We start from the raw sequence: 144,179 nt of genomic DNA, 5'->3' as shown, positions 1-144,179 counted from the left end.
CTTGCGGTAGAGGCCCCAGGGTGCCCCCTTGCCCTCCACCTAGGGGTCTCTGACACCAGCAAGCTACCCAGAGGTCCACCTCTCTCCCTGGACTTGCAGTAGAGGCCCAAGGGTGCCCCCTTGCCCACCACAAATTGGTCTCTGACCCCAGCAAGCAACCCAGTGGTCCACCTCTCTCCCTGGACTTGCAGGATAGGCCCCAGGGTGCCCCCTGGCCCTCCACCTAGGGGCCTCTGACCCCAGCAAGCTACCCAGGGATCCATCTCTCTCCCTGGACTTGCAGTAAAGGCCCTAGGGTGCCCCCTGGCCCTCAACCTAGGGGCTTCTGACCCCAGCAAGCTACCCAGGGGTCCATAACTCTCCCTGGACTTGCAGTAGAGGCCCCAGGGTGCCCCCTGGCCCTCCACCTAGGGGCCTCTGAGCCCAGCAAACTACCCAAGGGTCCCCTTCTCTCCCTGGACTTGCAGTAGAGGCCCCAGGGAGCCCCCTTGCCCTACACAAAGGGGCCTAAGACCCCAGCAAGCTACCCAAGGGTCCACCTCTCTCCCTGGACTTGCAGTAGAGGCCCCAGGGTGTCCCCTTGCCCTCCACCAAGGGGACTCTGACCCCAGAAAGCTACCCAGGGGTCCACATCTCTCCCTGGACTTGCAGGATAGGCCCCAGGGTGCCCCCTGGCCCTCCACCTAGAGGCCTCTGACCCCAGCAAACTACCCAGATGTCCACCTCTCTCCCTGGACTTGCAGGAGAGGCCCCAGGGTACCCCCTGGCCCTCCACCTAGGGGCCTCAGACCCTAGCAAGCTACCCAGGGGTCCACCTCTCTCCCTGGACTTGCAGTAGAGGCCATACTGTGCCCCCTGGCCCTCCACCTATGGGCCTCTGACCCCAGCAAGCTACCCAGGGGTCCACCTCTCTCCCTGGACTTGCAGTATAGGCCCCAGGGTGCCCATTGGCCCTCCACATAGGGGCCTCTGACCCCAGCAAGCTACCCAGAGGTCCACCTCTCTCCCTGGACTTGCAGTAGAGGCCCCAATAAGCCCCCTTGCCCTCCACCTAGGGGCCTCAGACCCCAGTAAGCTACCCAAGAGTCCACCTCTCTCCCTGGACTTGCAGTAGAGACCCCAGGGTGTCCCCTTGCCCTCCACCAAGGGGCCTTTGACCCCAGCAAGCTACCCAGGGGTCCACCTCTCTCCCTAGACTTGCAGTTGAGGCCCCAATAAGCCCCCTGGCCCTCCACCTAGGGGCCTAAGACCCCAGCAAGCTACCCAAGGGTCCACCTCATTCCCTGGACTTGCAGTAGAGGCCCCAGGGTGCCCCCTGGCCCTCCACCTATGGGCCTCTGACCCCAGCAAGCTACCCAGGGGTCCACATCTCTCCCTGGACTTGCAGGATAGGCCGAAGGGTGCCCCTGGCCCTCCACCTAGTTGCCTCTGACATAAGCAAGCTACCCAGGGATCCACCTCTCTCCCTGGTCTTGCAGTAAAGGCCTTAGGGTCCCCCCTGGCCCTCCACCTAGGGGCTTCTGACCCCAGCAAGCTACCTAGGGGTCCATAACTCTCCCTGGACTTGCAGTAGAGGCCCCAGGGTGCCCCCTGGCCCTCCACCTAGCTGCGTCTGAGCACAGCAAACTACCCAAGGGTCCCCCTCTCTCCCTGGACTTGCAGTAGAGGCCCCAGAGAGCCCCCTTGCCCTCCACAAAGGGGCCTAGGACCCAAGAAAGCTACCCAGAAGTCCACTTCTCTCCCTGGACTTGAAGTAGAGGCCCCAGGGTGCCTCCTTGCCCTCCACAAAGTGGTCACTGACCCCAGCAAGCAAATCAGTGGTCCACCTCTCTCCCTGGACTTGAGGATAGGCCCCAGGGTAACCCTGGCCCTCCACCTAGTGGCCTCAGACCCTAGCAAGCTACCCAGGGGTCTACCTCTCTGCCTGGACTTGCAGTAGAGGCCATAGTGTGCCCCCTGGCCCTCCACCTATTGGCCTCTGACCCCAGCAAGCTACCCAGGGGTCCACCTCTCTCCCTGGACTTGCAGTAGAGGCTCCAATAAGCCCCCTGGCCCTTCACCTAGGGGCCTAAGACCCCAGCAAGCTACCCAAGGGTCCACCTCTCTCCCTGGACTTGCAGTAGAGGCCCCAGGGTGTCCCCTTGCCTTCCACCAAGGGGCCTCTGACCCCAGCAAGCTACTTAGGAGTCCACCTCTCTCCCTGGACTTGCAGGATAGGCCCCAGGGTGCCCCCTCGCCCTCCAGCTAGAGGCTTCTGACTCCAGCAAGCTATCCAGGCGTCCACCTCTCTCCCTGGACTTGCAGTAGAGGCCCCAATAAGCCCCCTGGCCCTTCACCCAGGGGCCTAAGACCCCAGCAAGCTACCCAAGGGTCCACCTCTCTCCCTGGACTTGCAGTAGAGGCCCCAGGGTGTCCCCTTGCCCTCCACCAAGGGGCCTCTGACCCCAGCACGCTACCCAGGGGTCCACATCTCTCCCTGGACTTGCAGGATAGGCCGAAGGGTGCCCCCTGGCCCTCCACCTAGTTGCCTCTGACCCCAGCAAGCTACCCAGGGATCCACCTCTCTCCCTGGATTTGCAGTAAAGGCCCTAGGGTACCCCCTGCCCCTCCACCTAGGGGCCTCTGATACCAGCAAGCTATCCAGGGGTCCACCTCTCTCCCTGGACTTGTAGTATTGGCCCCAGGATGCCTTCTGGCCCTCCACCTAGGGGCCACGGACCCCAGGAAGCTACCCAGGGGTCCACCTCTCTCCCTGGACTTGCAGTAGAGGCCCCAGGGAGCCCCCTTGCCCTCCACAAAGGGGACTAGGACCGCAGAAAGCTACCCAGGGGTCCACTTCTCTCCCTGGACTTGCGGTAGAGGCCCCAGGGTGCCCCCTTGCCCTCCACCTAGGGGTCTTTGACACCAGCAAGCTACCCAGGGGTCCACAACTCTCCCTAGACTTGCAGGATAGGCCCCAGGGTGCCCCCTGGCCCTCCAAATAGGGGCCTCTGACCCCAGCAAGCTACCCAGGGATCCACCTCTCTCCCTGGATTTGCAGTAAAGGCCCTAGGGTACCCCCTGCCCCTCCACCTAGGGGCCTCTGATACCAGCAAGCTACCCAGGGGTCCACCTCTCTCCCTGGACTTGTAGTATTGGCCCCAGGATGCCCCCTGGCCCTCCACCTAGGGGCCACGGACTCCAGGAAGCTACCCAGGGGTCCACCTCTCTCCCTGGACTTGCAGTAGAGGCCCCAGGGTGCCCCCTGGCCCTCCACCTAGCGGCCTCGGATCCCAGGAAGCTACCCAGGGGTCCATAACTCTCCCTGGACTTGCAGTAGAGGCCCCAGGGTGCCCCCTGGCCCTCCCCCTAGGGGCCTCTTAGCCCAGCAAATACCCAAGGGTCCCCCTCTCTCCCTGGACATGCAGTAGAGGCCCCAGGGAGCCCCCTTGCCCTCCACAAAGGGGCCTAGGACCCCAGAAAGCTACCCAGGGGTCCACTTCTCTCCCTGTACTTGCGGTAGAGGCCCCAGGGTGCCCCCTTGCCCTCCACCTAGGGGTCTCTGACACCAGCAAGCTACCCAGAGGTCCACCTCTCTCCCTGGACTTGCAGTAGAGGCCCAAGGGTGCCCCCTTGCCCACCACAAATTGGTCTCTGACCCCAGCAAGCAACCCAGTGGTCCACCTCTCTCCCTGGACTTGCAGGATAGGCCCCAGGGTGCCCCCTGGCCCTCCACCTAGGGGCCTCTGACCCCAGCAAGCTACCCAGGGATCCATCTCTCTCCCTGGACTTGCAGTAAAGGCCCTAGGGTGCCCCCTGGCCCTCAACCTAGGGGCTTCTGACCCCAGCAAGCTACCCAGGGGTCCATAACTCTCCCTGGACTTGCAGTAGAGGCCCCAGGGTGCCCCCTGGCCCTCCACCTAGGGGCCTCTGAGCCCAGCAAACTACCCAAGGGTCCCCTTCTCTCCCTGGACTTGCAGTAGAGGCCCCAGGGAGCCCCCTTGCCCTACACAAAGGGGCCTAAGACCCCAGCAAGCTACCCAAGGGTCCACCTCTCTCCCTGGACTTGCAGTAGAGGCCCCAGGGTGTCCCCTTGCCCTCCACCAAGGGGACTCTGACCCCAGAAAGCTACCCAGGGGTCCACATCTCTCCCTGGACTTGCAGGATAGGCCCCAGGGTGCCCCCTGGCCCTCCACCTAGAGGCCTCTGACCCCAGCAAACTACCCAGATGTCCACCTCTCTCCCTGGACTTGCAGGAGAGGCCCCAGGGTACCCCCTGGCCCTCCACCTAGGGGCCTCAGACCCTAGCAAGCTACCCAGGGGTCCACCTCTCTCCCTGGACTTGCAGTAGAGGCCATACTGTGCCCCCTGGCCCTCCACCTATGGGCCTCTGACCCCAGCAAGCTACCCAGGGGTCCACCTCTCTCCCTGGACTTGCAGTATAGGCCCCAGGGTGCCCATTGGCCCTCCACATAGGGGCCTCTGACCCCAGCAAGCTACCCAGAGGTCCACCTCTCTCCCTGGACTTGCAGTAGAGGCCCCAATAAGCCCCCTTGCCCTCCACCTAGGGGCCTCAGACCCCAGTAAGCTACCCAAGAGTCCACCTCTCTCCCTGGACTTGCAGTAGAGACCCCAGGGTGTCCCCTTGCCCTCCACCAAGGGGCCTTTGACCCCAGCAAGCTACCCAGGGGTCCACCTCTCTCCCTAGACTTGCAGTTGAGGCCCCAATAAGCCCCCTGGCCCTCCACCTAGGGGCCTAAGACCCCAGCAAGCTACCCAAGGGTCCACCTCATTCCCTGGACTTGCAGTAGAGGCCCCAGGGTGCCCCCTGGCCCTCCACCTATGGGCCTCTGACCCCAGCAAGCTACCCAGGGGTCCACATCTCTCCCTGGACTTGCAGGATAGGCCGAAGGGTGCCCCTGGCCCTCCACCTAGTTGCCTCTGACATAAGCAAGCTACCCAGGGATCCACCTCTCTCCCTGGTCTTGCAGTAAAGGCCTTAGGGTCCCCCCTGGCCCTCCACCTAGGGGCTTCTGACCCCAGCAAGCTACCTAGGGGTCCATAACTCTCCCTGGACTTGCAGTAGAGGCCCCAGGGTGCCCCCTGGCCCTCCACCTAGCTGCGTCTGAGCACAGCAAACTACCCAAGGGTCCCCCTCTCTCCCTGGACTTGCAGTAGAGGCCCCAGAGAGCCCCCTTGCCCTCCACAAAGGGGCCTAGGACCCAAGAAAGCTACCCAGAAGTCCACTTCTCTCCCTGGACTTGAAGTAGAGGCCCCAGGGTGCCTCCTTGCCCTCCACAAAGTGGTCACTGACCCCAGCAAGCAAATCAGTGGTCCACCTCTCTCCCTGGACTTGAGGATAGGCCCCAGGGTAACCCTGGCCCTCCACCTAGTGGCCTCAGACCCTAGCAAGCTACCCAGGGGTCTACCTCTCTGCCTGGACTTGCAGTAGAGGCCATAGTGTGCCCCCTGGCCCTCCACCTATTGGCCTCTGACCCCAGCAAGCTACCCAGGGGTCCACCTCTCTCCCTGGACTTGCAGTAGAGGCTCCAATAAGCCCCCTGGCCCTTCACCTAGGGGCCTAAGACCCCAGCAAGCTACCCAAGGGTCCACCTCTCTCCCTGGACTTGCAGTAGAGGCCCCAGGGTGTCCCCTTGCCTTCCACCAAGGGGCCTCTGACCCCAGCAAGCTACTTAGGAGTCCACCTCTCTCCCTGGACTTGCAGGATAGGCCCCAGGGTGCCCCCTCGCCCTCCAGCTAGAGGCTTCTGACTCCAGCAAGCTATCCAGGCGTCCACCTCTCTCCCTGGACTTGCAGTAGAGGCCCCAATAAGCCCCCTGGCCCTTCACCCAGGGGCCTAAGACCCCAGCAAGCTACCCAAGGGTCCACCTCTCTCCCTGGACTTGCAGTAGAGGCCCCAGGGTGTCCCCTTGCCCTCCACCAAGAGGCCTCTGACCCCAGCACGCTACCCAGGGGTCCACATCTCTCCCTGGACTTGCAGGATAGGCCGAAGGGTGCCCCCTGGCCCTCCACCTAGTTGCCTCTGACCCCAGCAAGCTACCCAGGGATCCACCTCTCTCCCTGGATTTGCAGTAAAGGCCCTAGGGTACCCCCTGCCCCTCCACCTAGGGGCCTCTGATACCAGCAAGCTATCCAGGGGTCCACCTCTCTCCCTGGACTTGTAGTATTGGCCCCAGGATGCCTTCTGGCCCTCCACCTAGGGGCCACGGACCCCAGGAAGCTACCCAGGGGTCCACCTCTCTCCCTGGACTTGCAGTAGAGGCCCCAGGGAGCCCCCTTGCCCTCCACAAAGGGGACTAGGACCGCAGAAAGCTACCCAGGGGTCCACTTCTCTCCCTGGACTTGCGGTAGAGGCCCCAGGGTGCCCCCTTGCCCTCCACCTAGGGGTCTTTGACACCAGCAAGCTACCCAGGGGTCCACAACTCTCCCTAGACTTGCAGGATAGGCCCCAGGGTGCCCCCTGGCCCTCCAAATAGGGGCCTCTGACCCCAGCAAGCTACCCAGGGATCCACCTCTCTCCCTGGATTTGCAGTAAAGGCCCTAGGGTACCCCCTGCCCCTCCACCTAGGGGCCTCTGATACCAGCAAGCTACCCAGGGGTCCACCTCTCTCCCTGGACTTGTAGTATTGGCCCCAGGATGCCCCCTGGCCCTCCACCTAGGGGCCACGGACTCCAGGAAGCTACCCAGGGGTCCACCTCTCTCCCTGGACTTGCAGTAGAGGCCCCAGGGTGCCCCCTGGCCCTCCACCTAGCGGCCTCGGATCCCAGGAAGCTACCCAGGGGTCCATAACTCTCCCTGGACTTGCAGTAGAGGCCCCAGGGTGCCCCCTGGCCCTCCCCCTAGGGGCCTCTTAGCCCAGCAAACTACCCAAGGGTCCCCCTCTCTCCCTGGACATGCAGTAGAGGCCCCAGGGAGCCCCCTTGCCCTCCACAAAGGGGCCTAGGACCCCAGAAAGCTACCCAGGGGTCCACCTCTCTCCCTGTACTTGCGGTAGAGGCCCCAGGGTGCCCCCTTGCCCTCCACCTAGGGGTCTTTGACACCAGCAAGCTACCCAGGGGTCCAAAACTCTCCCTAGACTTGCAGGATAGGCCCCAGGGTGCCCCCTGGCCCTCCAAATAGGGGCCTCTGACCCCAGCAAGCTACCCAGGGATCCACCTCTCTCCCTGGACTTGTAGTATTGGCCCCAGGATGCCCCCTGGCCCTCCACCTAGGGGCCACGGACCCCAGGAAGCTAACCAGGGGTCCACCTCTCTCCCTGGACTTGCAGTAGAGGCCCCAGGGTGCCCCCTGGCCCTTCACCTAGGGGCCTCGGATCCCAGGAAGCTACCCAGGGGTCCACCTCTCTCCCTGGACTTGCAGCAGAGGCCCCAGGGTGCCCCCTTGCCCTCCACAAAGTGGTCTATGACCCCAGCAAGCAACCCAGTGGTCCACCTTTCTCCCTGGACTTGCAGGAAAGGCCCCAGGGTGCCCCCTGGCCTTCCACCTAGGGGCCTCTGACCCCAGCAAGCTACCCAGGGGTCCACCTCTCTCCCTGGACTTGTAGTATTGGCCCCAGGGTGCCCCCTTACCCTGCACCAAGGGGCCTCTGACGCCAGCAAGCTACCCAGGGGTCCACCTCTCTCCCTGGACTTATAGTATAGGCCCCAGGGTGCCCCCTGGCCTTCCACCAAGGGGCCTCAGACCCCAGCAAGCTACCCAGGGGTCTACCTTTCTCCCTGGACTTGCAGTAGATTTCCCAGGGTGCCCCCTTACCCTCCACAAAGTGGTCTCTGACCCCAGCAAGCAATCCAGTGGTCCACCTCTCTCCCTGGACTAGCAGGATAGGCCCCAGGGTGCCCCCTGGCCCACCACCTAGTTGCATATGACCCCAGCAAGCTACCCAGGGGTCCACCTCTCTCTCTGGACTTGCAGTAAAGGCCCCAGGGGTCCCCCTTGCCCTCCATCTAGGGGCCTCTGACCCCAGCAAGCTACAAAGGGGTCCACAACTCTCCCTGGACATGCAGGATAGGCCCCACGGTGCCCCCTGGCCCTCCACCTTGGGGCCTTTGACCCCAGAAAGCTATCCAGGGGTCCACCTCTCTCCGTGGACTTGCAGGATAGGCCCCAGGGTGCCCTCTTGCCCTCCACCTAGGGGCCTCTGACCCCAGCAAGCTACCCAGGGGTCCGACTCTCTCCCTGGACTTGCAGTATAGGCCCCAGGGTGCCCCCTTGCCCTCACCTAGGGGCCTCTGACCCCAGCAAGCAACCCAGGGGTCCAACTCTCTCCCTGCACATGAAGTATAGGCCCCAGGGTGCCCCTGCCCCTTCACCTAGGGGCCTCAGACCCCAGCAAGTTACCCAGGGGTCCACAAAATTTCCCTGGACTTGCATTAAAGGCCCCAGTGTGCCCCCTGGCCCTCCTCCTATGGGCCTTTGACCCCAGCAAGCTACCCAGGGGTCCACCTCTCTCCCTGGACTTGCAGTAAAGGCCCCAGGAAGCCCCCTGGCGCTCCACCTAGGGGCCTCTGACCCCAGGAAGCTACCCAGGTGTCTACCTCTCTTTCTTGACTTGCAGTAGATGCCCCAGGGTGCCCCCTGGCCCTCCACCTAGGGGCCTCTGACCCCAGCAAGCTACCCAGGGGTCCACCTCTCTCCTTGGACTTGCAGGATAGGCCCCAGGGTGACCCCTGGCCCTCCACCTAGGGGCCTCTGATCCCAGCAAGCTACCCAGGGGTCCACCTCTCTCCCTGGACTTGTAGTATAGGCCCCAGGGTGCCCCCTGGCCACCCACCTAGGGGCCTCTGACCCCAGCAAGCTACCCAGATGTCCACCTTTCTCACTGGACTTGCAGGAAAGGCCCCAGGGTGTCCCCTTGCCCTCAACCAAGGGGCCTTTGACCCCAGCAAGCTACCCAGGGGTCCACCTCTCTCCCTGGACTTGCAGTAGAGGCCCCAATAAGCCCCCTGGCCCTCCACCTAGGGGCCTAAGACCCCAGCAAGCTACCCAAGGGTCCACCTCTCTCCCTGAACTTGCAGTAGAGGCCCCAGGGTGTCCCCTTGCCCTCCATCAAGGGGACTCTGACCCCAGAACGCTACCCAGGGGTCCACATCTCTCCCTGGACTTGCAGGATAGGCCGAAGGGTGGCCCCTGGCCCTCCACCTAGTTGCCTTTGACCCAAGCAAGCTACCAAGGGATCCACCTCTCTTCCTGGACTTGCAACAATGGCCCTAGGGTACCCCCTGGCCCTCCACCTAGAGGCTTCTGACCCCAGCAAGCTACCCAGGGGTCCATAACTCTCCCTGGACTTGCAGTAGAGGCCCCAGGGCGCCCCCTGGCCCTCCACCTAGGGGCCTCTGAGCCCAGCAAACTACCCAAGGGTCCACCTCTCTCCCTGGACTTGCAGTAGAGGCCCCAGGGAAGCCCCTTGCCAACCACAAAGGGGCCTAGGACCCCAGAAAGCTACCCAGGGGTCCACCTCTCTCCCTGGACTGCAGTAGAGGCCCCAGGGTGCCCCCTTGCCCTCCACCTATAGGGTCTCTGAATCTAGCAAGCTACCCAGGGGTCCACAACTCTCCCTGGACTTGCATGATAGGCCCCAGGGTGCCCCCTGGCCCTCCTCCTAGGGCCCTCTGACCCCAGGAAGCTACCCAGGGATCCACCTCTCTCCCTGGACTTGCGGTAGAGGCCCCAGGGTGCCCCCTTGCCCTCCACAAAGTGGTCTCTGAACCCAGCAAGCAACCCAGTGGTCCACCTCTCTCCCTGGACTTGCAGGATAGGCCCCAGGGTGCCCCCTTGCCCTCCACCTAGGGGTCTCTGAGCCCAGCAAACTACCCAAGGGTCCCCCTCTCTCCCTGGACTTGCAGTAGAGGCCCCAGGGAGCCCCCTTACCCTCCACAAAGGGGCATAGGACCCCAGAAAGCTACCCAGGGGTCCACCTCTCTCCCTGGACTTGCGGTAGAGGCCCCAGGGTGCCCCCTTGACGTCCACCTAGGGGTCTCTGACACCAGCAAGCTACCCAGGGATCCACCTCTCTCCCTGGATTTGCAGGATAGCCCCAGGGTGCCCCCTGGCCCTCCACATAGGGGCCTCTGACCCCAGCAAGCTACCCAGGGGTCCACCTCTCTCCCTGGATTTGCAGGATAGGCCCCAGGGTGCCCCCTGGCCCTCCACCTAGGGGCCTCTGACCCCAGCAAGCTACCCAGGGATCCACCTCTCTCCCTGGACTTGCATTTAAGGCCCTAAGGTACCCCCTGGCCCTCCACCTAGGGGCTTCTGACCCCAGCAAGCTACCCAGGGGTCCAAAACTCTCCCTGGACTTGCAGGATAGGCCCGAGGGTGCCCCCTGGCCCTCCACCTAGAGCCCTCTGACCCCAGTAAGCTACCCAGGGGTCCACCTCTCTCCCTGGACTTGTAGTAAAGGCCCCAGGGTGCCCCCTGATCCAGCACCAAGGGGCCTCAGACCCTAGCAAGCTACCCAGGGGTCTACCTCTCTCCCTGGACTTGCAGTAGAGGCCATAGTGTGCCCCCTGGCCCTCCACCTATGGGCCCCTGACCCCAGCAAGCTACCCAGGGGTCCACCTCTCTCCCTGGACTTGCAGGATAGGCCCCAGGGTACCCCCTGGCCCTCCACCTAGGGGCCTCAGACCCTAGCAAGCTACCCAAGGGTCTACCTCTCTAACTGGACTTGCAGTAGAGGCCATAGTGTGCCCCCTGGCCCTCCACATATGGGCCTCTGACCCCAGCAAGCTACCCAGGGGTAAACCTCTCTCCCTGGACTTGCAGAATAGGCCCCAGGGTTCCCCTTGGCCCTCCACATAGGGGCCTCTGACCCCAGCAAGCTACCCAGGGGTCCACCTCTCTCCCTGGACTTGCAGTAGAGGCCCCAATAAGCCCCCTGGCCCTCCACCTAGGGTCCTAAGACCCCAGTAAGTTACCCAAGAGTCCAACTCTCTCCCTGGACTTGCAGGATAGGCCCCAGGGTGCCCCCTGGCCCTCCAACTAGGGGCCTCAGACCCCAGGAAGCTAACCAGGGCTCCACCTCTCTCCCTGTACTTGCAGTAGAGGCCCCAGGGTGTCCCCTCGCCCTCCACGAAGGGGCCTCTGACCACGGCACGCTACCCAGGGGTCCACATCTCTCCCTGGACTTGCAGGATAGGCCGAAGGGTGCCCCCTGTCCCTCCACCTAGGGGCCTCTGACCCCAGCAAGCTACCCAGGGATCCACCTCTCTCCCTGGATTTGCAGTAAAGGCCCTAGGGTACCCCCTGCCCCTCCACCTAGGGGCCTCTGATACCAGCAAGCTACCCAGGGGTCCACCTCTCTCCCTGGACTTGCAGAATAGGCCCCAGGGTTCCCCTTGGCCCTCCACATAGGGGCCTCTGACCCCAGCAAGCTACCCAGATGTCCACCTTTCTCACTGGACTTGCAGGAAAGGCCCCAGGGTGTCCCCTTGCCCTCAACCAAGGGGCCTTTGACCCCAGCAAGCTACCCAGGGGTCCACCTCTCTCCCTGGACTTGCAGTAGAGGCCCCAATAAGCCCCCTGGCCCTCCACCTAGGGGCCTAAGACCCCAGCAAGCTACCCAAGGGTCCACCTCTCTCCCTGAACTTGCAGTAGAGGCCCCAGGGTGTCCCCTTGCCCTCCATCAAGGGGACTCTGACCCCAGAACGCTACCCAGGGGTCCACATCTCTCCCTGGACTTGCAGGATAGGCCGAAGGGTGGCCCCTGGCCCTCCACCTAGTTGCCTTTGACCCAAGCAAGCTACCAAGGGATCCACCTCTCTTCCTGGACTTGCAACAATGGCCCTAGGGTACCCCCTGGCCCTCCACCTAGAGGCTTCTGACCCCAGCAAGCTACCCAGGGGTCCATAACTCTCCCTGGACTTGCAGTAGAGGCCCCAGGGTGCCCCCTGGCCCTCCACCTAGGGGCCTCTGAGCCCAGCAAACTACCCAAGGGTCCACCTCTCTCCCTGGACTTGCAGTAGAGGCCCCAGGGAAGCCCCTTGCCAACCACAAAGGGGCCTAGGACCCCAGAAAGCTACCCAGGGGTCCACCTCTCTCCCTGGACTGCAGTAGAGGCCCCAGGGTGCCCCCTTGCCCTCCACCTATAGGGTCTCTGAATCTAGCAAGCTACCCAGGGGTCCACAACTCTCCCTGGACTTGCATGATAGGCCCCAGGGTGCCCCCTGGCCCTCCTCCTAGGGCCCTCTGACCCCAGGAAGCTACCCAGGGATCCACCTCTCTCCCTGGACTTGCGGTAGAGGCCCCAGGGTGCCCCCTTGCCCTCCACAAAGTGGTCTCTGACCCCAGCAAGCAACCCAGTGGTCCACCTCTCTCCCTGGACTTGCAGGATAGGCCCCAGGGTGCCCCCTTGCCCTCCACCTAGGGGTCTCTGAGCCCAGCAAACTACCCAAGGGTCCCCCTCTCTCCCTGGACTTGCAGTAGAGGCCCCAGGGAGCCCCCTTACCCTCCACAAAGGGGCATAGGACCCCAGAAAGCTACCCAGGGGTCCACCTCTCTCCCTGGACTTGCGGTAGAGGCCCCAGGGTGCCCCCTTGACGTCCACCTAGGGGTCTCTGACACCAGCAAGCTACCCAGGGATCCACCTCTCTCCCTGGATTTGCAGGATAGCCCCAGGGTGCCCCCTGGCCCTCCACATAGGGGCCTCTGACCCCAGCAAGCTACCCAGGGGTCCACCTCTCTCCCTGGATTTGCAGGATAGGCCCCAGGGTGCCCCCTGGCCCTCCACCTAGGGGCCTCTGACCCCAGCAAGCTACCCAGGGATCCACCTCTCTCCCTGGACTTGCATTTAAGGCCCTAAGGTACCCCCTGGCCCTCCACCTAGGGGCTTCTGACCCCAGCAAGCTACCCAGGGGTCCAAAACTCTCCCTGGACTTGCAGGATAGGCCCGAGGGTGCCCCCTGGCCCTCCACCTAGAGCCCTCTGACCCCAGTAAGCTACCCAGGGGTCCACCTCTCTCCCTGGACTTGTAGTAAAGGCCCCAGGGTGCCCCCTGATCCAGCACCAAGGGGCCTCAGACCCTAGCAAGCTACCCAGGGGTCTACCTCTCTCCCTGGACTTGCAGTAGAGGCCATAGTGTGCCCCCTGGCCCTCCACCTATGGGCCCCTGACCCCAGCAAGCTACCCAGGGGTCCACCTCTCTCCCTGGACTTGCAGGATAGGCCCCAGGGTACCCCCTGGCCCTCCACCTAGGGGCCTCAGACCCTAGCAAGCTACCCAAGGGTCTACCTCTCTAACTGGACTTGCAGTAGAGGCCATAGTGTGCCCCCTGGCCCTCCACATATGGGCCTCTGACCCCAGCAAGCTACCCAGGGGTAAACCTCTCTCCCTGGACTTGCAGAATAGGCCCCAGGGTTCCCCTTGGCCCTCCACATAGGGGCCTCTGACCCCAGCAAGCTACCCAGGGGTCCACCTCTCTCCCTGGACTTGCAGTAGAGGCCCCAATAAGCCCCCTGGCCCTCCACCTAGGGTCCTAAGACCCCAGTAAGTTACCCAAGAGTCCAACTCTCTCCCTGGACTTGCAGGATAGGCCCCAGGGTGCCCCCTGGCCCTCCAACTAGGGGCCTCAGACCCCAGGAAGCTAACCAGGGCTCCACCTCTCTCCCTGTACTTGCAGTAGAGGCCCCAGGGTGTCCCCTCGCCCTCCACGAAGGGGCCTCTGACCACGGCACGCTACCCAGGGGTCCACATCTCTCCCTGGACTTGCAGGATAGGCCGAAGGGTGCCCCCTGTCCCTCCACCTAGGGGCCTCTGACCCCAGCAAGCTACCCAGGGATCCACCTCTCTCCCTGGACTTGCAGGATAGGCCCCAGGGTGCCCCCTGGCCCTCCAGCTAGAGGCTTCTGACCCCAGGAAGCTACACAGGGGTCCACCTTTCTCCCTGGACTTGCAGTAGAGGCCCCAATAAGCCCCCTGGCCCTCCACCAAGGGGCCTAAGACCCCAGCAAGCTACCCAAGGGTCCACCTCTCTCCCTGGACTTGCAGTAGAGGCCCCAGGGTGTCCCCTAGCCCTCCACCAAGGGGCCTCTGACCCCGACACGCTACCCAGGGGTCCACATCTCTCCCTGGACTTGCAGGATAGGCCGAAGGGTGCCCCCTGGCCTTCCACCTAGGGGCCTCTGACGCCAGCAAGCTACCCAGGGATCCACCTCTCTCTTTGGACTTGCAGTAAAGGCCCTAGGGTACCCCCTGGCCCTCCACCTAGGGGCTTCTGACCCCAGCAAGCTACCCAGGGGTCCATAACTCTCCCTGGACTTGCAGTAGAGGCCCCAGGGTGCCCCATGGCCCTCCACATAGGGGCCTCTGAGCCCAGCAAACTACCCAAGGGTCCCCCTCTCTCCCTGGACTTGCAGTAGAGGCCCCAGGGAGCCCCCTTGCCCTCCACAAAGGGGCCTAGGACCCCAGAAAGCTACCCAGGGGTCCACCTCTCTCCCAGGACTTGCGGTAGAGGTCCCAGGGTGCCCCCTTGACGTCCACCTAGGGGTCTCTGACACCAGCAAGCTACCCAGGGGTCCATAACTCTCCCTGGACTTGCAGTAGAGGCCCCAGCGTGCCCCCTGGCCCTCCACCTAGGGGCCTCTGAGCCCAGCAAACTACCCAAGGGTCCCCCTCTCTCCCTGGACTTGCAGTAGAGGCCCCAGGGAGCCCCCTTGCCCTCCACAAAGGGGCCTAGGACCCCAGAAAGCTACCCAGGGGTCCACCTCTCTCCCTGGACTTGCGGTAGAGGCCCCAGGGTGCCCCTTTGACGTCCACCTAGGGGTCTCTGACACCAGCAAGCTACCCAGGGATCCACCTCTCTCCCTGGACTTGCAGGATAGCTCCAGGGTGCCCCCTGGCCCTCCACCTAGAGGCCTCTGACCCCAGCAAGCTACCCAGGGGTCCACCTCTCTCCCTGGACTTGCAGGATAGGCCCCAGGGTGCCCCCTGGCCCTCCACCTAGGGGCCTCTGACCCCAGCAAGCTACCCAGGGATCCACCTCTCTCCCTGGACTTGCAGTAAAGGCCCTAGGGTACCCCCTGGCCCTCCACCTATGGGCCTCTGACCCCAGCAAGCTACCCAGGTGTCCACCTCTCTCCCTGGACTTGCAGGATAGGCCCCAGGGTGCCCTCTGGCCCTCCAGCTAGAGGCTTCTGACCCCAGCAAGCTACCCAGGGGTCCACCTCTCTCCCTTGACTTGCACTAGAGGCCCCAATAAGCCCCCTGGCCCTCCACCTAGGGGCCTAAGACCCGAGTAAGCTACCCAAGGGTCCACCTCTCTCCCTGGACTTGCAGTAGAGGCCCCAGGGTGCCCCCTGGCCCTCCACCTAGGGGCCTCTGACCCCAGCAAGCTACCCAGGGGTCCACCTCTCTCCCTGGACTTGCAGGATAGGCCCCAGCGTGCCACCTGGCGCTCCACCTAGGGGCCTCTGACCCCAGGAAGCTATCCAGGGGTCCACCTCTCTCCCTGGACTTGCAGTAGAGGCCCCAAGGTGCCCCTTGCTTTCCACAAAGTGGTCTCTGACCCCAGTAAGCAACCCAGTGGTCCACCTCTCTCCCTGGACTTGCAGGATAGGCCCCAGGGTGCCCCCTGGCCCTCCACCTAGGGGCCTCTGACCCCAGCAAGCTACTCAGGGATCCACCTCTCTCCCTGGACTTGCAGTAAAGGCCCTAGGGTACCCCCTGGCCCTCCACCTAGGGGCATCTGACCCCAGCAAGCTACCCAGCGGTCCATAACTCTCCCTGGACTTGCAGTAGAGGCCCCAGGGTGCCCCCTGGCCCTCCACCTAGGGGCCTCTAAGCCCAGCAAACTACCCAAGGGTCCCCCTCTCTCCCTTTACTTGCAGTAGAGGCTCCAGGGAGCCCCCTGGCCCTCCACCTAGGGGCCTAAGACCCCAGCAAGCTACCCAAGGGTCCACCTCTCTCCCTGGACTTGCGGTAGAGGCCCCAGGGTGTCCCCTTGCCCTCCACCAAGGGGACTCTGACCCCAGAACGCTACCCAGGGGTCCACATCTCTCCCTGGACTTGCAGGATAGGCCGAAGGGTGCCTCCTGGCCCTCCACCTAGTTGCCTCTGACCCAAGCAAGCTACCCAGGGATCAACCTCTTTCCCTGGACTTGTAGTATAGGCCCCAGGGTGCCCCCTAGTCCTCCACCTAGGGGCCTCTGACCGCAGCAAGCTACCCAAATGTCTACCTCTCTCCCTGGACATGCAGTAGAGGCCATAGTGTGCCCCCTGGCCCTCCACCTATTGGCCTCTGACCCCAGCAAGCTACCCAGGGGTCCACCTCTTTCCCTGGACTTGCAGTAGAGGCTCCAATAAGCCCCTGGCCCTCCACCTAGGGGCCTAAGACCCCAGCAAGCTACCCAAGGGTCCACCTCTCTCCCTGGACTTGCAGTAGAGGCCCCAGGGTGTCCCCTTGCCTTCCACCAAAGGGCCTCTGACCCCAGCAAGCTACCCAGGAGTCCACCTCTCTCCCTGGACTTGCAGGATAGGCCCCAGGGTGCCCCCTCGCCCTCCAGCTAGAGGCTTCTGACCCCAGGAAGCTACCCAGGAGTCCACCTCTCTCCCTGGACTTGCAGTAGAGGCCCCAATAAGCCCCCTGGCCCTTCACCTAGGGGCCTAAGACCCCAGCAAGCTACCCAAGGGTCCACCTCTCTCCCTGGACTTGCAATAGAGGCCCCAGGGTGTCCCCTTGCCCTCCACCAAGGGGCCTCTGACCCCAGCACGCTACCCATGGGTCCACATCTCTCCCTGGACTTGCAGTAAAGGCCCTAGGGTACCCCCTGGCCCTCCACCTAGGGGCTTCTGACCCTAGCAAGCTACCCAGGGGTCCATAACTCTCCCTGGACTTGCAGTAGAGGCCCCAGGGTGCCCCCTGGCCCTCCACCTAGGGGCCTCTTAGCCCAGAAAACTACCCAAGGGTCCCCCTCTCTCCCTGGACATGCAGTAGAGGCCCCAGGGAGCCCCCTTGCCCTTCACAAAGGGGCCTAGGACCCCAGAAAGCTACCCAGGGGTCCACCTCCCTCCCTGGACTTGTGGTAGAGGCCCCAGGGTGCCCCCTTGCCCTCCACCTAGGGGTCTCTGACTTCAGAAAGCTACCCAGGGGTCCACAACTCTCCCTGGACTTGCAGGATAGACCCCAGGTTGCCCCCTGGCCCTCCAAATAGGGGCCTCTGACCCCAGCAAGCTACCCAGGGATCCACCTCTCTCCCTGGATTTGCAGTAAAGGCCCTAGGGTAACCCCTGCCCCTCCACCTAGGGGCCTCTGATCCCAGCAAGCTACCCAGGTGTCCACCTCTCTCCCTGGACTAGCTGGAAAGGCCCCAGGGTGCCCACTGGCCCTCCACCTAGGGGCCTCTGACCCCAGCAAGCTACCCAGGGATCCACCTCTCTCTCTGGACTTGCAGTAAAGGCCCCAGGGTGCCCCCTGGCCCTCCACCTAGGGGCCTCTAAGCCCAGCAAACTACCCAAGGGTCCCCCTCTCTCCCTTTACTTGCAGTAGAGGCCCCAGGGAGCCCCCTTGCCCTCCACAAAGGGGCTTAGGACCCCAGAAAGCTACCCAGGGGTCCACCTCTCTCCCTGGACTTGCGGTAGAGGCCCCAGGGTGCCCCCTTGCCCTCCACCTAGGGGCCTCTGACCCCAGCAAGCTACCCAGGGGTCCACCTCTCTCCCTGAACTTGCAGGATAGGCCCTAGGGTGCCCCCTGGCCCTCCACCTAGGGGCCTCTGACCTCAGCAAGCTACCCAGATGTCCACCTCTCTCCCTGGACTTGTAGTATAGGCCCCAGGGTGCCCCCTGGCCCTCCACCTAGGGGCCTCAGACCCTAGCAAGCTACCCAGGGGTCTACCTCTCTAACTGGACTTGCAGTAGAGGCCATAGTGTGCCCCCTGGCCCTCCACCTATGGGCCTCTGACCCCAGAAAGCTACTCAGGGGTAAACCTCTCTCCCTGGACTTGCAGTATAGGCCCCAGGGTGCCCTTTGGCCCTCCACATAGGGGCCTCTGACCCCAGCATGCTAACCAAGGGTCCACCTCTCTCCCTGGACTTGCAGTAGAGGCCCCAATAAGCCCCCTGGCCCTCCACCTAGGGGCCTAAGACCCCAGTAAGCTACCCAAGAGTCCACCTCTCTCCCTGAACTTGCAGTATAGGCCCCAGGGTTCCCCTTGGCCCTCCACATAGGGGCCTCTGACCCCAGCAAGCTACCCAGGGGTCCACCTCTCTCCCTGGACTTGCAGTAGAGGCCCCAATAAGCCCCCTCGCCCTCCACCTAGGGGCCTAAGACCCCAGTAAGCTACCCAAGAGTCCACCTCTCTCCCTGGACTTACAGTAGAGGCCCCAGGGTGTCCCCTTGCCCTCCACCAAGGGGCCTTTAACCCAAGCAAGCTACCCAGGGGTCCACCTCTCTCCCTGGACTTGCAGTAGAGGCCCCAATAAGCCCCCTCGCCCTCCACGTAGGGGCCTCAGACCCCAGGAAGCTACCCAGGGGTCCACCTCTCTCCCAGGACTTGCAGTAGAGGCCCCAGGGTGCCACCTTGCCCTCCACAAAGTGGTCTCTGACCCCAGCAAGCAACCCAGTGGCCTCTGATCCAGGAAGCTACCCAGGGGTCCACCTCTCTCCGTGGACTTGCAGTAGAGGCCCCAGTGTGCCCCCTTAACCTCCACAATGTGGTCTCTGACCCCAGCAAGCAACCCAGTGGTCCACCTCTCTCCCTGGACTTGCAGGATAGGCCCCAGGGTACCCCCTGGCCGTCCACCTATGGGCCTCTGACCCTAGCAAGCTACCCAGGGGTCCACCTCTCTCCATGGACTTGTAGTATAGGCCCCAGGGTGGCCGCTGGCCCTCCACCTAGGGGCCTCAGACCCCAGCAAATTACCCAGGGGTCTACCTCTCTCCCTGGACTTGCAGGATAGGCCCCAGGGAGCACCCTGGCCCTCCACCTAGGGGCCTCTGACCCCAAGAAGCTACCCAGGGGACCACCTCTCTCCCTGGACTTGCAGTAGAGGCCCCAGGGTGCCCCCTTGCCCTCCACAAAGTGTTCTCTGACCCCAGCAAGCAACCCAGTGGTCCACCTCTCTCCCTGGACTTGCTGGAAAGGCCCAGGGTGCCCCCTGGCCCTCCACCTAGGGGCCTCAGACCCCAGCAAGCTACCCAGGGGTCTACCTCTCTCCCTGGACTTGCAGGATAGGCCCCAGGGTGCCCCCCTGGCCCTCCACCTAGTTGCCTCTGACCCCAGCAAGCTACCCAGGGGTCCGACTTTTTCCCTGGACTTGCAATAGAGGCCCCAGGGTGCCCTCTTGCCCCCTGGCCCTCCACCTAGGGGCCTAAGACCCTAGCACGCTACCCAGGGGTCCACCTCTCTCCCTGGAATTGCAGTAGAGGCCCCAGGGTGCCCCCTTGCCCTCCACCCAGGGGCCTCTGACCCAAGCAAGCTACCCAGGGGTCCACAACTCACCCTGGACTTGCAGGACAGGCCCCAGGGTGCCCCCTGGCTCTCCACCTAGGGGCTTCTGACCCCAGGAACCTACCCAGGGGTCTAACTCACTTTCTAGACTTGCAGTAGAGGCTCCAGGGTGCCCCCTGGCCCTCCACCTAGGGGCCTCTGACCCCAGCCAGCTACCCAGGGGTCCGCCTCTCTCCCTGGACTTGTAGAAAAGGCCCCAGGGTGCCCCCTGGCCCTCCACCTAGGGGCCTCTGACCCCAGCAAGCTAACCAGGGGTCTTCTTCTCTCCCTGGACTTGCAGTAGAGGCCATGGTGTTCCCCCTGGCCCTCCACCTATGAGCCTCTGACCTCAGCAAGCTACCCAGGGGTCCACCTCTCTCCCTGGACTTGCAATAGAGGCCCCAGGGTGCCCCCTGGGCCTCCACCTAGGGGCCTAGGACCCCAAAAAGCTACCCAGGGGTCCACATCTCTCCCTGGACTTGCAGTAGAGGCCCCAGGGTGCCCCCTTGTCCTCCACCTTGGGGTCCCTGACACCAGCAAGCTACCCACAGGTCCACAACTCTCCCTGGACTTGCAGGATAGGCCCCAGTGGGCCCCCTGGCCCTCCACCTAGGGGCTTCGGACCCCAGGAAGCTAACCAGGGGTCCAACTCGCTCCCTGGACTTGCAGTAGAAGCCCCAGGAAGCCCCCTGGCCCTCCACCTTGGGCCCTCTGACCCCAGCAAGGTGCCCAGGGGTCCACAACTCTCCCTTGACTTGCAATAGAGGCTCCAGGGTGCCCCTTTGTCACTCCACCTAGGGGCCTCTGACCCCAGCAAGCTACCCAGGGGTCCACCTCTCTCCATGGACTGGCAGGATAGGCCCCAGGGTGCAACCTGGCCCTGCAGCTAGAGGCTTCTGACCCCAGGAAGCTACCCAGGGGTCCACCTCTCTCCCTGGACTTGCAGTAGAAGCCCCAGGGTGCCCCCTGGCCATACACCTTGGGGCCTCTGACCACAGCAATCTACCTAGGGGTCCACCTTTCTCCCTGGACTTGCAGGATAGGCCAAAGGGTGCCCCCAGGCCCTCCACCTAGTTGCCTCTGACCCCAGCAAGCTTCCCAGGGGTCCACCTCTCTCCCTGGAGCTGAAGTATAGGACTCAGGGTGCCCCCTGGAACTCCAGCTAGGGGCCTGAAACCCCAGCAAGCTACCCAGGGGTCAACTTCTCTCCCCGGACTTGCAGTAGAGGCCCCAGGAAGCCCCCTAGCCCTCCACCTAGGGGCCTCTGACCCCAGCAAGCTACCCAGGGGTCCAACTCTTATTCTGGACTTGCTGTAGAGGCTCCAGGGTGACCCCTGGGGCTCCACCTAGGGGCCTCTGACCCCAGCAAGCTACCCAGGGGACCACCTCTCTCCCTGGATTTTCAGTAGAGGCCCTAGGGTGCGCCCTGGCCCTCCACCTAGGGGCCTCTGACCCCAGCAAGCTACACAGGGGTCCACCTCTCTCCCTGGACTTGCAGTAGAGTACCCAGGGTTCCCCTTGGCCCTCCACTCAGGGGCCTCTGACCCCAGCAAGGTACCCAGGGGTCCACAACTCTCGCTGGACTTGCAGTAGAGGCCCCAGGGTGCCCCTTTGTCCCTCCACCTAGGGGCCTCTGACCCCAGCAAGCTACCCAGGGGTCCACCTTTTTCCCTGGACTTGCAGGATAGGCCTCAGGGAGCGCCCTGGCCCTCCAGCTAGAGGCTTCTAACCCCAGGAAGCTACCCAGGGGTCCACCTCTCTCCCTGGACTTGCAGTAGAAGCCCCAGGAAGCGCACTGGCCCTCCACTAGGGGCCTCTGACCCCAGCAATCTACCCAGGGTGTCCACCTTTCTCCCTGGACTTGCAGGATAGGCCGAAGTGTGCCCACTGGCCCTCCAATTACTTGCCCCTGACCCCAGCAAGCTACCCTGTGATAAACCTCTCTCCCTGGACTTGCAGTAAAAGCACTAGGGTACCCCCTGGCCCTCCACCTAGGGGCTTCTGACCCCAGCAAGCTACCCAGGGGTCCACCCCTCTCCCTGGACTTGCAGTAGAGGCCCCAGGGTGCCCCCTGGCCCTCCACCCACTGGTCATTGTCCCCAGCAAGCTACCCAGGGGTCCACCTCTCTCTCTGGACTTGCATGATAGGCCCCAGGGCGCCCCCTGGCCCTCCACTTAGTGGCCTCTGACCCTAGGAAGCTAGCCAGGGGTCCACCTCTCTCCCCGGACTTGCAGTAGAGCCCCAGTAAACTTGCAGTAGAGCCCCTAAACCTAGGGTCCTAAAACCCCAGCTATCTACCCAGGGGTCCACCTCTCTCCCTGGACCAGAAGTATAGGCCCCAGGGTGTCCCCTTGCCCTCCACCAAGGGGCCTCTGACCCCAGCAAGCTACCCAGGGGTCCACCTCTCTCCCTGGACTTGCAGGATAGGCCCCAGGGTGCCCCCTGTCCCTCCACCTAGGGGCCTCTGACCCTCAGGAAGCTACCGAGGGGTCCACCTCTCTCCCTGGACTTGCAGTAGAGGCCCCAGGGTGCCCCCTTGCCCTCCAAAAAGTGGTCTCTGACCCCAGCAAGCTACCCAGGGGTCCACCTCTCTCCCTGTACTTGCAGTAGAGGCCCCAATGTTCCCCCTGGCCCTCCACCCATAGGCCTTTGACCCAAGCAAGCTACCCATGGGTCCACCTCTCTCCCTGGACTTGCAGTATAGGCCCCAGGGTACCCACTGGCCCTCCACCTAGGGGCCTGTGACCCCAGTAAACTACCCAGGGGTCCACCTCTCTCTCTGGACTTGTAGTATGGGCCCCAGGGTGCACCCTGGCCCTCCACCTAGGGGCCTTAGACCCCAGCAAGCTACCCATGGGTCTACCTCTCTCCCTGGACTTGCAGTAGAGGCCCCAGGGTGCCCCCTGGCCCTCAACCTAGGGGCCTAGGACCCCAGAAAGCTACCCAGGGGTCCACATCTCTCCCTGGACTTGCAGTAGAGGCCCCAGGGTGTCCCCTGGCCCTCCACCTAGGGGCCTCTGACCCCAGCAAGCTACCCAGGGGTCACCATCTCTCCCTGGACTTGCAGTAGAGGCCCCAGGAAGCCCCCTGGCCCTCAACTAGGGGCCTCTGACCCCAGCAAGCTACCCAGGGATCCACAACTCTCCTTGGACTTGCAGGATAGGCCCCAGGGTGCCTCCTGGCCCTCCACCTAGGGGCTTAGGACCCCAGAAAGCTACCCAGGGGTCCAAATCTCTCCCTGGACTTGCAGTAGAGGCCCCAGGGTGCCCCCTTGCCCTCCAACTAGGGGTCTCTGACACCAGCAAGATACCCAGGGGTCCACAACTCTCCCTGGACTTGCAGGATTGGCCCCAGGATGCCCCCAGGCAATCCACCTAGGGGCTTCTGACCCCAGGAAGCTACACAGGGGTCCACCTCGCTCCCTGGACTTGCAGTAGAGGCCCCAGGGTGCCCCCTGGCCCTCCACCCAGGGTTCTCTGACCCCAGCAAGGTACCCAGGGGTCCACCTCTCTCCTTGGACTTGCAGTAGAGGCCCCAGAGTGCCCCTTTGTCCCTCCACCTAGGGGCCTCTGACCCCAGCAAGCTACCCAGGGGTCCACCTTTTTCCCTGGACTTGCAGGATAGGCCTCAGGGAGCGCCCTGGCCCTCCAGCTAGAGGCTTCTAACCCCAGGAAGCTACCCAGGGGTCCACCTCTCTCCCTGGACTTGCAGTAGAAGCCCCAGGAAGCGCACTGGCCCTCCACTAGGGGCCTCTGACCCCAGCAATCTACCCAGGGTGTCCACCTTTCTCCCTGGACTTGCAGGATAGGCCGAAGTGTGCCCACTGGCCCTCCAATTACTTGCCCCTGACCCCAGCAAGCTACCCTGTGATAAACCTCTCTCCCTGGACTTGCAGTAAAAGCACTAGGGTACCCCCTGGCCCTCCACCTAGGGGCTTCTGACCCCAGCAAGCTACCCAGGGGTCCACCCCTCTCCCTGGACTTGCAGTAGAGGCCCCAGGGTGCCCCCTGGCCCTCCACCCACTGGTCATTGTCCCCAGCAAGCTACCCAGGGGTCCACCTCTCTCTCTGGACTTGCATGATAGGCCCCAGGGCGCCCCCTGGCCCTCCACTTAGTGGCCTCTGACCCTAGGAAGCTAGCCAGGGGTCCACCTCTCTCCCCGGACTTGCAGAAGAGCCCCAGTAAACTTGCAGTAGAGCCCCTAAACCTAGGGTCCTAAAACCCCAGCTATCTACCCAGGGGTCCACCTCTCTCCCTGGACCAGAAGTATAGGCCCCAGGGTGTCCCCTTGCCCTCCACCAAGGGGCCTCTGACCCCAGCAAGCTACCCAGGGGTCCACCTCTCTCCCTGGACTTGCAGGATAGGCCCCAGGGTGCCCCCTGTCCCTCCACCTAGGGGCCTCTGACCCTCAGGAAGCTACCGAGGGGTCCACCTCTCTCCCTGGACTTGCAGTAGAGGCCCCAGGGTGCCCCCTTGCCCTCCAAAAAGTGGTCTCTGACCCCAGCAAGCTACCCAGGGGTCCACCTCTCTCCCTGGACTTGCAGTATAGGCCCCAGGGTACCCACTGGCCCTCCACCTAGGGGCCTGTGACCCCAGTAAACTACCCAGGGGTCCACCTCTCTCTCTGGACTTGTAGTATGGGCCCCAGGGTGCCCCCTGGCCCTCCACCTAGGGGCCTTAGACCCCAGCAAGCTACCCATGGGTCTACCTCTCTCCCTGGACTTGCATTAGAGGCCCCAGGGTGCCCCCTGGCCCTCAACCTAGGGGCCTAGGACCCCAGAAAGCTACCCAGGGGTCCACATCTCTCCCTGGACTTGCAGTAGAGGCCCCAGGGTGTCCCCTGGCCCTCCACCTAGGGGCCTCTGACCCCAGCAAGCTACCCAGGGGTCCACATCTCTCCCTGGACTTGCAGTAGAGGCCCCAGGAAGCCCCCTGGCCCTCAACTAGGGGCCTCTGACCCCAGCAAGCTACCCAGGGATCCACAACTCTCCTTGGACTTGCAGGATAGGCCCCAGGGTGCCTCCTGGCCCTCCACCTAGGGGCTTAGGACCCCAGAAAGCTACCCAGGGGTCCAAATCTCTCCCTGGACTTGCAGTAGAGGCCCCAGGGTGCCCCCTTGCCCTCCAACTAGGGGTCTCTGACACCAGCAAGCTACCCAGGGGTCCACAACTCTCCCTGGACTTGCAGGATTGGCCCCAGGATGCCCCCAGGCAATCCACCTAGGGGCTTCTGACCCCAGGAAGCTACACAGGGGTCCACCTCGCTCCCTGGACTTGCAGTAGAGGCCCCAGGGTGCCCCCTGGCCCTCCACCCAGGGTTCTCTGACCCCAGCAAGGTACCCAGGGGTCCACCTCTCTCCTTGGACTTGCAGTAGAGGCCCCAGAGTGCCCCTTTGTCCCTCCACCTAGGGGCCTCTGACCCCAGCAAGCTACCCAGGGGTCCACCTCTCTCCCTGGACTTGCAGGATAGGCCCCAGGGTGTCCTCTGGCATTCCAACTAGGGGCCTCTGACCCCAGGAAGCTACCCAGGGGTCCACCTCTCTCCCTGGACTTGCAGTAGAGGCCCCAGGGTGCCCCTTGTCCTCCACAAAGTGGTCTCTGACCCCAGCAAGCTACCCAGGGGTCCACCTCTCTCCCTGGACTTGTAGTATAGGCCCCAGGGTGCCCCCTGGCCATCCACCTAGGGGCCTCAGACCCCAGCAAGCTACCCAGAGGTCTTCCTCTCTCCCTGTACTTGCAGTCGAGGCCGCAGTGTGTCCCCTGGCCCTCCACCTATGGGCCTTTGACCCCAGCAAGCTACCCAGGGGTCCACATCTCTCCCTAGACTTGCAGTAGAGGCCCCAGGGTGCTCCCCTTGCCCTCCACCGAGGGGCCTCTGACACCATCAAGCTACCCAGGGGTCCACATCTCTCCCTAGACTTGCAGTAGAGGCCCCAGTGTGCCCCCTGGCCCTCCACCTATGGGCCTTTGACCCCAACAAGCTACCCAGGGGTCCACCTCTGTCCCTGGACTTGCAGTAGAGGCCCCAGGGTGCCCCCTGGCCCTCCACCTAGGGGCCTCTGACCCCAGCAAGCTACCCAGGGGTCCACCTCTCTCCCTGGACTTGCAGTGGAGGCCCCAAAATGCCCCCTGGCCCTCCACCTAGGGGCTTCTGACCCCAGCAAGCTACCCAAGGGTCCAAATCTCTCTCTGGACTTGCAGTAGAGGCCCCAGGGTGTCCCCTTGCCCTCCACCAAGGGGCCTCTGACCCCAGCAAGCTACCCAGGGGTCCAACTCTCTCCCTGGACTTGCAGGATAGGCCCCAGGGTGCCCCCTGTCCCTCCACCTAGGGGCCTCTGACCCTCAGGAAGCTACCCAGGGGTCCACCTCTCTCCCTGGACTTGCAGTAGAGGCCCCAGGGTGCCCGCTTGCCCTCCAAAAAGTGGTCTCTGACCCCAGCAAGCTACCCAGGGGTCCACCTCTCTCCCTGGACTTGCAGTAGAGGCCCCAGTGTGCCCCCTGGCCCTCCACCATTAGGACTTTGACCCAAGCAAGCTACCCAGGGGTCCACCTCTCTCCCTGGACTTGCAGTAGAGGCCCCAGGAAGCCCCCTGGCCCTCCACCTAGAAGCCTCTGACCCCAGCAAGCTACACAGGTGTCCACCTCTCTTTCTGGACTTGCAGTAGAGGCCCCATGGTTCCCCCTGGCCCTCCACCTAGGGACTTCTGACCCCAGCAAGCTACACAGGGGTCCACCTCTCTCACTGGACTTGCAGTAGAGGCCCCAGGGTGCCCCGTGGCCCTTCACCCAGGGGTGACTGACCCTAGCAAGCTACCCAGGGGTCCACCTCTCTCCCTGGATTTGCAGTATAGGCCCCAGGGTGCCCCCTTGCCCTCCACCTAGGGGCCTAGGACCCCAGCAAGCTACCCAAGGGTCCACCTCTCTTCCTGGACTTGCAGGATAGAACCCAGGGTGCCCATTGGCCCTCCACCTAGGGGTCTCTGACCCCAGCAAGCTATCTAGGGGTCCGCCTCTCTCCCTGGACTTGTAGTATAGGCCCAGGGTGCCCCCTGGCCTTCCACCGAGGGGCCTCAGACCCCAGCACGCTACCCAGGGGTCTACCTCTCTCCCTGGACTTGCAGTAGAGGCCAAAGTGTGCCCCCTGGGCCTCCACCTATGGGCCTCTGACCCCAGAAATCTACCCAGGGGTCCACCTTTCTCCCTGGACCTGAAGTAAAGGCCTCAGGGTGCCCGCTGGCCCTCCACCTATGGGCCTAGAACCCAAGAAACCTACAAAGGGGTCCACATCTCTCCCTGGACTTGCAGGATAGGCCCCAGGGTGCCCCCTGGCACTTCACCTAGGGGCTTCTGACCCCTAAAAGCTACCCAGGGGTCCACCTCGCTCCCTAGACTTGCAGTAGAGGCCCCAGGGTGCCCCCTGGCCCTCCACCCAGAGGCCTCTGACCCCAGCAAGGTACCCATGGGTCCACAACTCTCCCTGGACTTGCAGTAGAGTCCCCAGGGTGCCCCTTTGCTCCTCCACCTAGGGGCCTCTGACCCCAGCAAGCTACCCAGGGGTCCACCTCTCTCCCTGGACTTGCAGGATAGGCCCCAGGGTGCCTCTTGGCCTTCCAGCTAGAGGCTTCTGACCCCAGGAAACTACCCAGGAGTCCACCTCTCTCCCTGGACTTGCAGGATAGGTCCCAGGGCGCTCCCTGGCCCTCCACTTAGTGGCCTCTGACCCCAGGAAGCTATCCAGGGGTCCACCTCTCTCCCCGGACTTGCAGTAGAGGCCCAGGGGGGGGCACCTGGCCCTCCACCTAGGGGCCTAAAACCCCAGCAAGCTACCCAGGGGTCCACCTCTCTTCCTGGACTTGTAGTAAAGGCCCCAGGGTGCCCCCTGGCCCTCCACCTAGGGGCCTAGGACCCCAGAAAGCTGGCCAGGGGTCCACATCTCTACCTGGACTTGCAGGATAAGCCCCAGGGCGCCCCCTGGCCCTCCACCTAGTGGCCTCTGACCCCAGGAAGCTATCCAGGGGTCCACCTCTCTCCCCGGACCTGCAGTAGAGGCCCAGGGGGGGGCACCTGGCCCTCCACCTAGGGGCCTAAAACCCCAGCAATCTACCCAGGGGTCCACCTCTCTCCCTGGACCTGAAGTATAGGCCTCAGGGTGCCCCCTGGCCCTCCACCTAGGGGCCTAAGACCCCAGCAAGCTACCCAGGGGTCCACCGCTCTCCCTGGACTTGCAGTAGAGGCCCCAGGAAGCCCCGTGGCCCTCACCTAGGGTTCTCTGACCCCAGCAAGCTACCCAGGGGTCCACCTCTCTCCCTGGATTTACCGTAGAGGCCCCTGGGTTCTCCCTGGCCCTCCACCTATGGGCCTCTGACCCCAGCAAGCTACACAGGGGTCCACCTCTCTCCCTGGACTTGCAGTAGAGGCCCAAGGGTGCCCCCTTGCCATCCACAAAGGGGCTTCTGACCCCTGAAAGCTACCCAGGGGTCCACCTCTCTCCCTGGACTTGCAGTAGAGGCCACAGGGTGCCCCCTGGCCCTCCACCCAGGGGCCTCTGACCCCAGCAAGGCACCCTTGGGTCCACAACTCTCCCTGGACTTGCAGTAGAGGCCCCAGGGTGCCTATTTGCACCTCCTCCTAGGGGACTCTGACCCCAGCAAGCTACCCAGGGGTCCAACTCTCTCCCTGGACTTGCAGGATAGGACCCAGGGTGACCCCTGGCCTTCCATCTAGAGGCTTCTGAACCCAGGAAACTACCCAGGGGTCCACCTCTCCCCCTGGACTTGCAGTAGAGGCCCCAATAAGCCCCCTGGCTCTCCACCTAGGGGCTTAATACCCCAGCAAGCTACACAGGGGTCCACCTCTCTCCCTGGACTTGCAGTAGAGGCCCCAGGGTGTCCCCTGGCTCTACAAGTAGGGGTCTCTGACCCTAGCAAGCTACCCAGGGGTCCAACCCTCTCCCTGGACTTGCAGTAGAGGCCCCAGGGTGCCCCCTTGCCCTCCACCCAGGGGTCATTGACCCCAGCAAGCTACCCAGGGGTCCACCTCTCTCTCTGGACTTGCAGGATAGGGCCCAGGGCGCCCCCTGCCCTCCACTTAGTGGTCTCTGACCCCAGGAAGCTACCCAGGGGTCCACCTCTCTTCCCGGACTTGCAGTAGAGGCCCAGGGGGGGCCACCTGGCCGTCCACCTAGGGGCCTAAAACCACAGCAATCTACCCAGGGGTCCACAACTCTACCTGGACTTGCAGGATAGGCCCCAGGGTGCCCCCTGGCCCTCCACTCATGGGCCTCTGACCCCAGGAAGCTACCCAGTGGTCAACCTCTCTCCCTGGACTTGCAGTAAAGGCCCCAGGGTGCCCGCTTGCCCTTCACAAAAAGGCTTCTGACCCCTGAAAGCTACCCAGGGGTCCACCTCGCTCCCTGGACATGCAGTAGAGGCCCCAGGGTGCCCCCTGGCCCTCCACTCAGGGGCCTCTGACCCCAGCAAGGTACCCATGGGTCCACAACTCTCCCTGGACTTGAAATAGAGGCCCCAGGGTGCCCCTTTCTTCCTCCACCTAGGCGCCTCTGACCCCAGCAAGCTACCCGGGGTCCACCTCTCTCCCTGGACTTGCAGGATAGGCCCCAGGGTGCCCCCTGGCCTTCCAGCTAGAGGCTTCTGACCCCAGGAAACTACCCAGGGGTCCACCTCTCTCCCTGGACTTGCAGTAGAGGCCCCAATAAGCCCCCTGGCCCTCCACCTAGGGGCTTAAGACCCCAGCAAGTTACAGAGGGGTCCACCTCTCTCCCTGGACTTGCAGTAGAGGCCCCAGGGGGGGCCACCTGGCCCTCCACCTAGGGGCCTAAAACCCCAGCAATCTACCCAGGGGTAAACCTCTCTCCCTGGACCTGAAGTATAGGCCTCAGGGTGCCCCCTGGCCCTCCACTCAGGGGCCTCTGACCCCAGGAAGCTACCCAGGGTTCAACCTCTCTCCCTGGACTTGCAGTAGAGGCCCCAGGGTGCCCCCTTGCCCTCCACAAAGGGGCCTAGGACCCCACAAAGCTACCCAGGGTCCACATCTCTCCCTGGACTTTCGGTAGAGGCCCCAGGGTTCCCCCTTGCCCTCTCCCTAGGGGTCTCTGACACCAGCAAGCTACCCAGGGGTCCACAACTCTCCCTGGACTTGCAGGATAGGCCCCATGGTGCCCCCTGGCCCTCCACCTAGGGGCTTCTGACCCCAGGAATCTACCCAGGGGTCCACCTCTCTCCCTGGACTTGCAGTAGAGGCCCCAGGGTGCCCCCCTGCCCTCCACCCAGGGGCCTATGACCCCAGCGAATTTCCCCGGGGTCCACAACTCTCCCTGGACTTGCAGTAGAGGCCCCAGGGTGCCCCTTTGTTCCTCCACCTAGGGGCCTCTGAGCCCAGCAAGCTACCCAGGGGTCCACCTCTCTCCCTGGACTTGCATCATAGGCCCCAGGGTGCCCCTGGCCTTCCAGCTTGAGACTTCTGACCCCAGGAAACTACCCAGGGGTCCACCTCTCTCCCTGGACTTGCAGTAAAGGCACCAATAAACCCCCTGGCCCTCCACCTAGGGGCTTAAGACCCCAGCAATCCACACAGGGGTCCACCTCCCTCCCTGGACTTGCAGTAGAGGCCCAAGGGGGGGGGGCACCTGACCCTCCACCTAGGGGCCTCTGACCCCAGCAAGCTACCCAGGGGTCCACCTCTCTCCCTGGACTTGCAGGATAGGGCCCAGGGTGCCCCCTGGCCTTCCAGCTAGAGGCTTCTGACACCAGAAAACTACCCAGGGGTCCACCTCTCCCCCTGGACTTGCAGTAGAGGCCCAGAGGGGGCCACCTGGCCCTCCACTTAGGGGCCTAAAACCCCAGCAATCTACCCAGGCGTCCACCTCTCTCCCTGGACCTGTAGTATAGGCTGAAGGGTGATCCCTGGCCCTCCACTCAGGGGTCTCTGACCCCAGGAAGCTACCCAGGGGTCAACCTCTCTCCCTGGACTTGCAATAGAGGCCCCAGGGTGCCCCCTTGCCCTCCACAAAGGGGCCTAGGACCCCAGAAAGCTACCCATGGGTCCACATCTCTCCCTGGACTTGCGGTAGAGGCCCCAGTGTTCCTCCTTGCCTTCCCTCTAGGGGTCTCTGACACCAGCAAGCTACCCAGGGGTCTACAACTCTCCCTGGACTTGCAGGATAGGCCCCATGGTGCCCCTGGGCCCTCCACCTAGGGGCTTCTGACCCCAGGAATCTACCCAGGGGTCCACAACTCTCCCTGCACTTGCAGTAGAGGCCCCAGGGTGCCCCCCTGCCCTCCACCCAGGGGCCTCTGACCCCAGCAATTTTCCACGAGGTCCAGAACTCTCCCTGGACTTGCAGTAGATGCCCCATGGTGCCCCTTTGTTCCACCACCTAGGGGCATCTGACAACAGCAAACTACCCAGGGGTCCCCCTCTCTCCCTGGACTTGCAGTTTAGACCCCAGGGTAACCCCTGGCCCTCCATCTAGGGGCCTAAAACCCCAGCAATCTACCCAGGGGTCCACCTCTCTCCCTGGATTTGCAGTATAGGCCCCAGGGTGCCCCCTTGCCCTCCACCTAGGGGCCTCTGACCCCAGCAAGCTACCCAGGGTTCCACCTCTCTCCCTGGACTTGTAGTAGAGGCCATAGTGTGCCCCCTGGCCCTCCACCTATGGGCCTCTGACCCCAGCAAGCTACCCAGGGTTCCACCTCTCTCCCTGGACTTGCAGTAAAGGCCCCAGGGTGCCCCCTGCCCCTCCACCTAGGGGCCTAGGACCCCAGAAAGCTACCCAGGGGTCCAAATCTCTCCGTGGACTTGCAGTAGAGGCCCCAGGGTGCCCCTTGCCCTCCACCTAGGGGCCTCTGACACCAGCAAGCTACCCAGGGGTCCACCTCTCTCCCTGGACTTGCAGTAAAGGCCCTAGGGTACCCCCTGGCCCTCCAATTAGGGACTTCTGACCCCAGCAAGCTACCCAGGGATCCACAACTCTCCCTGGACTTGCAGTAGAGGCCCCAGGGTATCCCCTGGCCCTCCACCTAGGGGCTTCTGACCCCAGCAAGCTACCCAGGGGTCCACCTCTCTCCCTGGACTTGCAGTAGAGGCCCCAGGGTGCCCCCTGCCCCTACACTCAGGGGCCTCTGACCCCAGCAAACTACCCAGGGGTCCCCCTGTCTCCCTGGACTTGCAGTTTAGACCCCAGGGTAACCCCTGGACCTCCATCTAGGGGCCTAAAACACCAGCAATCTACCCAGGGGTCCACCTCTCTCCCTGGATTTGCAGTATAGGCCCCAGGGTGCCCCCTGGCCCTCCACCTAGGGGCCTCTGACCCCAGCAAGCTACCCAGGGGTCCACCTCTCTCCCTGGACTTGTAGTAAAGGCCCCAGGGTGCCTCCGGGCCCTCCACCTAGGAGCCTCATACCCCAGCAAGCTACCCAGGGGTCTACCTCTCTCCCTGGACTTGCAGTAGAGGCCATAGTGTGCCCCCTGGCCCTCCAGCTATGGGCCTTTGACCCGAGCAAGCTACCCAGGGATCCACCTCTCTGCCTGGACTTGCAATAAAGGCCCCAGGGTGCCCCCTGCCCCTCCACCTAGGGGCCTAGGACCCCAGAAAGCTACCCAGGGGTCCAAATCTCTCCGTGGACATGCAGTAGAGGCCCCAGGATGCCCCTTGCCCTCCACCTAGGGGTCTCTGACACCAGCAAGCTACCCAGGGGTCCACAACTCTCCCTGGACTTGCAGGATAGCCCCCAGGGTGCCCCCTGAACCTCCACTTAGGGGCTTCTGACCCCAGGAAGCTACCCAGGGGTCCACCACACTCCCTGGACTTGCAGTAGAGGCCCCAGGGTGCCCCCTGGCCCTCCACCCAGGGGCCTCTAACCCCAGCAATGTACCCAGGGGCCCACCTCTCTCCCTGGACTTACAGTAGAGGCCCCAGGGTGCCCCTTTGTCCCTCCACCTAGGGGCCTCTAACCCCAGCAAGCTACCCAGGGGTCCACAACTCTCCCTGGACTTGCAGGATAGGCCCCATGGTGCCCCCTGGCCCTCCACCTAGGGGCTTCTGACCCCAGGAATCTACCCAGGGGTCCACCTCTCTCCCTGGACTTGCAGTAGAGGCCCCAGGGTGCCCCCCTGCCCTCCACCCAGGGGCCTATGACCCCAGCAAATTTCCCCGGGGTCCACAACTCTCCCTGGACTTGCAGTAGAGGCCCCAGGGTGCCCCTTTGTTCCTCCACCTAGGGGCCTCTGAGCCCAGCAAGCTACCCAGGGGTCCACCTATCTCCCTGGACTTGCATCATAGGCCCCAGGGTGCCCCTGGCCTTCCAGCTTGAGACTTCTGACCCCAGGAAACTACCCAGGGGTCCACCTCTCTCCCTGGACTTGCAGTAAAGGCACCAATAAACCCCCTGGCCCTCCACCTAGGGGCTTAAGACCCCAGCAATCCACACAGGGGTCCACCTCCCTCCCTGGACTTGCAGTAGAGGCCCAAGGGGGGGGGGCACCTGACCCTCCACCTAGGGGCCTCTGACCCCAGCAAGCTACCCAGGGGTCCACCTCTCTCCCTGGACTTGCAGGATAGGGCCCAGGGTGCCCCCTGGCCTTCCAGCTAGAGGCTTCTGACACCAGAAAACTACCCAGGGGTCCAACTCTCCCCCTGGACTTGCAGTAGAGGCCCAGAGGGGGCCACCTGGCCCTCCACTTAGGGGCCTAAAACCCCAGCAATCTACCCAGGCGTCCACCTCTCTCCCTGGACCTGTAGTATAGGCCGAAGGGTGATCCCTGGCCCTCCACTCAGGGGTCTCTGACCCCAGGAAGCTACCCAGGGGTCAACCTCTCTCCCTGGACTTGCAATAGAGGCCCCAGGGTGCCCCCTTGCCCTCCACAAAGGGGCCTAGGACCCCAGAAAGCTACCCATGGGTCCACATCTCTCCCTGGACTTGCGGTAGAGGCCCCAGTGTTCCTCCTTGCCTTCCCTCTAGGGGTCTCTGACACCAGCAAGCTACCCAGGGGTCTACAACTCTCCCTGGACTTGCAGGATAGGCCCCATGGTGCCCTTGGGCCCTCCACCTAGGGGCTTCTGACCCCAGGAATCTACCCAGGGGTCCACAACTCTCCCTGCACTTGCAGTAGAGGCCCCAGGGTGCCCCCCTGCCCTCCACCCAGGGGCCTCTGACCCCAGCAATTTTCCACGAGGTCCAGAACTCTCCCTGGACTTGCAGTAGATGCCCCATGGTGCCCCTTTGTTCCACCACCTAGGGGCATCTGACAACAGCAAACTACCCAGGGGTCCCCCTCTCTCCGTGCACTTGCAGTTTAGACCCCAGGGTAACCCCTGGCCCTCCATCTAGGGGCCTAAAACCCCAGCAATCTACCCAGGGGTCCACCTCTCTCCCTGGATTTGCAGTATAGGCCCCAGGGTGCCCCCTGGCCCTCCACCTAGGGGCTTCTGACCCCAGCAAGCTACCCAGGGGTCCACCTCTCTCCCTGGACTTGTAGTAGAGGCCATAGTGTGCCCCCTGGCCCTCCACCTATGGGCCTCTGACCCCAGCAAGCTACCCAGGGTTCCACCTCTCTCCCTGGACTTGCAGTAAAGGCCCCAGGGTGCCCCCTGCCCCTCCACCTAGGGGCCTAGGACCCCAGAAAGCTACCCAGGGGTCCAAATCTCTCCGTGGACTTGCAGTAGAGGCCCCAGGGTGCCCCTTGCCCTCCACCTAGGGGCCTCTGACACCAGCAAGCTACCCAGGGGTCCACCTCTCTCCCTGGACTTGCAGTAAAGGCCCTAGGGTACCCCCTGGCCCTCCAATTAGGGACTTCTGACCCCAGCAAGCTACCCAGGGATCCACAACTCTCCCTGGACTTGCAGTAGAGGCCCCAGGGTATCCCCTGGCCCTCCACCTAGGGGCTTCTGACCCCAGCAAGCAACCCAGGGGTCCACCTCTCTCCCTGGACTTGCAGTAGAGGCCCCAGGGTGCCCCCTGCCCCTACACTCAGGGGCCTCTGACCCCAGCAAACTACCCAGGGGTCCCCCTGTCTCCCTGGACTTGCAGTTTAGACCCCAGGGTAACCCCTGGACCTCCATCTAGGGGCCTAAAACACCAGCAATCTACCCAGGGGTCCACCTCTCTCCCTGGATTTGCAGTATAGGCCCCAGGGTGCCCCCTGGCCCTCCACCTAGGGGCCTCTGACCCCAGCAAGCTACCCAGGGGTCCACCTCTCTCCCTGGACTTGTAGTAAAGGCCCCAGGGTGCCTCCGGGCCCTCCACCTAGGAGCCTCAGACCCCAGCAAGCTACCCAGGGGTCCACCTCTCTGCCTGGACTTGCAATAAAGGCCCCAGGGTGCCCCCTGCCCCTCCACCTAGGGGTCTCTGACACCAGCAAGCTACCCAGGGGTCCACAACTCTCCCTGGACTTGCAGGATAGCCCCCAGGGTGCCCCCTGAACCTCCACTTAGGGGCTTCTGACCCCAGGAAGCTACCCAGGGGTCCACCACACTCCCTGGACTTGCAGTAGAGGCCCCAGGGTGCCCCCTGGCCCTCCACCCAGGGGCCTCTAACCCCAGCAATGTACCCAGGGGCCCACCTCTCTCCCTGGACTTACAGTAGAGGCCCCAGGGTGCCCCTTTGTCCCTCCACCTAGGGGCCTCTAACCCCAGCAAGCTACCCAGGGGTCCACAACTCTCCCTGGACTTGCAGGATAGGCCCCAGGGTGCACCCTGGCCCTCCAGCTAGAGGCTTCTGACCCCAGGAAGCTACCCAGGGGTCCACCTCTCTTCCTGGACTTGTAGTAGAAGCCCCAGGAAGCTTCCTGGCCCTCCACCTAGGGGCCTCTGACACCAGCAAGCTACCTAGGGGTCCACATCTCTTCCTGGACTTGCAGGATAGGCCGAAGGGTGCCCACTGGCCCTCCACCTAGTTGCCCCTGACCCCAGCAAGCTACCCAGGGATCTACCCCTCTCCCAGGACTTGCAGTAAAGGCCCTAGGGTACCCCCTGGCCATCCACCCAGGGGCTTCTGACCCCAGCAAGCTACCCAGGGGTCCACCTCACTCCCTGGACTTGCAGTAGAGGCCGCAGGGTGCCCCCTGGCCCTCCACCCAGGGGCCTCTAACCCTAGCAATGTACCCAGGGGCCCACCTCTCTCCCTGGACTTACAGTAGAGGCCCCAGGGTGCCCCTTTGTCCCTCCACCTAGGGGCCTCTCACCCCAGCAAGCTACCCAGGGGTCCACAACTCTCCCTGGACTTGCAGGATAGGCCCCAGGGTGCACCCTGGCCCTCCAGCTAGAGGCTTCTGACCCCAGGAAGCTACCCAGGGGTCCACCTCTCTCCCTGGACTTGCAGTAGAAGCCCCAGGAAGCTTCCTGGCCCTCCACCTAGGGGCCTAAGACCCCAGCAAGCTACACAGGGGTCCAACACTCTCCCTGGACTTGCAGTAGAGGCTCCAGGCAGCCCCCTGGCCCTCACCTAGGGGCCTCTGACCCCAGCAAGCTACCCATGGGTTAAACTCTCTTTCTGGACTTGCAGTAGAGGCCCCAGGGTGCCCCCTGGCCTTCCACCAAGGGGCCTCTAACCCCAGCAGGCTACCCAGGGGTCCACCTCTCTCCCTGGATTTGCTGTAGCGGCCCCAGGGTGCTGCCTGGCCTTCCACCTAGGGGCTTCTGACCCCAGCAAGCTACCCAGGGGTCCACAACTCTCCCTGGACTTGCAGGATAGGCCCCAGGGTGCCTCATGGCCCTCCACCTAGGGTCTTCTGACCTCAGGAAGCTACCCAGTGGTCCACCTCGTTCCCTGGACTTGCAGTATAGGCCCCAGGGTGCCCCCTGGCCCTCAACCCTGGGGCCTCTGACCCTAGCAAGGTACCCAGGGTTCCACCTCTCTCCCTGGACTTGCAGGATTGGCCCCAGGGTGCCCCCTGGCACTCAAGCTAGAGGCTTCTGACCCCAGGAAGCTACCCAGGGGTCCACCTCTCTCCCTAGACTAGCAGTAGAAGCCCCAGGAAGCCCCCTGGCCCTACACCTAGGAGCCTCTGACCCCAGCAAGCTACCCAGGGGTCCACCTCTCTCCCTGGACTTGCAGGATAGGCCGAAGGGTGCCACCTGGCACTCCACCTAGTTGCCTCTGACCCCAGCAAGCTACCCAGAGATCCACCTCTCTCCCTGGACTTGCAGTAAAGGCCCTAGGGTACCCCCTGGCCCTCCAACTAGGGGCTTCTGACCCCAGCAAGCTACCCAAGGGTCCACAACTCTCCCTGGACTTGCAGTAGAGGCCCCAGGGTATCCCCTGGCCCTCCACCTAGGGGCCTAGGACACCAGTAAGCTACCCAGGGGTCCACCTCTCTCCCTAGACTTGCAGGATAGGCCCCAGAGTGCCCCCTGGCCCTCCATCTAGGGGTCTCTGACCCCAGCAAGCTACCTAGGGGTCCACCTCTCTCCCTGGACTTGCAGTATAGGACCTAGGGTGCCCCCTGGCCCTCCACCCAGGGGCCTAGGACCCCAGAAAGCTACCCAAGGGTCCACATCTCTCCCTGGACTTGCAGGATAGGCCCCAGGGTGCCCCCTGGCCCTCCACCTAGTGGCCTCTGACCCCCGGAAGCTACCCAGGGGTCCACCTCTCTCCTTGGACTTGCAGTATGTGCCCCACGGTGCCCCCTTGCCCTTCACCTAGGGGCCTCTGACCACAGCAAGCTACCCAGGGGTCCACCTCTCCCCCTGGACTTGCAGTGGAGGCCCGAGGGTACCTCCTGGCCCTCCACCTAGATGCTTCTGACCCCAGCAATCTACCAAGGGGTCCACAACTCTCCCTGGACCTGCAGTAGAGGCCCCAGGGTGCCTCCTGGCCCACCACCTAGGGGCTTCTGACCCCAGCAAGCTACCCAGGGGTCCACCTCTCTCCCTGGACTTGCAGTAGTGGCCCGGGATGCCCCCTGGCCCTCCACCTAGGGGCCTCTGACCCCAGCAAGCTACCCAGGGGTCCACCTCTCTCCATGGACTTGCAGTGTAGGCCCTAGGGTACCCCCTGGCCCTCCAACTAGGGACTTCTGACCCCAGCAAGCTACCCATGGGTCCACAACTCTCCCTGGACTTGCAGTAGAGGCCCCAGGGTATCCCCTTGCCCTCCACCTAGGGGCTTCTGACCCCAGCAAGCTACCCAGGGGTCCACCTCTCTCCCTGGACTTGCAGTAGAGGCCCCAGGGTGCCCCCTGACCCTCCACCCAGGGGCCTCTGACCCCAGCAAACTACCCAGGGGTCCCCCTCTCTCCCTGGACTTGCAGTTTAGACCCCAGGGTAACCCCTGGACCTCCATCTAGGGGCCTAAAACACCAGCAATCTACCCAGGGGTCCACTTCTCTCCCTGGATTTGCAGTATAGGCCCCAGGGTGCCCCCTGGCCCTCCACCTAGGGGCCTCTGACCCCAGCAAGCTACCCAGGGGTCCACCTCTCTCCCTGGACTTGTAGTATAGGCCCCAGGGTGCCCCCTGGCCCTCTACCTAGGAGCCTCAGACCCCAGCAAGCTACCCAGGGGTCTAACTCTCTCCCTTGACTTGCAGTAGAGGCCATAGTGTGCCCCCTGGCCCTCCAGCTATGGGCCTCTGACCCCAGCAAGCTACCCAGGGGTCCACCTCTCTGCCTGGACTTGCAGTAAAGGCCCCAGGGTGCCCCCTGCCCCTCCACCTAGGGGCCTAGGACCCCAGAAAGCTACCCAGGGGTCCAAATCTCTCCGTGGACTTGCAGTAGAGGCCCCAGGGTGCCCCTTGCCCTCCACCTAGGGGTCTCTGACAACAGCAAGCTACCCAGGGGTCCATAACTCTCGATGGAATTGCAGGATAGCCCCCAGGGTGCCCCCTGAACCTCCACTTAGGGGCTTCTGACCCCAGGAAGCTACCCAGTCTCCACCTCACTGCCTGGACTTGCAGTAGAGGCCCCAGGGCGCCCCCTGGCCCTCCACCTAGGGGCCTCTAACCCCAGCAATGTACCCAGGGGTCCACCTCTCTCCCTGGACTTACAGTAGAGGCCCCAGGGTGCCCCTTTGTCCCTCCACCTAGGGGCCTCTGACCCCAGCAAGCTACCCAGGGGTCCACAACTCTCCCTGGACTTGCAGGATAGGCCCCAGGGTGCACCCTGGCCCTCCAGCTAGAGGCTTCTGACCCCAGGAAGCTACCCAGGGGTCCACTTCTCTCCCTGGACTTGCAGTAGAAGCCCCAGGAAGCTTCCTGGCCCTCCACCTAGGGGCCTCTGACACCAGCAAGCTACCCAGGGGTCCACATCTCTCCCTGGACTTGCAGGATAGGCCGAAGGGTGCCCCCTGGCCCTCCACCTAGTTGCCTCTAACCCCAGCAAGCTATCCAGGGATCTACCTCTCTCCCTGGACTTGCAGTAAAGGCCCTAGGGTACCCCCTGGCCATCCACCTAGGGGTTTCTGACCCCAGCAAGCTTCCCAGGGGTCCACCTCACTCCCTGGACTTGCAGTAGAGGTCGCAGGGTGCCCCCTGGCCCTCCACCCAGGGGCCTCTAACCCCAGCAATGTACCCAGGGGCCCACCTCTCTCCCTGGACTTACAGTAGAGGCCCCAGGGTGCCCCTTTGTCCCTCCACCTAGGGGCCTCTGACCCCAGCAAGCTACCAAGGGGTCCACAACTCTCCCTGGACTTGCAGGATAGGCCCCAGGGTGCACCCTGGCCCTCCAGCTAGAGGCTTCTGACCCCAGGAAGCTACCCAGGGGTCCACCTCTCTCCGTGGACTTGCAGTAGAAGCCCCAGGAAGCTTCCTGGCCCTCCACCTAGGGGCCTCTGACACCAGCAAGCTACCCAGGGGTCCACATCTCTCCCTGGACTTGCAGGTTAGGCCAAAGGGTGCCCCCTGGCCCTCCACCTAGTTGCCTCTGACCCCAGCAAGCTACCCAGGGATCTACCCCTCTCCCTGGACTTGCAGTAAAGGCCCTAGGGTACCCCCTGGCCATCCACCTAGGGGCTTCTGACCCCAGCAAGCTACCCAGGGGTCCATAACTCTTCCTGGACTTGCAGTAGAGGCCCATGGTGCCCCTTGGCCCTCCACCTAGGGGCTTCTGACCCCAGCAAGCTACCCAGGGGTCCACCTCTCTCCCTGGACTTGCAGTAGAGGCCCCAGGGTGCCCCCTGGCCCTCCACCCAGGGGCCTCTGACCCCAGCAAACTACCCAAGGGTCCCCCTCTCTTCCTGGACTTGCAGTATAGACCCCAGGGTAACCCCTGGCCCTCAATATAGGGGCCTAAAACCCCAGCAATCTACCAAGTGATCCATCTCTCTCCCTGAACCTGAAGTATAGGCCACAGGGTGCCCCCTGGCCCTCCACCTAGGGACTTCTGACACCAGGAAGCTTTCCAGTGGTCTTCATCTTTCCCTGGACCTGCAGTTAGGGCCCCAGGGATCCATCTTACCCTGCACCTAGGGGTCTCTGACCAAGGCAAGCTACCCATGGGTCCACCTCTCTCCCTGTACTTGCAGTATAGGCCCCAATGTGCCCCCTTACCCTGCACCTAGGGGTCTCTGACCCCAGCAAACTACACAGGTGTCAACCTTTCTCCCTGGACTTGCAGTGTAGGCCTTAGGTTGCCCCCTTGAACTCCACCTAGGGGTCTCTGATCCCAGCGAGCTATCCAGGGGTCAAACTCTCTCCCTGGACTTGCAGTGTAGGCCCCAGGGTGCCCCCTTGCTCTCCACCTAGGATTTTCTGACCCCAGAAAGCTACCCAGGGATCTCCCTCTTTCCCTTGACTTGCAGTGTAGGCCCCAGGGTGCCTTCTTGCCCTCCACCTAGGGGTGTCTGACCCCAGCAAGCTACCCAGGAGTCCACCTCTTTCCCTGGACTTGCAGTATAGGTCCCAGGGTGCCCCCTAGCCCTCCACCTATAGGTCTCTGACCCCAGAAAGCAACCCAGGGGTCAACCTCTCTTCCTGGACTTGCAGGATAGGCCCCAGGGTGCCCCTTTGCCCTCCACCTAGGGGTCTCTGACCCCAGCAAGCTACCCAGGGGTCCACCTCTCTCTCTGGACTTGCAGTGCAGGCCCCAGGGTGCCCTCTTGCCCTCCACTCAGGGGTCTCTGACCCCAGCAAGCTACCAAGAGGTCCACCTCTCTCCCTGGACTTGCAGTGTAGGCCCTAGGGTGCCCCTTGCCCTCCACCTAGGGGTCTTTGAACCCAGCAAGATACCCAGGGGTCCACCTCTCTCCCCGGACATGCAGTGTAGGCCCCAGGATGCCCCCTAGCCCTCCACCTAGGGGTCTCTGACACCAGCAAGATACCCAGGGGTCCACAACTCTCCCTGGACTTGCAGGATTGGCCCCAGGATGCCCCCAGGCAATCCACCTAGGGGCTTCTGACCCCAGGAAGCTACACAGGGGTCCACCTCGCTCCCTGGACTTGCAGTAGAGGCCCCAGGGTGCCCCCTGGCCCTCCACCCAGGGTTCTCTGACCCCAGCAAGGTACCCAGGGGTCCACCTCTCTCCTTGGACTTGCAGTAGAGGCCCCAGAGTGCCCCTTTGTCCCTCCACCTAGGGGCCTCTGACCCCAGCAAGCTACCCAGGGGTCCACCTTTTTCCCTGGACTTGCAGGATAGGCCTCAGGGAGCGCCCTGGCCCTCCAGCTAGAGGCTTCTAACCCCAGGAAGCTACCCAGGGGTCCACCTCTCTCCCTGGACTTGCAGTAGAAGCCCCAGGAAGCGCACTGGCCCTCCACTAGGGGCCTCTGACCCCAGCAATCTACCCAGGGTGTCCACCTTTCTCCCTGGACTTGCAGGATAGGCCGAAGTGTGCCCACTGGCCCTCCAATTACTTGCCCCTGACCCCAGCAAGCTACCCTGTGATAAACCTCTCTCCCTGGACTTGCAGTAAAAGCACTAGGGTACCCCCTGGCCCTCCACCTAGGGGCTTCTGACCCCAGCAAGCTACCCAGGGGTCCACCCCTCTCCCTGGACTTGCAGTAGAGGCCCCAGGGTGCCCCCTGGCCCTCCACCCACTGGTCATTGTCCCCAGCAAGCTACCCAGGGGTCCACCTCTCTCTCTGGACTTGCATGATAGGCCCCAGGGCGCCCCCTGGCCCTCCACTTAGTGGCCTCTGACCCTAGGAAGCTAGCCAGGGGTCCACCTCTCTCCCCGGACTTGCTGTAGAGCCCCAGTAAACTTGCAGTAGAGCCCCTAAACCTAGGGTCCTAAAACCCCAGCTATCTACCCAGGGGTCCACCTCTCTCCCTGGACCAGAAGTATAGGCCCCAGGGTGTCCCCTTGCCCTCCACCAAGGGGCCTCTGACCCCAGCAAGCTACCCAGGGGTCCACCTCTCTCCCTGGACTTGCAGGATAGGCCCCAGGGTGCCCCCTGTCCCTCCACCTAGGGGCCTCTGACCCTCAGGAAGCTACCGAGGGGTCCACCTCTCTCCCTGGACTTGCAGTAGAGGCCCCAGGGTGCCCCCTTGCCCTCCAAAAAGTGGTCTCTGACCCCAGCAAGCTACCCAGGGGTCCACCTCTCTCCCTGTACTTGCAGTAGAGGCCCCAATGTTCCCCCTGGCCCTCCACCCATAGGCCTTTGACCCAAGCAAGCTACCCAGGGGTCCACCTCTCTCCCTGGACTTGCAGTATAGGCCCCAGGGTACCCACTGGCCCTCCACCTAGGGGCCTGTGACCCCAGTAAACTACCCAGGGGTCCACCTCTCTCTCTGGACTTGTAGTATGGGCCCCAGGGTGCCCCCTGGCCCTCCACCTAGGGGCCTTAGACCCCAGCAAGCTACCCATGGGTCTACCTCTCTCCCTGGACTTGCATTAGAGGCCCCAGGGTGCCCCCTGGCCCTCAACCTAGGGGCCTAGGACCCCAGAAAGCTACCCAGGGGTCCACATCTCTCCCTGGACTTGCAGTAGAGGCCCCAGGGTGTCCCCTGGCCCTCCACCTAGGGGCCTCTGACCCCAGCAAGCTACCCAGGGGTCCACATCTCTCCCTGGACTTGCAGTAGAGGCCCCAGGAAGCCCCCTGGCCCTCAACTAGGGGCCTCTGACCCCAGCAAGCTACCCAGGGATCCACAACTCTCCTTGGACTTGCAGGATAGGCCCCAGGGTGCCTCCTGGCCCTCCACCTAGGGGCTTAGGACCCCAGAAAGCTACCCAGGGGTCCAAATCTCTCCCTGGACTTGCAGTAGAGGCCCCAGGGTGCCCCCTTGCCCTCCAACTAGGGGTCTCTGACACCAGCAAGCTACCCAGGGGTCCACAACTCACCCTGGACTTGCAGGATTGGCCCCAGGATGCCCCCAGGCAATCCACCTAGGGGCTTCTGACCCCAGGAAGCTACACAGGGGTCCACCTCGCTCCCTGGACTTGCAGTAGAGGCCCCAGGGTGCCCCCTGGCCCTCCACCCAGGGTTCTCTGACCCCAGCAAGGTACCCAGGGGTCCACCTCTCTCCTTGGACTTGCAGTAGAGGCCCCAGAGTGCCCCTTTGTCCCTCCACCTAGGGGCCTCTGACCCCAGCAAGCTACCCAGGGGTCCACCTCTCTCCCTGGACTTGCAGGATAGGCCCCAGGGTGTCCTCTGGCATTCCAACTAGGGGCCTCTGACCCCAGGAAGCTACCCAGGGGTCCACCTCTCTCCCTGGACTTGCAGTAGAGGCCCCAGGGTGCCCCTTGCCCTCCACAAAGTGGTCTCTGACCCCAGCAAGCTACCCAGGGGTCCACCTCTCTCCCTGGACTTGTAGTATAGGCCCCAGGGTGCCCCCTGGCCCTCCACCTAGGGGCTTCTGACCCCAGCAAGCTACCCAAGGGTCCAAATCTCTCTCTGGACTTGCAGTAGAGGCCCCAGGGTGTCCCCTTGCCCTCCACCAAGGGGCCTCTGACCCCAGCAAGCTACCCAGGGGTCCAACTCTCTCCCTGGACTTGCAGGATAGGCCCCAGGGTGCCCCCTGTCCCTCCACCTAGGGGCCTCTGACCCTCAGGAAGCTACCCAGGGGTCCACCTCTCTCCCTGGACTTGCAGTAGAGGCCCCAGGGTGCCCGCTTGCCCTCCAAAAAGTGGTCTCTGACCCCAGCAAGCTACCCAGGGGTCCACCTCTCTCCCTGGACTTGCAGTAGAGGCCCCAGTGTGCCCCCTGGCCCTCCACCATTAGGACTTTGACCCAAGCAAGCTACCCAGGGGTCCACCTCTCTCCCTGGACTTGCAGTAGAGGCCCCAGGAAGCCCCCTGGCCCTCCACCTAGGAGCCTCTGACCCCAGCAAGCTACACAGGTGTCCACCTCTCTTTCTGGACTTGCAGTAGAGGCCCCATGGTTCCCCCTGGCCCTCCACCTAGGGACTTCTGACCCCAGCAAGCTACACAGGGGTCCACCTCTCTCACTGGACTTGCAGTAGAGGCCCCAGGGTGCCCCGTGGCCCTTCACCCAGGGGTGACTGACCCTAGCAAGCTACCCAGGGGTCCACCTCTCTCCCTGGATTTGCAGTATAGGCCCCAGGGTGCCCCCTTGCCCTCCACCTAGGGGCCTAGGACCCCAGCAAGCTACCCAAGGGTCCACCTCTCTTCCTGGACTTGCAGGATAGAACCCAGGGTGCCCATTGGCCCTCCACCTAGGGGTCTCTGACCCCAGCAAGCTATCTAGGGGTCCGCCTCTCTCCCTGGACTTGTAGTATAGGCCCAGGGTGCCCCCTGGCCTTCCACCGAGGGGCCTCAGACCCCAGCACGCTACCCAGGGGTCTACCTCTCTCCCTGGACTTGCAGTAGAGGCCAAAGTGTGCCCCCTGGGCCTCCACCTATGGGCCTCTGACCCCAGAAATCTACCCAGGGGTCCACCTTTCTCCCTGGACCTGAAGTAAAGGCCTCAGGGTGCCCGCTGGCCCTCCACCTATGGGCCTAGAACCCAAGAAACCTACAAAGGGGTCCACATCTCTCCCTGGACTTGCAGGATAGGCCCCAGGGTGCCCCCTGGCACTTCACCTAGGGGCTTCTGACCCCTAAAAGCTACCCAGGGGTCCACCTCGCTCCCTAGACTTGCAGTAGAGGCCCCAGGGTGCCCCCTGGCCCTCCACCCAGAGGCCTCTGACCCCAGCAAGGTACCCATGGGTCCACAACTCTCCCTGGACTTGCAGTAGAGTCCCCAGGGTGCCCCTTTGCTCCTCCACCTAGGGGCCTCTGACCCCAGCAAGCTACCCAGGGGTCCACCTCTCTCCCTGGACTTGCAGGATAGGCCCCAGGGTGCCCCTTGGCCTTCCAGCTAGAGGCTTCTGACCCCAGGAAACTACCCAGGAGTCCACCTCTCTCCCTGGACTTGCAGGATAGGTCCCAGGGCGCTCCCTGGCCCTCCACTTAGTGGCCTCTGACCCCAGGAAGCTATCCAGGGGTCCACCTCTCTCCCCGGACTTGCAGTAGAGGCCCAGGGGGGGGCACCTGGCCCTCCACCTAGGGGCCTAAAACCCCAGCAAGCTACCCAGGGGTCCACCTCTCTTCCTGGACTTGTAGTAAAGGCCCCAGGGTGCCCCCTGGCCCTCCACCTAGGGGCCTAGGACCCCAGAAAGCTGCCCAGGGGTCCACATCTCTACCTGGACTTGCAGGATAAGCCCCAGGGCGCCCCCTGGCCCTCCACCTAGTGGCCTCTGACCCCAGGAAGCTATCCAGGGGTCCACCTCTCTCCCCGGACCTGCAGTAGAGGCCCAGGGGGGGGCACCTGGCCCTCCACCTAGGGGCCTAAAACCCCAGCAATCTACCCAGGGGTCCACCTCTCTCCCTGGACCTGAAGTATAGGCCTCAGGGTGCCCCCTGGCCCTCCACCTAGGGGCCTAAGACCCCAGCAAGCTACCCAGGGGTCCACCGCTCTCCCTGGACTTGCAGTAGAGGCCCCAGGAAGCCCCGTGGCCCTCACCTAGGGTTCTCTGACCCCAGCAAGCTACCCAGGGGTCCACCTCTCTCCCTGGATTTACCGTAGAGGCCCCTGGGTTCTCCCTGGCCCTCCACCTATGGGCCTCTGACCCCAGCAAGCTACACAGGGGTCCACCTCTCTCCCTGGACTTGCAGTAGAGGCCCAAGGGTGCCCCCTTGCCATCCACAAAGGGGCTTCTGACCCCTGAAAGCTACCCAGGGGTCCACCTCTCTCCCTGGACTTGCAGTAGAGGCCACAGGGTGCCCCCTGGCCCTCCACCCAGGGGCCTCTGACCCCAGCAAGGCACCCTTGGGTCCACAACTCTCCCTGGACTTGCAGTAGAGGCCCCAGGGTGCCTATTTGCACCTCCTCCTAGGGGACTCTGACCCCAGCAAGCTACCCAGGGGTCCAACTCTCTCCCTGGACTTGCAGGATAGGACCCAGGGTGACCCCTGGCCTTCCATCTAGAGGCTTCTGAACCCAGGAAACTACCCAGGGGTCCACCTCTCCCCCTGGACTTGCAGTAGAGGCCCCAATAAGCCCCCTGGCTCTCCACCTAGGGGCTTAATACCCCAGCAAGCTACACAGGGGTCCACCTCTCTCCCTGGACTTGCAGTAGAGGCCCCAGGGTGTCCCCTGGCTCTACAAGTAGGGGTCTCTGACCCTAGCAAGCTACCCAGGGGTCCAACCCTCTCCCTGGACTTGCAGTAGAGGCCCCAGGGTGCCCCCTTGCCCTCCACCCAGGGGTCATTGACCCCAGCAAGCTACCCAGGGGTCCACCTCTCTCTCTGGACTTGCAGGATAGGGCCCAGGGCGCCCCCTGCCCTCCACTTAGTGGTCTCTGACCCCAGGAAGCTACCCAGGGGTCCACCTCTCTTCCCGGACTTGCAGTAGAGGCCCAGGGGGGGCCACCTGGCCGTCCACCTAGGGGCCTAAAACCACATCAATCTACCCAGGGGTCCACCTCTCTCCCTGGACCTGAAGTATAGGCCTCAGGGTGCCCCCTGGCCCTCCACTCAGGGGTCTCTGACCCCAGGAAGCTACCCAGGGGTCCACCTCTCACCCTGGATTTGCCGTAGAGGCCCCAGGAATCTCCCTGGCCCTCCACCTATGGGCCTCTGACCCCAGCAAGCTACACAGGGGTCCACAACTCTACCTGGACTTGCAGGATAGGCCCCAGGGTGCCCCCTGGCCCTCCACTCATGGGCCTCTGACCCCAGGAAGCTACCCAGTGGTCAACCTCTCTCCCTGGACTTGCAGTAAAGGCCCCAGGGTGCCCCCTTGCCCTTCACAAAGGGGCTTCTGACCCCTGAAAGCTACCCAGGGGTCCACCTCGCTCCCTGGACATGCAGTAGAGGCCCCAGGGTGCCCCCTGGCCCTCCACTCAGGGGCCTCTGACCCCAGCAAGGTACCCATGGGTCCACAACTCTCCCTGGACTTGAAATAGAGGCTCCAGGGTGCCCCTTTGTTCCTCCACCTAGGCGCCTCTGACCCCAGCAAGCTACCCGGGGTCCACCTCTCTCCCTGGACTTGCAGGATAGGCCCCAGGGTGCCCCCTGGCCTTCCAGCTAGAGGCTTCTGACCCCAGGAAACTACCCAGGGGTCCACCTCTCTCCCTGGACTTGCAGTAGAGGCCCCAATAAGCCCCCTGGCCCTCCACCTAGGGGCTTAAGACCCCAGCAAGTTACAGAGGGGTCCACCTCTCTCCCTGGACTTGCAGTAGAGGCCCCAGGGGGGGCCACCTGGCCCTCCACCTAGGGGCCTAAAACCCCAGCAATCTACCCAGGGGTAAACCTCTCTCCCTGGACCTGAAGTATAGGCCTCAGGGTGCCCCCTGGCCCTCCACTCAGGGGCCTCTGACCCCAGGAAGCTACCCAGGGTTCAACCTCTCTCCCTGGACTTGCAGTAGAGGCCCCAGGGTGCCCCCTTGCCCTCCACAAAGGGGCCTAGGACCCCACAAAGCTACCCAGGGTCCACATCTCTCCCTGGACTTTCGGTAGAGGCCCCAGGGTTCCCCCTTGCCCTCTCCCTAGGGGTCTCTGACACCAGCAAGCTACCCAGGGGTCCACAACTCTCCCTGGACTTGCAGGATAGGCCCCATGGTGCCCCCTGGCCCTCCACCTAGGGGCTTCTGACCCCAGGAATCTACCCAGGGGTCCACCTCTCTCCCTGGACTTGCAGTAGAGGCCCCAGGGTGCCCCCCTGCCCTCCACCCAGGGGCCTATGACCCCAGCGAATTTCCCCGGGGTCCACAACTCTCCCTGGACTTGCAGTAGAGGCCCCAGGGTGCCCCTTTGTTCCTCCACCTAGGGGCCTCTGAGCCCAGCAAGCTACCCAGGGGTCCACCTCTCTCCCTGGACTTGCATCATAGGCCCCAGGGTGCCCCTGGCCTTCCAGCTTGAGACTTCTGACCCCAGGAAACTACCCAGGGGTCCACCTCTCTCCCTGGACTTGCAGTAAAGGCACCAATAAACCCCCTGGCCCTCCACCTAGGGGCTTAAGACCCCAGCAATCCACACAGGGGTCCACCTCCCTCCCTGGACTTGCAGTAGAGGCCCAATGGGGGGGGGGGGGTGGGGGGGGGCACCTGACCCTCCACCTAGGGGCCTCTGACCCCAGCAAGCTACCCAGGGGTCCACCTCTCTCACTGGACTTGCAGGATAGGGCCCAGGGTGCCCCCTGGCCTTCCAGCTAGAGGCTTCTGACACCAGAAAACTACCCAGGGGTCCACCTCTCCCCCTGGACTTGCAGTAGAGGCCCAGAGGGGGCCACCTGGCCCTCCACTTAGGGGCCTAAAACCCCAGCAATCTACCCAGGCGTCCACCTCTCTCCCTGGACCTGTAGTATAGGCCGAAGGGTGATCCCTGGCCCTCCACTCAGGGGTCTCTGACCCCAGGAAGCTACCCAGGGGTCAACCTCTCTCCCTGGACTTGCAATAGAGGCCCCAGGGTGCCCCCTTGCCCTCCACAAAGGGGCCTAGGACCCCAGAAAGCTACCCATGGGTCCACATCTCTCCCTGGACTTGCGGTAGAGGCCCCAGTGTTCCTCCTTGCCTTCCCTCTAGGGGTCTCTGACACCAGCAAGCTACCCAGGGGTCTACAACTCTCCCTGGACTTGCAGGATAGGCCCCATGGTGCCCCTGGGCCCTCCACCTAGGGGCTTCTGACCCCAGGAATCTACCCAGGGGTCCACAACTCTCCCTGCACTTGCAGTAGAGGCCCCAGGGTGCCCCCCTGCCCTCCACCCAGGGGCCTCTGACCCCAGCAATTTTCCACGAGGTCCAGAACTCTCCCTGGACTTGCAGTAGATGCCCCATGGTGCCCCTTTGTTCCACCACCTAGGGGCATCTGACAACAGCAAACTACCCAGGGGTCCCCCTCTCTCCCTGGACTTGCAGTTTAGACCCCAGGGTAACCCCTGGCCCTCCATCTAGGGGCCTAAAACCCCAGCAATCTACCCAGGGGTCCACCTCTCTCCCTGGATTTGCAGTATAGGCCCCAGGGTGCCCCCTGGCCCTCCACCTAGGGGCCTCTGACCCCAGCAAGCTACCCAGGGTTCCACCTCTCTCCCTGGACTTGTAGTAGAGGCCATAGTGTGCCCCCTGGCCCTCCACCTATGGGCCTCTGACCCCAGCAAGCTACCCAGGGTTCCACCTCTCTCCCTGGACTTGCAGTAAAGGCCCCAGGGTGCCCCCTGCCCCTCCACCTAGGGGCCTAGGACCCCAGAAAGCTACCCAGGGGTCCAAATCTCTCCGTGGACTTGCAGTAGAGGCCCCAGGGTGCCCCTTGCCCTCCACCTAGGGGCCTCTGACACCAGCAAGCTACCCAGAAGTCCACCTCTCTCCCTGGACTTGCAGTAAAGGCCCTAGGGTACCCCCTGGCCCTCCAATTAGGGACTTCTGACCCCAGCAAGCTACCCAGGGATCCACAACTCTCCCTGGACTTGCAGTAGAGGCCCCAGGGTATCCCCTGGCCCTCCACCTAGGGGCTTCTGACCCCAGCAAGCTACCCAGGGGTCCACCTCTCTCCCTGGACTTGCAGTAGAGGCCCCAGGGTGCCCCCTGCCCCTACACTCAGGGGCCTCTGACCCCAGCAAACTACCCAGGGGTCCCCCTGTCTCCCTGGACTTGCAGTTTAGACCCCAGGGTAACCCCTGGACCTCCATCTAGGGGCCTAAAACACCAGCAATCTACCCAGGGGTCCACCTCTCTCCCTGGATTTGCAGTATAGGCCCCAGGGTGCCCCCTGGCCCTCCACCTAGGGGCCTCTGACCCCAGCAAGCTACCCAGGGGTCCACCTCTCTCCCTGGACTTGTAGTAAAGGCCCCAGGGTGCCTCCGGGCCCTCCACCTAGGAGCCTCAGACCCCAGCAAGCTACCCAGGGGTCTACCTCTCTCCCTGGACTTGCAGTAGAGGCCATAGTGTGCCCCCTGGCCCTCCAGCTATGGGCCTTTGACCCGAGCAAGCTACCCAGGGGTCCACCTCTCTGCCTGGACTTGCAATAAAGGCCCCAGGGTGCCCCCTGCTCCTCCACCTAGGGGCCTAGGACCCCAGAAAGCTACCCAGGGGTCCAAATCTCTCCGTGGACATGCAGTAGAGGCCCCAGGATGCCCCTTGCCCTCCACCTAGGGGTCTCTGACACCAGCAAGCTACCCAGGGGTCCACAACTCTCCCTGGACTTGCAGGATAGCCCCCAGGGTGCCCCCTGAACCTCCACTTAGGGGCTTCTGACCCCAGGAAGCTACCCAGGGGTCCACCACACTCCCTGGACTTGCAGTAGAGGCCCCAGGGTGCCCCCTGGCCCTCCACCCAGGGGCCTCTAACCCCAGCAATGTACCCAGGGGCCCACCTCTCTCCCTGGACTTACAGTAGAGGCCCCAGGGTGCCCCTTTGTCCCTCCACCTAGGGGCCTCTAACCCCAGCAAGCTACCCAGGGGTCCACAACTCTCCCTGGACTTGCAGGATAGGCCCCATGGTGCCCCCTGGCCCTCCACCTAGGGGCTTCTGACCCCAGGAATCTACCCAGGGGTCCACCTCTCTCCCTGGACTTGCAGTAGAGGCCCCAGGGTGCCCCCCTGCCCTCCACCCAGGGGCCTATGACCCCAGCAAATTTCCCCGGGGTCCACAACTCTCCCTGGACTTGCAGTAGAGGCCCCAGGGTGCCCCTTTGTTCCTCCACCTAGGGGCCTCTGAGCCCAGCAAGCTACCCAGGGGTCCACCTATCTCCCTGGACTTGCATCATAGGCCCCAGGGTGCCCCTGGCCTTCCAGCTTGAGACTTCTGACCCCAGGAAACTACCCAGGGGTCCACCTCTCTCCCTGGACTTGCAGTAAAGGCACCAATAAACCCCCTGGCCCTCCACCTAGGGGCTTAAGACCCCAGCAATCCACACAGGGGTCCACCTCCCTCCCTGGACTTGCAGTAGAGGCCCAAGGGGGGGGGCACCTGACCCTCCACCTAGGGGCCTCTGACCCCAGCAAGCTACCCAGGGGTCCACCTCTCTCCCTGGACTTGCAGGATAGGGCCCAGGGTGCCCCCTGGCCTTCCAGCTAGAGGCTTCTGACACCAGAAAACTACCCAGGGGTCCAACTCTCCCCCTGGACTTGCAGTAGAGGCCCAGAGGGGGCCACCTGGCCCTCCACTTAGGGGCCTAAAACCCCAGCAATCTACCCAGGCGTCCACCTCTCTCCCTGGACCTGTAGTATAGGCCGAAGGGTGATCCCTGGCCCTCCACTCAGGGGTCTCTGACCCCAGGAAGCTACCCAGGGGTCAACCTCTCTCCCTGGACTTGCAATAGAGGCCCCAGGGTGCCCCCTTGCCCTCCACAAAGGGGCCTAGGACCCCAGAAAGCTACCCATGGGTCCACATCTCTCCCTGGACTTGCGGTAGAGGCCCCAGTGTTCCTCCTTGCCTTCCCTCTAGGGGTCTCTGACACCAGCAAGCTACCCAGGGGTCTACAACTCTCCCTGGACTTGCAGGATAGGCCCCATGGTGCCCCTGGGCCCTCCACCTAGGGGCTTCTGACCCCAGGAATCTACCCAGGGGTCCACAACTCTCCCTGCACTTGCAGTAGAGGCCCCAGGGTGCCCCCCTGCCCTCCACCCAGGGGCCTCTGACCCCAGCAATTTTCCACGAGGTCCAGAACTCTCCCTGGACTTGCAGTAGATGCCCCATGGTGCCCCTTTGTTCCACCACCTAGGGGCATCTGACAACAGCAAACTACCCAGGGGTCCCCCTCTCTCCGTGCACTTGCAGTTTAGACCCCAGGGTAACCCCTGGCCCTCCATCTAGGGGCCTAAAACCCCAGCAATCTACCCAGGGGTCCACCTCTCTCCCTGGATTTGCAGTATAGGCCCCAGGGTGCCCCCTGGCCCTCCACCTAGGGGCCTCTGACCCCAGCAAGCTACCCAGGGGTCCACCTCTCTCCCTGGACTTGTAGTAGAGGCCATAGTGTGCCCCCTGGCCCTCCACCTATGGACCTCTGACCCCAGCAAGCTACCCAGGGTTCCACCTCTCTCCCTGGACTTGCAGTAAAGGCCCCAGGGTGCCCCCTGCCCCTCCACCTAGGGGCCTAGGACCCCAGAAAGCTACCCAGGGGTCCAAATCTCTCCGTGGACTTGCAGTAGAGGCCCCAGGGTGCCCCTTGCCCTCCACCTAGGGGCCTCTGACACCAGCAAGCTACCCAGGGGTCCACCTCTCTCCCTGGACTTGCAGTAAAGGCCCTAGGGTACCCCCTGGCCCTCCAATTAGGGACTTCTGACCCCAGCAAGCTACCCAGGGATCCACAACTCTCCCTGGACTTGCAGTAGAGGCCCCAGGGTATCCCCTGGCCCTCCACCTAGGGGCTTCTGACCCCAGCAAGCAACCCAGGGGTCCACCTCTCTCCCTGGACTTGCAGTAGAGGCCCCAGGGTGCCCCCTGCCCCTACACTCAGGGGCCTCTGACCCCAGCAAACTACCCAGGGGTCCCCCTGTCTCCCTGGACTTGCAGTTTAGACCCCAGGGTAACCCCTGGACCTCCATCTAGGGGCCTAAAACACCAGCAATCTACCCAGGGGTCCACCTCTCTCCCTGGATTTGCAGTATAGGCCCCAGGGTGCCCCCTGGCCCTCCACCTAGGGGCCTCTGACCCCAGCAAGCTACCCAGGGGTCCACCTCTCTCCCTGGACTTGTAGTAAAGGCCCCAGGGTGCCTCCGGGCCCTCCACCTAGGAGCCTCAGACCCCAGCAAGCTACCCAGGGGTCTACCTCTCTCCCTGGACTTGCAGTAGAGGCCATAGTGTGCCCCCTGGCCCTCCAGCTATGGGCCTTTGACCCGAGCAAGCTACCCAGGGGTCCACCTCTCTGCCTGGACTTGCAATAAAGGCCCCAGGGTGCCCCCTGCCCCTCCACCTAGGGGTCTCTGACACCAGCAAGCTACCCAGGGGTCCACAACTCTCCCTGGACTTGCAGGATAGCCCCCAGGGTGCCCCCTGAACCTCCACTTAGGGGCTTCTGACCCCAGGAAGCTACCCAGGGGTCCACCACACTCCCTGGACTTGCAGTAGAGGCCCCAGGGTGCCCCCTGGCCCTCCACCCAGGGGCCTCTAACCCCAGCAATGTACACAGGGGCCCACCTCTCTCCCTGGACTTACAGTAGAGGCCCCAGGGTGCCCCTTTGTCCCTCCACCTAGGGGCCTCTAACCCCAGCAAGCTACCCAGGGGTCCACAACTCTCCCTGGACTTGCAGGATAGGCCCCAGGGTGCACCCTGGCCCTCCAGCTAGAGGCTTCTGACCCCAGGAAGCTACCCAGGGGTCCACCTCTCTTCCTGGACTTGTAGTAGAAGCCCCAGGAAGCTTCCTGGCCCTCCACCTAGGGGCCTCTGACACCAGCAAGCTACCTAGGGGTCCACATCTCTTCCTGGACTTGCAGGATAGGCCGAAGGGTGCCCACTGGCCCTCCACCTAGTTGCCCCTGACCCCAGCAAGCTACCCAGGGATCTACCCCTCTCCCAGGACTTGCAGTAAAGGCCCTAGGGTACCCCCTGGCCATCCACCTAGGGGCTTCTGACCCCAGCAAGCTACCCAGGGGTCCACCTCACTCCCTGGACTTGCAGTAGAGGCCGCAGGGTGCCCCCTGGCCCTCCACCCAGGGGCCTCTAACCCTAGCAATGTACCCAGGGGCCCACCTCTCTCCCTGGACTTACAGTAGAGGCCCCAGGGTGCCCCTTTGTCCCTCCACCTAGGGGCCTCTCACCCCAGCAAGCTACCCAGGGGTCCACAACTCTCCCTGGACTTGCAGGATAGGCCCCAGGGTGCACCCTGGCCCTCCAGCTAGAGGCTTCTGACCCCAGGAAGCTACCCAGGGGTCCACCTCTCTCCCTGGACTTGCAGTAGAAGCCCCAGGAAGCTTCCTGGCCCTCCACCTAGGGGCCTAAGACCCCAGCAAGCTACACAGGGGTCCAACACTCTCCCTGGACTTGCAGTAGAGGCTCCAGGCAGCCCCCTGGCCCTCACCTAGGGGCCTCTGACCCCAGCAAGCTACCCATGGGTTAAACTCTCTTTCTGGACTTGCAGTAGAGGCCCCAGGGTGCCCCCTGGCCTTCCACCAAGGGGCCTCTAACCCCAGCAGGCTACCCAGGGGTCCACCTCTCTCCCTGGATTTGCTGTAGCGGCCCCAGGGTGCTGCCTGGCCCTCCACCTTGGGGCTTCTGACCCCAGCAAGCTACCCAGGGGTCCACAACTCTCCCTGGACTTGCAGGATAGGCCCCAGGGTGCCCCATGGCCCTCCACCTAGGGTCTTCTGACCTCAGGAAGCTACCCAGTGGTCCACCTCGTTCCCTGGACTTGCAGTATAGGCCCCAGGGTGCCCCCTGGCCCTCAACCCTGGGGCCTCTGACCCTAGCAAGGTACCCAGGGTTCCACCTCTCTCCCTGGACTTGCAGGATTGGCCCCAGGGTGCCCCCTGGCACTCAAGCTAGAGGCTTCTGACCCCAGGAAGCTACCCAGGGGTCCACCTCTCTCCCTAGACTAGCAGTAGAAGCCCCAGGAAGCCCCCTGGCCCTACACCTAGGAGCCTCTGACCCCAGCAAGCTACCCAGGGGTCCACCTCTCTCCCTGGACTTGCAGGATAGGCCGAAGGGTGCCACCTGGCACTCCACCTAGTTGCCTCTGACCCCAGCAAGCTACCCAGAGATCCACCTCTCTCCCTGGACTTGCAGTAAAGGCCCTAGGGTACCCCCTGGCCCTCCAACTAGGGGCTTCTGACCCCAGCAAGCTACCCAAGGGTCCACAACTCTCCCTGGACTTGCAGTAGAGGCCCCAGGGTATCCCCTGGCCCTCCACCTAGGGGCCTAGGACACCAGTAAGCTACCCAGGGGTCCACCTCTCTCCCTGGACTTGCAGGATAGGCCCCAGAGTGCCCCCTGGCCCTCCATCTAGGGGTCTCTGACCCCAGCAAGCTACCTAGGGGTCCACCTCTCTCCCTGGACTTGCAGTATAGGACCTAGGGTGCCCCCTGGCCCTCCACCCAGGGGCCTAGGACCCCAGAAAGCTACCCAAGGGTCCACATCTCTCCCTGGACTTGCAGGATAGGCCCCAGGGTGCCCCCTGGCCCTCCACCTAGTGGCCTCTGACCCCCGGAAGCTACCCAGGGGTCCACCTCTCTCCTTGGACTTGCAGTATGTGCCCCACGGTGCCCCCTTGCCCTTCACCTAGGGGCCTCTGACCACAGCAAGCTACCCAGGGGTCCACCTCTCCCCCTGGACTTGCAGTGGAGGCCCTAGGGTACCTCCTGGCCCTCCACCTAGATGCTTCTGACCCCAGCAATCTACCAAGGGGTCCACAACTCTCCCTGGACCTGCAGTAGAGGCCCCAGGGTGCCTCCTGGCCCACCACCTAGGGGCTTCTGACCCCAGCAAGCTACCCAGGGGTCCACCTCTCTCCCTGGACTTGCAGTAGTGGCCCGGGATGCCCCCTGGCCCTCCACCTAGGGGCCTCTGACCCCAGCAAGCTACCCAGGGGTCCACAACTCTCCCTGGACTTGCAGTAGAGGCCCCAGGGTATCCCCTGGCCCTCCACCTAGGGGCTTCTGACCCCAGCAAGCTACCCAGGGGTCCACCTCTCTCCCTGGACTTGCAGTAGAGGCCCCAGGGTGCCCCCTGACCCTCCACCCAGGGGCCTCTGACCCCAGCAAACTACCCAGGGGTCCCCCTCTCTCCCTGGACTTGCAGTTTAGACCCCAGGGTAACCCCTGGACCTCCATCTAGGGGCCTAAAACACCAGCAATCTACCCAGGGGTCCACTTCTCTCCCTGGATTTGCAGTATAGGCCCCAGGGTGCCCCCTGGCCCTCCACCTAGGGGCCTCTGACCCCAGCAAGCTACCCAGGGGTCCACCTCTCTCCCTGGACTTGTAGTATAGGCCCCAGGGTGCCCCCTGGCCCTCTACCTAGGAGCCTCAGACCCCAGCAAGCTACCCAGGGGTCTAACTCTCTCCCTTGACTTGCAGTAGAGGCCATAGTGTGCCCCCTGGCCCTCCAGCTATGGGCCTCTGACCCCAGCAAGCTACCCAGGGGTCCACCTCTCTGCCTGGACTTGCAGTAAAGGCCCCAGGGTGCCCCCTGCCCCTCCACCTAGGGGCCTAGGACCCCAGAAAGCTACCCAGGGGTCCAAATCTCTCCGTGGACTTGCAGTAGAGGCCCCAGGGTGCCCCTTGCCCTCCACCTAGGGGTCTCTGACAACAGCAAGCTACCCAGGGGTCCATAACTCTCGATGGAATTGCAGGATAGCCCCCAGGGTGCCCCCTGAACCTCCACTTAGGGGCTTCTGACCCCAGGAAGCTACCCAGTCTCCACCTCACTGCCTGGACTTGCAGTAGAGGCCCCAGGGTGCACCCTGGCCCTCCACCTAGGGGCCTCTAACCCCAGCAATGTACCCAGGGGTCCACCTCTCTCCCTGGACTTACAGTAGAGGCCCCAGGGTGCCCCTTTGTCCCTCCACCTAGGGGCCTCTGACCCCAGCAAGCTACCCAGGGGTCCACAACTCTCCCTGGACTTGCAGGATAGGCCCCAGGGTGCACCCTGGCCCTCCAGCTAGAGGCTTCTGACCCCAGGAAGCTACCCAGGGGTCCACTTCTCTCCCTGGACTTGCAGTAGAAGCCCCAGGAAGCTTCCTGGCCCTCCACCTAGGGGCCTCTGACACCAGCAAGCTACCCAGGGGTCCACATCTCTCCCTGGACTTGCAGGATAGGCCGAAGGGTGCCCCCTGGCCCTCCACCTAGTTGCCTCTAACCCCAGCAAGCTATCCAGGGATCTACCTCTCTCCCTGGACTTGCAGTAAAGGCCCTAGGGTACCCCCTGGCCATCCACCTAGGGGTTTCTGACCCCAGCAAGCTTCCCAGGGGTCCACCTCACTCCCTGGACTTGCAGTAGAGGTCGCAGGGTGCCCCCTGGCCCTCCACCCAGGGGCCTCTAACCCCAGCAATGTACCCAGGGGCCCACCTCTCTCCCTGGACTTACAGTAGAGGCCCCAGGGTGCCCCTTTGTCCCTCCACCTAGGGGCCTCTGACCCCAGCAAGCTACCAAGGGGTCCACAACTCTCCCTGGACTTGCAGGATAGGCCCCAGGGTGCACCCTGGCCCTCCAGCTAGAGGCTTCTGACCCCAGGAAGCTACCCAGGGGTCCACCTCTCTCCGTGGACTTGCAGTAGAAGCCCCAGGAAGCTTCCTGGCCCTCCACCTAGGGGCCTCTGACACCAGCAAGCTACCCAGGGGTCCACATCTCTCCCTGGACTTGCAGGTTAGGCCAAAGGGTGCCCCCTGGCCCTCCACCTAGTTGCCTCTGACCCCAGCAAGCTACCCAGGGATCTACCCCTCTCCCTGGACTTGCAGTAAAGGCCCTAGGGTACCCCCTGGCCATCCACCTAGGGGCTTCTGACCCCAGCAAGCTACCCAGGGGTCCATAACTCTCCCTGGACTTGCAGTAGAGGCCCATGGTGCCCCCTGGCCCTCCACCTAGGGGCTTCTGACCCCAGCAAGCTACCCAGGGGTCCACCTCTCTCCCTGGACTTGCAGTAGAGGCCCCAGGGTGCCCCCTGGCCCTCCACCCAGGGGCCTCTGACCCCAGCAAACTACCCAAGGGTCCCCCTCTCTTCCTGGACTTGCAGTATAGACCCCAGGGTAACCCCTGGCCCTCAATATAGGGGCCTAAAACCCCAGCAATCTACCAAGTGATCCATCTCTCTCCCTGAACCTGAAGTATAGGCCACAGGGTGCCCCCTGGCCCTCCACCTAGGGACTTCTGACCCCAGGAAGCTTTCCAGTGGTCTTCATCTTTCCCTGGACCTGCAGTTAGGGCCCCAGGGATCCATCTTACCCTGCACCTAGGGGTCTCTGACCAAGGCAAGCTACCCATGGGTCCACCTCTCTCCCTGTACTTGCAGTATAGGCCCCAATGTGCCCCCTTACCCTGCACCTAGGGGTCTCTGACCCCAGCAAACTACACAGGTGTCAACCTTTCTCCCTGGACTTGCAATGTAGGCCTTAGGTTGCCCCCTTGAACTCCACCTAGGGGTCTCTGATCCCAGCGAGCTATCCAGGGGTCAAACTCTCTCCCTGGACTTGCAGTGTAGGCCCCAGGGTGCCCCCTTGCTCTCCACCTAGGATTTTCTGACCCCAGAAAGCTACCCAGGGATCTCCCTCTTTCCCTTGACTTGCAGTGTAGGCCCCAGGGTGCCTTCTTGCCCTCCACCTAGGGGTGTCTGACCCCAGCAAGCTACCCAGGAGTCCACCTCTTTCCCTGGACTTGCAGTATAGGTCCCAGGGTGCCCCCTAGCCCTCCACCTATAGGTCTCTGACCCCAGAAAGCAACCCAGGGGTCAACCTCTCTTCCTGGACTTGCAGGATAGGCCCCAGGGTGCCCCTTTGCCCTCCACCTAGGGGTCTCTGACCCCAGCAAGCTACCCAGGGGTCCACCTCTCTCTCTGGACTTGCAGTGCAGGCCCCAGGGTGCCCTCTTGCCCTCCACTCAGGGGTCTCTGACCCCAGCAAGCTACCAAGAGGTCCACCTCTCTCCCTGGACTTGCAGTGTAGGCCCTAGGGTGCCCCTTGCCCTCCACCTAGGGGTCTTTGAACCCAGCAAGATACCCAGGGGTCCACCTCTCTCTCCGGACATGCAGTGTAGGCCCCAGGATGCCCCCTAGCCCTCCACCTAGGGGTCTCTGACCCCAGCAAGCTACCCAGGGGTCCACCCCTCTCCCTGGAATTGCAGTGTAGGCCCCTGGTTGCCCCCTTGCCCTCCACCTAGGGGTCTTTGACCCCAGCAAGCTACCCAGGGGTCCACCTCTCTCCCTGGACTTGCAGTGTATGCCCCAGGGTGCTCCCTTGCCCTCCACCTAGGAGTCTCTGACCCCATCAAGCTACGCAGGGATCCACCTCTCTCCCTGGACTTGCAAGATAGGCCGAAGGGTGCCCCCTGGCCCTCCACCTAGTTGCCTTTTACCCCAGCAAGCTACACAGGGATCCACCTCTCTCCCTGGACTTGCAGTAATGGCCCTAGGGTACCCCCTGGCCCTCCAAACAGGGGCTTCTGACCCCAGCAAGCTACCCAGGGGTCCACCTCTCTCCCTGGACTTGCAGTAGAGGCCCCAGGGTGCCCCCTTGCCCTCCACCCAGGTGCCTCTGACCCAAGCAATCTACCCAGGTGTCCACAACTCTCTCTGGACTTGCAGTAGAGACTCCAGGGTCCCCCTGGCCCTCCACCTAGGGACTTCTGACCCCAGGAAGCTTTCCAGTGGTCTTCATATTTCCCTGGACTTGCAGTTGGTGCCCCAGGGTTCCCTCTTACCCTGCACCTAGGGGTCTCTGACCAAAGCAAGCTACCCATGGGTCTACCTCTCTCCCTGTACTTGCAGTATAGGCCCCAATGTGCCCCCTTACCTTGCACCTAGGGGTCTCTGACCCCAGCAAACTACACAGGTGTCAACCTCTCTCCCTGGACTTGCAGTGTAGGCCCCAGGGTGCCCCCTTGAACTCCACCTAGGGGTCTCTGATCCCAGCTAGCTATCCAGGGGTCAAAGTCTCTCCCTGGACTTGCAATGTAGGCCCCAGGGTGCCCCCTTGCTCTCCACCAAGGATTTTCTGACCCCAGCAAGCTACCCAGGGATCTCCCTCTTTCCATTGACTTGCAGTTTAGGCCCCAGGGTGCCTTCTTGCCCTCCACCTAGGGGTTTCTGACCCCAGCAAGCTACCCAGGGGTCCACCTCTTTCCCTGGACTTGCAGTATAGGTCCCAGGGTGCCCCCTAGCCCTCCACCTATAGGTCTCTGACCCCAGAAAGCTACCCAGGGGTCCACCTCTCTTCCTGGACTTGCAGGATAGGCCCTAGGGTGCCCCTTTGCCCTCCACCTAGGGGTCTCTGACCTCAGCAAGCTACCCTGGGGTCTACCTCTCTCTCTGGACTTGCAGTGCAGGCCCCAGGGTGCCCTCTTGCCCTCCACATAGGGGTCTTTGAACCCAGCAAGATACCCAGGGGTTCACCTCTCTCCCCGGACTTGCAGTGTAGGCCCCAGGATGCCCCCTAGCCCTCCACCTTGGGGTCTCTGACCCCAGCAAGCTACCCAGGGGTCCACCCCTCTCCCTGGAATTGCAGTGTAGGCCCCTGGTTGCCCCCTTGCCCTCCACCTAGGGGTCTTTGACCCCAGCAAGCTACCCAGGGGTCCACCTCTCTCCCTAGACTTGCAGTTTATGCCCCAGGGTGCCCACTTGCCCTCCACCTAGGGGTCTCTTACCCCTGCAAGCTACCCAGGGGTCCTCTTCTCTCCCTGGACTTGCAATGTAGGCCCCAGGATGCCCCCTTGAACTCCACCTAGGGGTCCCTGACCCCAGCAAGCTACCAAGGGGTCCACCACTCTCCCTGGACTTGCAGGATAGGCCCCAGGGTGCCCCTTTGCCCTCCACCTAGGGGTCTCTGACCCCAGCAAGCTACCAAGGGGTCCACCTCTCTCCCTGGACTTGCAGTGTAGGCCCCAGGGTGCCCCCTTGCCCTCAACCTAGGGGTCTTTGAACCCAGCAAGATACCCAGGGGTCCACCTCTCTCCCCGGACTTGCAGTGTAGGCCCCAGGATGCCCCTTAGCCCTCCACCTTGGGGCCTCTGACCCCAGCAACCTACCCAGGGGCCCTCCACTCTCCCTTGAATTGCAACCTGGGCCCCACACCACCCCCCTGGCCTAGACCTAAGGTGTCTCTGACCCCAGCAAGCCACTCAGGGGCCCACCTCTCTCCTTGGACTTGCAGTCTGGGCCCCAGAGGGCCCTTTGGCTTTCAACCAAGGTGTTTCTGACCCTAGGAAGCTACCCAGGGGTCCACTTCTCTACCTGAACTTGCATTCTGGCCCCCAGAGGTCCCCATTTCCAACCAACTAGTGGTATCTGACCCCAGCAAGCTAGCCAGGGGCCCACCTCTTTCTCTGGACTTGCACTCTGGAACCCAGAGGGCCCCCTTGACCTCCACATAGGGGTCTCTGACCCCAGCAAGCTACCCAGGGGTCCACCTCTCTCCCTGGACTTGCAGTGTTTGCCCCAGGGTGCCCACTTGCCCTCCACCTAGGAGTCTCTTACCCCAGCAAGCTACCCACGGGTCCACCTGCACCTCCCTGGACTTGCAGTGTACGCCCCAGGGTGCCCCCTTAAAACTCCACCTAGGGGTCTCTGACCCCAGCAAGCCACCCAGGGGTCCACCTCTTTCCCTGGACTTGCAGTGTAGGCCCCAGGGTGCCCCCTTGCCCTCCACCTTGGGGTCTCTAATCCCAGCAAGCTACCCAGGGGTCCACCTCTCTCCCTGGACTTGCAGTATAGGCCCCAGGGTGCCTCCTTGAACTCCACCTAGGGGTCTCGTACCCCAGCAAGCTAGCCAGGGGTCCACCTCTCTCCCCGGACTTGCAGTGGAGGCCCCAGGGTGCCCCCTTACCCTTCACCTAGGGGTCTCTGACCCCAGCAAGCTACCCAGGGGTCCACCTCTCTCCCTGGACTTGCAGTATAGGCCCCAGGGTGCCTCCTTGAACTCCACCTAGGGGTTTTTGACCCCAGCAAGCTACCCAGGGGTCCACCTCTCTCCCTGGACTTGCAGTGTATGCCCCAGGGTGCCCCCTTGCCCTCCACTTAGGGGTCTCTTACCCCAGCAAGCTACTCAGGGGTCCACCTCTCTCCCTGGACTTGCAGTGTAGGCCCCAGGGTGCCCCCTTGAACTCCACCTAGGGGTCCCTGACCCCAGCAAGCTACCCAGGGGTCCACCACTCTCCCTGGACTTGCAGTATAGGCCACAGGGTGACCCCTTGCCCTCCACTTAGGGGTCTCTTACCCCAGCAAGCCACTCAGGGGTCCACCCCTCTCCCTGGACTTGCAGTGTAGGCCCCAGGGTGCCCCCTTGCCCTCCACCTAGGGGTCTCTCACCCCATCAAGCTACGCAGGGATCCACCCCTCTCCCTGGACTCTCAGTCTGGGCCCCAGAGGGCCCTCTTGCCCTCCACCTTGGGGCCTCTGACCCCAGCAACCTACCCAGGGGCCCTCCACTCTCCCTAGAATTGCAACCTGGGCCCCACACCACCCCCTGGCCTCGACCTAAGGTGTCTCTGACCCCAGCAAGCTACCCAGGGGCCCACCTCTCTCCCTGGACTTGCAGTCTGGGCCCCAGAGGGCCCTTTGGCTTTCAACCTAGGTGTTTCTGACCCTAGCAAGCTACCCAGGGGTCCACTTCTCTACATGAACTTGCAGTCTGGCCCCCAGAGGTCCCCATTTCCACCCAACTAGTGGTATCTCACCCCAGCAAGCTACCCAGGGGCCCACCTCTTTCTCTGGACTTGCACTCTGGACCCCAGAGGGCCCCCTTGCCCTCCACATAGGGGTCTCTGACCCCAGCAAGCTACCCAGGGGTCCACCTCTCTCCCTGGACTTGCAGTGTTTGCCCCAGGGTGTCCACTTGCCCTCCACCAAGGGGTCTCTTACCCCAGCAAGCTACCCAGGGGTCCACCTGCACCTCCCTGGACTTGCAGTGTACGCCCCAGGGTGCCCCCTTAAACTCCACCTAGGGGTCTCTGACCCCAGCAAGCCACCAAGGGGTCCACCTCTCTCCCTGGACTTGCAGTGTAGGCCCCAGGGTGCCCCCTTGCAATCCACCTTGGGGTCTCTGACCCCAGCAAGCTACCCAGGGGTCCACCTCTCTCCCTGGACTTGCAGTATAGGCCCCAGGGTGCCTCCTTGAACTCACCCTAGGGGTCTCGTACCCCAGCAAGCTAGCCAGGGGTCTACCTCTCTCCCCGGACTTGCAGTGGAGGCCCCAGGGTGCCCCCTTACCCTTCACCTAAGGGTCTCTGACCCCAGCAAGCTACCCAGGGGTCCACCTCTCTCCCTGGACTTGCAGTGTAGGCCCCAGGGTGCCCCCTTGAACTCCACCTAGGGGTCTCTGACCCCAGCAAGCTACCCAGGGGTCCACCTCTCTCCCTGGATTTGCAGTATAGGCCACAGGGTGCCCCCTTGCCCTCCACTTAGTGGTCTCTTACCCCAGCAAGCTACTCAGGGGTCCACCTTTCTCCCTGGACTTGCAGTGTAGGCCCCAGGGTGCCCCCTCTCCCTCCACCTAGGGGTCTCAGACCCCATCAAGCTACGCAGGGATCCACCTCTCTCCCTGGACTCTCAGTCTGGGCCCCAGAGGGCCCTCTTGCCCTCCACCTTGGGGCCTCTGACCCCAGCAACCTACCCGGGGGCCCTCCACTCTCCCTGGACTTGCAACCTGGGCCCCACACCGCCCCCCTGGTCTCGACCCAAGGTGTCTCTGACCCCAGCAAGCTACCCAGGGGCCCACCTCTTTCTCTGGACTTGCACTCTGGACCCCAGAGGGCCCCCTTGCCCTCCACCTAGGGGTCTTTGACTCCAGCAAGCTACCCAGGGGCCCACCACCTTCTCTGTACCTGCATTCTGGGCCCCAGAGAGCCCCCTAGTCCTCCACATAAGGGGTGTATGACCCCAGCAAGCTAACCAGGGGCCCACTTCTTTCACTGGACTTGCAGTCTGGGACCCAGAGGGCCCTCTTGCCCTCTACCTAGTGGTCTCTGACCCCAGCAAGATACCCAGGGGTCCACCTCTCTCCCTTTACTTGCAGTCTAGGCCCCAGAGGGCCCCCTTTCCTTCCAACTAGTGGTCTCTGACCCCAGCAAGGTACCCAGGGGCACACCTCTTTCTCTGGACTTGCAGTCTTGGACCCAGAGGGCCCCCTTGCCCTCCACCTAGGGGTCTCAGACCCCATCAAGCTACCCAGAGGTCAACCTCTCTCCCTGGACTTGCAGTCTGGGCCCAAGAGGGCCCCCTTGCCTTCCTTCTTGGGTCTCTGACCCCAGTAAGCTACCCAGGGGACAACGTCTTTTCCAGGACTTGATGCAAGCGCTCCTTAGTGCCCGTTTGCCTTATAACTAAGGTGTCCTTGACCCCCACAAGCTACCCGGATTCCAACCTCTCTCCCTACACTTGCAGTTTTTGTAACAAAGGGCCTCTGCCCTCCACCTAAGGGGTCCCTTTCCCAAGCAAGCTACCCAGAGACCAACCTCTCTCCCAGGACTTGTAGTCCGGGCCCCAGAAGTCCCTTTGCCCTCCACCTAAGGCGTCATTGATCCCAGCAAGCTACCTAGGGGCTAACCTCACTCCTTGGACTTGCAGTCTGAGCACCTTAAGCCCCTTTTGCCCTCCCCCTAAGAGGTCCCTGACCCCAACAAGCTACCCAGGATCCAATCTCTCTCCCTGGACTAGCAGTTTGGGCTCCTAAGGGCCCTCTTGCCCTTAGATTTAGCAGAGCAGGTTGCTGAGACTATAATTAAATTCCTAACAAGAGAAGGTATTCCTATTTGGATTCCCCTTTGGATCAGCCTTTATTAAACAAACAGTTAAAATAGTAATCCTACAATTGCAGATAAAAAGGGTTTAAGATGTGCTAATCACAGCCAACCACAAGGAATACTAGAATGAGTTAATAGTAGTTTGAAGGTGAAACTGAATACTGAATACAATTTGTGTGACACTAAATAAATTGGGTGAATGCTTTGCAGTGTCATCCAACCTTGAGACCAGGTTTACCTAAGAGTGTTTTAAAGAAGATGGAATGAACCAAGATGAGAAGGTCCTTATACAGAAATGAGAGCAACACCAACTGCATTACAAGTTCAAAACCACAACACCTGGTACCATTTTAACCAATATACTAAATTTCCCAAGCTACGAAACAATCAACAAAATTGTGGCGATCTAGCACAGGGAGTACATGCATAAAACAACAAGTAATGATTCTATAGAATTTCATTAAGAACAATATAAACTGGTTGAAGGAGAAACACCAGACCTGCAGGTCAAAAATTTAAAATTTCTATTTTTATTTATTTTTTGTTATCAGAATGACATGAATGTAAAGAGGGTTTCAAGCACGCCATTATCCGTGACACGAGATAATGCAAACAATATTACCTGAAATTAAGAATATCTACTATATAATCTACAACATTACCATTTGATGAATATGATGTATATTATTTCTGGGTATAAAATAGACATTTATTGAAGCTGCTGGGATCTCAGATAATTTATTACTCACGGGGAAAGAGGACTTGAACTGAGTGCTTAATGGAACCAACGATCATCTCAAAGGAGGATGCTGTAAGAGTAGGATGCTGTAAGAGTAGGCTCAACTGGTGACTTAAAAGGCCGCTGCTTGCTCCAACACCAGACAGTACTTAGTAAGTAGTACCTCTGGCAAAGTGGGACCAATCATCTCAAGACCGTGTTCTTTTTGGGAGGCACTGTAAATGTTCTTTTATCTTAAAGGGGTTAATTTTGTTTTTTGCTTATTTCTTTTTGCATATATCTTCTTTTACATTTAATCAAGTATGAAACCTATATTTTTACTACTACTGCAAGGCTGAACTCAACAAACGCATGCTTTAAATTACATTATTTACATGCTTTATTACATCATTTCTATTGTCTGTTTTAAAGCTTAGTTCACTCTGATAGTCAACTATTACTTTATAAAACACTGTATCTCAGACACACAGGTTTTCTCTGTCCTTGTTTTACTTCACTTGTATGCACATAACAATGACATTACACCAAACCACACATGGTCTGTCACATCCCCCCATCCTGCTGTCTATATACATAACATATTGCAACATCTTTCCTTTTTTAACAATTTATACACAGTATTATGTGCACTGTACGCAAGAAAGAACATAACATTACAACTTGTGCACAACAGCATAACACTGTATGCTCAAAATTGCACTTCAGTGTCCTAAGAACAATTAAACATGTTTAAACAAAATCTCTCAAGTGTGTTGGAGTTTTAACTATTCTGCCACTTCCAGTTATCACAATACTGTTGCTAGTGTCTGAATGATGTGTGTGTGTGTGTGTGTGTGTGTGTGTTATGTGTGTCTCTGGTACTGCCTTTGAATGTCCCTCATCTGGATGATTAGTCTGAGCAAGCTTGACAGAATTCCTTGTGTCTGCTCTCTGTGGTCCTCCAGGCACAGTCCTGAGATGTTTGCGATTTCTCCATACAACAGTTCCATTTTCCAGCCTGACAGTGTATGATCGGTTATTGGTCATTGTGGTGGGGAAGGCGTGATCGAACACCCAGAAAGGGGGGAGAGCAGGCGGAGACACCGGCGGCTGGTCAGTGGTCTAATCATAAATAATTATTAACACCTGTGTTTTCTAGTGATTGGGCCGGAGAGACACCTTCATAAGGGCGGAGAAGGAGAAACCGAGAGAGAGGAGAGCCTGTCGACATCCAGACTCGACACGCACACACACACAGAGATAATTCTAAATAAAAATTGTGCTTACCTGATATCGCCGACCCTGTCTTCTTCTTCCCACGAAACGAACATTATTACAGTGGTACCGAAACCCGGGAAGAAGAGGAGACTTCGCTGCCAAGATGACCACTCCGTCACCTACTCCATTCGTGGAAGTGATCCAGGCGCTCGCGGTCCTCCATCGCGAACAACATGAGGCGCTGGTGGAGATCCGGGCGGACCAGGACCAGCGGTTCTGTGCTTTGGTGGAGGCCCAGCGCGAGGACCGCGAGCTCGTCCGGAGACTGCTGGACCAGGGGATCCGGCCCGCGTCGACATCTGCCGCCCACCCTCCCATCTCCCTTCAGAAAATGGGGCCTCAGGACGACCCGGAGGTATTTCTGGACCTCTTTGAGAAAATGGCGGAGGCGTGTGGCTGGCCGCGGGCCGAGTGGCCGGTGAGAGTCATCCCGCTGCTGTCAGGCGAAGCCCAGATCGCGGCGCAGCAGCTACTGGCCAAGAATCTCCTGGATTATGCTCACCTGAAGCGAGCCATTCTCCAACGGGCCGGCCGCAACCCGGAAAAACAACGCCAGCGGTTCCGGTCCTTGGAGCTGAGTGAGAGCGGCCGGCCCTTCGTGTCCGCCCAGCAGCTCCGCGACGCCTGCCGCAGATGGCTGATCCCGGATGGCCAGAACATCGACCAGGTGGTGGACTCAGTGGTGCTGGAGCAATTCATCGCCCGCCTCCCCTCCCGAACATCGGAGTGGGTCCAGTGCCACCGGCCCACCGATCTTGAGATGGCCATCCAGTTAGCGGAGGACCACCTGGTAGCAAGGTCCAGGGTCGGCGATACAACCTTTCTCTCCTCTCTATCTCTTTCTTGTTCTCTTTCTCTCCCCCCTCCCAGACCCAGACAGCAGGGACCTCCTGTGCCAGTGCCGAGAAAGCGGGGCTCTGGGGCGGATACCTCTCGCTCGATGCCTTAGTGGGGGGGATATCCGGAAAGGGGTGGGGAAGCACGCCCTCTAGTGGTTTCTCCAGCCACAACAGGTCTCTCTCCGGCTCAATCGGTTGGACCAACTGGCCCCGGAGGTGCAGTGGTGAGGTCTGGGCCGACGTGTTGGCGGTGCGGGGGCGTGGATCATAGCCCCGAGAATTGCTCCGCGATGGAGGTGGGGGCTTTGATCCGCGTACCCGATGCCCCGGCAGTCGCCCCCGGTCACAATGGGCTATATCAGATACCGGTGAGTATAAAGGGGGATAAATATCAGGCCTTGGTGGATTCAGGGTGTAACCAAACCTCTATCCACCCATGCCTGATGCAAGACATGGCATTGGATAAAAGCCGCACGGTTAGGGTGAGGTGTGTGCACGGTGATGAAATTCACTACCCGCTAGCGGCCGTAGAGATCCAATTTCGGGGTCAAAAACATAGCGTAGAGGTAGCGGTTAACCCGCACCTCAAGCATCCGCCTGATTTTAATAAACTATTAGGGGTTTTGACAGCGGGTGCCTCTTGGAGGAAAGGATCGATGGCTAGGGGGCGGATCGCTCAGCTGGGGGAATCCCAATGACACGCTGAGAAATGCCATCGAGCAGGTAAAAGTGATCGATGGGCATGTCCTCCAGCCTGAGCGACCACTCAACTATCCCTATTTTGCGATCATTAAAGACAGGGTGTATCGAGTGACCCAAGACACTCAATCAAAAGAAGATACCACCCAATTATTGGTTCCTAAAAGCCGTCGGGAAATGCTTTTCCAGGCGGCTCATGCTAACCCTATGGCCGGACATTTAGGTCAAGCGGCCACACTAAATCGCCTCATGGCCCGTTTCTTTTGGCCGGGCATTCACGGAGACGTCAGCAGATGGTGCGCTGCGTGTCCTGAATGTCACCTGGTAAATCCGCCGGCCACCCCAATAGCGCCATTGCGCCCGTTACCATTAATGGAGATCCCCTTCGAAAGAATTGGTATGGATCTCATCGGGCCATTAGAGCGATCCGCACGCGGACACCGATTTGCATTAGTCCTAGTGGATTATGCAACCCGGTATCCGGAAGCTGTAGCTCTCCGCAACATCTCCGCTAAGAGTGTTGCGGAGGCTCTCTTCCGCTTCATCTCCCGGGTGGGGATTCCCAAGGAGATCCTCACCGACCAAGGCACCGCGTTTATGTCACGCACTTTGCGCGAATTATACGAATTATTGGGCATTAAATCGATTCGGACTAGCGTCTATCACCCGCAAACAGACGGACTGGTGGAACGGTTTAATTGCACACTTAAAGCAATGATTCGTAAATTCGTTCACGAAGACGCGAAAAATTGGGATAAATGGTTAGAGCCCTTGTTGTTCCCTGTGCGGGAGGTTCCCCAAGCCTCTACTGGGTTTTCCCCATTCGAGCTCCTCTACGGCAGACAGCCCCGAGGGGTGTTGGATGTCGTCAGAGAGGCTTGGGAGGACGAGCCTTCTAACAGCAAAAATGAAATTCAGTACATTCTGGACCTGCGAGCAAAACTCCCTGCACTGGGGCGGCTATCCATGGAGAATTTGCTCAAGGCTCAGAATGAACAACGCCGGCGTTATGATAAGGGCACTAAGCTACGAACATTTTCACCGGGAGATAAAGTGCTTGTACTGCTGCCTTCTTCTAGCTCGAAATTACTCGCCAAGTGGCAAGGGCCATTTGAGGTCACACGGCGAGTGAACGATCTCGATTATGAGGTGGTACGAACAGACAGGAGTGGGGCACTTCAAATTTATCATATTAATTTATTAAAACTATGGAGGGAGCCGGGGGACGTGGCGTTAGCAACGGTGATTACAGGCGAGGATGACCTGGGACCGGAGTGCGTAGACCGTAATCGGTCGAGTGCTCTGGTCGCCGGGGGTGATCATCTCTCGCTCGCCCAGCTCGCTGACGTCCAGCTCCTACAAAATGAATTTAAAGACGTGTTCTCGCCCCTGCCCGGTCGCACTAAGATGATTCAGCACCACATCGAGACCGAGCCAGGCGTGGTCGTTAGAACCCGCCCGTACCGTCTGCCTGAACACAAAAAAAAAGTGGTTCAGGAAGAATTGGGAAAAATGCTAGAGATGGGGGTAGTAGAAGAATCACACAGCGACTGGGCGAGCCCGATCGTCTTAGTTCCTAAGACAGACGGCACGGTCCGGTTCTGTGTAGATTATCGTAAATTAAATGCCGTATCAAAATTTGATGCGTATCCAATGCCGCGGATTGACGAGTTGCTCGACCGGTTAGGCGCTGCTCGCTTTTATTCGACATTGGATTTAACGAAAGGGTATTGGCAAATTCCCCTTTCTCTAATATCCCGAGAAAAAACTGCCTTCACAACGCCGTTTGGATAACACCAGTTCGTGACACTTCCATTCGGGCTGTTCGGGGCTCCGGCGACATTTCAGCGCCTGATGGACAAAATACTTGCCCGCCACTCAGCATATGCCGCTGCGTATTTGGATGATATCATTATCTTCAGTAATGACTGGCAGCGGCATATGCAGCACCTGCGGGCGGTATTATCAGCGCTGAGATGGGCAGGACTCACGGCCAACCCGAGGAAGTGTGCAATTGGGCGAGTGGAGGTAAGGTATCTGGGCTTCCACTTGGGTCATGGGCAGGTGCGGCCACAAATTGATAAAACCGCAGCTATTGCAACCTGCCCGAGGCCCAAGACCAAAAAGGAGGTGAGACAGTTTTTGGGGCTGGCGGGATATTATAGACGGTTTGTCCCTGAATATTCGGCCCTCGTCAGTCCCTTAACCGATCTCACTAAAAAGGGGGAACCAGATACCGTCCAGTGGACGGAGCAGTGTCAACAGGCCTTCACCAAAGTTAAAGCTGCACTTTGCGGGGGGCCGCTATTACATGCTCCTAATTTTGCTCTCCCCTTTATTTTACAGACGGATGCGTCCGATCGGGGTTTAGGGGCGGTGCTCGCCCAGGAGGTGGAGGGTGAGGAACGGCCAGTGCTGTACATTAGCCGCAAATTATCTAACAGGGAGGTGAAGTACAGCACCATAGAAAAAGAGTGTTTGGCGATCAGGTGGGCCGTCCTCACTCTCCGCTATTATCTCTTGGGCAAGGAGTTCGTCCTCTGTTCGGATCATGCCCCCCTCCAGTGGCTCCACCGCATGAAGGATACCAACGCGCGGATCACCCGTTGGTATCTCGCTTTACAGCCTTTTAAATTCAAAGTGATCCACAGGCCGGGCGCGCAGATGGTTGTAGCGGACTTCCTCTCCCGGGCGGGGGGAGGGGGGAGAGCTGCAGGCCAGACGGCTGCCCGGCCTGAGACGGGCGGTGGGGGTATGTGGTGGGGAAGGCGTGATCGAACACCCAGAAAGGGGGGAGAGCAGGCGGAGACACCGGCGGCTGGTCAGTGGTCTAATCATAAATAATTATTAACACCTGTGTTTTCTAGTGATTGGGCCGGAGAGACACTTTCATAAGGGGAGGAGAAGGAGAAGCCGAGAGAGAGGAGAGCCTGTCAACATCCAGACTCGACACGCACACACACACAGAGATAATTCTAAATAAAAATTGTGCTTACCTGATATCGCCGACCCTGTCTTCTTCTTCCCACGAAACGAACATTATTACAGTCATTCTTTCCACCTTTGCCGGTGTCCAGTGTGCTTTATGTTTTGTGTCCATTTGGACTCTTACTTGTTCTCTCTCCTGCAGAGGTCTAAGATCTTTCGCCCCTCTGTTGTAGTAGTAGGCTTGTTCGCGTTGGTTGACTTCTACAGCGTGCTCTGTATTAACAACACCTGGCTACAGGAGGTTGTCCCATGTCGGCAGTAATGTTTTAGTTTTTCTGCTCATGAGTCTTTGGGCAGGACTGGCATTTAATAATTGAGTGTTCCTGTGCTCTAGTATTGCCAGGTATGGATCAGCTTTTGCTCTCTGAGCTTTTTCCATGAGATGTTTTGCTGTTTTAACTGAAGACTCAGCTTTGCCGTTGCTTTGCGGATATGCTGGAGATGACATCACATGCCTGAATTCCCAAGCTATGCTGAACTTTGTAAATTTCTGAGAGCTGTACTGTGGCCCATTATCAAAGATAACTGTGTCTGGGATTGTGTGTCGTGCAAAATGGGCCTTTACATTGTGTATCACTGTGCTTGAGCTGTTATCAGTGAGATAATCAATTTCCCAGAAGTTAGAAAAATAGTCAACTGTGATGAGATACGCTCTGTTGTTGAATGAGAATATATCTGTGCCGACTTTTGCCCAAGGCCTTGTCGGTATGGCATGAGAGCACATTGTCCCTTTCTGCTGTTGCCCATCTACAGTTCTGCAAACAGCACATTTTACTATGTATTCTCTCATAGCAGCACTCAGTCCTGTCTCAGAGGAGTCACATTGAAGGACCAGGTCGTCTTCTGGATTGTAGTACTTCAAAACAGGTGCTGAGTTTAAGTTTTGTTACATGCATCTTCCTGTACATCAGTCCACTCCCAAATCACATCTTTGTGTGTCAATTGTCTCAATGTGTCACAGCTGTCTGATAAGTGTGCACAAAATTTAGACAAATAGTTCACCGTACCTAATAATCTCCGGAGTCCCTTCACATCAGATGGCCTGGGCATCACCAATATAGGTCTCACCTTCTCTGGGTCAATCTTTAGTCCTTCAGACGTCAGTCTGTGTCCAGTATATGGCACCTCTTTCTGTCTTAGCTTAAGTTGTTGAAATTTAGTTTAATATTTGTCTCTACAACTATCCAGGAGTTGTCTTAGCTTTGTGTCATGATCTTTCTCAGCTGCCTCATCACTGTCGCCTTCCCCACAGACAAGGATGTTATCCGGTATAATCGGAATTCCTGGAAGCCCCTTCAATGCCTAAGTCAACCTGTGCTGAAACACTTCTGGAGCCGGGCTGATTCCCATAGGCATTCTAATCCATCCATACCTGCCACATGGCATTGCGAAGGTAGTGAGGTAGCTTGACTTCTCTGAAAGCCTTATGTGCCAGAACCCGTCTTTCATGTCACACACTGTAAAGACTCTCGCTTTGGTCAGATCGGGGAGAACATCACCTATGATGGGCAAGGTAACATGTTGCCGTCTGAGTTTAGTGGTCTTGGGTCAAGACAAATTCTGAGATTTCCAGATGGGTTTTTTACCACCACCATTCTGCTAATCTAATCTGTGCTCTTTTCCACCTGAGCTATAATGCCTCTCTCTACCAGGCTTCCCAGCTCATCTTTTAGGTGTTTCATTGGTGCCACAGGAACTCTTCGCCTTGGAAACCTCACTGATTTCACTGCAGTATCCACTTCTAGGTTATGTTCTCCTTCCAGGCATCCATCTCCTTCAAATACATCAGCATACTCCCTATGTATGTCACTTTTGTCCCATAGTTATTTTTCTTTGCATCTTTCTGTGGAAACAACATCATCAATTGCCATAATATTTTCATGCTGTATTCTTACCAGATTCATTGTCTACACTGCATTGTTTTCCAGCAGGTTCACGAGGTGTCCTCCACAACAATAAACTCCAGCCGGTACAGTTTTCTATTTTTTGGGCTTCTTGTTTTAATTAGGTATTTTCCTACTGGTTTTTTAGAGTGCTCCTATTACACATGACCAGAATCTGTTCAGTCTTTTCCATCAAAGTGTCAGGGTTTAACTGCTAAGTAAAGTTTATTCATAAACTAATTTCGAGAGGATCACGTGCTTATGATTGACACGGCTGGCCCAGAGTCAAGCTAATGTACAAACCACCATCAGACTATTCCTAACCAAGTATAAATAACCAAACACCTTACCTTTAGTCATCTTCGTCTTGAAGAATCCCCCTTTCACCCCTTCTCCTCCTCTTTGCCTACAGGGCAGCACGGCAGCCCAGTGGCTAGCACTGCGCCTCACAGCAAAAATGCCTCCGGTTCGGGCATCTACTCAAACGGATAGCATTTTCGTGTGGAGTTCGTCTTCTCCCCGTGCTTGCGTGGGTTTTCCCCGGGTCCTCCGGTTTCCTCCCACACCTTCAAAAACATGACACTTAAGTAAATTGACTAAACCAAATTAGCACTAAATTCAATTCAATTCTGTCAGCAACGCATCACCTTAGCAACCCTCACGCAGCTGGAGGGGGGGGGTGTTCTCGAAATCTACCCGAGCTCAAACTCCCCTCTTGCCCTGCAACGGGAGGGAGCCCCGGGCTCGAGGCTCTCATGAGCTTGGGGCTCTCTCACGGGACAGCATGCCAAACTAACTTATTACCAATCATCAGCTAAGTGTGAACTCTTGAAATGGGGATTACGTTAAAACTGGCTCCACAGCCTAATTGAAATTTTACTGGTCTTTCTCCTATCAACATGGTTGCAAACAGTTGTTTTTGCGGTGTGTCTCCCTTATTTGCGAACTAAGGCTTAGGATTTCCTGAAATGGTTCCTCTTCAATTTTGCCACACTGTGTTTTCCTTTTATCTTAATATCTTTTGTTTTGCATATGGCAGCAAAAAGTTTAGCTTGCAACATTTTCTGCATTGCTTTCCATAAGCAGGACAACTGAGTTTTTTCCACTCATGCTGTTTTCCACAGACTTTACACTTTGAAGGAGTTTGTTCTGCACCCTGATTTGGTTTAATTCTCTGTGCTGTGTGCACTTCTTCAGCTTTCTGTCATTCTATGGTTTTGACAGTTCTGATGCTCTACAAATCCTTACGCATTTTTTAAAGCGTCAGTTCCGGCTCTCTTAATAAACGTTATCTCACATGTGAGTTCAGTATGCAGCATACAGTTCAGTCTCTAGAAGATGCTAAAGCTGTGTTGTAAGTTCTGATACCTGGGTCACCAAAGCCTGAATGGCATGACAGGTTGAAAATGTGATAATCACCACACTCGTTGGATCCATCTGGGATCAGTTTCGTGTCACATGCACAAAAATGATTTGGGTACAAATTTGAGTAACAGTGTTTATTGAAAACAAAAAAAACATAATGTGTCTTGGATGAAGTCTTGGATGTGACAAGAGAGGACGATAGTGCAAGGGCAGGAGCAGAGCAGGATCTCAACTACATTCAGCATTACTCATCAAAATTTAATTGTTAAAAGTAAAGCAGGTCGCACACCGGCTGCATCATTCAGTGCCGTGACATGGCGCACACATGACAGTTGGATCCACATTGTGCCAGAAGCACACATTCGCATGTGATTTAAAATGAATCTATTAAGATGGCGTGGCAGAAAGATGAAGTGTCCTAAATCAGGGGTTTTCAAAGTGTGAGGCGCGCCTCCCCTGGGGGGGCGCCAGAGCATGTCAGGGGAGGCGCGGGAAAATATATAATATAATAAAAATATAATTATTAAGTTTAATTATTATATGTATTTTTTATTATATTTAAACGTTTTAATTAAACAAAGCAAAAAAAATAATACGTCAAATATAAGAAAACCTTTTTTACCCAGAAGGTCATAGCTGTGAATTCGCTTCTGTTTGGCAAGCCCGCCAATACAGGTATATGCCTGCTAATACAATGGGTCGGTTTCTGAGACCTCCTCGATTCAAAGCTGTAATGAAGTTCACGGCCCTTTGGCCGCCGGGAAGAAGGAGGCGGAGAACCGACGCATATTTAAAATGATTTATTAATAACAGTGATGGCAGCTCCTCACGGAGGCTGCCGTCTAAACCAAAACAAACGGACGGCAGCTCCTAACGGAGACTGCCGTCAAACTGAAAGCAAAAGTAAAATATGTCCGGGCCCGGTCCTCTCTCGGCTTCCTCTGCCCTCGTTCCTCCTTTTATGATCCAGAGCTCCTTCCGTGGGATCCGAGGCAGGTGCGCACCGCAGGTGCATCCACTTACGCGGTGGCCTCACTCCACTCCCACGGCTCTCGGCCACGCCCCCTCACCACAAAAGCCTTCAAGTTCAGGGCTTAAACCCAAAAGACGACGATATGATGATCAGTATTTGAGTTTAGGATTTACATCGACAGGACCAGCTGATGAACCACGACCTTTATGTGTGGTTTGTCAAAATATTTTGGCTAATGACAGCATGAGACCCGCTAAACTTCGACTGTTTTGACTGGAATGGACAGTTCTTGGATCTGTTCTATTCATATTGAACCATCATCCTAGTTTTAAAAACGTTATATTAAAATACTTGTTATTACTCTGTAAATAACTGCACTTTCATGCAAATGATGATAAAAGTGAGTTAACAGTCTGACATCTGTCTGTGTCTTTATATATACTGTATATATATATATATATATATATATATATATATATATATATATATATATATATATGTGTGTGTGTGTGTGTGTGTGTGTGTGTGTGTGTGTGTGTGTGCATGTGTACGTGTTTGGGAGGAGGGGGGCGCCAATGGATAAGTTGTGTCAAAAGGGAGGCCCACTGTCTTAGACTTTGAAAAACCCTGTCCTAAATTGTAGCTGGGCACCGCAGACTACTTGCGCCACTTGTGTGCTTACCCTGATAGGAACCTATGTTCAGAATTCTCAAATGTATGTCGCTGCATTGTGCGGTGTTCGTGTTGCCAAGCAACTCATCTGGTGTGTGACCCCCTAAAAAATAAAATTATATAGCTCTTTAATTTTTACTAGTAACGTTTTGTAGAGATCTCTAATTTAATTTGTATTAGTAAATTATATTCTTACCATCTGTTTTTGTAGCAAATAATTTAGAGAGCTCTCTAATCTGAATTGTTACTAGTCAGAACCCAATTATTCAGCTAATTAATTTATTATTAGAAAGAATGCAATTGCAGTACTCCTTTGTCCCTGACATTGATCAGGAACTATGCACTTATAAGCTTTACCAATTATTCTAACATGTTGTTCATGTTAACTAACGCGTTAACTAACATTGTAAGTTTTCATGAACAAGGATTCAGTATTGCTTTATAAATGTGTTGTTCATTATAAGATCAAGTGATCTAATCCATTAACAAATGCGTTAGTGTATGAGTGAGTAAACATGAACTAATTAAGCTGTTCATGTAAAGAGATGCATTAGATAATGTGTAAATAAACATTAACAAAGATTAAATAATGCTGAACAAAGTCCTTAATTACTGTTACATCATGTTCACTAATGCATTAGCTAACACATAAATAAATGTTTAGTTAACATTAACAAAGGTTAGGTAATGCTTAATAAATGCGTTATTCATTGTTAGTTCATGTTAACTAATGCATTAACTAATGTTAACTAATGCACTCTTACCCTAATATATTACCCATATTTAAATAAGTGCTCGCATGCATACAGCCCGTTTACCTTACTAACAAATTACAGAAATGAGGCATGAGGGACAGGTTTTTCAAATGCCTGCAAATTCCATCATGGACACAGAACAACATTCAATATTCTTTTCTGTCTCGAAGTATAGTGAAAAGCAGTCCATACACTCACATCTGCTTTAAATTTTAAGTAGGAGTGTAAATATTACAGTTAAGTGTTAAATGTGTTCGGATGAAGAAAGAACTGAGGAATAATCAAGTGATCACGTTAAAATGACAGTTAACATGTGTGTATTTTTTACACATTTATTTAAATGTTTGCATTACTGAGAGCAGGGAAGAGCTAGGCTGCACTGGTAAGCAGTATCTTCATAACATTGTTTAATTAAAATAAATAATCAACAAACTAATCTGGCCTGACGGTCTTTACAAGTAAAGGAGTTATCCACACACAGTAGGACTTACCAATTAGAAAAATACTACTAACTATAAAATACTTTTCATGAAAATACTTAAATAACAGACAACTCCAAATGTCCAACACAATGGTCTGATGCAAGTGAGTTGCATTCCAGACCAGTTCAGCTCAATGACATAAAATGTCACAGACAACATCTGTAGTCCCCTTCAGCAACTTGATAGCAACCATCTTTTTAAAGAAGCGCAACTAATTGAAAAAATCAAGAGTGTGATGTAACTGTGATGTTTTATGTCATAGAACAAAATGTGACAGTATCTTGAGTTTGTGTTGGCCATGAACCTTATTATTTAAGGACAGTGGTGGCTGTCGAAACTTAACTTGATTGTGCGCGGTCGGTTTATGTGTATCATGTAGAGTTTATTCCAAAGGTAAGTTTTTTTGTGTTAGAGTATATGTAGAGAAAAAAGGGTAAAAGAGTTGTAAGGAATGTTGTTGTTTTGCAGAGCCTGCTAGCTGCTGCTTTGTTGTAACGAGTGGCATCTGACCTTATTCGGACTTCGGACGTAAGTGCCTCGGATTCCATATCATCGCTGGCCAATTCATGTGCGCTGCCTGTGTGATTCACACAGAGTCTAGTTGTCACGGTTGTGGATCTATCTGCTCTTCTATGATGTGTCTGCGTGGTGCGATTTGTTTATTTGTGTTTGCAGTGTGTGTGTGACCAGTGTGTGTGTGCTTGTCTCTGTGTTTGTGTGAGAGTCGCGTGGCTGTCAGTGTTGTTGTTGTTTTCATGTCATCAGCTGGGCGGTCACATGATCATGGTCATCGGTCGCCTAGCACCGCTCAGCTGATTATTGCGCTCCAGGTGTAGCGCATTACTGTGGCTATAAATGTTCAGCGTTCCTGTTTCACCTTGTCAGTTCGTTGTCCTCACTTGTCTCTGTGTCTTTGTCAGGCTCTCCTCGTTGAGTTCGCTGGTTGAACGCTGGTTGAAGTTTTTCCCCAATGAACTTTTGATTCGCTCTGTTGACGGAGATTGAAGATCTCCCCGATGAACTTTTGATTCGCTCTGTTGACGGAGATTGAAGATCTCCCTGATGAACTTTATTCGCCCTGTTGTCGGAGAACTATTTGTTCCTTCATCTTCCTCTTGTGATCACCTGACTTCCAGCCAGCCAGCTTCTCTTTGTTCTGTGCTCTCTTCTGAGTTTAATAAACTGTCGCTTGCATTTGGGTCTTCACGTCTTCTTTGTGACAGAACGAACTGACCAATATGGACCCAGCAAGCACTTCGGAGATCCAAGAGATTTTGTCCCGCTGCGCCGCTCGCTTAGATCATCAGGATCAGCAAACGAAAGTCACCAGCCAAGCCATTCAAGCTCTGGTGAACCAAGTCTCCGAACTCACCACCCAAGTTCAGCGTCTCAGCTCAGGTCTCGCCGCCGGATCCGCTCTGCCGCCTCCTCCCGTTGATCCACCAGCCCGTCCAGTTGTCAGTGAAAGCCGCTCCAGTGAACCACGATTACCTCCGCCGCAGAGTTAAGCGGGCGAACCCCATCTATGCCGAGCCTTCCTAGCTAAATGCTCACTGTATATCGCTCTCCAGCCTTCTTCTTTTCCCAGCGAGCAGAGCAAGGTGGCATTTTTGATTAATCTGCTCACAGGTAAGGCGGCATTATGGTGAACTACGGTATGGGAGAACAAGAACCCTTGTTGTAACACTTTCAAAGCATTTTCAGACGAACTCAAGGTGGTTTTCGATCAAGCAGCTTCAGGCAGAGAGGCGTCCAGAAAGCTGGCAGAGCTCCGTCAGGCTGATCAGAGCGTCGCGGACTACTCCATCGAGTTTCGCACGCTGGCAGCGGAGTGTGGCTGGAACAGCGAGGCGCAGTGGGACATGTTTTTTCATGGTCTAGCGGAGCACATTAAGGATGAGATCTACGCGTTGGAGTTGCCTAAAACGCTTGAAGGACTCATCAATCTGGCGGTAAGAGTGGACAATCATCTTCAACGTAGGGGATTTTACAAGGAGCCCCGCCTTCAGCGTCTGGCTTCGCAGCCCTGTGTTCAAGAGGCAACGCCCACTGAGTCGGAGCCCAAACTCATGCAGATGGGAAGGTTTCGTCTGTCTTCGGAGGAGAGATGTCGTCGACGTGCTGGGGGGTTGTGTATGTACTGTGGAGTTGGGGGTCATTTTGTGGCTTTATGTCCGGCCAAAAAAAATAAGCCATCTATGGGTAAGAGTTTATTGGTGGGTGAAATTATGCCTAAAAGGAACTCTCCTAAATGACTTCCTTATCTATCAAACTGTGTTTTAATTCCATTTCTCACACATGCCACGCCCTCATCGATTCCGGAGCCGAGGGAAATTTGAACTCATTACACTTTTTCTCACTGACACCATTGATACTTCTGTCATTCTGGGACATCCATGGTTAGTGTTACATAAACCTCACATTAATTGGGGGCATAATGCAGTTTTCTCTTGGAGTGAGAGCTGTCATGAATCTTGTTTATTGTCTGTTTGTTCTAATGTTCCTTGTTCTGTGTTTCAGGAGGAGCAGGTGGATCTATCAAACGTGCCCCGTGAGTACCATGACCTGAAGAGAGTGTTCAGTAAGTCTCGGGCTGCTTCTCTACCTCCTCACCGTCCCTATGACTGTGCTATAGACTTATTGCCAGGTACGTCTCCCCCTAAGGGCAAGTTATATTCGCTGTCTGTTCCAGAGAGGGAGGCTATGGAGAAATATATTTCTGATTTTCTAGCAGCCAAGATCATCCGCCCGTCTTCTTCACCGGCAGGGGCGGGATTTTTTTTGTGAAAAAGAAGGATGGTTCTCTTCGTCCGTGCATTGACTATCGAGGGCTGAACAGCATCTCGGTTAAGAATACGTATCCTATGCCGTTGATGTCTTAAGCCTTCGAGCGCCTGCAGGGGGCGATCTTTTTCACAAAATTAGATCTCCGCAATGCTTATCATTTGGTTCGCATAAGACCCGGGGATGAGTGGAAAACCGCCTTTAACACCCCTAGAGGGCATTTTGAGTACTGCGTTCTGCCCTTCGGCCTTTCTAATGCTCCGGCTGTTTTCCAGGCACTCGTCAATGACGTGTTGAGAGATATGATAGATCAGTTTATCTATGTCAACCTGGATGACATTCTGATTTTTTCTCACTCTCTCCAGGAACAAGTTCAGCACGTCAGGCGAGTGTTGCAGAGGCTGTTAGAGAATGGGCTTTATGTCAAGGCGGAGAAATGCGTTTTTCATGCACAGTCGGTTCAGTTTTTGGGGCATATCGTGTCGGTCGAGGGGATGCGCATGGATCCAGAGAAGATTCAGGCTGTGGTAAATTGGCCAACCCCAGATTCCCATAAGGCCCTGCAGAGGTTCCTGGGCTTTGCCAATTTTTACTGGCGTTTTATTCGCAATTTCAGCCAGCTCGCCGCACCTCTGACTAATTTGACCTCCTCCAAAACACCATTCAGGTAGTCTAACGCAGCCGAAGCTGCATTTTCCAAACTGAAGGGTTGCTTTGTTTCAGCCCCGATTCTCATAGCCCCTGATCCTTCTCGGCAGTTTGTGGTGGAGGTTGATGCGTCTGAGGTCGGGGTCGGAGCCATCCTGTCCCAGCGCTCTGCCTTGGACGGCAAGATTCATCCCTGCGCGTATTTCTCACATCGTTTATCTGCTGCAGAAAGAAATTACAACAGTGGTAATCGAGAGTTGCTGGCCGTCAAGCTTGTGTTGGAGGAGTGGCGACATTGGTTAGAGGGTTCTGGGGTGCCTTTTATCGTTTGGACCGATCATAAAAATCTTGAGTACATCAAATCTGCCAATAGACTAAACTCTTGGCAGGCTCGGTGGGCATTATTTTTCGGACGATTTAATTTTTTAATCTCGTACAGACCAGGTTCTAAGAACATCAAACCTGATGCGTTATCTCGTCTTTTTAATCGCTCGGATCGTACGTCATCTCCAGATCCGGTGCTTCCACAGAGGGTTTTTGTGGCGAATATTTCTTGGGAGATCGAGTCGCGGGTTCGCACAGCCCTGGATGGGGTAACGCCCCCGATCGGATGCCCGCCGAGTTGATTATTTGTGCCAGAGGATCTACGGTCCGACGTTATCCGGTGGGGTCATTCCTCCAAAGTAGCCTGTCATCCGGGGGTGAGTCGCACATTATTTGTTATTAAACAAAGATTCTGGTGGCCAGTAATGGCTCGTGATGTGCGCGATTTTGTTTTGGCTTGCTCTGTTTGTGCCGCTTCTAAGTCTTCCAATCGCCCACCTGCTGGACTCCTTCAACCACTGTCAGTGCCTTCGAGACCCTGGTCACACATCTCGCTAGATTTTGTTACAGGTCTTCCATCTTCTAACGGCAACACGGTGGTTTTAACCATGGTGGACAGGTTCTCGAAGGCTGCTCATTTTGTCCCTCTGCCCAAATTACCTTCAGCCAGAGAGACAGCGGTTGCTGTCATTGATCACGTCTTTTGCATTCATGGCCTCCCGACAGACGTGGTTTCTGACAGGGGGCCTCAGTTTGTCTCTAAATTCTGGAGACAATTCTGTCGTTTATTGGGGGCTACTGTTAGTCTGGTTTTCATCCCCAGAGTAACAGTCAGACCGAGAGAGCCAATCAGGATCTTGAGCGCACATTGCAATGTTTGGTCTCGCAGAATCCATCCTCTTGGAGTCAGCAACTTTCGTGGGTGGAGTACGCACATAATTCGTTACCAGTGTCGGCTACGGGCCTCTCTCCGTTTCAGTGTAGTCTAGGTTACCAGCCACCAGTTTTTCCCAGTCTGAAATCCCAAGTCGCGGTCCCCTCCATTCACGCCTTTGTCCAGAGGTGCCGCCGCACCTGGAACAGGGCCAGACAGACCCTCCTCCAGGTGGGGGAGCGCACTAAGGCTAAAGCTGATCGCCACCGGTCTAAGCCTCCCGTTTACGTTGTCGGTCAAAAAGTGTGGCTTTCATCTAAAAACATTCCTTTCCGCACCGTTTGTAATAAGTTAGCTCCTAAATTTATTGGCCCTTTTACTGTCACTAAAATCATTAATCCTGTGGCGGTCCGCCTCAAATTACCTCCAGCGTACAGGAGAATTCATCCCGTGTTTCATGTATCTAAAGTAAAGCCCGTTTTTCATACGGCAATTAATCCGCCAGGAGGCGTCCCTAGGGGAGAGGGTAATGTCACGGTTGTGGATCTATCTGCTCTTCTATGATGTGTCTGCTGATGCGATTTGTTTATTTGTGTTTGCGGTGTGTGTGTGACCAGTGTGTGTGTGCTTGTCTCTGTGTTTGTGTGAGAGTCGCGTGGCTGTCAGTGTTGTTGTTGTTTTCATGTCATCAACTGGGCGGTCACATGATCATGGTCATCGGTCGCCTAGCACCGCTCAGCTGATTATTGCTCTCCAGGTGTAGCGCTTTACTGTGGCTATAAATGTTCAGCGTACCTGTCTCACCTTGTCAGTTCGTTGTCCTCACTTGTCTCTGTGTCTTTGTCAGGCTCTCCTCGTTGAGTTCACTGGTTGAACGCTGGTTGAAGTTTTTCCCCGATGAACTTTTGATTCGCTCTGTTGACGGAGATTGAAGATCTCCCGATGAACTTTTGATTCGCTCTGTTGACGGAGATTGAAGATCTCCCCGATGAACTTTATTCGCCTTGTTGACGGAGAACTATTTGTTCCTTCATCTTCCTCTTGTGATCACCTGACTTCCAGCCAGCCAGCTTCTCTTTGTTCTGTGTTCTCTTCTGAGTTTAATAAACTGTCGCTTGCATTTGGGTCTCCACGTCTTTGAACATTGTGACACTAGTGTGTTGGTTACTTTCTTTGAGTGATGTGATTTTTGTATCATCATTGAGTGTCATTTCATTTACTATTTTTTCCTTTGTATGTGTTGCTGTTGTTTCTATTGTTATTGTTGTTATGGGTTCGACCGTGAAGCGCTGAAACCCTATTGTTTTTGTTGGAATTTTTATTTATTTATTTATTTTTTGTCTGTCTCAATTGCTATTGCCCAGGCCAAACTATAAGGTCTAGAGGCTTCAAACTTGGCCAGATGGTAGCAGTCCCACATTGCTACTCAGATCCAAAGATAGGTGACGCTACAGCACTTAAAAAAAAACATGTTTTTTAGTTTTAGGACGCCATTTGTAAACCGGTTGTCGTAGACTCAAATAATTTACATATATGGAATCTTTGGGTTTTTGCAAAGTCATTTAGATTTTCTCTGCGACGCACCCTTATTCTGCTACATCGCGATATGTCTGAAACCTATTTTTGCGAACTAGTCCTAGGTTTTTTTTAACCGATTGGAATTAAACCAGTGTAGAAATGTTCTCTGGACACTAAATATCAATAGTTATTGAAAATATTGAAATTTTCATTTTTTAAGCAAAACAGTAAACAAAAAGTTCCATGCTAAGTGTAAGCTAAATGTTAATTGTAGCTATAACTTTTAAACTGATTGAGATATTATCACCAAACTTGGTACAGATGTATAAGGTCAATTTAAGGTCACAGTACAAAACCCCCAAACTTTGGCCACATAGGGGCACTATAAAGCTTAAAAATCATAAAAAAGATTTTAAACTTACAACCATTAGTCCAATCAGCTTGAATTTGGCATGTCTTTGACCAAGTTGTCATGACACTATAAAGATATTGGCATATCTAAAAAAAAAAATAGCTGCCATTAGCTAATTAAGATTGAGCAGCCATTAAACAAGGTTAACAATGAGTGATCAGAACGAAACTCAGTGGGCATGTTCGACTCATGGTCCTAGAGGTCTGTAAGAATTTTGAAAGAAATCGACCACTAGGGGTGATTTTGTGTTTTTTGAGGTTTTAATTGATTGGTTATTTCAGTTTTGCAAAGCCGCACAAAATACAAATATAATATGATCTGCTCATACCGAACACTTTGACACAAACATAACTGCTGTCAGTCATACAGTTCATTAAATATCAATTAATATATGAAAAACCTACTTTTACAAACTAGTACCTGTTGTTTTGCTCAATCACCATGAAACCAGTATTGTATAAATCTCTGGATCCACTGCTGTAACTCAAACCTTCCATTAATTATTCACCATTATTCAAAAAACTACCTTTGGGAACTCGTTCCAGCTTTTTTGCTCAAATTTAACAAAACGAGTGATGTCTGGACTGTATAAATCAGTAATTATGAAAAACAATTGAACTTTCCTCTTTATATAAATATATCTAGCTCATTTATGCAGAGTGTGTGTTTGTATGCTTCTGCAAAGGGTCTAAATGTACATTACAAATTTAAGCTACTAGATGACAGCACAAGACCTCATAATGTTGGTTCAGTGTCACTAAAATTCAATTTAGCTAACAACTGCTAAAACCTTAGCTATTCAACTAGCTAACAATGTTTATATATATATATATATATATATATATATATATATATATATATATATATATATATATATATATATATATATATATATATACTATACTACACCTGCCTTATCTGCATCTGAGCTAACTTACCTGAACTGTCTTTATCAAATGTCCAGTCTGCATCCTTCTTATGGTCACTAAAACCCATCTCATCCTTACTTTCATCTGCAGGAAGAGCCAGTTCTGTCCTTTTCTTCTTTAAATTACTATAGAACATGGTGGTGCTCGCTAATACACTCCTCCCTGTATTTATATCTATTCAAAAGTATCATTGCCATTAAAACTAGATTTTATCCATAATGCAAATGTCATTCACATATGAATAATCAACTTTATATTACTAGCATTTATGTTGTTATTGTTCCAACCTAAAAGTTTACAGCTGACCTTGCAAGCTAACCCATTGCAATATTGCATGTTCTACTATTGCACAGTGTTGCCATTTGGTAACACACACATTTGATCGATTTACAAAAAACTAATTTGATTAAAAAAAAATTGAGTTGTGAATATGTCATCATATCTTACTGGAGGTGATGTTTCAGTTTTTTTTTGTGTATCTGACATAATTTGATCCTTTGTTTTTATTGACATTTATATTTGCATTTAGAAACTACTCATACTAAACGGCAGTCTGTTAGAAATTGTGCTACAGAAAAACGCTGGAAGTCATGTGAATTAACCAAAACACATCATTGGTTACTTTAAGGTCTTCTCTTTCCAACATAAAAAATAAATAAAAATAATATATATATATATATATATATATATATATATATATATATATATATATATATATATATATATATATATATATATATATTATGTTGGTCTAAAAGAAACTGTGGCAGGGAAATGAACATTAGTATCATGTTACCATATGGTTACGCCGTGCAGTAGAGGCTTAAATTTTGGGTCCTACATCTAAGCTGCTTAAATGTCAGTTAGGTTGCCAAATGCTCGACCCTGTCAATCACCGCTTGCGGCTATATTTAGTGGTATTTTTATTATTTTGAGAAGTTAGTGTTGTTGTTATGATTGGGTGATGATGTGACATTACATGCTTATTGGTATTGCCCAGTCCAGTTGGGTTTGGTGTGCATCTTATATTTTGAATTGTGTGGTTTGTGGTGTATACAATTTATCATATTTTTTTTGTATTGGGTTTGTGATTTTGTTTCACTACGTTTATGGATCATACATAGTGGTTCATTTTTTGTATGCTAGAGTGAGACACATTGAATAACAACAAAATATAACAACTGATAACTAATTTCTTTCTTTTTTTGTTATTTTTTTGTTGATTTGTGTGTGGGATTTTTATTTGTATAGTCTTCCTTGTATTTATATGGATATTGCTTTGATGTTTTTTTTTTTCTTGTATTTTCTTTCTGTTGTATGTTGTTCTAGAATAACCACCTAAATTGCTAAATTTTCTGTAGTGTATGTGTGTGAATAAATGTGCATGGATGTTTCCCAGTGATGGGTTGCAGCTGGAAGGGCTACTGCAGTGTAAAACATATGCTAAATCCATTCATTCAATCATTCATTAAATGATTAATCAAGGTACTTTGCCGAAAAGAAAATGAATGGATACAATCCAGGATAGCTCCCAGACATCCTTTTTAGACAGCTTCCTCTTGCTCCCACAATTAGTCCTGTTAAATGTGGTCCATCCTTCTTGGTGGTATGCTGATATTACCTTGGATACCGTGGCTTTTGATACATCACTTAAATTTGCACCAACAGTTTGTCTTTTTTTGAACTCTGTTATGTCCAAAGTCAAGAGTCCAAAAGTCCAAAAACGAAAATAAAACTTTTAAAACCTTTAAAAAAAAAATTAAAACCTTCCATGTGACTTCAGTGATTTAACTGTAATCATAAAGCTCCAAGAACATGTTTGTGCATAAAAAAACTGCAAAAACGACTTTGTTTGACAATGTTTTTTTCTTTTTTCGTCAGGGTGCTCATTTTCTGTGCACTGTTACATTCACCATAAATAATGGCTAAAGTATATTCTACATTTGAAATTGAATTAACCATGATCATTAAAAAAACAAACAAACAAAAATAAATAATTAAATAAAAAAATAATAAAAAAAACGTTTTATATACTGTGGCATGAAACAGTTTTTAAAAGTAACTAGTTTATTTAATTCACTCCATTTTCTTTGGCTTAGTCCCTGCTTTAAATAGCTTTTGGAACCACTTAATGGTGAGTAAGAAGTGACAATATTTACATGTTGGGGTTAACTACCCCTTTAAAGGATAGTCCCAAAAGTCTCAATGCAAAAATAATATTTTATATTATATTAATTATATTATATTATATTATATTATATTATAACAAAGCACATGGCATTGTGTTGTTACAAGTCTTTGAAAATATTTACTGCATTAGGGTTGGATAGCAAGTAAGTACAAATTGAAAGTACAATTTAATAAGTCAGTAAAACTGAAATATACAGCGGTTTTAAAATTAAAAAAAAAGCAAAGAACAACCAAACAAACAACTTCTATATAATAACATTAACCATACAAATAAGCTTAAATCTTAAAATCAAGGAACTTCAAATGCTTTGGACAAAGTTGCACACAAACCGTGTGAGATGCTCATATTCCACACGAGGCATATTAAAAGGTATTCCCTGCCAGAAATTCTTTCAAAAACTTTAAAACACAAAAGCAGGTGCATACAAAAAACATAGTTATCCCTGTAAACTGTGTTGGCCAATACACTAAATATCGCTACATATCCATATCAGAGTTGACAATTTCATTGACAATATGAGCACAGCAAAAATAATTAAATTTTCAATAAATCATACAATTATCCCATCAAATTATCATTACATCAGTTAAGGCAAGAGTGAAAACAATAATAAAGCATGTAAACAATGCATACAAATATGAGTGGTCTTTGTTTTTAGCTGTGTGCAGTTTTGTTTTAGACGCATTAATCCAGATTTGAACCTTCATCTCCAACAAAACTGGCGCAGAGATTTTTGCTCAGAAAGTAAAATAAAGATTCAAACACCTTAGAAGCTCTGCTGAAAATGCCGAACATGTTATTTATAGCAAAATTGCATATCTAAACAGTGTGCTGTAGCATATTAGAGCATTTTCCCTTCAGTAATTAGCAGTGAAACTCTTTTCACAAGCCCTTGAACATTAGACCAGGAGAAGCAGAAGTAGTTCTGTGTTCTGCCTCTAGATTTAGTGCAGGTTGTAAACGTTACAGAATGAGTGCTTTTTTCCATCTGGTAGGATATGAAATTAAGCTGCTGCTTCTGGATGTGCTACTTCAGAGGGACTCAGTGATGGTATGAGGCGGTGTTCCAGCGATACCACGATCTGAGGAAAAGAACAGTTTTTTCATCAGTTTTACTAGTTCTTCAAAAGACACAGTATACTTTAAAGAGTCCCTATAATGGGTTTTTAAAAAATGCAATGTGTAACACAACTCCAAGTGAAGTGAAATATCCAGCTGAGGCTTAAATCTGAAAGTGCACCATGTTTCAAACTATTGATTCATCTATAAAAGAGTCGACTAGTGGTTCGAATTAATTGTCGCGGTAACGAGTCTTTAGCCATGCTGGCATGATGTGGATATGGAACTTAACGGGTCGCGATGTTGCTATCATTGGTGACTCCATCGTTCACCACGTCCGTGCTGCTTCCACTTAAAGTAACAACTTACGCACCTCACTACTCCCCTGGTGCTCGCTTTAAGAATATTTTTGCCCAGGTATTTACTATCCTGAGCACTGGCTAGAGCCTCCGTGCTGTCGTCCTTCACGTAGGGAAGAACAACACTTGGCTGTTGCAGATGGAGATCCTGAAGAGGGACTTCAGGAGCCTGATCGAGATGGTTCATTGCACCTCACCCACCATGCAGATCATCGTTTCTGGCCCACTTCCTACCTACCTCTAAGGAAATGAAAGGTCCAGTAGACTTTTTACTCTGAATGAATGGCTATTAACATTGTGTAAAGAACAAAAAATGCTCTTTGACAATAACTGTAATCTTTTCTGGGAGCGTCCTAGGCTTTTCCGTGCTGACGGGCTGGAGTAGAAAACTGGCTGAACCAAAATGACTATTTTAGTTTAAATGAAGCAACCCCTCCAGGATTCGCATATAAACATAAGGTTTGTCAAACTGGTCATGGTTGTGGAGTTGCATCAATCTTTAATTATATTCTTAATGGTAATCAGAGAAATGGACTTATGTTATGCTCTATTATGAAAAATTAAAAATGTTATCTCTCACTTTAGTCACCATATATAGACCCCCAGGAAACTGAATTTTCTAAAAAAGTTTTCTGATTTTATTTCTGACTTTTTAAAACTGATAAAATACTAATTGCAGAAGACTTTAAATCCACATAGATGACAATAATGACACATTAGGGCTCGCGTTTATTGATTTACTACATTCACTTGGGATAAAGCAAAATGTTGGCCTTGTTGGTTTACCCATTGTTTAAATAATAAATTAGATCTAATTTTGTCTTATGGAAGCAGTGTGAACATAAACAGCATCTTTGAATGTAAAATGCTCAAAGTTTAATGCAAGGGGGGACCTTGGTTTTTTACAGATTTAGTTTAGCAAAGCCAAAAATTAACGAATTTTGTAGACTACAAAAAAATACTTCCGGGCCTTGTGAGATCTCAAAGATACTTTTACCACACACACACACTGCACAGCTAAGGGGTATGACCAGGGGCCTCATGTATCAACGCTGCGTACGCACAAAAGCTTTGCGTACGCCAGGTTTCACGCTCAGAATCGCTCACGTTTGGATTTACTAACAATGAACTGAACGTGGGAATGTGCGCAGGTTCACGGCAGCTTTCTGGCAGGCGTACGCACATTTTTTGTGCGTGTCTATTTTATTTCCATTGGCGACTCCTAGAGGCAGTTGTGTTAAATTCTTCTCTACAAAGTGTCTGATCCTTGCAATGGCAGCTGTATGAGACGGGTTCATCTAGCAGGTATATAAGGTTTCCATACCATACAGTTGACCAGCTAAACATTAAAGCACAATTTGCAGCGGTCGCCTGTTTTCCCAATGTAATCTGAGCTATCTACTGCACACACATCGCTATAAAGACACTATCTGAAGATGAATTTGCATACGTGAATCAGAAAAATTTCCATTCAATAAATGTGCAAATAAAATATGATGCACAAACTTATTGATGATTCCTACTTGTCTTTCTCTTGATAAATAGTGGGCAAAATCTGATATGTAGCGGAGGAAAAAAGAAAGAATTCATTAGACGCTGGATTCGAGCCAAGTTTATGCTCAAACATATCAGTACATGATCACATGCTTCTTATGAGGTGCGACACTGAGACTGCTAAGGGTACTGCAACATTTTTCAGTTATAAACCACACTATTTCTTTTTTTAAATGCACTCAGTGCGATGTTCAGACCCAACTGTGTTAACCGTATCAGCTAAACTCTCTATTTTTTACTACTCTATTTTTTTCTTTTGTTGTTAATTCCGGACAACAAACTTGCAAATAACACCGCTTTTCTCCGGTCTACCTCCGAAAGCAGCACCTCCAATTCACATTCTGTTCAAAGTTTCTCTTTTTGCTTGATTTTGCCGTTGCTTTTTCGTTGGGTTTTTCTATTAGCATAGTCATTAGCATATTCATACGGGGGAGGAGGCAGGGAGGGGTTTTGCGCTCGTGCATGTTGCGCTCAGTTTCACGTTCACTCAGATGTACAAAAGAATATGCGTGAGATTCGGCGTACGCAGTGTTTCATACATCTGAATTTTTTTCTGCGTACGCACATTTACAGCTTTGTGCGTACGCAATGTTTTAGTAAGATTTCCACGCAAGTCTTAGTACATGAGGCCCCAGAGGCGCTGTAACATTACAGCATAGAAAGAAAATGCCACCCTGCTATTTCCACAGAGCTTCTCTGTTTCTGTATTTGGGCTTCCCAAGGACACAACACAGAGACAGATGTGCTTACAGTTTAATATTAATTATGTTCCAGAGAAATATAAAATACAAAGCAAGCATGATTTGACAAAACACAGCTTCCAGAATCTCTCCCAGTTCAGTGCTGGATTCAGTTAAAATCTCCTCAAAGAAGAAGTAGCTTCTATAAGCAGAAGCTGTGAATTCTGAGCCATGACCTGTAAGTGTTTTTATTTGTTAAAATTGATTATGACATGAACATTGTCTAGCCTTAATGGTATGTTGTAGCAAAGATGTAAACAACAGGAAATGCTGTTTACCACCACTAACAATTTAGCTACAAATTCATATTTATCAAACTGCTATAAACACACACACATACACACACACACACACACACACAAACACTCACACACACACACACTCACACACACACACAGACACTTTACCAGCACGTGCAGCATCTCTCTATGTTTGTGCGACTGCAGTGTTTCTCTATAGCTTTTCGATGCGCTTTACATCTCAGATAATGAACTCACAAAAAATATGTGAACGATTCATGTTACTTATACATGCATATTCGAATATATGTGAAAGATGTCGTGTAACGTGTTGAGTTAAAAAATACAGAAGAGCTTGCCTAACTCATATAGCAACAGAAAAATAAATCAAGGCTCACACAGTTCGCATCCCAAATCTTGTGCTTTATTCTTCTTTCAGCAGCGTCACTATAAATTACAGAAAATAACTTAATCCGAGCATCAGAGAAAAATAAAAATAAACATTGGTCCCGCGCACATGCACTTCTCGTGTTACACACATCTACAGAGTTCATAGTATACACACTCACAAACATAGACACACACACAATGACAAAATCTCTTAAAGGAGCCCATTTTTACTCGTTACAGACACCTGTCAGATTTTATTTTAGAGAGCGGGTATGAGGTTGACTGACTGTTAACACAAAACGCGTGTGCTTGAACGGGCGTGGTTTGGAGCTGATCCGCGAATCGCAGCACATTATGACACAAGACCAATCAGAGTCACTTGAGGGCAGGCCTTTTAGAGGAACTAGGAAATATATCAGTCGTTTTCATGTTAGCTAAGCAGCTGTATATAATCAAAGTGAGATTTATGAAAAAATAAAGTGATTTCCTTCAAGTGAAACTTGAGCACAATTACACAACCAAGCCTTAAAACTACATTCTCGAACAGCCTTTTAAAGACCTATCTTTTGAGTAAAGCATTCACTTTACTATGAATGTTCCCCACGCAGGTTTTTGCATCTTGTTTACATACACTATGAACAGCAGCTGCACTAATTATTCTCTTTATTCTCTATTTCCACCTGGGGATACTCATCCCGAGGCCCTCAGACTATGCAGCGCCACTGATTCAATCCAAGACCAGCGACGAGATGATCCCAAGGTTTCCATTATCCTGGACCAGGCTGTATCCTGAGCAGCCAGCTGTGAACAACGTGTTTGGAAATAGAAGAAATGGTCCTGCCCAACTGAGCCTGTTTTCTCTTGAGGTTTTTTAATTCTTCACTTTGACCAATTGGTGAAGTTTTTGCATGGTTTGGGATCTGTAGAGCTGCGCATCGATGTATTTGCTCTTCAGTGTTTTGACTCTTAGTAGTGATTATTAACCACACTGAACAGAGCTAATTTAAACTGAAATTAAACAGTGAAAACTGAGCTGACATTGTTTCAGTTCACCATGATCTTCTATGTGAAGCTACTTTGACATGATTTACATTGTAAAAGCGTCATACAAATAAAGATGAACTGAATTGAAAACACTCTGCAGTCTCACTACTTCAATATTGTTGAAAAGCTGTTGTGGGAATTTCTCGCGCTTAACGCAATCAACCAATCACAACAGACTGGGTCATCGGACCTATCATCGCAGATTAGCATTGCGCTAAGGAGGCATTTAGGAACAAATTAATTGCTGAAAGAATCATATGAGAGCCTAGTGTTTCCCCTAGCATCATATTAGGGGGGCGCCCCACCCTTCCAACGGCTTTCCCCGCCCTCCTTGAAGTCAAGTTATTTGTATTTTAAATATAGCGCCAGAACACAACTTTTTTAAATAAACAAGCCAAATAGCCGTATGTAATATCTTATTTAAACAATGGCATGTGATTTCTGTCTCTACATGGTTGCGTGATTACAAGTTTTTGCTCACTGAATCGCGCATGGTGGAGTTCAGTCTCTGCTGTATGGTAATGAGAGTGCACGCGCCACATCTGACAGGACCAAAGACACACGTGTGTTCCCGTATATTATCCATAGCTTACAGCAGCTATAAAATAGGTAAATGATGTGAGTCTGTCACAGCAGCTAAAATAAATACAGACACAGTGCGACCTGTTTACAGTTTATTGGCTCGACTCGCACGAGTGATGCTCTCTTGGTTGCAAGTGCAGTCATTGTATCTCCAGTGTTTTGAGCTAATGTAACAGGAGCAAGCGGAGCGTTCGCCCCTATCTAGCGCTCACTGCAGAGCCACTTGGGCAGAGATGAGCTCCAGTAAGGGGAGCTTGAGCTCCAGCTCCTCCTTCCTTGCACTTCTTCTACAAGTGATGTCACTGGGGGTTGGGGTTAGGGGTGGGGTGGATTTAGAGCTCAAGCTCCCCCTCGCTGGAGCGCTCATCTAGCGCAGGGGTGGCCAACCCTGTTTCTGGAGAGCTACCTTCCTGCAGATTTCAGTTGCAAACCATATCAAACACACTTGCTTGTAATTATCACCTGGTGTTTAGGTCCTAATTAATTGGTTCAGGTTTGTTTGATATGGGTAGCATATAAAAATGCTACATTTAAGATTTGTTTCAGTTGTTGTGTATGGTTTGAGGACTTGTTTCCAGCTGTTTGTGTAAAGTTGTAGGACATTTAAACTTGCTTTCAGTTGTGTATAATACTAGAAGTTGTTTAGCCACTGTTTCCTTGGTTACTATAAGAGCTTGTGTAGCGAACGCAAACGCGGTTTCGCGTCGTCCGCCTCAGTTTCGGCCCTTGTTTTGACTCGGGAGGCGTGTCCAAACGCCAGGTAACCACTATATAGCGAGCACGCTAGCATTAGTCGGCAGGAGAAGCACTTTATCAGCATCTAGACCAGCAGCCTGTAAGTACATTTAAGATTTGTTTCAGTTGTTGTGTATGGTTTGAGGACTTGTTTCCAGCTGTTTGTGTAAAGTTGTAGGACATTTAAACTTGCTTTCAGTTGTGTATAATACTAGAAGTTGTTTAGCCACTGTTTCCTTGGTTACTATAAGAGCTTGTGTAGCGAACGCAAACGCGGTTTCGCGTCGTCCGCCTCAGTTTCGGCCCTTGTTTTGACTCGGGAGGCGTGTCCAAACGCCAGGTAACCACTATATAGCGAGCACGCTAGCATTAGTCGGCAGGAGAAGCACTTTATCAGCATCTAGACCAGCAGCCTGTAAGTACATTTAAGATTTGTTTCAGTTGTTGTGTATGGTTTGAGGACTTGTTTCCAGCTGTTTGTGTAAAGTTGTAGGACATTTAAACTTGCTTTCAGTTGTGTATAATACTAGAAGTTGTTTAGCCACTGTTTCCTTGGTTACTATAAGAGCTTGTGTAGCGAACGCAAACGCGGTTTCGCGTCGTCCGCCTCAGTTTCGGCCCTTGTTTTGACTCGGGAGGCGTGTCCAAACGCCAGGTAACCACTATATAGCGAGCACGCTAGCATTAGTCGGCAGGAGAAGCACTTTATCAGCATCTAGACCAGCAGCCTGTAAGTACATTTAAGATTTGTTTCAGTTGTTGTGTATGGTTTGAGGACTTGTTTCCAGCTGTTTGTGTAAAGTTGTAGGACATTTAAACTTGCTTTCAGTTGTGTATAATACTAGAAGTTGTTTAGCCACTGTTTCCTTGGTTACTATAAGAGCTTGTGTAGCGAACGCAAACGCGGTTTCGCGTCGTCCGCCTCAGTTTCGGCCCTTGTTTTGACTCGGGAGGCGTGTCCAAACGCCAGGTAACCACTATATAGCGAGCACGCTAGCATTAGTCGGCAGGAGAAGCACTTTATCAGCATCTAGACCAGCAGCCTGTAAGTACATTTAAGATTTGTTTCAGTTGTTGTGTATGGTTTGAGGACTTGTTTCCAGCTGTTTGTGTAAAGTTGTAGGACATTTAAACTTGCTTTCAGTTGTGTATAATACTAGAAGTTGTTTAGCCACTGTTTCCTTGGTTACTATAAGAGCTTGTGTAGCGAACGCAAACGCGGTTTCGCGTCGTCCGCCTCAGTTTCGGCCCTTGTTTTGACTCGGGAGGCGTGTCCAAACGCCAGGTAACCACTATATAGCGAGCACGCTAGCATTAGTCGGCAGGAGAAGCACTTTATCAGCATCTAGACCAGCAGCCTGTAAGTACATTTAAGATTTGTTTCAGTTGTTGTGTATGGTTTGAGGACTTGTTTCCAGCTGTTTGTGTAAAGTTGTAGGACATTTAAACTTGCTTTCAGTTGTGTATAATACTAGAAGTTGTTTAGCCACTGTTTCCTTGGTTACTATAAGAGCTTGTGTAGCGAACGCAAACGCGGTTTCGCGTCGTCCGCCTCAGTTTCGGCCCTTGTTTTGACTCGGGAGGCGTGTCCAAACGCCAGGTAACCACTATATAGCGAGCACGCTAGCATTAGTCGGCAGGAGAAGCACTTTATCAGCATCTAGACCAGCAGCCTGTAAGTACATTTAAGATTTGTTTCAGTTGTTGTGTATGGTTTGAGGACTTGTTTCCAGCTGTTTGTGTAAAGTTGTAGGACATTTAAACTTGCTTTCAGTTGTGTATAATACTAGAAGTTGTTTAGCCACTGTTTCCTTGGTTACTATAAGAGCTTGTGTAGCGAACGCAAACGCGGTTTCGCGTCGTCCGCCTCAGTTTCGGCCCTTGTTTTGACTCGGGAGGCGTGTCCAAACGCCAGGTAACCACTATATAGCGAGCACGCTAGCATTAGTCGGCAGGAGAAGCACTTTATCAGCATCTAGACCAGCAGCCTGTAAGTACATTTAAGATTTGTTTCAGTTGTTGTGTATGGTTTGAGGACTTGTTTCCAGCTGTTTGTGTAAAGTTGTAGGACATTTAAACTTGCTTTCAGTTGTGTATAATACTAGAAGTTGTTTAGCCACTGTTTCCTTGGTTACTATAAGAGCTTGTGTAGCGAACGCAAACGCGGTTTCGCGTCGTCCGCCTCAGTTTCGGCCCTTGTTTTGACTCGGGAGGCGTGTCCAAACGCCAGGTAACCACTATATAGCGAGCACGCTAGCATTAGTCGGCAGGAGAAGCACTTTATCAGCATCTAGACCAGCAGCCTGTAAGTACATTTAAGATTTGTTTCAGTTGTTGTGTATGGTTTGAGGACTTGTTTCCAGCTGTTTGTGTAAAGTTGTAGGACATTTAAACTTGCTTTCAGTTGTGTATAATACTAGAAGTTGTTTAGCCACTGTTTCCTTGGTTACTATAAGAGCTTGTGTAGCGAACGCAAACGCGGTTTCGCGTCGTCCGCCTCAGTTTCGGCCCTTGTTTTGACTCGGGAGGCGTGTCCAAACGCCAGGTAACCACTATATAGCGAGCACGCTAGCATTAGTCGGCAGGAGAAGCACTTTATCAGCATCTAGACCAGCAGCCTGTAAGTACATTTAAGATTTGTTTCAGTTGTTGTGTATGGTTTGAGGACTTGTTTCCAGCTGTTTGTGTAAAGTTGTAGGACATTTAAACTTGCTTTCAGTTGTGTATAATACTAGAAGTTGTTTAGCCACTGTTTCCTTGGTTACTATAAGAGCTTGTGTAGCGAACGCAAACGCGGTTTCGCGTCGTCCGCCTCAGTTTCGGCCCTTGTTTTGACTCGGGAGGCGTGTCCAAACGCCAGGTAACCACTATATAGCGAGCACGCTAGCATTAGTCGGCAGGAGAAGCACTTTATCAGCATCTAGACCAGCAGCCTGTAAGTACATTTAAGATTTGTTTCAGTTGTTGTGTATGGTTTGAGGACTTGTTTCCAGCTGTTTGTGTAAAGTTGTAGGACATTTAAACTTGCTTTCAGTTGTGTATAATACTAGAAGTTGTTTAGCCACTGTTTCCTTGGTTACTATAAGAGCTTGTGTAGCGAACGCAAACGCGGTTTCGCGTCGTCCGCCTCAGTTTCGGCCCTTGTTTTGACTCGGGAGGCGTGTCCAAACGCCAGGTAACCACTATATAGCGAGCACGCTAGCATTAGTCGGCAGGAGAAGCACTTTATCAGCATCTAGACCAGCAGCCTGTAAGTACATTTAAGATTTGTTTCAGTTGTTGTGTATGGTTTGAGGACTTGTTTCCAGCTGTTTGTGTAAAGTTGTAGGACATTTAAACTTGCTTTCAGTTGTGTATAATACTAGAAGTTGTTTAGCCACTGTTTCCTTGGTTACTATAAGAGCTTGTGTAGCGAACGCAAACGCGGTTTCGCGTCGTCCGCCTCAGTTTCGGCCCTTGTTTTGACTCTCGAGGCGTGTCCAGCTGAATTCAATCAGCTAGTGCTTTGGGGTTATATAAACAACTAGTTCACCGCGGCAGCGGTCGCGGCAGCCTCGTGTGAAGACCACCTCGTGTGAAGACCGACGAGGGTAAAGACCATCGACTCTACCTGCGCGACTCCACCGAGCAAAGACACCGACAAAGCACTTGAGTACTTTACTGTATTGTTTTACTTTACACTTATTTTTTGTTGTCAGTGCACTTTTATTATGTGTTTTCTAATTCCTGTTGTTACTAACACTCGCAAAACACGGGAGGTGCGCTGCAGGCGTAATCCTCACAACCTTCGTTCAATACATGTATCTACTATTTCACAACTCTCTCTCTCCGTGGGCCTCTGGAATTGTCAATCAGCTGTTAACAAGGCTGATTTTATTACCTCCATAGCTACATATTCTGACTATAATCTCATGGCTCTAACTGAGACCTGGTTGAGGCCGGAGGACACTGCTACACATGCTACTCTTTCTGCTAATTTCTCTTTTTCCCACACTCCTCGTCACACAGGGAGAGGGGGTGGGACTGGACTACTAATTTCCAAAGAATGGAAATTTACTCTGATACCGTCCCTGCCAACAATCAGCTCCTTTGAATTCCATGCAGTCACCATTATCCACCCCTTCTACATAAATGTGGTTGTCATCTACCGCCCACCAGGTAAATTAGGTCACTTCCTAGATGAACTGGATGTTCTTCTCTCATCTTTTTCTAATTTTGCCACTCCCTTATTGGTGCTAGGTGACTTCAACATTTACGTTGACAAACCGCAAGCTGCAGACTTTCAGACTTTGCTTGCCTCTTTTGACCTAAAAAGAGCACCTACTGCTGCTACCCACAAATCAGGTAATCAGCTAGACCTTATTTACACACGACACTGCTTCACTGATCAAACAATAGTAACTCCACTACAAATATCTGATCATTTCCTTCTGTCTCTCAACATCCACATTACTCCTGAGCCGCCACACACTCCTACACTGGTTACCTTTCGCAGAAACCTACGATCTCTCTCACCCAATAGACTATCCACCATTGTTTCAGACTCTCTTCCTCCATCTCGCAAACTCACTGCACTTGATTCGAACAGTGCCACTAATACACTCTGCTCCACTCTAGCATCATGTCTAGACCGATTATGTCCTCTTGCATCCAGGCCAGCCCGTGCCAGTCCTCCTGCACCCTGGCTCTCGGATGCTCTCCGTGAGCATCGCTCAAAACTTCGGGCTGCGGAGAGAATTTGGCGGAAAACTAAAAATCCTGCACATCTCTTAACATACCAAACTCTTCTGTCCTCTTTCTCAGCTGAGGTTACTTCTGCAAAGCAGACGTATTACCGTCTGAAAATCAACAATGCCACTAATCCTCGCCTACTTTTTAAAACATTTTCCTCCCTCCTCTATCCTCCTCCTCCACCCGCATCCTCCACACTTACTACTGATGACTTTGCTACATTCTTCTGCACCAAAACTGCAAAAATCAGTGCTCAATTTGCTGCACCTACAACAAACACGCAAGATACAACACCAACACCACACACACTCACCTCTTTTTCTCAGCTCTCTGAGTCTGAGGTGTCCAAACTTGTGCTATCTAGCCATGCAACCACCTGTCCACTCGATCCCATTCCCTCTCATCTCTTGCAAGCCATCTCTCCTGCAGTCATACCAACACTGACTCACATAATTAACACATCTCTTGACTCTGGTTTATTCCCCACTACATTTAAGCAGGCTAGGGTAACCCCACTGCTAAAGAAACCCAACCTGGACCATACGCTACTTGAAAACTACAGACCAGTATCCCTGCTTCCATTCATGGCCAAGATTCTGGAGAAAGTAGTGTTCAATCAAGTCCTGGACTTTCTTACTCAAAACAATCTCATGGACAACAAGCAATCCGGCTTTAAGAAAGGCCACTCAACTGAGACTGCCCTGCTCTCGGTCGTGGAGGATCTCAGACTGGCTAAAGCAGACTCTAAATCATCAGTCCTCATTTTGCTGGACTTGTCAGCTGCTTTTGACACTGTCAACCACCAGATCCTGCTATCTACGCTTGAGTCACTGGGCGTTGCGGGCACTGTTATACAATGGTTCAGATCTTACCTCTCTGACAGGTCATTCAGGGTGTCTTGGAGGGGAGAGGTGTCCAACCTACAGCATCTAAACACTGGGGTACCTCAAGGCTCTGTTCTTGGGCCACTTCTCTTCTCCATCTACACATCATCTCTAGGACCAGTCATCCAGAGACATGGATTCTCCTACCACTGTTATGCTGATGATACCCAGCTATACCTCTCTTTTCATCCTGATGATCCCTCGGTTCCAGCTCGTATCTCAGCCTGCCTGTTGGATATTTCACACTGGATGAAAGATCATCATCTTCAGCTGAACCTCGCAAAAACGGAAATGCTTGTAGTTTCTGCCAACTCGACTCTACACCATAACTTTTCAATCCAGATGGATGGGGCAACCATTACTGCATCCAAAATGGTGAAAAGCCTTGGAGTAACGATTGATGACCAACTAAACTTCTCTGACCACATTTCTAGAACTGCTCGATCGTGCAGATTTGCACTCTATAACATCAGAAAGATCCGACCCTTCTTATCTGAACATGCAGCTCAACTCCTTGTTCAAGCTCTTGTTCTCTCCAAACTGGATTACTGCAACTCTCTACTAGCTGGGCTTCCAGCTAACTCTATCAAGCCTCTTCAACTGCTCCAGAATGCAGCAGCACGAGTTGTCTTCAATGAACCTAAACGAGCACATGTCACTCCGCTGCTAGTCCGTTTGCACTGGCTGCCAGTTGCTGCTCGCATCAAATTCAAAACTCTGATGTTTGCCTACAAAGTGACTTCTGGCCTAGCACCTTCTTATCTGCACTCACTTCTGCAGATCTATGTGCCCTCCAGAAACTTGCGTTCTGTGAATGAACGTCGCCTCGTGGTTCCATCCCAAAGAGGAAAAAAATCACTTTCGCGAACGCTCACGCTCAATCTGCCCAGTTGGTGGAATGAACTCCCTAACTGCATCAGAACAGCAGAGTCACTCGCTATTTTCAAGAAACGACTAAAAACTCAACTATTTAGTCTCCACTTCACTTCCTAATCTGCAATTGCCTATTTGAATATCACACTAACTGTACAAAAAAAAAAAAAAAAAAAAAAAAAAAAAAAAAAAAAAATTACTAACACTTCCCTTCTTAGACTTTACAGACCTGAAACTTGCCTTTAGTACTTATTCATTGTTGCTCTTAGTGGTGTAAATTGCTTCCTTGTCCTCATTTGTAAGTCGCTTTGGATAAAAGCGTCTGCTAAATGACTAAATGTAAATGTAAATGTAAATGTAAATAAATACTAAGAAAATGTAGGTATTGACTGTCTAGAAATGTATAAAATATTCTCAAAAAAAGAAAAGAAAAAAAGAAAACAAATCTTTTATTATTCTGCCATTTAGTAAATGTGAATCATTTAGGTAATCCTAACGGACCTAAAATAGGAAAGGTTTAGTATGATTTACCATTAGACATTTAAAAAAAAAATGGTTATGTTCCTATTTTTAGAGTGTATGTAAACTTCTGGTTTTAACTATTCAACTGGCGGCTCGCAGGCCGAACCCGGCCCCAGAGGCAATTTGTTCCGGCCCTCCAAACAGTGTTGTCTTGTTCTGCGTTTAACTTTATTTGTTGCATGGGGCGTGCAGTAATTAAATAAGGAGACGGACAGTGAGTACCAACAACTTCTAGCTTTAATCCACAACGTGTAAACTCCTCTACTAGTCGTAAATTAGTGTTCCAAATATTCAGTGCTTACGTGAATATTACATCTCCCTTTTTTTCAAAAAACAACAAAAGAAAATAACACATTACATCACTGAAGTGTATATCTAAATTATTAAACATTACTTTAGCATAAACATACAGGGTGCTGGATTAAACAGAATTGTAACAGAAGGCACTTAATATAAGAACAAAGTGTCCATTTCTTTCTGACAGCCCATACCAGATTTTAGATTTCATTCTCTCACAGGGGCCGCGATCCGCCTACTAGAGATGCGCGGTTGGCGGTTACAGCCGCGGACTCCGCGGATAAACCGCGGATCGGGCGGATGACGAGACGAAAAATAGTATTTTAATTAAATTCGGGCGGGTGGCGGGCGGTTGTATCAATCAAATTAAAAAAAATATATAAATTGTTAAATATGATCTGACTATACCTACATCCAAAAAAATCGAGCACACTTTGAAATAGTCAATTTTTCATCAGGCAGTATATGGCTAGTCGAGTCAATGCAAATCGACTGCCTGTTATTATCAGAGATGGCAACGCCGGCGAAGGAGGTACGTGATAAACTCAAAAAAGGAGAATTAAAAACAAAGGAAATAGAAGGTCAGAAAAGTGTTGCCTGGATTAAGTTTTACAAAGTGGTAAATCAGGATGACACCAGTGCAGGCTATGTAATTTGCAAAACCTGTGAAGCAGTTTATGTTCATGACAGCCACAAGACGGGTACGTCTAACATGGTGCATCACAAGTGTGCTGCCAAACCTCAAACCTCCACAAACACCTTGACAAGTTTTGTCCGTCGAGATCCCAATAGAGTACCACAGGATGTAAAATCAAAGCTGACGGATGCATGTGTGAACCTGTGCTCTGTTGATATGCGCCCGTTCGATATTGTTTCTGGTAAAGGATTCCACCAAGTGGCCCAGACGTTGATTGACATTGGAGCTAAGTTCGGTGCTGTTGACGCTGGTGCCATCTTACCCCATCGGCAAACAGTGTGCGATCGGGCAAAGAAGCAGGCTTCCATTGATAAGCAGAAACTTTCAGAGGCCATCCAGAAAGCTTTAACCAGCAACGGTGGTATTGCCGTAACCACAGATATGTGGACAGATGAGTTTAAAAAGAGGGCATACACAGTCTTGACGTGTCACTACATCAGTCAGTGGAAGCTGGAAAATCGTATTTTGGCAACGGTGGAATTTGACCCTACCCTGAAAAAAACCAGCGAAAACCTTAATGAGCAGATAACCAGTGTGTTAACGTCCTACGGAATACAAACAGACAAAATTGTTTTTGTCACTGACCAGGGCGCGAACATAAAGGCTGCACTTCGTTCATACCACTGGATTCCGTGCTCCGCACACATCCTTAACACGGTGCCTTCTTCTTTGGCTCTCGGCGAAGGCGGTCGCTCTTTTTCCCTCTCCGTCCCATATCTCTCCTTGCTAGCACGTCTTGTCTCGTCTTATTCTATCTCTGAGGCTCTCCTTGTCCTGCTTTCCAAACCCTGGGATAAGCAAGATAAGCAGACGCTCTGAAATTCAAACGCCTTCGTGTGCTTTTACCCACGTGGGGCGTGGGCGGGGCTGTGACATGCGCCGGAAATGGCTGCTGGGCCAGTTGGCTGCCCGCACTCAACGGATTGTTTCCATTACCCCTGTTCCCATCCCCTCTGTCTATGTTGTGTCTTGCCGGTGTGCTTATGCTAAGATAGGGCTGTTTTTCTCCCTTTTCTCACTTTGTCCTAATCAAGGGCAAGCTGAGGGGGTGTTTTTTTAGCCTAACTGTCCAAATGTATCTTTCTTCGTTTCTAAATGCTACCTCCTAAGATCTGTATGGTCTGGGGGGTCCAATTTTCGCTATACGAAAGTGTAGTGACAAATAAAGGCTTGATTGATTGATTGATAAGACATACATTCAGTACAAAGAATGACTCCGAGTCCGATGGCATTGAAGATATAGTCGACATGATCGATTACTGCAAAGAGCTCGTTGCATACCTAAAGAGAACCGGTGCTATCGCCAGCCTAAAGCACACTGTAAATCAAGAATGTGATGTGCGATGGAACAGCAAAGTCACTATGTTGGAATCGATACAGAAACAATACCAAGACATAAGAGAGCTGCTAAAGAACAGAGACCAAGAACATCGCCTTGGTGGCATCCACCAGGATCAACTCACACACTTGATCGACTTTCTCACCCTTTTCAAGTTAGCAATCAGCGAGCTTGAAGGGGAACATTACCCAACCATTCACATGGTGTTGCTATGGTTTTCTAAACTCAAAAAACACTGTGAGCCCAAGTTTGGAGACCCACCTTACATGAAAAGTGTCCGCTCTCGCGCGTCTGCCCTTCTTGATGAGAAGATGTGCCCTAATGCTACTCATAAAATCGCCACTTTTCTCCACCCGAAATTTAAGTCCCTGAAAATGCTGGTAGAGGATGACAGACGAGAGGTGATGAAGCAAGTTCGCGACCTTCTACCAGAGGAAGACGTCCGTGTAAGTGATGGAAAAGACCCTGTCACCGAGCCTATGCCAGCAACAGAAGGTGAGTCGGTACTTTGCTTATGAGGGTCCAGCAACCTTTTCGTTATAAAGTGCCAAATATATATATATATATATATATATAGTATAACTTGTTTCATTAATTGTATTGTAATGTAATAATAATTTATAATTGAGGAGCTGTTTTTTTTCAAAACGCGATAAATTCATTTCAAAAGGTTTCAGGAAAATGACATATTTTACCTATACCCACACATTTTGAGAATATTCAATTTATCCTGGATAAAGTTTTTTTTTTGCTTAGTCTGACTCTGAACATGTTGAAAGATGATTAATAAATCCAACAACAGTATTTTTAATGATAAATAAGTTGTTTTTTCCTTTACAAAACGCTATAAATCTCTTCTCTCTCTCTCTCTCTCTCTCTCTCTCTCTCTCTATATATATATATATATATATATATATATATATATATATATATATATATATATATATATATATTAATGTATGATTTGTCCTTTTTTAAAAGTCTTTTGTCATTTAGTTTTCGTGTTTGCATTTATGAGGAAAAACATGTGACAGTTCTCCATTACGGACGCGACCACTCTAAAAAGCGGCACTGAGACTTTCAAACTTTCACAGAGACCTCAAACAGAAAGATCAAAGGCAAAGCCTTTCTTTAAAGCGAATTTCGTTTTGTATTAATTGTATCTTAATTTTAATCCATGTTTCATAAATTAATTTATTCTCGATTGTGTAGGTTATTTTTCATTAAGTGTAAAATATTAGGCTGTGTATACTGACGTGGATTAATTATTAACGTGGATCAATTGTTAAGATTTCACCTGTCTTTTGTAGGCATAGCTGGCGCACCAACAAAAAAGCCTAGGACTGACTTCACAGAATGGGAGGAGGAATCGGATACACAAATTCTGGATGAAGTACAGAAGTATTCCTCTACAAACTTCCTTATAGACAGATCAGCAGAGGAAAATCTACTTTCCTTTTGGGAGAAACAAGGCCAGGCATTCCCACGACTACAGCACCTTGCCAAGAGAATTTTATGCATTCCAGCAACAAGTGCTGCGAGCGAGCGCTCCTTCAGTGCAGCAGGGCGCATTATAGAGGCCAGGCGCTCTCGTCTGAATCCTGACACTGTAGATGCCATTTTATTCCTGCATAGTGCCAAGAAAAATTCAAGCTAGACCTAGGTCAGGTGTATTAAACCAACTAGCCTATGTTTTTTAGGCTACAGATAGCCCATGTTTAATATAAACTTTTGAGTTCGGTCAGCTGATAATTTTACGTTCATGGTTTAGCCTATTCTATTCATGTTGGCCTCGCTTTTACGTTCCGAGGCTAAGGTTATTTTGCCAGAATTTCTGTCGCAACTGTGATGGCGTAGTATTTCATTATGCTTCAAGTTTGTGGGGATGATCCTAAGTTCCTTGTCATACAGCCAGTTTAGTCTGGTCAGACTCGATGTTCGGAATGAGCATATTTATTTTTCTAATATAATTTCTTATTAAGGCTTATATCTACGATATGACGTTTTTATATATATTTTTTTCAACTGTTTTCCAAAGCATGCGACTATATCCTATGCCTACATTAAGATATTTATGTTAATATTTTTTTACTGCCTGTTGTTTCTTTTGGCATACAAAATAGGCATTGTCTGATAGAGATATCAATAAAAGTTCATCTGTGTCGCAGAATTGGTGTTGTTTCCGATTTCTACAAGCTCAATAACATCCACAACAAAAATAATAAATAAATAAATAAATAGTCGAAAAACTGCCCATTAATTAGATGTGCAAGGCAAGCAGGTACGTTTTTGGGCTTGCTATAGACAACTGCAAATGTGAACATTATTAGGCTATAATGTAAATGACTTATTCTATCTATTTGCTAAATAAAGTGAAATAAGCATTTAGTAGTAGGCTAAACAGCAGCATGTTGAAATGATGTGTCAAAATGCGTTTTCTGTTAGGCTACAATGAAATTGTACAGTACAGTGCGTTTAATGTGGGTTATTTATTTATTTTTGAACCTGTGCGCCGACCGGAGACGGAGTTCACTGCTGATATTCTGAGAGCTTTATAGGGTGCTTCTCATTTCTTATTTGTGCATCCTCGTTTCGAGGGATGCGAAGGAAGGACGCAAGGAAAAGACTCGAGGATCGAGGAATTGAATCAAGCGAAATGACACGTCCTCGTATCGTTTAGCGTCACTTTAAAGCGTCGTCAATTAATGCTGGATTTGACTTGCAAGTTTGGATTAAATACATGTTTACATTAAAGGCACTCTCTATTCTCTAATAATCAATAAAGAAACATTCACTGTATAATAAAAAAGGAATAAGCCATTCAAATAAAGAGCCCAATCAGCAAATGGCGGGCGGGTGCGGTTTTAAAAATTGGTCAAAAATGTTGGTGCGGATGGATGGCGGACGGATAATGAGTTTTGTGATGCGGTTGCGGATGAAATAATAGCCCATCCGCGCATCTCTACCGCCTACACCCCAGACGAATTACAAATTACAAATCAAAGATTTCTCTTGGTCGCACTGCATGACCGGATCTGGTATGATATTGTATGGGCTGCACCTCTCTGACTTTTAAAGGCTGTGCTGGTATTTAAGCATGTACCGGAAACATTGGCGATGTATTGCTGTTTTGATTTTCTTCAATGTTTGCAGAACCACAAGGCTCCACAGCTTCCTCTTTTGTACTGAGAAAGTGACGTCGGTTTCTCCGATACACCTGACCATCTGAAGTGCGAACATGATAGGATCTTTCTGTGTTGGCTGGATTAGCAACAACAGCAGGCTTCCAGTGGCCATGTTCCTGTATGCGAACAGGTTGTCCCATGCGAAGTTGTGACAGTTGATGCGCTGAACGATCATAATACTTTTTCTGATGCTGTTGCTGCTTTGCCCTTTTACAGCGAGCCTCTGTGACTTTGACAATTTCAGGTAGGAGCTGCTTGATTGTGGTTGGCAATATGGATCGCAGTCTGCGACTCATAAGGAGCTGAGCAGGTGACTTAAAGCTGTCAACAGGTGTATACCTATACTCTAACAAACCGAGATAGGGATCTTTCTTGTCCATCATGGCTTTTGTCAACATTGATTTTGTGATCTGCACAGTCTTCTCAGTCAAACCGTTGCTCTGGGGGTAATTGGGGCTAGTGGTGGTATGTGTGAAACCCCATGTCTTTGCAAAGCCTTCGAACTCCTTGCTTCGATATTGTGGACCATTATCGGAGACAAATTTCTCTGGGATACCATGTCTCGCGAAGATCACTTTCAGTTTGCTGATTACAGTTGTTGTGTTGGTGAGTTTGTCCACTTCAAAGAACCAGCTGTAGTAGTCTACTGTAATCATGTATTCTTCATGATTCCATGTGAAAAGATCTGAAGCTACAACTTGCCATGGTCTGGTTGGTATTTCATGAGAAATCATGGGCTCCTTAGTGTTTGAACGACGTTGCTCCAGGCAAGTATCGCAAGTTTCGACCATGTGTTCAACTTGCTTACACAATCCTGGCCAAAATAACACATCTCGTGCTCTTAGCTTTGACTTTTCGACACCCATGTGACCAACATGAATACATGTGAGCATTTCTTGTTGAGTGAGGTTGGTATGACTATTTTTTCACCTTTGAGAATGATTCCATTAGTCAATGAGAGTTTGTCTCGGAAGTTCCAGACATCACTGACGCCTGCCGGGCACTTCTTCCTCTCTCCAGGCCATCCATTCAGAATCACTTGCTTCAGCCGAATGACCTGGCTGTCTGATTCAGTCTCAACACGGATCTGTTGCAGTTTTGTGTCACTGACTGGTAAGCTTTTATATACCATGTGAACTTGCATGTCCATTCCTTCACTGAGATTGTCTTGCTCTGTCTCTAGGGATTTTCTAGAGAGGGTGTCTGCCACTGGAATCTCCTTTCCAGGTCAGTGTATGATGGTGATGTCATATTTCTGGAGCTGTAGAATCATTCTTTGGAGTCGCGGCGGAGCTGCAGCCAGAGGTTTTTTCATCACTGATTCAAGCGGCTTGTGATCAGACTCTACTATGACTTCACGGCCATAAACATACTGATGAAAACGCTTGCAGCCAAATAGGACCGCATATAGCTCCTTTTCTATTTGAGCGTAGCTCACTTCACATTCAGTCAGTGACCTTGATGCATAGCTGAGCGGCTTTCCGTCCTGAAGTAGGACTGCTCCAAGGCCATACTTTGATGCGTCCACTTGAAGGTGCAGTTTTTTTCTGCGGGTCATAATATGCTAGAACCGGTCCAGGTTCCTTAGTTATGAGGTCTTTCATTTTTTTGAACGCATCATCATGCTGAGAATCCCATATGAACTCGCTGGACTGTTTAAGTAGTTGACGAAGTGGCGCATTAATGTCCGATAAACAGGGAGCAAACTTCGACAAGTAATTTATCATGCCCAGGACTGTTTCGAGCTCTGCTTTGCTCTTTGGTGGCTCCATGTTTTTGATCGCTGAGACCTTTTTGGGGTCCACCTTGATTCCTTCAGCAGATAAGCAGTGACCAAAGAAGCGAACCTCGGTAGCACTCAAAATGGTTTTCTCAGGGTTGAGTTTTACACCTTTCTCACGAGACCTTTGCAACATCGCATGCAAGTTGTCGTCATGCTCCTTTTTGTTTTGCCTGTTCACCAGGTTATCGTCGACGATTGCAACAACACCCCTTAAACCTTCGTACGTCTCATCAATTTTGCGTTGAAATTCATCCTGTGCGGAAATGATGCCAAATGGGAGACATCGAAATCGGTACCTTCCAAATGGAGTGTTAAATGTTGTGAGCTTGGATGACTCCTCTGTCAGTTTGATTGCCCAGTACCCTGAACAGGCATCCAACACACCAAAGTATTTTGCACACATTAATTTGGGTGTGATGTCTTCAATCGTCGGTAAAGGGTAGTGAGGACGTTTGATCGCTTTGTTAAGGTCACGGGGGTCTAAGCATATTCTAAGTTTGTGGGTTCGCAGTTTTCCACAACTACGAGTGCATTTACCCAGTCAGTGGGCTCTGTTACCCTTATTATGACCCCTTGTCTCTCCATATTTTGCAGCTCTTCTTTCAGTCTGCCACATAGGGCCAGAGGTACCCTTCTTGGAGGACACACGACTGGAGTTGCGTCGGATTTCAGATGGATTGTGCATTCCCCTGGGAATAATCCAATGCCATCAAATACATCAGCATATTCCTCCATAATGCATTTGTCCTCTTTTAATGCATTTACTGAGAGCACTAGCTTTATTAAGTCCAGGTCGAGGCATGCTTTTAGACCTAACACGGGCGGTGCTTGTGTGTTGACTATGTAAAAGTTCATTAGTGTTTCTCTGTCCTTATATCTGCATGGCAGTGCAAATGTCCCTTTTACTGTGAGCACTTGACCACCATATCCAGTGAGACTGTGTTTAGTCGGTGAGAGTTTGCACTGAGCTTTTATTTTATCAAATGTGTGCAGTGGAATGACATTTACCTGCGCTCCAGTGTCCAGCTTGAAACTACCTTCAGTTTCCTCTACCCCTAGTAGTATGTCTACAAATGCTTGTTCCATGTCACCTGGTTTTTGTGAGACTGAATCCACAAAAAACTCTGCAGGTGGGTCTTCTTCACAATGTGAAACCTCTCTGCTCACTGCATACATATTCTTTTTGCAAACAGAACGACATACTTTGGCGAAATGGTTATGTTTTCCACATTTGCCACACTGTTTACCCTTAGCAGGGCATTTCTCAGATGGACCGTGAGCCTGGTTGCCACAGTAACCGCAACTTCTGCCGCGCTCCGTGATGTCATTGCTGCTGCGATGTGAAACTTTCACTTCAGCTTTCTTTGCTCTCTTCTGTGACTCTGTGCTGTGACAGCGTGCAGTACTTGATCGCGGGGATTGTATGCACTGTTTACGAACGTTTTGAGCTGAGCTTGTGCAACTTCGTGCGATCTGGCTATGTCCATAGCCTTGTCTAGCGTTAACTCCGAACCAACGCTCAGCAGCTTCTCTCGCACTCGAGGAGAGTGAATGCCAAACACAATGCGATCTCTGACCATTTCCTCACTGTCTGCATAAGCACAGTCTTTCACTAATAGTCTTAGCTCAGTTACAAACTGCTCAAAACTTTCATTTGCTCCTTGTATTCGCTCATGAAATTTATATCTGGCGAAGATTATGTTCGTTTTGGGCATCACATATGCTTCATACTTGTCGTAGTATGTTTGGAGTACCTTTGCTTTGTCTGCCGTCAGCGCCCAGGTGTTGATTATATCTCTTCCATTTTCTCCTATCCATAGGAGCAAATAGCTGCACTTTTCATCTTCTCCCCTTTTTTTCAGTGGACCTGCGAACATGAGCTCTGCATGCTGTCTGAATTTCCTCCATGCGTTGGGTAAATTAGACAATTCCCAGTTTATGTGCGGCGATGGTACTCTTGCTAAATCCATTTTTAAATGTACTTTTCTTCTGACACCATGTCTTGTTCTACGTTTAACTTTATTTGTTGCACGGGACATGCAGTAATTAAATAAGGAGACGGACAGTGAGTACCAACAACTTCCAGCTTTAATCCACAACGTGTTGCCGTATTACAGGTTAACCATCACTAGTAAACTCCTCTACTAGTCGTAAATTATAAATTAGTGTCGCAAATATTCAGTACTTACGTGAATATTACAAGTGTGACCACATCAAAAATAAATTTAGTTCAGTCGAAAAACGGCCTCTATAGTTATGAAGCGAAGTACGTCTGTTCAATATAGCACGAGCTGCAGTTGAAGGCTGCACAGAGCGTGAGTCACCATAAGCGAGTGGCACGGGCAGCCATAAAACATTTGGATGTGTTTGTAGAAAAGGACTTTTGTACAGTGCACTGATATCATTAATAGGGATGCAACAATTAGCTGATTTCACTATTAACAGCGCTTTAAAGACGTAAAGGCTTCTTTAAGCCTCGCAGAATGAAACGAAACTGCTGCAGTTCAAAAAAGTTATAACTGTCCGCTACTTTAAAGTTCACCAAGAACACTGAGGCTAATACGCAAGCACACAGATTAACTACAGCAGCGGTCGTTCCCATATCTTGTCTTTTCTGCTTGCAAGTTTGTTATTTCTAAGGTCAGAATATATGACAATACGCGCACAAGCGGAGCGACGCACTTGCGGCTTTCCGGGCGCACGCAGTAGAAAACATCTCACGGTGAGAGTTGTGCGTGCCTTTCAGTGCAATGTAAACAAAAGATATGTTAGACAAATTATTATTAAATCGATTATGTACTGTATGTACTGTATGATTGCAAAAGGCAACAACAGTTATTCTAAATAACTTACCTAATATAAAGCTTGAATTATGACAACCGTGAAATCATGATTATTTTTCAGACTATATAATCGTACAACCAAAATCTATTATTGTTGCATCTATAATTGTTATGCAGTTCATAACATGGCATATGAATGTGGCTGAATGTAGAACAAGCCTACTTTAGCAATGCACTGTTTTTGTTGTGCTCTAAAATACAAAATTTGAATATTTGTAAAAAAAAAAAAAAAAAAAAAAAGTATCGTACAATGCACTGATTTTATGTAGTTTCAAAATACAATACATTAACATTTAATGTAGAAAAAACAACGTGGGTGTCTTAAGGAGCAAAAATCACTCATAGCAAGTCATTTCTTTCCGGCCCTTCGTTTGGGATGCTTTTAATGAACCAGCCCCTATGACAAACTAATTGAATAGCCCTGGTATAGGGGCTATGTTTTCTTTACAAATATTATTGATAATATTCCATATTCTATTCTAAAACATAAAAACACTTAGCTGACACATAAAACACATCTCGTCTATAAATCATTTAAATCGTTGTAATTTACAGTAGGCTATTTATTAAGAAATTAAGAAAAATCCTACTTAATAATAATAATAATAATAGTAATTATTATTATTATTATAAATATTATTATTATTAAGTTATATATAAATGAAAACCATTAACATATGCTATCTATTTTTGTTTTCACGAGCTTTGGAGACGTAACGCAAATTCTGCTTTTAAGCAATAGGTGACCTGTAGCATTCGTCATGAGTCACGGCTGTGTTTAAAATGGCATAAATATTTTCAAAGTGCACCGCGCAGTAGTCAATATAAAGGTAGCTAAAACTGAACTGTAAAAATACTTTGAAAGCAAATTACACTTAAGAGAGATGACTTTAATGTTTTATTTTAAATCATTCTAAGTTTAAATGTTATGAAAGGAATAGGGCGTAATATGGATAACTGGAAATAAAACACAACCAGGAACTATGCTTCTAATTACAGCCTAAGAGGTGTAGTTGCAATTGTACAACTTTGCAATGTAGTTTGCGAATGTTTGTTGGAACGATGGATATGGGAAATGCCTAATAAAAAAAATATGTAACGATGCAACTTGTGTCCTTAGTTGGCCAAAGATGGTTTTCGGAAACGCACCTCTGGTCTGTTAACAGCTACTATAAAATCCACAACTGTTGTGGCGATGCAACCACAATGTGAAGCGAGTGAAGTTTTAAAAAGTATGGAAAAACTTAAAGGTGGGTTAATAGGCAATAAATATTCTTTTTTGAGTTTTTTTATATTTTTGCTGACCCCAGTGTGGGTTTTGTGCTGCCATGTTAGGGGCCATTCACATATTACATCTTTTGCACTCACAAATTTGTTATTTCTAATGGAGGTGTGTGGCATGTAAACGCAAATAGCGAGCGACTCGCATGGATTGTGTAAGCAGTGTGGATGTATACTTTCTAGGCACGCCTAGTTGAAAACATCTCAACTTTTCAAAATGCTAAAGCTCACTTGAATCATGTGACTAGATCTAATCAATCAGCTTCAAACTTTGTATGGAATGTACACATTTCTGTAATAACAGTAGACTAATTATGTCCAACAAACAGAGCAGTGCTTTTTTTCATTTTCTTCATATATAAAACTTGTATCAGAGCTGCAGCAATGGTTTGTCAATTTGTCAATCTCAGAGAAAAAGGTTGATGGTCGCCTATGACAGATGCCAAGAGAGCGCGAGCCTAAAGCACATTGAAATCAGTAAGCAAACACATCTACTTTACACACCCTTTTAAAAGCAATATGTCAATGGCCTCTTAGTCTGCGCTGCAGTGGATGAAATCAGAAATACATCAATGTTGCCCAGAAATGCATCAAAGTAATTGGCTGTTTAACTGGGAGAAGAATAGCGTAAATATTCTAGTGACCTAAACAGTGTTTATCTTATGTGATTAACACACATAGTCCAGTTATTGTTTTAAAAAAATATTATTGCCATCCTCATGGACCTCAGCATGTATTTTACAAATCATAAATGTAATGTTTTTTCTTGTACATACTTGTATTTGAACGTCTGAAACCTAAAGTAAATGTAATTTCTTTTAAAAACACTGATAAGTTGTGATTTATGACAAACTCTGCATGTAGATTTCTCTGGCTCAGTGTGAGCCATCACAGGAAAGCAGATTTGAATTTGATTTGAAGCAGCTGATCATTTGACACACACAAAAAAAATACAAATTTAATTTTAAATTTAAAGCAAATTTGAAGTATTATGAAAGATGTTGTGTTTTACCCGGCAGTGTTAAAGGTCTGGTTGACGCTCTGTGCTGTCAGCGGACTGGAGGTGGTGGACAGTGTGCCTGGGGAAGAGCCTCGGCTGGGGCTGCCAGGGGAGGAGCTTGATGAGACTGCAGGAAATTGAAAAAGGAAAAACACATTTAGGTTTTAATTTCTCCAACATTATGTTTCCCTACAGTTTCAGTAATGTGCTTTGTCATCCGATCAGCTCTGTACTTACCACCTCCAGAAGTAAGTGGACTAAAGGAGCGGGAAGTTGAAGGCTATAACAGGAAATTGAAAAACAGATTAGTAGGAAATAGGCTGGATTGCATACAGGAAAACAAACATCCCTGTAGACACACATACATATGCATTTACACAGTTTAGGAGGATGATACAGCTATAAACATGTGAAGATGTGTTATTATGATACTGTTCAAATTATTTTGAAAGTCTTTTATGGTCACAAAGGCTTCATTTGTTCAAACAAAAGTACAGTAGACCTAAAATTATTTTGAGAAATATTACAAGTCAAAAGAACAGTTTTTTTTTTTTTTTTTTTTATACAATGCAATACATTTCTGTGAAGTCAAGGCTGAATTTTTAGCATTATTCATCATCACATAAAACTTACACTCACTGGCCACTTTATAAGGTACACTTGTCCAACTACTTGTTAACCCAAATTCAGACAATCACATGGCAGCAACTCAATGCATTAGGCAAGTATGGTCAAGCCAACCTACTGCAGTTCAAACTGTGCGTCAGAATGGGGAAGAAAGGTGATTTAAGTGACTTTGAATGTCACGTTGTTGGTGCCAGAAACAGCTGGCAGTTCTTCTGACTCAAATGCCTTGTTGCAGCCAAAGGTCAGAGGAGAATGGCCAGACTGGTTCCAGCTGATAAAAAGGCCACAGTAACTCAAATAACCACTCGTTACAACCGAGGTATGCAGAAGAGCATCTCTGAACGCACAACATATCCAATCTTGAGGCGCATGGGCTACAGCAGCCACACCAGGTGCTTCTCCTGCCAGCTAACTGAGACTACTAAGGCTGAGGCTACAATTCGCACAGGCTCACCAAAATTGGACAATAAAAGATTGAAAAGCGTAGCATGGGCTGATGAGTCTCAATTTCTGCTGTCAGAATCAACGGTTCAGTCTTGATTTTTGCTGTCAGAATCAATGGTTCAGGCTAGTGGTGGTGGTGTATTGGTGTAGGGGATATTTTCTTGGCACACTTTGGGCCCATTTGTACCAATTAAGCATAATATCAACACCACAGCCTACCTCAGTATTGTTGCTCACCATGTCCATCCCTTTATGACCACAGTGTACCCATCCTCTGATGGCTACTTCCAGCAGGATAATGCTCCATGTTATAAAGCGTGAATCATCTCAGACTGGTTTCTTAGACATGACAATGAGTTTACTGTCCTCAAATGTGCTCCGCAGTCGCCATGTCTCAATCCAATAAAGCACCTTTGGGATGTGGTGGAACAGGAGATTTGCATCATGGATGTGCAGCTGACAAATCTGCAGCAATTGCATGATGCAATCATGTCAGTATGGACCAAAATCATCTGAGGAATATTTGCAGTACCTTGTTGAACCTATGCCATGAAGGATTAAGGCAGTTCTGAAGGCAAAAGGGGGTCCAACCCGCTACTAAGCAAGGTGTACCTAATGAAGTGGCCGGTGAATATATAGTATAATTCAAATATGATGATTTGTTGATCAGTAAGCATTTTTTTTAGTAATATAGATGTTGAAATTAAGTTCTACTGAATATTATTTTAGAGTTATTTGATTATTAGAAGGTTTAGAAAAACATGAATTAATTTGTAAATACTTTGTTACATTGTTTTTACTGCCACCTTTGCTCAATTTAGTACATTTTTACATTTAAATATATAACTTGATAAGTATTAAAACAATTACCTCAAACCTAATACATATGAAATAATATAACATAAAATAATATAATATAACATAAGCTGCATCCCAAATGGCACATTATACACTATGCACTTATGGACTATGTACTTGTGCACTTACACCCTCAACAGCATAGTAAATGTACGTAGTGTTGTCCCAAATGAAGTACTAATTGTTTTTTTTACTAAGCGGAAATTCAAACCGTTTACCAGATAATGTTTGATGGTTGCCAACTTTGTGACATAAATAACCATACTACCAAATAATACCTGCCAAGATTATAACCTCATTCACCATTGAGAGGCAGTATCAATCCAAAATAAATGAACTAATCCAACGTGAGCGCCTGATAGCTCCGCCCCTTCCGCTACGTGAGCAAAGCAGTTGTGTATGGATTGCATGAAGTGTTGATCATTCTACACTTCATTTTAATGTTTGAATAAGTGCATCAATCGGGTATTTAGTTTTTAGTGTACTTACACTAGTGGAACAGTGCATATGTATGTAATTTAGGATGCACCTATGATTTTCTCTTTTAATATCCTCTACACCACAAGTGTCAAACAGTTCCTGGAGAGCCTCAGATCTGCACAGTTTAGTTCCAACCCTAATTAAACACACTTGATCAAACTAATTAAGTCCTTAAGGTTTGTTTAAAACTTACAGGTAAGTGTGTTGGAGCAGGGTTAGAACTAAACTGATGTTCAGTGTATGGTGGACATAAGACATGACAGTCACCATTTAGGTTGCCAGAGTGTGGATTATTTCCTCAGTAATTGAATCATTAGTGCAGGGAACAGACAGACATGTGTCTCATTCAAAAATGATTTGTCAGACTTACCAGACGAGGGTTGAAGTTGTGAGGTTTTATGGGTGAAGTGGAAACTGGGCAGTATATCCTCTTCTCCTTCTGCCGCCGGTTGCAGAACCAAACCCGCACCACCTCCTTCTCCATGGCCAGCTGCTCTGAGATCAGCGTAATCTCTTCAGAGTTGGGTTTTGGGTTCTGGATTGGGCAGAAAGCATTTATAAGTTTCAATGAGTACTGCTATCTTACTGTTTTCCACATGTAATGTAGTAGTCTCCAGAATCTTAAAGCACATGGCAAGTACTGCAAAATTATACTATTATATATAAAATATAAGCATAGACAGAAATAATGAAAAGGTGTTTCACAGTAATGGCAGAGAATATTTTGATTCCCTTTCAACTGCATACAGTTGAAGTCAGAATTATTAGCCCCCCTTTTAATTTTTTTTCTTTTTTTTAAATATTTCCCAAATGATGTTTAACAGGGCAAAGAAATTTTCACAGTAGGTCTGATAATATTTTTTTCTTCTGGAGAAAGTCCTATTTGTTTTATTTTGGCTAGAATAAAAGCAGTTTTTAATTTTTAAACACAATTTTAAGGAAAAAATATTAGCCCCTTTAAGTTATTTCTTTTTTGATAGTCTACAGAACAAACCATCATGATGCAATAACTTGCCTAATTACCCTAACCTGCCTAGTTAACCTAACTTAACCTAGTTAAGCGTTTAAATTTCCCTTTAAGCTGTAGAAGTGTCTTGAAAAATATTTAGTTAAGTATTATTTACTGTAATCATGGCAAAAATAAAATAGATCAGGTATTAGAAATGATTTATTTAAACTATTATGTTTAAAAATGTGTTGAAAAAAATCTTTTCCATTACACAGAAATTGGGGGAAAAAAATAAACAGGGGGTGAATAATTCAGGGGGACTAATAATTCTGACTTCAACTATATATATATATATATATATATATATATATATATATATATATATATATATATATATATATATATATATATATATATACTATGTCACGTCAAAAATATGGACTAATCTTATCATTTATTTATTAATTTTCTTCTTGGCGTAGTTCCTTTATTAATCCGGGGTCGCCTTAGCAGAATGAACTGCCAACTTATTTGCGACCGACGTATATGTCACCAAGACACCAAACTAATCTTATATTTTTATGCTTTTAAAAAGAGTTTCTTCTGTTCACTAAGACTCAAATAAAAAAACAATTAAAACTATAACAATTTAATACATAAATGCTGTGAAATATCATTAAAATAATAATGTGATCATTGTTTTTAATATATTATAAATAGTTTTTTTTCCTAATTATTCCAGTCTTTTGCTGTCACATAATTACTGTTCTTTAGTTGACATAAACTAACAAGAAAATACTTCTAAAGCATTTATTAACCTTAGTTAATCCTAATTACAACAAATATACAATTGGTCAAAATTTTGGAATGATCTTATATTTTTATACTTTTGAAAAGAAGCTTCTCCTGTTCACCATTAATATATAAATAAAACTATTACAATTTAAAACAACACTGCTGTGAAATATCACTGAAAAAAAAAAAATATATATATATAAAGATTAAAATTATGACATATTCAAGGCATGGCGGCTCGGTCTTTAGGACTGTCACCTCACAGCAAAAAGATTGCTGGTTCGAGTCCTGGCTGGGTCAGTTGTCATTTCTGTTTGGAGTTTACATGCTTTCCACGTGTTTGTGTGTGTTTCCTCTGGTTGCTCCTGTTTCCCCACACAGTCCAAAGATGTGCAGTACAGGTGAATTTTGTGTGTGTGTGTGTGTGTGTGTGTGTGTGTGTGTGTGTGTGTGTGTGTGTGTGTGTGTGTGTGTGTGTGTGTGTGTGTGTGTGTGCAGAAGAAGTTTTTTTCAGAGAATGGTGTGACTATTGGCTGCAAAAATTGAGAAAACATGTTCTGTTGAAGGGTTAGTACCCTGATACCTTTCAGGGTGAATTCAGAAAACAAATGAAGATATTTTAGCAGAATTCTGAGAGCTCTCTAACCCTAAACAGAATTATTTATTTTTTTAATATTGTCAGAGTCCAAAAAAGAAACCAAAAACATTGTAAAAACATTTCATATGACTTCAGTGGTTTATCATACTGTATGTAATCATCATATAAAGCACCAGGAACACTTTTGTGCACCCAAACAAATGATTTCTCTTCCTTGTCATGTTGACAGGGTGCAAGTTTTATATGAGCAGTACGACATAATAACACATTATGTGTTGTCTCATCTTTATGCAGATGATGCACAAACATATCTACCTTTAAAAAAATAAGACACAAAATATCTCAGAAATTTGTTTGCATGTCTAGATGACATTAGATCTTGGATGTCTTTAAATTCCTAATGCTTAATTTTGAGGAAAACTAATGTATTTGGTCCTTTGGTAGATAAAGCTAGTCTAATTCATAATGTGTAAATTTAAACACACCTTTATTAAGCCTTCTATGGAAAATCTAGGAGTCTTCTAAAAGTAGATGCCTCCCTAAATTTTGACCAACAGATTAGAAGTGGGGAAGTCATTCATTTTAGTCTTGGATACTTTTTAAAATCCATGTAAAATCAAAATTCTCAGTTTATTTTGCTAACACATTAGTATTCATTGGGTAAACAATTCATCTGTGAAAGATAATCCACTGAAAAAATGAAGTTTTCAATAAAGTCTGAACAATTCTATCTGCTTTTGAATTGATAGTGTCCTGACATTTGATCCTACATATCAGATTATGCTACCAATACTGTTTTTGGATGGTTCTGAGGATGTGGCTTGGGATTAGGTAGGTTAGGGTGATATTACAGCTTCATTTCACACTACACATTAAAAATTACCCTGGTATCAAAATCTGATAGGCAGCATATTGCGTCATCAAAATGAGCTAACTACTTTTTGAATGAGAGGTAGAACAATCTGACAAGATAGGACAAATCAACAGAACAGAGGTTCCTAATCCTTTACCATATGGACAACGCAAGGGCTTTGTGAAATGGAGCAAATATATTGAAAGAGTCTGCCATTCTGTAAATTTGGAAGATGAACCATCTACTGAACTCTTTGAAGCTAAATATTGTGCCTGTGATCTCATAGTAGACCTTTTTTTTTTTTTTTTTTTTTTTTTTTTGCTGAAAACTTTGCTGACGAATTTACTGGCAAAAAACTAAGAAAGAATGGCCACAGTGAACGAGCAAACAGTGTAATCAGTGAAGCTGATAAACACTTTAATCATTCTTCTTGCTAATAAAAAACAAGTTCACACTCTTTATCATTTTCCAAGAATATTCCAGGACACTTCAAGTTTCATTAAGATATCACAGATATTAAAAGGAAAATTCACTTCCAAAAAGTAAACCTTCACTTTTTCCAAACTGGGTTGACTTTCTTTCCTTTGTTGAACACAAAAGAAGATATTTTGAAGACATATCCGAAAGCCTGTAACTATTGACTTACACAGTAGAAAACTTACAATGGAAGTTAATGTTTACAGGTTTCAAACACCTTCTTTTGCATTTAACAGAAGAAAGAAGCTTCTAAAGGTTTGAAAACAAGCAATGTTTGAGTAAATGTTGAAAGAATTTAAATTTTTGGGTGAATGATCCTGCTAAATAAGCTAATAGAGGTTATTTCCCTTTTCAGAGGTCTTTAAATAAATAAATAAATATCTAATAACTAATTTAAAATTAAGAAAGAAAACAAAATGTTATATATTAATATTAACTTGATTATAATGTTTGATTTTATCAAACATTTGATTATGGTGTATTAATGTAATATCAACAATATAAACGTATTGACTCTTTCGAAAAGATGGATTTGAAACCTAAAAGTTTTAATCACGTTCTCAAGCAATCCATTTAAAATCAAAAAAGTTTAATTTGGTAAAACAAAGCAAACAGATACTAACAGCAAGAATGTCTCTCTCCTTTTATATTTTACATGCTATAAATGAGGATTTGAAGCCCTGGAAATTAAGCAAAAATGGTAAACTCACATCTAGAAAGCGTTTCTCAAGCGTGAGCTTGATGTTCGTTTCGATGCTTGTTCTCTTTTTTCTCTTCCTTCCATATCCCTCCATGAGGGGTGGTAAAGTAGTGGTGTTGGTCATGGTGTCAGACGGTGAATTCTCTGAGGAAAAGTAAAAATTAATGTATTTAAAGAAAAAGTTCACCAAAAAACTGACTGAGTTTCTTTTTTGTTGTTGTTGTTGTTAAACACCAAAGAACACATTTTGAAGAGTGTTAGAAGTCTGGAGCTATTGACTTTCATAATATTTATTTTCCCATTGTAGATGTCAATGGCTACTGAAGACATTCTTCAGAATATCTTGTTTAATGTTCAACTCAAACAGGTTTGGAACAAGTAGAGAGCAAGTAGTTATGAAGGAACCAGTGTTGATTAAGTTACTTCAAAAAAGTAATTTGTTACTGATTACATCATTAGGGTTGTATTGAAGTCTGTAAGACCTGATTTTTTTCATATTTATTTTGTTTAGCATTTGACACATCAGGCGTTTATGCAACTTTTTGATCGTAACAATGTTAATTTTAATTACAAAAAATTTTTTATTTTTGCCCTTTTACATTTTGACAACAGAAAACATTTCAGGCATTTTTTTTTCCTTTTTTTTTTTTTTTTAACAATAAATACTTTATAGACTTGTAATATTTTACTTTGAGGTGGGCGTAATAGCAGTTTCAGTCCTTGGTCAGGCAAGGATTCACTTTACACTTGCACAGTACACAAAAGAGAGAAACTATTGCTGGAGAAGTGTTTTTATTTATATCAGGTTTCTCCATGTTGTAAAATTATCAGGGTCATGCCTTCTAAAATAAAAAGACACACTGAAGCTTGACCTTTTATAAGGTGCAATTGTTGTAAAATACCCACAATGCATTTTTAGGATGGCAATTCAGTCACTAATTAGAATAATTAAATCATCCAAATACTGTGTTTGCCTTGTAGTAGGTATGATATAAATTACATTACAAAAAGTGACATGATTTTTTTAGGAATAGAGCACAAGTAATGCATTATTTCTGTCAAGAAAACCTTTATTTAATAAAATTAGTAAAAAAAAATGTTATTCTTACTAAAACAATTTTAAATTAGCAAATAGTTTCCATCCAAAAGGCCTGCAAGTAATTCAATGAGAGCAGCCACTTTTAAAAGGCAAAAAAAGCCTTTCACTGCCTGCAGCATCATGAAAATCCACAAGAGGGCAAAATACAGGTATCAAATTATATGCAACAGGTTTGCAAGCCAAAGATTCAGGTTAATATTTTATAGGACTTAGAAACTTTTGTATCAAATATGACATGTGCGGCTCTACAGGGTTAAATTACTTTTCTAAGTACTTTATGTGAAAAGTAACTAGTAATTCAATAAGTAATTTAAGTACTTGATTAAATCCAAAAAATTCAGAGTCTCAAAGCATAGATAATAGAATCCTTTTCCAGGACCTTTTAGCTATTTATTAATATTTTTTTTAAATAAAACACTAAAATTATTGATAACTGTATTCATTGAGGCACAATAAGCTTAAAATTAATGACTATATATCAAATATACCGCATACTGTGGTATAACATTTGTTAAATATTTCATTGTTTCTTAAGCAAGTGCAGTTGTAACACTTTATTTTGATGGTGGATTTGAGTATTGGTAGGCTGTACTTAATATCTGTTGATATGCTTCTTCAACAGACATTTAACTGACTCTAAGAAACTTTGCAAGTACATGTCAACATGAATGAAAAGTAATCTTACTTTACTCTTTCTCCTGAAAAGTAATTTAATTATACTAACTAGTTCCTTTGTAACTGATCACATCGAACAATGGACTTTCACGTTTAGGTGATAAAAACCAAAAGTATCTTGATGCAGCCTTTATGAAGCAAGCTGAAATTGCATCACTCAGTGATGCAATGTCAGACACATGCACTCAATGGATTGAGTGACGTCACTGTGACGGGTAGGGTTAGGGTGCGGTTAGGTGAGCATATTAAAAAGCATTGGATGCAGCTCAGGTTGCACTGCAGGTCTGCATCCAGACCCCTCTCATAAAAACCAGAGTTAGCTGTGTCCACCAGAGGGCAGCAGCACATTTACCTGCGTCACTTAGCCACTTTTCCAGTAAAGGCTTGAGCTTGCACATGTTTTTGAAGCTTAGATTGAGAGCTTCAAAGCGTGAGATGGTAGTCTGACTGAAGTCATTTCCATACAGCTTTCCCATGGCCAGACCCACATCACCCTGCGGACACATCACACAAGAGTTAGGATGGGAACTGGATGAGCTTAACAAAAGCATTGTGCAAGATACATAAAATGGTTCCTTGTCGGTTTAAATTTGAAATGGAAAAGACCACTGAAAAGGGGGGAAATTTAACTTATAAGTTTTCTATAAAAATGATAAGAATGAAAGTCCCCAAACATGATAAACAATATAGATACAATTTTAGCAGTAGCCTACATTATATTTTGTAAATAAGTATGCTTATTTATTTTTCTGATATGTATAAAATACCAAGCACACAATTGTCAATATGCGTAAATGTATTCAATATAAACACATAAATACAGGGTGATTTTATTCATGAGAATAAATCATAAATAACATGGGGTTTTTGAACTAGGGTTTGAAAACGCACAGGTGGTCACAAGGGAGTTAAAATGTTTTTTTGAATTTTGTTTTTTATCTGTTTATTAGACTTTTTCAGATATAACAAAGTAATCTTACAGAGGAATTTAAACAAATATTATTTACACCCCTACCCCTCCAAACAAGATTAAATTACATTTGTTCAAGAGAGAAAAGAAGAAATAATAATAATAATAATAATAATAATAATAATAATAATAATAATGATGATAATAATAATAAAATAAAAATATATAATAAATCAATAAAAATAAAAATAATACCTGTACAGAATACATATCTCCCTTGATAACCCAATATTACAAACATGAATGCTCAGGTATTTAATTACATTTGCTTTGCAATTGAAATGCCCTAAAATTTAGATTGACAGTTTGTAGAGATACTGACATCCTTAGAAAAGATTATTCTAAATGGGTCTCATGTTTCAAAAAAAAAGCACATGTATTGCCGTTTATTGTAAACCTGATTTTTTCCAAATGGATAAAGTTCATTGCATCTCACAAACTAGATGTCAAAACTCAGGAGAAATCGTTGTTTCCATAATAAAAGAATACACCATCTTGGTAACAGTGTCAAAAATGCAAGGATGTTTGTAGTACAACTCAATAATCCTGCTATACTCAGAGAAAGTCCAAAAAGTGCAATAAGAGGACATGGTTCAATGTGTATCTAACCAAAATGAAATGATTGATGGACAAACCCAAAACATATGTATTAAGTCTGCGGGTGCTTGATTACAGCGATCACATATAGGGTCCAAGTCTTGAGTTATTAGTATGTATATTTTTAAAAAAAAAAAAGAAAAAGGATAATAGTCAACCTTTTTGTTTAGATATGTAAAGTCATAAAAAATATTTTTTTAATTAAACCAAACCAACAAAAAATAAAAAAGGCAATATAATATGAATTTAAAAAAACCATAAAAAATCACACAAAATTAATCAGTTGTTATCAATGTTTTAAATACAGTAGCAAGACACAATATCTATTTAAATGCATTCTTTTTTTGTCCCAAAGGTTAAAAGTGAATAATGACCCCCCTCCTCAATCAACTCAGTTCCATTTAGCTGTACTTCCTACATTCAAATCTGAACCACAATTTTGCATCCTGTTTTCTGTTTTAAATTGAATTCAGATGTATTCAGAATGTGGAATCCACTATTTGGCTTAGTCTACTTATTCTTCAGAGGATACCACAGAGGAATGAACCGGCAACTTATCCAGCATATGTTTTACCAACACAATCTCACGGCAATTCGTAACTTTTTCATTTAGTGGCTAATTCGTATGAATTCGTACGATCTAATTCGTACAATTTAGTACGATTTGCTTATCCCCCAATGACGGTTGGGGTTAGGGGTGGGGTTAGGTGCCACGCCTCCTTTTTAAAATCGTATAATTTCGTACGACTGAAATCGTACGAATTCATATGAATTAGCCACTAAACTGGCTAATTCGTAAAATACTTACGTTTTCTCGTGAGATCAGGCTGGTTTTACACAGCGGATGCTCTTTCAGCTGCAACACAGCACTGGGAAACATCCATAGACACTCATTCACACACACATATACGGGCAATTTAGTTTATTCAATTCACCTGTACCAAATGTCTTTGGACTGTGGGGGAAACCGGAGCACCCAGAAGAAACCCACGCGAACGTGGGGAGAACATGCAAACCGCACAGAAATGCCAACTGACCCAGCCTGGACTCAAACCTGCAACCTTTTTGCTGTAAGGCGACAGTGCTAACCACTGAGCCACCCCTTCTTCATAACACATATATTTTTTAAAGATGATCAAAATGTGATTAATGGTTTAAAACACTGAAAGAAAACATTTTAAAAGCGGGTGTAAAATGTCACCTGAGTAAAGCCTAGTTTAATGCGTCTCTGTTTAAAGGCTTTAGCGAACTGCTCCAGCTCCTCCAGGTCATTGGGCTCATCTTGTGGCGATCCCACATGTTTAGGCACCTGTAAGTGAGACATGTCCAGATGTCCATCCATAGAGGAACCAGCGAGACCTGACCTGCCCATTGCCTTATGGGAACACAAAAACGAAAAGTTTATTGTTTTCATTGTTTAATGTTTCCTTTTTTATAAATTTATTTTCTAATTCTTCAAGGGGATATGCAATGAGAAATCAAAATGCCATATACACTGTTAGCCCTTACTGTAGATTATGCAGTAAATAACTGTAAAATAGCCAGTGTTTTGCTGTAATAACAGGAAACACCATTTTACTGTAAAACGAGCAGGATTTGTATGAAATTGTGTAGTTTAAAGAATAAATTACAGTGATTTACTCTCTGTAGCCATTATAGGTAGTAACTGTGATAATAAATGGTAAATTACTTTTCATTCATTACAGTCCCATCTACTCTGATTGTTTATGGTGCTATATATAGAATAGTGCATTTATCTTAATGCAGAAAACAATGATTTAGACCTTGACACACACATACACAGGATGTCTCTCTTATTCTAAACACAAAATTGTGAAAAAAAGCTTTCAAAATATGTTGGCCTATTAAGGGAGCCAGGTGTTTGATTTGTTTACTTCTGAGTGCTCCATTCTCTGTTTAGCAGTTCAAATGCAGAGTCTGGTGTTATAATCCAAAAATCTACAATGAGTAAGTAAAATGTGTTTAAATATTTTTGAGGGTTTGTAAGTCTGTGTATTAAGTTATATTGTTGTTGTCTTGAACTGTGTACTTGAGGGCTACATTGTTAGCTAGTTAGTCCCTCCTCATATAACTTTTTACATTACTTTCATTTAACTATTTTTATTCACTAGATATTGCTTATTTCCATAATGAACAGTCTTTTTGTCAAATAAGCAGATTGTAAACACATAAAAACCATTAAATTCCAATCTCCTCAGCTAGGTAGCTAACATGCACAGGAATCATCACAGGTATTCGAAAACTTTTACTCTCAGGTCCCAGGTTGTGAATTTGTTGCTAAGTATTTTTCAGAGCTGTGTTTCCAACTGTGAATTCCTAACGACAATTGAAATGTTTGTTTTCTTGAATATTATTAAGTAAATAATAAAAAGATTGGATCCTTTGGGTTCTGTTTTGCCGACTTTATTTTTTATTTATTTTGTTTTTTGTTTGTTTTTTTTATAATATAAGTATGTGTGTGTGTGTGTTCTTTTGAAATGCATTTTTTTTTAGAATTATTTGAAATAAATGTCATTTTTTTTTCTTTTGGTCCTTTTTTGTTTTTAAACTTATATTAGTGTAACCTTGTCTATCAGGCCTTGTATACCAAACCATTACAGTGAGTAGCTGGTACTACAGTGTTGCCAGTATTAGACTGTAAAAAGTCTGGTAAGACATTTGAACATGGCATGATTTACTGCAGTTTACAGAGAATAGTCAGAAAAAAGAGAAAGTATCCATTGAGCAGCAGTTCTGTGGCCGCAAATGCCTTGTTGATGCCAGAGGTCAGAGGAGAATGGCCAGACTTGTTTGAGCTGATAAAAGGCCCACAGTAACTCAAATAACCACTTCTAGTAACTCTTAGTACTCATTACTGCCAAGGTATGCAGAAGAGCATCTCTGAATGCACAACACGTCCAACCTTAAAGTGGATGGCCTACAGCAGCAGAAGACCACATCGGGTGCCACTCCTGTCAGCTAAGAACAGGTAACTGAGGCTACAATTTGCACAGGCTTGCCAAAATTGGACAATGGAAGATTGGAAAAGGTTGTCTAGTCTGATGAGTCTCGATTTCTGCGATGACATTCAGATGGTTGGGTCAGAATTTGACTTCTAGTGGCTAATTCCAGCAGATAACGCTCAATGTCATAAAGTGTGAATCATCTCAGACTAGTTTCTTGAACATGACAATGAGTTCACTGTACTCAAATGGCCTCCACAGTAACCAGATCTCAATCCAATAGAGCACCTTTGGGATGTGGTGGAACAGGAGATTCGCATCATGGATGTGCAGCCGACAAATCTGCAGCAACTTCGTGATGCTATCATATCAATATGGACCAAAATCTCTAAGGAATATTTCTAGTTCCTTGTTGAATCTATGCTACAAAGGATTAAGGCAGTTCTGAAGGTAAAAGGTGGTTCAACCTGATATTAGTAAGGTGTACCTAAGAAAGTGGCTGATGTATATGCCAGGCCATATTTGAAGCTGTTACCTTGATAGTAAAAAGTACATACAGTGAAGTGACAACATGTAGGTTTTGTAGTGTGTATATGATGGACCTTTTTGTTGTAATACAAATGAAGTAAATCTAAACTTTGCTGAAGAAGCAAGTATCCAAATCTTGACCAGCAACAATACTATCTGCAACCGATGTGTATCTTTGATTGCTTTTAAAATCGACAAATACTGTGCATGTCTACTAATCTAACATGCACTATGCACAAAACATGGTGTCGCTGTTTTCAAAGATTTATATTTTGGGTGTTTACACAGGATTATGGCACCGTTTTTCAGAAAACTTCCACTTTCAAATTTAGACGTTTTTAATGCCTGAAATGCTGTTGCTGCATAATCAAACTGGCAAAGCACATATATTCCAGCTTTTGGTTGAGAACATTGTGTAAATGGTCTCCAAAAAGCTTATATCTGCATAAATAGCAGGTTTTGGAATGAGCCACTTGATTACTTATAGTAAAAATATACATATAAAACAGGCTGTGGAAAAACATTCGGTGTGTCCAAAATCCCATACTTCATATATTATATGAAAAACAGTATGTGAGGTGAGTGGCAAAGCAATTCAAAGTATTCAAAAAAACCTAAGTGAGAAGTATGCAGATGACCTATTACTTCTGGTAACATTCTGAATTGTGCATCACTTGGACACTTTACTATCCCATGAGGGCATGCAAGAGATCTTTTAAGAATGGGATTAAAGTAATTTATAAGCAGGTAATGTAGTCATAAAAGAATAATAAGAGGGAGTAGGTCAAATTTCCATTCATGCTACCCACATTCATGCTATTTAGAATGTCCTTTCCTGATGCTCATGAAATAAGCTCAAATTCACATATATTACCTATTTGATTAATATGCAAATTCAAATGAAGATACTGTCTGCTTTGCCTGTTGTAAAGACTGTAGTATAGGTGTTTTAACCTATAAATCAGTATATTGATGTAGGCTTTGAAACATATGCATAAGTTTACATAGGTAGGCTGTATGTTTTTAAACTTTGGGTTTAGCCAATTATATCAGTTAGCACTTTCTTCCTAGCCTACAATCTAATGCACAAATTCAATACTCCACAATTTAAATGATTTTTTTTTTTTTTTTACCTCAGAGAACACTACAAGATGTTAAAAAGTACATTTAAAATGTACAGCACCAGGGACACCATTAGTAGATATGAACTACCTGACAAAAATCTTGCCACCTATCCAAGTTTTAGGAACAACAAATAATAACTTGACTTTTAGTTGATCATTTGGTATCAGAAGTGGCTTATATGATAGCAAGTGCATCTAGATTATGCTTATTTTACCAAAATAAAATATGATCAAGCCTTGATTTTTAATTATTTAATTAGGAAAGTAAGGTCTGATTTTGCCTTGAAAAAAGTCTTGACACTTAATTAATAAGGTCATCTGAAATGGCAAAGAAATTGTTCCTGCAGGACTCAATGCCTCCTCCTCCATCTTACCCCAGACATGCTTATAAATGTTTATCTATGGTGAGTGGGCTGGCCAATCCTGGAGTACATTGACCTTCTTTGCTTTCAGGAACTTTAATGTGGAGGCTAAAGTATGAAGAGTGCGATCCTGCTGAAGAATTTGCCCTCTCCTGTGATTCGTAATGTAATGTGCAGCACAAATGTCATGATACCTCAGGCTGTTTATGTTGCCATCTACTCTGCAAATCTCTTGCATGCCCCATATGGAATGTAACCCCAAACCATGACTTTGCCTTCCCCAAACTTGACTGATTTCTGTGAGAATCTTCAGTCCATGCGGGTTTCAATTGGTCTTCTGCAGTATTTGTGATGACTGGGATGCAGTTCAAAAGATGAAAAACATCTACCTTTTTCTACTTTTCCAAATGATCAATTAGAATACAAGTTATTATTCGTTGCTCTAACAACTAGGATTAACGACAAGACATTTGTCAGGTAGTGTATACTGTAAAAAAAAAGCTGGGTTCCACACAATCTTTGTAATGGGACAACATGAAGACATCAAACTAACTTAATTTTTTATACAAATTAAAGTGGATTGAACATAAAAAATTAATTTGAAACAAAAAAAAATTATGAATTGTGTTGTTTCAGCTCATTTTTAAATAAGTAGTAGTTTGATAAAAAAGCAAATGTCAGTTTTTGAGGGTATATAATGCCAAACAATGAGATTTTATGCATTACCAACCAAAGTGTGGTGGCACTTGCCTGAATAAATCTTTTATATTCATGTAATGTTTCATGTAACATTCGTCTTGTTCGCACGACAGAGAACAAAGCAAACAGCTAAGATTTCAAGATTGAAATATAAACATGTGATCCCCACATAATTATTTATTTGGTAAAGAGCTGTGCAAACATGTGTTATAACAGTACATTATCTCTTAAAATGTTCATCTTGTTTGAACATGTTTGTTTATCTTGGCTCACAGTTGTCATTAACTAAGAGCTGTTTTCTCTACAGGACAAAAGCTGCTAAAATATTTAAACTCAAATCAGTATTTCAAGTAATTTTTTAACATATGTGGCTATGTAAGTAGTGGAGTAATGTACACTATTTATCCAGCTGTTATCACAGAATAAAGTCCTTAGCGGGTTTCCTTGAATTATTTATTAAAATTATTTACGAATTATTTACTAAAGGCCCCATAGAATGGAAAACTGCATATTTTTAGATATTGATTAAATAAGTTAAGTTAAAATAATTTGATGCTTTGTTGGGTTATTTTTAACCTTTACTGGGTTATTTATTAATAACTCAACCATTTGGGTTGAATGATTGGTGCTTTGTTTGGTTATTTTTAGCCTTTGTTGGGTTATTTATTTAATAACTCAACCAGTTAGGTTAAAAATTGTAAATTTCAACAGTCAACTGATTTAAGTGAAACAGAAGAGCTGTATTAATATGTGTGCATAATGTTGTTTTTGCGTTATAAGGTTTATTTTAGCTCTAATGCAATAAAAATGTTTTTTAGTTTTTTTTTTCTTTATCAAAATACCTGATAAATTTTAAATAACAAATTTGTTATTTTTTTAACCCCTGTAAAAGTCAAGGTTTTAAAACTGCTATCATTTTCTGCTATACTATTCCTCATTCTAAAAACATTGGGTTTTTATTTAACCCAGTAGTTGAGTTAAAAAATATTTGGTACTTTATTGGGTTATTTTAAACCTTTATTGGATTATTTATTAACCTTTTTTTTATAACTCAACCTGTTGGGTTAAAAAAAAAATAGCAACAGTCAACTGATTTAAGTATTAAGTAAATTCAGTTTTTTTAAGTAAATATTTGACACATATTTTAAATATTAGTTATATTTGTAACTCAAAATGTTGAGTTAACCTTAACAACTCAGGGTACCTCTATGGTACCTCCCTTTTTACGATCCAACATGCTTTCATTATTAGCAATGCGCTTCCTTATCAATTTTTGCACTTCCCAGGGGTAACGAGAAATAATTTCTGTACAAGTGACATGCTATAATGCCATTACAACCTGTCACCACAAGCTATAAGTTATTTAATGTACTTCTTGACAGTTGAAGCCATTTCTGTTTAAACTGAACTTTAATAAGATGAACAATAATTTACTCTTTCTTAACCCTCATACACTGTAAAACAAAAAAATAAAATAAAAAATAAAAAGCTGGGTTCCACACAATTACTTCATGTCGTCCCAACACAAATCAATTAAGTAAACTTGCTTGTTTTTACAAATTTAAAGGGATTAAACATAAAATAATTAAGTTGTACCCCCCAAAGACTCAGGAATTCTGTTAATTCAACTCATTATAAATAAAAAGTTTGAACAAGCAGCAACAATATTTTTTGAGTGTACAAGTTACCACTATAGTAATATTAAGCTTAGCGAATTTGCAAACTTCAACTAACTAGCATTGATGACTACATATTATAATGACCTATATTAGACAGATGTTTATCTTAATGGTAAGACTTTATTTTGATGGTCCCTATTACACATTTTGTTGACTAAAAGTGGTATTGTTGTATTGTAAATGCCTTCAACATTTAACTGACTATAAGAAGCTTTACACTAACCCTAACCCTAACTCTAACTAACAGTCTACTTGTAATTTAATGAGAATTAGTTGGCATGTAGATGCAATGTAACCTAAATTCAACGAAATGCATTAGAGGGACCATCAAAATAAAGTGATACCTTAATAATTCCTGTCTGTGTTGTTATATACACTGTAAACCCAAAAAGTCAAGGTAACTCAAACATTTGAGGAAATCGATTGCAACAAACCATTTAAGTTCTAAAGCTAACTCATTACCTTCTACATTTAGTTCAAAACGTTTTTCAAATGAGTAGAATTAACTTTCAGTAACTACAGATACATCCATGTCAGCCTCTTTTGTCGAAGGAATTATAATTCGCCTATTTAACCCATAACTCATGAGCTGCTCAACCACTTTTAACAACTGAACCAGTCACCACGGATATGGTTTTATTTTCCGTGGTGGTGTTGATAACAACTCTTTAGAAATTGAATACAAATGTGCCATTCATTGCTTTGGCAAGTATCATGTAAACAGTGATATGGTTGATGATCAGATATTTCTATGTTTGGGACACTATGTTTGGGATTTTTTTTTTTTTTTTTTTATCTGATATTTACTTTTTCAAACAACAGTCAAAAAGAAATTAACTTCCACATAACCCGTTATGGAGAAACTTCCAAGAAGGTAACACATCACACATGCACACATGCACATAAACTCTACCAACATGGTTTCCGGGCTAAGAGTGGTTTGTAATTATGCTGCACCATACCAGGCTCACATTGAAATACAACTTAATTTGAAACTATTGTTTTTGATAAGGCATCTGCTTAATTTGGTAAAATATTTTTGCTTTACAAATGTAGTATATTTATTTTGCTGATTTGTATATCAGAGTACAGCAACTACTGTAGACCCCTTTTTGCAGTGCCGTACGATAGAATTTCACAAGTTCAAACTCTAGTGTGACCGCAGTATGATTGATTGATTGATTGATTGATTGACTGATTGATTGATTGATTGATTGATTGATTGATTGATTGATTGATTGATTGATTGATTGATTGATTGATTGATTGATTGATTGATTGATTGATTGATTGATTGATTGATTGATTGATTGACTTTCTGTCTGAGTGTACTTTACAGAGTAAAAAAGTGGTTGATATATTGATTGACAGACTGACTGGTTAGACAACTGGTTAACAACTGAATAGTTGGTTGATTTGTTTGTTGGTTGTTTTACTGACTGACTGGTTTGTTGGTTGGTTCTTTGACTGACTGGTTAACTAGTAAATTGATGGACTAAGCGATTGACTGACTGGTTGGTTTATTGACTTACTGACTGACTGAGTGACTGACTGACTGACTAGTTGGTTTATTGATTGATTGACTGTTTGGTTTATTGACTGACTGACTGACTGACTGGTTGGATTGTTATTTAGTTTATTGACTGACTGACTGATGCTTGGTTGACTGGCTGACTGGTTGTTTAGTTGATTTATTGATTGACTGACTTACTGGCTGATTGCTTTTTACAGAGTAACAAAGTTATTAGTTGGTTGATTTATTGGCCGACTGACTGATTGACTGACTAGTTGGTTGATTTGCTTGTTGGTTGTTTTACTGACTAACTGGTTTGTTGGTTGGTTTATTGACTGAGTGGTTGATTAGTAAATTGATTGATTGAGTGATTGACTAACTGACTAGTTGGTTTATTGAATGACTGACTAGTTGGTTTATTTTTTTGGTTTATTGACTGACTGACTGACTGATTGGTTGGTGGACTTTGGTTGATTGATTAGTTGGTTTATTGATTGACTAGTTAGTATATTGATTGACTGGTTGGTTTATTGATTGACTGACTGGTTGGAATATTGATTCACTGACTGCATGGTTTATTTTGCTAGGATCACACTAAAGTTCGTATGTGAAAATTCTGTAGTACGACACTGCAAAAAGTGGCAGCATTAAACAAGATAATTAGCTATTAAAAAAGTGAGCGATTGGTCCATGTTTTAAATTTCTGTCCAAAGAGGTCGTGTTTTGATCTTCGATTGGTCTCACGCAATCATGTGAAGCGATTTCGCAGGTCAGAGTTCACCAATCTTGAAATTTTCAAAGCAACGAACTGCGATACTTGAGAAAAGTAGCTTTACTGGTCATGTGATTGATTGTTTTTTTTGGTTAGTTTGTTGACTGACTGACTGACTGACTGACTGGTTTGTTGGTTTATTGACTTACTGACCCACTCGTTGATTAACTGATTGACTGACAGACTGACTGGTTGTTTGTTTTATTGGTTTCCTGACTAAGGGGGTTGTTGGTTTATTGACTGACTGACTGACTGACTGACTGACTGACTGACTGACTGACTGACTGACTGACTGACTGACTGACTGATTGGTTTATTGATGGCCTGACTGAGCGGTTTGTTGGTTTATTAACTGACTCACTGACTGACTGACTGACTGACTGGTTGGTTGCTTTATTAATTATCTGACTAAGTGGTTTGTTGGTTTATTGATTAACTAGTCATTTAGTTGGTTGACTGACTGACTGACTGACTGACTGACTGACTGGTTGGTTGGTTGGTTAGTTGATTGCCTGACTGAGTGGTTTGTTAGTTTATTGACTAACTGGCTGGGTAGTTGTTTGTTTGGATGGTTGTTTTATTGATTGACTGACTGACTGACTGACTGGTTGGTTGGTTGGTTTATTGATTGCCTGAAAAGTGGTTTGTTGGTTTATTGATTGATTGACTGACTGACTGACTGACTGGTTGGTTGCTTTATTATTGTCTGACTGAGTGGTTTGTTGGTTTATTGATTGACTGGTTAATTAGTTGGTTGACTGACTGACTGACTGGTTGGTTGGTTGGTTTATTGATTGCCTGACTGGTTTGTTGGTTAATTAGACTGTCTGACTGGATGATTAACTGGTTGACTGACTGGTTGGTTGGTTTATTGACTGACTTACTGCCTGACTGACTGACTGACTGATTAGATGTTTGGTTGGTTGTTTCATTGATTAACTGACTCTCTGGTTCAGTGGTTGGTTGGTTTAACTAATTAACTGAATGACTGACTGTCTCGTTGAATTGCTAGCTGGCTGACTGGTTGATTTTAAGATTGATTGATTGATTGATTGATTGATTGATTGATTGATTGATTGATTGATTGATTGATTGATTGATTGATTGATTGATTGATTGATTGATTGATTGATTGATTGATTGATTGAGGGATGGATGGATGGATGGATGGAAGGTTGGTTGGTTGGTTGGTTGGTTGGTTCGTTCACTCATTTATTCATTCCTTCATTTATTTGTTGATTTGTAATGTACCTGTGGAGTGAGTGCAAGACCAGGTTGGTGCGGGAGAAGTCCTGTCTGAGTCTGGGATGGCAAGGAAAGCAGATTGGGTGGCAGGAGTGCTGTAGGAAACAAAAATAATTTAACATGCATTAGGGTTTGCGTTAAAGTAAGCATTTATGTACTGCAGTTAAATCAAGCAAAAAAACTGTTTGTTCAACGATGAACAACGTTTCTGAGAATATAGGCAATACAGTACATACACAGACCTTGATGTCCTGACTGGGCCTGTGAGAGGAGGAATGATGAAGGAGAAGACAGGTGAGATCCAGGCATCAGGACGAGCTGCGGCAGAGGGTGCAGGGAGGGCATCTCCTGAAAAACACCCATCACCCTAGTCATTAATATAAGCCATTACATGTTTTCGCACAATTTTTTTTATAGCTTTAAAGTTAAAATGATTTCACCAAGAACACGTCTGATTTAAATTTAGTATAAAAAAATCCCCACATCCATACATCAATAATTAATCTAGAAATATAAGGAGACTATAGAACAAAACAGAAGGAAAATACATTTTGCATAAAGTCTATCAAGATTTTTGCATTATGATATTATTTTGAAAACAATTGAGCGGATTTAAATGAAAGTCTAAGCTTTTCTGTGGTTTTTCATTTTCATAATTTTTTTTATTAATAAATCAATTATTAAAATTTATTTAATTTATTAATATACATTTTTTTTAAATATCTAAATTTAAAACTACATTTTTAATATATTGTTTTTCTCACATTAAACATTATTTTGTTCATTAGTGAGAACTGGGAAAAAATTAAGTTTACAGATTTAAATGAAATGTAGTGTTTAAAAGCAAAATTGCAACTAATTATTAAAATTTTCTTTCATTAAAATAAAAAATACATAAAATGTAATTCAGTTTTCAGAAATTAGATAAAAATGAATTGTTTTGATTTGTTTAACAATTTTTGATCACTGAATGCATCATTTATTTTATACTGCTGATATAAAAAACAGTAATAAAAATATTGGGAACACTTTAGGTCACAATTCATGCTGTTTACTGCTGTCCTATTACTTGCCTATTATTAAGATATTAACTGTATATTAGTAGTTATAAAGTTGCTTACATCCGTTCACGGGATCAGAAATTGGGCCCGATCACACGGTTTCAGACTCGATCGGAATCGGATGTTATCGCCTGATGAGGACTCGAATATCATTATGCAATAACTTGCCTAATTACCCTAATCTGCATAGTTAACCTAATTAACCCAGTTAAGCCTTCAAATTTCACTTAAAGCTGTGTAGAAGTGTCTTAAAAAATATCTAGTCAAATTTTATTTGCTGTCATTATGGCAAAGATAAAAGAAAGTTATTAGAAATAAGATATGAAAACAATTATGTTTAGAAACGTGTTGGAAAAAATCTGTTCTCTGTTAAGCAAAAACTGGGGGAAAAAATTAACAGCGGGGGCTAATAGTTTTTATTAGTTGAACTGTACATACACATATATAGTAGGTAGTGCTGTTGCCTCACAGCAAGAAGGTCTCTGGTTCGAGCCTTGGCTGAGTCAGTTGGCGTTTCTGTGTGGAGTTTGCATGTTTTACCCGTGTTTGTGTGGGTTTCTTCAGGGTGCTCCGGTTTCCCCCTCAGTCCTAAGACATGTGCAAGCGAATTCAGTAGGCTTAATTGTTGTTAATAGTGTATGAGTGTGAATGAGTGTGTATGGATGTTTCCCAGAAATGGGTTGCAGCTGAAAGAGCATCCGCTGCATAAAACATATGCTGGATAAATTAGTGGTTCATTCCGCTGTGGCGACCCCAGATTAATAAAAGAAATAAGTCAAAAATGAATGAATATATATGTTTATATATTCTCATTATTGTTTAACACAATTGCAGTTATGTGGTGGCACAGGATTAAGACTTCACACTCAAGATATGTAAACTTGGGACTGCCTGCCGGGTGTTTTAAGTCGAGGTGCTATTTGTTTTAAAATTAGATTTTTTTATATTTACTGTTGCACTAAAGTCCAAAAGTGAAGAATTGATGTTATTTATAACTTGATTGTTCAAGCTACCTCACAGAAGTGCTCTGTTTGTTAACAGAATTGTTGAATATTAAAATAAGGTAAATAAAATAAAAAACAAGGAACATCCTTTTTTGCTCTTCTTTATTCTTTTTTAATGTATTGTAGAATTATCCGATCAGGTTTTGGAATTGGTAGACACTCAAAATCAAATGACTCGGACTAGAGGGCAAAGAAACCTGATTGGGACATCCCTATTATAAAGTACGATCTTATTCTAAATCCCTATTCCAACCAAACACTTATACCCAACTTCTTCCTAACTAAATATCAATAAACAGCTAACAAGTAATTTATTAAGCTATGAATTGTAACCTAAACTAAAGTGTTACCAAAACATTTTATTTATTTATAAAAATTACAATTCAAGTACAATCACATTGTACTTGAATACAATATCACAGAATTACAGAAATATTACAATTACAGAATATACAAGTACTTTATTTCATCTTAATTTTCTCACTACAAAACATAATTCCCTTTTGACCACTGCATGAACTTAAATATCACCCAAACATCTAAAGTTGATGCATTTCCAGCCTCTCCATGCCTGAGATAGAAACATACCCCAGTCAGCTGGCCAGGAGGCAGCGGTGATCCCTGAGTTAAGTGGCATGTCTTGTGTGAAGATCCAGAATGTGGTGAATCGTTCAGGTTCTCGGTTTTAATCTGTACACCAAACAAAGACTATGTTAAGTAACTCAAACCCAGAGCACATTTTACAGTTGTGTTTTGGTCCTCGGGCATGTGTGTGTGTGTGTGTGTGTTTTATGTGTGTACTCAGAGACCAGTAAGGCTGCTGGACTTGTTCTGCAGGAGAGGGCCTTTAACAAACATTCCTTCCCTTCCCGCAGGCACAGTATGCAAATACCCTCCAAGCCTGAAGCTTAGTTCCTGCGCACGAAACCTTTCACTGTCCTTACCAATAGATCATATGACAGAACTAATGAGGACTAAAGAAAACGTTGCATATAAGTGTAGCTATGTACTGCTCTGTGTATCTATCTGGTTCATTTTCTGATGATGACCATTTAGTAAAGCAGTGTTTGTATACTCACTTGTCTGGTGAAGTCGATGCCATTTTGTTCAATGTCTGGAAAATAAAAGGAAAGTTAGTACAGTTCTGCATTAACATCTACACTGTGTGCTTTCTCAATTAGATCAAGCTTATTTTACTAAAAACTTTTTTCAGTTTTTTCTTCACCACTTGACCTTTTAACTTGCCAACCATTAGTTCATAGGTTTTCATTAAAACAAAACAATTTTAAAAACTCAAAATTTTCTTGCACTGTCAGAAATTAGTCCAAATGCTGTGACTGTGGAGGTACCTTTTTAAGTATGTTTGTAGCTTTAAGTTTCATATAGGTACCTTTAAAAGACATATCAATACCTATAGTGTACAGATGAGTATCTAAAGTGAGTATGTTAATACCTAAAGTTTGTGAATATTAGTATCTAAAGTGTGAATATTCATTAATTCATTAATTAATTCATTTATTTTTCTTCAGTTTAGTCCCTTTATTTTATCAGGGGTCGCCACAGTGGAATGAACGCTAACTTATCCAGCGCATGTTTTACACAGCGGATGCACTTCCAGGTGCAACCCAGTACTGGAAAACGACCATACACTCTCACATTCACACAAACTCTTTGACCAATTTAGTTTATTCAATCCACCTATAGTGCATGTCTTGGATTGTGGGGGAAACTGGAGAACCTGGAGCAAACTCCACAGAGAAATGCCAACTGACCCAGCCGTACTGCCTAAAGTGTAAATATTAGTACCTAAATAGTGAAGTTTAATTAAAAGGTTTGCGTATTATTAACTAAAGTGTGATATTTGTACCTAAAGTGTGCGTATTAGTACCTAAGGTTTACCTAAAATGTGAATATTAGTATGTGTGTATATTAATACCCAAACTGTGCATAGAACCTAAATTGTGCATCTTTGCACCTAAGTGTGCATGTTAGTACCTAAAGTGTGAATCTTAGTGCCATAAGTATATATAATATTACCTAAAGTGTACGTATTAGTTCCTAAAGTGTGCTATTAAAGAGTGAACATTTGTTTCTAAAGTGTGAGTATTATTATCTAAAGTGTGCATATAAGTACCTAAAGTGCACAGATTAGTCCCTAAAGTGTGCATAGTAGCACGTGTAGTGTGCATATTAGTACCTAAAGTGTAAAAATTAGGTCCTAAAGTCTGAATATTACTACCTTAAGTGTATATATTAGTTCCTAAAGTGTACATATTCGTACCTAAAGTGTGCATATTATTACCTAAAGTGTGAATATTAGTATGTGTGCATATTAGTACCCCAAGTCTGCATATTAGTACCTAAAGTGTACATATTAGTGTGTGCATGTGTGTTTTACATAAAAAAGGCTCAAAATTCATCTGCAAAACCTTTTATTCTAAAATTACCAAAATTGACTTCATCCGATGTTCAGATTTTTGAGTTATAAATGAATGCAAATATTTAACTGTGCATATTTAATGAATCAATACCTCTAGTTTAGTACACACCAAAAGTATGGTGGTAATTATTATTTGTGTTTAAAACCTGTTCACCTTCAATGTCTTGCCATAGTATCTATAATGGACCACACCATGAAAACAAACAGCCAAACGTTCCACTGAAGCGTGGAGGGTTAGTTGGGGGTTCAAAGGTCGTCAATGGCAGGTAATCTCTCTTGATTTGAATTTCAAATGGAGCTCTATGAGCCTGTGGTTGCAGTGCCACTCACTCCCCCCATAATATGGAAATCAAGCCTCTCCTGAGCTAAACTTCCAGTATGGAAATCATCAGATCATGCAAATGAGTTTCCATGGCAACCTTTAGAGGCCTTCACATTTGAATACTTACAGACCTCCAGGTGCATCTGTGTTTCTCTCTCTCACACACAAACATACATGCTTATGCACGCTCCAATAACAATAATGTGACTATAAAACATGCTGGAACCCATTACCTGTGTTTTAATTATACCACATCCCTTTAAAATGTTAAAGTCAGAATAAATTGTAATGCTGTCATGTTATACATACAAAGTCCAAAATAAGAATAAAAACTATTTAAAACTAATAGTAAAAGATTAAAATTAATATTTTAGTAATTGTTGCACTTTTTTATTTTACTTTTAATATTTTTATATTGTCTGTTATTATTTTATATTTTCTGTTTTTATTTTATTTGATATTTTCAGTTTTTTTTTTCATTTTATTTTATATTTTCTGGTTTTATTTGATATTTTTCTGTTTTCATTTTATATTTTCTGTTTTTGTTTTATATAATATTTTATGCTTTTATTTTATTTTATATTTTATGTTTTTATATTTTTTATTTTATTTTTTTATATTTTGTTTTATTTTATCTTTCATGTTTTTATTTTATGTTTTTATGTTATTTAATATTTTATGTTTTTATTTTATTTTATATTTTTTGTTTTTATTTAATGTTTTATGTTTTTTTATTTATATTTTATGTTTTTATTTTATATTTAGTTTTTCATATTTTATGTTTTTTCTTTTATATTTTATGTCTTATTTGATTTTATTTTATATTTTATGTTTTTATTTTATATTTAGTTTTTCATAATTTATGTTTTTACTTTGTATTTTGTGTTTTTATTTATTTTATATTTTATGTTTTAGGCGAGGCAGTGGCGCAGTAGGTAGTGCTGTCGCCTCACAGCTAGAAGGTCGCTGGGTTGCTGGTTCGAACCTCGGCTTAGTTGGTGTTTCTGTGTGGAGTTTGCATGTTCTCCCTGCCTTCATGTGGGTTTCCTCTGGGTGCTCCGGTTTCCCCCACAGTCCAAAGACATGTGGTACAGGTGAATTGGGTAGGCTAAATTGTTCAGTTGTTGGTTCATTCTGCTGTGGCGACCCAGGATTAATAAAGGGACTTAACCGAAAATAGAATGAATGAATGATTATATGTTTTAATTTTATTTTATATTCATTCATTCATTTTTCTTCGGCCTAGTCCCTTTATTAATCTGGGGTTGCCACAGTTGAATGAACTGCCAACTTATCCGGCATATGTTTTATGCAGCGTATGCCCTTCCAGCTGCAACTCATCACTGGGAAACATCCATACACACTCATTCACTCACATAAACTGAACAATTCAGCATACCCAATTCACCTATATCACATGCCTTTGGACTGTGGGGGAAACCAGAGCAAGCCCACTTCAACACGGGGAGAACATGCAAACTCCACACAGAAATGCCAACTGACCCAGCCGGGTCTCGAACCAGCAGCCTTCTTGCTGTGAGGCAATTGTGCTACCCACTGCACCCCACAGTCCAAAGACATGTGGTACAGGTGAACTGGGTAGGCTAAATTGTCTGTGGTGTATGAGTATGGATGTTTCCTAGAGATGGGTTGCGGCTGGAAGGTTAAAATCGTGCTGGATAAGTTAGCGGTCAATTCCGCTGTTGCGACCCCAGATTAATAAAGAGACTAAGCCGAAAAGAAAATTAATTAATCAATTAATTCATATATATGAATATGTAAATACATAATTTATGTTTTTACTTATCTAATTTTCAATGAATTGGTTTAACCCTGGATTTAGATGAGCTTTCGATAATGATCAAGTAGGCTTTATTCAGAATAAAGACTATTTGTAAACATGCATTTTCTTGTTTCTTCTACAACCCAAATATTTATAGTTATCACATGACCTGCTGGGACATCTGATAGGTCTAACCCAAACCCTAATCCATAACCAAACACCTGACACCGCAGAGGTGGTGGAACATAAATGACACACATATATATGTATATATGTTTTAACATTCAGAGACAATACAGGGCTCTCTCTCTCTGAATTCTCATTTCTTTCAGCTTCCTCATTTAAACAGGACTGTTCCCTACAGAAGCCATTGTAAGCAGAGCATGATTCAGTATCGCCTGAGGCCATATGAGCGCTTCACAGCAAACAAACCGCCACATACATCCTGGTACAGATGTATCATTCATCAATCTGCACGCATCTACTAAGCTCAGCTACTCTGTGTGATAAATAATAAAATAAACACAAAAAATTACGCTGTTGTTTGTTTGAATAACTTTTTTTAAAATGAGCTGAAACAACACAGTTATGGAGGTTATTTTTTGATGTTCAATCCACTTAAATTTGTAAAGTTTACTTAATAACTCAACTTAATAATAATAATAATAATAATAATAATAATCATCAAATAAAACTGTCATCCTAACACCAATAAATAGTGTAAAACAGCAATACTGACTACAAAAATATTGTCTTTTTTTTCATCTGACTGTCAAGATGCTAATTATATGTCTGTTACACTTTCTTTTTTGAATATTTGTTTCACTGATTTTTGTCAATGCCTGGAACATAAAAGATGATCAAAATATACAGTTGAAGTCAGAATTATTAGCCCCCCTAAATTATTATCCCCCTGTTTTTTTTTCCTAATTTCCGTTTAATGAAGAGAAGATTGTTTCAATAATCTCCAAACATAATAGTTTTAATAACTTATCTCAAATAACTGATTTATTTTATCTTTGCCATGATGATAGTAAATAATATTTTACTAGATATTTTTCAAGATACTTCTATACAGCTTAAAGTGACATTTAAAGGCTTAACTAGGTTAATTAGGTTAACTAGGCAGGTTAGGGTAATTAGGCAAGTTATTTACAATGGTTTGTTTTGTAGACTATTGAAAAATATAGCTTAAAGGGGCTAATAACTTTGTTCTAAAAATGTTGTTTAAAAATTTAAAACAGCTTTTGTTCTAGCCAAAATAAAACAAATCAGTCTTTTTCCAGAAAAAAAAAATATTATCAGACATACTGTGAAAATTTCTTTGCTCTGTTAAACATGATTTGCGAAATATTTAAAAAAGAAAGATTCAAAGGGGGGCTAATAATTTTGACTTCAATGTTATATATATAAAAAAGTATGACTCCTACAGTTTGAACATACTGCCATCAACACAAAGAGTTAAAGTTCCGGTCAAAACCACAAACTGTTGTTGTGAAGAAGCCCTGCGGCACTTCGTGAAATGATGATCCTCATTTGATGTGAATGTGAGTCACAAACACATGTATTTACATTCAACCGCACATAAAATGTCGGAAAAACAAATGACTGGAAGATGGACAACTTGTGAGAAAGCATCAATCAAACAATGAACAAACTCCCATTGGAATGGAAAAAAAGTAATCCAATAAAATTATAAAATTCTATCAAATAATGGATACCACACAGTTCAAGCTATTAACACACCATTAACTACACTCAAAAATGAGTTTTGCTACTTGTTCCAACTACTTATTTAAAATGAGCTGAATCAACACAATTCTTAGTTTTTTTTCTTTTAAGTTTATGATTTATGTTGGGACAACATGATTAAATTGTGTGGAAACCATCATTTTTAACAGTGTAAGATGATTAACTCAATAAACTGCTAAACTGCTGCTTATTAATTGTCAGTAAGGGTTTAGGGTAATCAAATAATGCTTCCAATAGACCACAGATTACTAAAACTAAGAGTTTTAATAAAAAAAAAATACAAATTTGGCTGCTTATCAATAGTTAGTAAGATCGGGGGTAGGTTAATAAAATAATATTTCTAATAGCACAGAATACTTTATAAGTGTCTATAATATTGTGAACAACATCACTGTGATCACACTTTTTCTTTAAGCAACAACTCTATTAACAACACTATTAACAAACCATTAACTAAGATTTTAGCTCAATACATTTCTAATTAGCTGCTCATTAATAGTTAGTAAGATTGTAGTTGGGGTTAGGTTAATCAAATAATATCTCCAATAGCACAGAATACTTTCTAAATATGTACAATTGGTGTGAACATCATCACTGTAACAAAAAAGTTTACACTTTACTTTAAGTGCACCAACTCACACTATTAACAAACTTTTAACTAATATTTTGATCTCAATACAAATTAGCTTTTTATAAATAGTTAGTAAGATAGTAGTTGGATTTAGGTTAATCAAATACCTCCAATATAGCACAGAATACTTTTGAAATGTGTAAATATTGTGAACATTATCACTGTAACAAAAAAGATCACACTTTACTTTAAACTACAACTCATTAACAAACCATTAACTAAGATTTTAGCTCAATAAACGATTAATTAGCTGCTTTTTAATAGTTAGTTAGCGATAGTTAGGTTTAGGTTAATCAAATACTTTCAATATAGCACAGAATACTTCGAAATGTGTATAAATGTTGTGTATGTCATCACTGTAACAAACAATTTCACACTTTACTTTAAGCTACAACTCATTAACATTAAGACTTTAGATCAATAAATAATGAGCCCAACAAAAATTAATGACAATGAATGTGGTTTGTTAATTTACTAAGTTTAATTCTTAATTTATAACTAAAAATATTTAAGATTTCTTTACAGTATATATATAAATACACACACACACATACATACATACACACACATAGGTGTGTTGTTTCCACTAAATATCATCACACATTAGATAAGAAACCGTTTCAAAGCAACACTGAAAGCGTGAAAATGCTCCTTACCAGCTTGTTCATGCTGAGATTCTGTCTGCTCAACAGCGTCTGTGCTCATCTTAATATCTGTAATGATAAATACAGCTGATTTTCCTACAGGATCACAACTTTATGCAGACACTGGGGCAATTCATGCCATGGCCCTGCCAGTAAAATGATCTTGAGGTTTATTCTAATGTGTCCAGCTTTCAAATGCTCTCCTTTATGTAAAGGGCTCGTTGTAATATTCATAAGAGCAAGGGTATCCCCGTTGAGCATTCACCACAATCACTCTGTCTCTCCACCCTAATCTCTTCTAGTCAAAAACATTTAAATCTGTCAATATAGAGAGCTGTGAACAGGTACGATGCAAAACAATATGATTCCACAAAACGGTCACTGCTTGAGAAGACTGCAGGAATCTGAGAGACCAAGAAGATTTGTATTTATACAGTATGTACAAAAAATATCCACTTACCTAAAAGGTCTGTTGAATTATGTCTCCTGCTTTTTCTCAACTCACAAACTGAGAGAAGCCTTTTTTAAAAATGTTCAGAGGAACTCATTTAGCAAAGTGGGTTAGTTAGTAGAGGCGCATTGAGCTCGTCAGTATCCCACAGCAGCCAATAGACACGTCATTTGCATAAGGCCCTCGGTGTGTCCTATCCAGACTCTGACTTTTTGCATAAAACAACAAAAGGCAGACGGCAAACTTGGAAAAGCTTGAGAATTAGAGCATGCGTGCTGTTCTGCCTGTGCTCTGTGTACACTGAAAACTTAAAGTGTGCCTGCTCTTTGATTGAACACGGCATAGTTCTGTTTGTTCAGATATAGCGTTTGCATCAAGGCTGGAATTATTACAAGGTGTTCACATTTAAACCCTTTTCAGGCACTTTACAGGTTTATATTCAAACTTTTACAGCACTTGTGTGGCAAATCCACATCATGTACTTTTTCATAACATTTTATTT

The 144,179-nt window shown here is 49.7% G+C and overlaps 1 protein-coding gene across 5 annotated transcripts; it reads right to left on the bottom strand.

Moving 5' to 3' along the window:
• Positions 1 to 86,534: 86,534 nt before the first annotated feature.
• pou2f3 (POU class 2 homeobox 3) lies at positions 86,535 to 143,807 on the bottom strand. 5 transcript variants are annotated; one of them, XM_005171993.6, is made up of 13 exons: positions 143,687 to 143,807; positions 143,239 to 143,295; positions 136,734 to 136,768; positions 136,243 to 136,344; positions 133,826 to 133,937; positions 133,596 to 133,684; positions 123,906 to 124,079; positions 121,490 to 121,631; positions 119,374 to 119,507; positions 115,362 to 115,526; positions 112,820 to 112,862; positions 112,595 to 112,709; positions 86,535 to 87,527 (listed from the first exon to the last, which is right to left on the bottom strand). In XM_005171993.6, exons 2-13 carry the CDS (start codon positions 143,285 to 143,287, stop codon positions 87,488 to 87,490), a joined length of 1,200 nt encoding a protein of 399 aa, XP_005172050.1. In that variant the 5' UTR covers positions 143,288 to 143,295; positions 143,687 to 143,807; the 3' UTR covers positions 86,535 to 87,487.
• Positions 143,808 to 144,179: the final 372 nt, after the last annotated feature.

The sequence above is a fragment of the Danio rerio genome, chromosome 5 (genome assembly GCF_049306965.1).
Source record: "Danio rerio strain Tuebingen ecotype United States chromosome 5, GRCz12tu, whole genome shotgun sequence".
In the NCBI taxonomy this organism is placed as follows: domain Eukaryota; kingdom Metazoa; phylum Chordata; class Actinopteri; order Cypriniformes; family Danionidae; genus Danio; species Danio rerio.
Note: the sequence above shows the minus strand (reverse complement) of the source record. Positions and strands in the feature narration are given on the sequence as shown.

Coding starts and splice junctions, on each gene's coding strand:
- pou2f3 (XM_005171993.6), bottom strand. CDS start 143,287: ATGAGCACAGACGCTGTTGAGCAGACAGAATCTCAGCATGAACAAGCT. Junction 119,508..121,489: donor AAAGTGGCTAAGTGACGCAG/GTAAATGTGCTG, acceptor ACTTTTCCTCAG/AGAATTCACCGTCTGACACC. Junction 87,528..112,594: donor CAGACCTTTAACACTGCCGG/GTAAAACACAAC, acceptor TCTTTTCCTCAG/ATCGTGGTATCGCTGGAACA.